We start from the raw sequence: 140,008 nt of genomic DNA, 5'->3' as shown, positions 1-140,008 counted from the left end.
GTCACGGATGTAATTCCCTCACATTTGATTGCGTTTATCAATGTTGGATGTGTAGATCATCAGTCCGGAACAATAACCAGTAGGTCACTATTTGTAATGCAAGCTATTACTCGGTATGGTAATATTCTGGTCTGAAAACCAATTTTAGTCACAAGTAAGACAAGATTAGTAAAATTTCATTGGAAACTACAGAAGTCTGGGCTTGGGAATACGTCATTGTTCCTACAAAGGAAGGGCACCTCCTTTTCAAGGACTATACACAAGGACTCGGTCATTTTGGTGAGTGTAGTGATGTTTGGGAAACAAGAAAGATTATACACGGTAAACTATATTACAAAACATCAACTACATTTTCTTTGTCCAATTTTACGTCAAAACTAATTAGATCACAAATTGTCCGAGTGTAGTTTTTATATGGACATTGAATTAGATGTTTAGAGTACGCTTATTCGCATTACGTGTAGCTCTAAACATCAACTCTCGACTATGGTCATTCTTTAATGTCGTTACTAGATTTAAATAAAGTAATTTATTTTTTATAAGTTTTCGCAAATTTGTATAATTAATATCGATTAATGTTTGAATAGGAATAACCTCCTGGCTAATTCGTTTATTCTGTTACAACGTATTTATGGCATAGATCCAAAAGGGTTTTAATTTTTTCACATTTTCTGTAACAATTGATAAAAAAAATGTAATTTGTGAAAAATCAAACGTAATATTCTGTCTTTTTATGGCATGACGTATACTTGACTGTCTTTGTGATAATTTAACATGACAATTTTGAAACAGTCTGTAGCATAATTAACGTTCTTGCAGTGTGGTGAATCAGCGACTTGAGGACCTACAATGATTAAATTCGATTTCGATACCTGGAATGAAAACTTCTCGCAAAACAACGAGAGTAACGTGCGCTAGACGTTAATGATTTTGAAGTGTTGAATTACAACACCGCCAACGCTCGAGATACTCTTGTCAAACTGAATAATGGTAGTTGATTGCTTCTCTTATAACGCAACCATGGCTCTAAAGTTACGGAGAGAGATTTTTTATTTGTTACAAGATGCGAACCATATAATTCTAGCTTCACTGGGTGGTTCTCTTTCGCTGGTGAATGTAGAACAAAAAACCTATTGTGTACCACTGCGCTAAAAACAAAACAACAAAAGAAAAAAAACTGATATTAGGGTTAGTTAAATCTTTGCTGTGTCTGTACAGCGAGTTTATTCCATTACAAGAGTACAATACCAAGATACCAGCCAACCTCCAACTCGCAACCATCCGTTTGTTTATTTGTTTTTGAATTTCGCACAAAGCTACTCAAGGGCTGTCTGTGCTAGCCGTACCTAATTTAGCAGTGTAAGACTAGAGAGAAGGCAGCTAGTCATCACTACCCACCGCCAGCTCTTGGGCTACTCTTCGCAACCATCCGACTACCAGTCGAAAGCGAAAGTCACTGAGCTGAATAAAACCTCTGATAACGCAGCATAATTAGAGTAACGAATAACTGGTTCTCGTCAGAAATAGTAGATTGTCCACCCATAATAAAAATTGTAATTAAAACAGCGGCATAAACTTAAGTTCCTTTGCATTAGATAGATCTGTATAATGGTTCACAAGTGAATCATCCTTCTTAATAGAATTACACGAAAAAGAATGGTGCCTCAAATACGTAAGCTCCACTTCTTCTGTTTCAGTATTTTCCCTGGAAGTTATCTGATTTAGTGATTCAAAATAGTTCTGTCGATTTTGATAATGAAATCGGAAATTAATGTACAAATTTTGCGCAAAGATTTGATGCTGGTTTACTCAGCAAGTGGAATCTCTGAGAATGTCCTTCCGACAAAAATATATATATGTAAAGATCGAGAAATAAACATTCTTGTATCTGTTTATAATTGACAGAAAAGTTTCATAAGTTCAAACATGATGCACCTTTTCTGTAATCCTTCTGGTTCTGGAAAGTGGTGAAGAGATTTATTTACGTTCCACTCGAAAGTGGTGTGAATATGTTTTTGATCTTCTCTGAAGTGACATCTGCGCAGCGTCGAGTTGATGTTGGCTGTCCTGTCGGTCCTTCTGAAGTTGAATTGGTATTACGTATTGGAAGATCGATGAATGATAGATATTTTGTAGAAATAACAGGTTTTGTGTAGGCACTGAACAGGTGAGAATTGAGTAGGTCTAACGCTAGGTAGGTCCTACAAGTATTGCGAAACAGGCATTGCTTGGCTTTTAAAAAAAATACATTTATTAGGTCTGCTTCACGTGCATAATTGTTTCCATCTCTTCTTTCATGGCTCTACGGGAAATCTATATGTATAAAAAAAAAAGAACTATGTCTTTCATTTTGATGGTTGCATATCACAGTATTGTTTGTTTTTTTAATTTCGCGCAAAGCCACACGAGGGCTATCTGCGCTAGCGTCCCTAATTTAGCAGTGTAAGACTAGAGGGAAGGCAGTTAGTCCTCACCACCCACCGCCAACTCTTAGGTTATCCTTTTACCAACGAATAATGGGATTTACCGCACATTATAATGCCCTCACGGCTGAAAGGGCGAGCATATTTAGTGCGATGGGGATGCGAACTCGCGACCCTCAGATTACGAGTCGAACGCCTTAACCCATCTGGCCATGCCGTGCCTGCATTTCACACTAAGCCACTCTCCATGTCTTCAGTCCTATCTAAAACAATAACAATTTCAACCACGTGCTTTTTTTAGAGCCAACGCACGTGTCAGTGATGTCGAGAAAACCCACTTGTAGAGAAATATATATGCAAAAACGGCTCGTTTGGGTTGAGAATTATATATTCAAACATCTAACACCGCCCTCTACATTCCGACACTCAGTTACACAACCCCTTCCAAACATGTGGTCAGCTTCCGATCAGTTACCTCTTTCTTTCTTTGTGAACCTGACGATGACCGAAGAAGGTCGAAACGTTGTTCGCTCTTCTACGTAAAATATTTTCTCAACCCAAACGAGCCGTTTTTGCATATATACAACGCACATGTCGTTATGTGAACGCCACGTCACACTTTTCAGTTTTATTTCTTGGATAAACTTGGACAGAAGATCAAGTGAATTGGAATAAATAAATAAAATATGAGATAAGGGAACAGAAATTGTTAGGCTGTTTTTTTCTTAGTGCAAAGCGACGTAGTGAGCTGTTTACACTCTATTCCATGCGGGTAGGCGAATCCCGGATTTTCCGAAAACTTACCTACGGGAGACTTTTTTTACAGGGTTGTTGGGAAAAATGTAATTTCAGCTGTACAAGCTATATAGGCAGAATGTTTAAGGTTGTACATATACGTTATATACAATTTTATTGTTGTATTTTTTCATTTCGCTTCTGGTTTCGCATCAGTTACTTTTGTAGCCATTTGTTAAGGTAAGTCAACTGATTATTCTTATACAAAAATATCTGTCACACGACGTTCTTTCATTAAATGGAATTTTTAGTCTTTTTCACCAATCAAATATACATCCATTTCATTATACCTTTACCAATCAAATATACATCTATTTCCTCACAACTTTACCAATCAAATATACATCTATTTCCTTATAACGTTACCAATCAAATATACATCCACTTCCTCATAACTTTACCAATCAAATGTACTTCCGCTTCCTCATGACGTGGCCCCGCATGGCCAAGTGAGTAGGTTATGCTCGACTCGCAACATGTAGGTCGCGGATTACAATCCCTGCCCCATCAAACACGCCCTATCAGCCGTGGGTGCTTCATAATGTAACGATCAGTTTCACTGTTCGTTGGTAAAAGAGTAGCCCAAGAGTTGGCGGTGGGTGGTGATGATTAGCTGCCTTCCTTCTAGTCTTTTACTACTAAGGACGGCTAGCGAAGATATCCCTCGTGTAGCTTTGCGCGAAATTCAAAACAACCCAAACCGATCCTCATAACGTTTACCGAACAAGTATACTTCCGCACACTTTTTTGTTTTTGTTTCACACTAATACGCATGCACTTGTTTCGTTTTCTCATAAAACGACACAAAGCATTGAGACAAAAATATTTGTAGGTAAGATCAAGAGAATCACTTTTACTAATAATAGAATATACCTAAAATAGCCTTAAATGAAATATATATATAAAAAAAATTAGGGATTACTTGATACGATTAGCCAGGGTTCAGTATTTGGAAGAACACCAGTATTGGAGAAGGTTTGTTTTTTGAATTTCGTGCAAAGCTACACGAGGGCTATCTGCACTAGCCGTCCCTAATTTAGCAGTGTAAGACTAGAGGGAAGGCAGCTAGTCCTCACCACCCACCGCCAATTCTTGGGCTACTCTTTTACCAACGAATAGTGAGATTGACCGTAACGTTATAACGCCCCCATGGCTGAAAGGGAGAGCATGTTTGGTACGACGGGGATCCGAACTCGCGATCCTCAGATTACGAGTCGAACACCTTAACCCACCTGGCCATTAGAGAAGGAACGTTGACTACAGTTTCGAATTTTTGACGTACATCTACATGAAATGTGGCCAACTCTAAGACAAACAATAATAATAATCATAACCAGATGTGTTACTAACGTATTCGTGGTCAAGGTTTGTCTGGGAATTGCTAACATCAGTATAACTCAGACATTTAAGACAGGTTAAGTTATAGTGGAAGCTGATCCCAATCTGTAGCATATAAAAGACGTTTGCTCTTCGTAAAATTTTCATAACCATGTGACCTCTGAAATACATTTCTACAGTGTTTTTTTTATTATTAATCAACTCTAACCCCAAGCGCTGTGCTATTAAGTCAACAATGTTGGCTACAAGAAACTGTTGATAACTCCGACGTAAAAAAACACAAAATCATGTTAAATGACGATCACTAAGAGGTCGTAGCATGTGCACTTTGACCTTCCACCCCAACCATAAAAGTAGGGTTAAACAGCCTGGTAATGTTGTAGATATTTCCTGTTTGTTTTTGCCCTCCAGCCGCCCTGATACGAAGAAACGTTTCTACATTGTCTGTTGGAGATCGTCAACTTGTCTGGTTTTGACTCTCGATAAAACAACTGTCACAGAAGTTGTAAACCTGTTGCAGTTTAAGTAAATGTCAAGGTCAGGGACATTTTGAAGTCCAGGCATACCTACCCCTACTTGAAAACTGATGTCTGTAGAGAGAGGACAACCAATCGGCAGTACTTTCTACCTGTGTGTAACTACTCTTTATCGAACAGAGGGATTTATCATGATAGTTAATACGTCAGTCCTACCTGAAATATTTGTTTTTGTTTGTTTTTCTTATAGCAAATCCACATCGGGCCATCTGCTCAGCCCACCGAGGGGAATCGAACCCCTGATTTTAGCGTTGTAAATCCGGAGACATACCGCTGTACTAGCGGGGGGCTACCTGAAATAAAACTTTGGATTGTGGCCATCGTCTTATTACGGGCGAATCCGGAACCTCCAGATTGACACACCGACGAAAAAAAAACAAAAAAAACTCGTAATCTGAGGGTCGCGATTTCGAATGCCCGTTTCACCAAACGTGCTCGCCCTTTCAGCCGTGGGGACGTTATAATGTAACTGTCAATCCCACTATTCGTTGGTAAAAGAGTAGCCCAAGAGTTGGCGGTGGGTGGTGATGACTAGCTGCCTTCCTTCTAGTCTTACACTCCTAAGTTAGGGACGGCTAGCGCAGATAGCCCTTGAGTAGATTTGCGCGAAATACAAAACAAAGCTAAGCTGTACACAAGGGTTACCTATAGAAAGGTTTCCATAATTTTAAACTGGTAGACTTGTCTGTCTGAAGAGTTAGTCTGGACGTTTATACTATAGCACACCTATACGTTTTCTCTTGAGGTTATGAAGCGCCAATCATAAACTCTCAAACTACAAAGCAAAGCACCCTAATTACTGAGCCACAGCCGATCCGTCAGCAGTATACCAATAGATCTTTTCATTGTATTAGATATATTCAGGTTGAAGAGAAACAAAAGTTTCTGAGCATCCCAGGTTGTTTTTCCGGCCCCTCAGGATTAGGATTAGATATATTAGTAGTAATATATTGATACCTAGTAGAGTGAAACCCTGATCGCGGGTACTAACTGGCTGCCAGAGACGGAGGGGAAGGGTAGAGACGTCCATAAAGTGTCACCAGAAGGGGCGTTGATATGAACAGAACGCATATAATTTAAAAGCGAACCACCAGAGGGTGATCAACTTTATAGTAACAATGAAACATTTAAAATTAATATTTTATATGATTTGCATAGCACTGTGTTTACAATTTCCAATACTGAAAAGGTTTTATCACGATAACAGTTTTGATTTATAAGCAAGCTATTAAACCTCGTATTTAATCTGATCAACTTTATGTTTTCGCTCGTGTATGTAATTGTGTATGTTTTACAAAGGAGGACAGTGTTTCTGTGGGAAGAGTTTGTAAAAAGCAATAAATGAGTTTTTCATAGGATTGTGTTACTATAGTGGGATTATGCTAATAAGGAAAACGTTGCCACAGTTCATAGGACTGTTGATTAATTAATCGTATTTTACTATATTTTCACAACACTTTTTCTTACACGTATCTCCCCTGAAAAGGAGGAATCTTTCTTGAGGATAACATCATTAAATATCTTGCAATAATTTTAACATACAGTCTTACTATTTCACTTTATACATACGTTTCCCTAGTTTGGCTTTATAGATTAAATATATTCTTCTACCCGTATAATTACAAGCAAGAAAAATAATTTTGTAAATGTAAAATGATGTAAAGATGGTATTGCCAAAAAGAATAAAAATAGGAATATAGGGGTAATGCAGCTATACGTAATAGATCAACCCTACGTGGTTTTCAACGTTAAAGTTTAATGTTACGCTATAAAAGGTACCAGTATAAAATCTTTAATAGATCGGCAAATTCGACCGATTTCGTAGCCAGTCTGTAATTATCTGTAATAATCAAGACATGTTTTGACTTAACTTGGTTTTCCTCGTACGTAAGTCCAAGTCTCTTAATTACACTACGTTGATGCCTACCCTGACATAACCATGATATTATGATAAACAAACTGCATAGCAACAATCAGGAATATATAACTTTCAACTGCAGTGATATCAAAGTCAAGTATGCATTTCACAGTGTAACACCAAATTTTAATATTAAAGTAATGTAGGGACGATTCATCTATAGATGTATCATGCTCATCTTCATGTTTGCGTTCGCACTACCATTCCTACATTGCTTTACATTTACAGAATGTTTTTATTATTTGTTTTGTGACGTTTTATCTCCCTGACTGAAAGTTAATGTGTTCAACGAATGTGTGTAATAACATCCAATATTGTGTGTCGATTCTCTTTAATCCTTCACTTCCTACATTATGTAAGGGTTGTCTCACTAAAGACATTGGTTGTGTAGTATACAGAGCATTTAGTATTTCACGTGTTATAGTCATGCAATATTCATTTATTATTGACTTGGAATTCCCGTTTCACTCCCTTTTATGGTTAAACATAAATGATTTTGATGACAGATTTTTTTTTTAATACAGGGGTACATACTCTTCAGTAGGGATGTATTATTAAAGAGGGGTAGAAGTGATATAGGGAACATACTCTTCAGTAGGGATGTAGTATTAAAGAGGGGTAGAAGTGATATAGGGGCACATACTATTCAATAGGGATGTAGTATAAAAGATGGGTAGGAGTGATACAAAGGTACATACTATTCAATAGGGATGTAGTATAAAAGATGGGTAGGAGTGATACAAAGGTACATACTATTCAATTGGGATGTAGTATTAAAGAGGGGTAGGAGTGATACAAAGGTACATACTATTCAATAGGGATGTAGTATTAAAGAGGGGTAGAAGTGATACAGGGGTACATACTATTCAGTAGGGATGTAGTATTAAAGAGGGGTAGAAGTGATATAGGGGTACATACTCTTCAGTAGGGATGTATTATTAAAGAGGGGTAGAAGTGATACAGGGGCACATACTATTCAATAGGGATGTATTATTAAAGAGGGGTAGAAGTGATATAGGGGTACATACTCTTCAGTAGGGATGTAGTATTAAAGAGGGGTAGAAGTGATATAGGGGCACATACTATTCAATAGGGATGTAGTATAAAAGATGGGTAGGAGTGATACAAAGGCACATACTATTCAATAGGGATGTAGTATTAAAGAGGGGTAGAAGTGATATAGGGGCACATACTATTCAATAGGGATGTAGTATTAAAGAGGGGTAGAAGTGATACAGGGGCACATACTATTCAGTAGGGATGTAGTATTAAAGAGGGCAGAAGTGATATACGGGTGCATACTATCCAATAGGGATGTAGTATTAAAGAGGGCAGAAGTGATACAGGGGCACATACTATCCAGTAGGGATGTAGTATTAAAGAGGGCAGAAGTGATCACAGGGGCACACACTATTCAGTAGGGATGTAGTATTAAAGAGGGCAGAAGTGATACAGGGCACATACTATTCAATAGGGATATAGTATTAAAAGAGGGCAGAAGTGATACAGGGCACATACTATTCAATAGGGATGTAGTATTAAAGAGGGTAGAAGTGATACAGGGCACACATACTATCCAATAGGGATGTAGTAATAAAGAGGGCAGAAGTGATACACGGGGTACACACTATTCAGTAGGGATGTAGTATTAAAGAAAGTAGAAGTGATACAGGGGTACATACTATTCAATAGGGATATAGTATTAAAGAGGGGCAGAAGTGATACAGGGGCACATACTATTCAATAGGGATGTAGTATTAAAGAGGGCAGAAGTGATACAGGGCACACATACTATTCAGTAGGGATGTAGTATTAAAGAGGGTAGAAGTGATACGGGCACACATACTATTCAGTAGGGATGTAGTATTAAAGAGGGTAGAAGTGATACAGGGGTACATACTATTCAATAGGGATATAGTATTAAAGAGGGGTAGAAGTGATATAGGGGTACATACTATTCAATAGGGATGTAGTATTAAAGAGGGGTAGAAGTGATACAGGGGCACATACTATTCAATAGGGATGTAGTATTAAAGAGGGGTAGAAGTGATACAGGGGTACATACTATTCAGTAGGGATGTAGTATTAAAGAGGGGTAGAAGTGATACAGGGGTACATACTATTCAGTAGGGATCTAGTATTAAAGAGGGGTAGAAGTGATATAGGGGTACATACTATTCAATAGGGATATAGTATTAAAGAGGGGTAGAAGTGATATAGGGGCACATACTATTAAATAGGGATGTATTATTAAAGAGGGGTAGAAGTGATACAGGGGTACATACTATTCAGTAGGGATCTAGTATTAAAGAGGGGTAGAAGTGACTTTGTACGTAAAATGTGAGATGCATTCCATTAAATTTGAAAATATTAGAGATTATAACAAGTAAAAGTAAATTAAATCCTTCTAGGTTTCTCTTAAAGGATACAAAGGGAAAAACTCTTAGGGGAATTTGTCACACACAACCAAATAATACTGATGAGAAACTACAATGAGATTATGATTTCATCTGTTAATGAAGTCATAATTATGGGTGATTTTAATTTCACACATACAGATTGGGAAATGCTAGAGTCAAACCATGAGGTTGAAAGGTTTTTGGAAACTGTTCATGGTGACTTTCTTCATCAACTAGTCAAGGAACCAACTAGAAACAATGCTGTGTTAAATTTATTGTTAATTTCAGAAATAGAAATGATATTAGAAATAATGATATTTTGGTTGTAAGTTACAAAAAAAAAGCGAATTTTGAAGAGATGCTACAAGAATTATCTGTTGTGAATTGGGCAGCTGAGTTATTTGGAGACAGTGATCAGATGTGGAAAGTTTTTATATATTCAAGGTAAACTTATTCTCTATGGAAAGAACGGGTAGCTATCTACAAGCAAAACAAGTAAAGCATCATAAATTAAATATATTTACATTGACTTGTATGACAGGAGACTAGAAGATTGTAGAATATTAGGAAACTTGGTGAAACAGAATATTGGGATACCAAAAAGGATTCATGAGTAAGAATATCTTTAAATACATTAAGGGTAAACAAAATATTAGAATGGAAATAGGATCCTTGAGGGATAATAAAGGAAGGCTAGTATCTAATCATTATGAGAATGTGGGGCTATTAAACTTGGCTTTTTCTTTGGTTTTTATAAACAAAGACTTAAGCAGTATTCCACTTCTTGAACAGTTGATACATAGATGTGAGTTCAAACAAGATGACTGCATACATTTTGAGTTGTTTAAATAAAAATTGGGAAGTTTAAATATTTTCCCAAGGGTTTCGTAGGAGGTTAAAGGTTGGATATGTGAACCACTTACTACTATTTTTGTCAGTCTTACATCAGTTATGGGAAAAGTTTTGGAAAGTGTTAAAAGATGCTTTGCAAAGTAATTTAATAAAGTTTAAAATTTTAATGGATAGTCAACATGGTTTTACTAAGAGAAAATTTCATCTCATAAATCTTTTGACCTTCTTTGAAAAGATTAGTGCTTATGTAGTTAAGGGTAAGAGTGTAGATTTGGTACATTTTGATTTTAGAAAGGAATTGCCTAGGTGGCACATGAAAGGTTTGTCAAAAATATCTATATAGGTGTTGGGAATAAGTTAGCAAATTACATAGAAGAGTGACTGGATAGAAGTTCAGTCAAACTGGATTAATGTCACAAGTGGAGTACCTCAGGGTTCAGTCTTAGGACCTTTGTTCTTTTTTATTTATATCAGTGGCATAGAGAAAGAAATAGTGAATGAATTCATTAAATTTACAGATTATATTAAGGTTGTGGGTGTTGCTGGCTGTGAAGAGGATGCTGCTGATTTACAAAAGGATTTAGGTCATTTATTGAATTGGGAAAATAAATGGCAGATGGGTTTTAATTACAATAAATGTAAAATAATGGTTGTGCATTATCATAATTTGAATTATAAGTGTAATTTGGATGGGAATAACCCTAACAGTGTCATGAAAGAAAGGAATCTTGATGTAATAGTTGATCAGTTTCAAAGGCCATCCAAGCAATGTGTTGTTGCTAGTGGCAGGGCAAATAGGATTTTAGGTTGTATCTACATAAATATTGAAAACAAGTCTAAAGAGGTTATAATTTCATTATACAGGTCACTGGTTGGGCCACATTTGGAATATTGGGCTTCTTACCTTTGGAAAGACATAGAATTGTTAGAAATGGTTCAGAGAAAGGTTACTAGAATTGTGCCTGGGATGAAGTGGTTGCCATATGAGGAGAGGCTGAATTTTCTCAAATTGTTTTGTCTTGAAAAAAGAAGAATTAGAGAGAATCTGATTGATGTGTTTAAGATTGTAAATGGAATTGATAGTGTTGATGTATCATATTTTTCATTCTTGACAGTAAGAATAGTAGAACCAGGGGGCACAGGTTTAAAATATGACAGAGTATGAGTCATCTTCAGATAAGACAGTTTTATTTTTCTAATAGGGTGTGTGACTTTTGGAATGAGTTGCCTTCATGTGTTGTAGAGGCAGTAAATTTAAATGAGTTTAAGAACAAATCTTAATAGTATGTGAATGTTTTGAATATAATTTAGTTTAGAATGTGGAAAAGCCTAGATGGATTAATAGGCTCTTTGTTGTCCCAAAACTATGTCATATATTAAGATGAACAGTTTGATGGATCTGGTCACTTTCTGGTTTGGTATCTTAGCTATGGGGTTCTTGGCTTGCTTTTGGGTAGAGAGACAAATGAAAGTGAGTAACAATCGTGATTTGTCATTGTTGATTTTTAGTGTGTATGTTTGTGTCGTGCCTATTGATACTGTGGCCATGCCTAGAGTCTACAGACTTTATGACGGTTTTTACTGTATGTAACAATAAACAAGTTGTTGACAAAATAGTTCATTTTGCATACGTTTATAGTTTTCATTTACGTGTCATATATGCTTTATAAAGGCTGACGTAGCTTCTGTGGGTAGATAGTGTTGTGGTTAAAACGTTTTACAATCTGTATGGTACGTGTTTTAGAAAGGCGGATGGTGTAATTATGCTGCTATATTTACGTACTATTGCATGCAGAGTTTACTTGTTTCAACCTGTGTTCATAGTTTTCATTTATATATTTGAATTGCACGTGTTGTTTCTTTGAACGCAAATGGTATTATTTGGCAAATTGTGTTACTATGGTTAGTGCTGTTACGGTGGATGGTGGTTCTATAAATGGATACCTTAGCAAAATGATGAGGTCATTGTAGGTTGTCTTAACATCTAATTACATCATCGCCATTGTAGTCTAGAGCTAATTATATGTTCATAAAGTTATAAGTAAAATGATTACTTTAACGAGACAACTGTTATAATATTGTTACAAATGTTAGTATTTATGACACATACTATCTTTTATTTGAATGAGGCAAATATTATAGCATAATCAATAATTTACTTTGCATAGTTTTACAATTATATTGTGAGAGGATTGTATTATATATAATGTTTTTATAAGAATGTTTCTATAAATTCTGAACGAGACAGTTACTCCAGGTAGTTGGTTTTTAAGCCTAGATTTAGTATACATTTAACATACTAATCATAGTTTTCTGTATTTAACTTGCATAACACAGTTTTTGTATTTCGTGCTGCAAAACATGTATTGCTAATTAATTTCTATAATTAATATATTGTATAGCATATATTCGTTATGCAAAGGACAGTGATTAAATCTTTAAATAATATACAATAATTTGATGTTTAGCTTTAAAAGTTGATTTCTTCCACTAAACCTTAAGTGATCTATGTTTAACTAGTTCCTTACTGTTCTTACCTTTCTTTAGATATTTTCACAAATCTTTGTCTATAGTTTGTCAACGATGCCTTTCGTTCAGTACCAGAGATCTTTGGGTTAGCTGAGAAAGAAACAGCAACACATAGAGTTAAATACTTTAATAAATGATCTAAATAGTGTTTTGACCGAGACTTTGTGACATTACGTTATGAGAAAACAAAACAAAAAACAATGACTGGAAATAAGTTAAATCTAAATCAGTTTTAGAAAAGCGAAGACGCGTCAGAATAGATTTGTTTTGTAGAAAGTGTGTGTGTGTGCTTTCTCATAGCAAAACCATATCGGGCTAACTGCTGAGTCCACCGAAGGGAATCTAACCCCTGATTTTAGCGTTGTAAAAGCTGTACCATCAGGGGACTTGTAGACAAGAGTACCCATATCTACAACTGAATATTTTTATTCAATAGAAATTTATCTATTGCATTACTGTTTGATTAGAACAGTGCAAACTGTAGCAGAAATAGAACCTAAATAATTTTGTATTCTACATGTGTTAAAAGAGAGAATATATACATATAATGAAGAGAAAAAACCCATTAAAAGTTCATATTCTGAAATAATTTCAAATTATGTCATAAACTAGTAATGAATGATACTGATTCTCACTCTCATAACTTGTGTTCTACACAGCCTGATGGCTAGGGTGTTCAACTCGTAACCTGCAGATTATGGGATCGAATCTCATCACTTAAAATACCTGGCTTTTCAGCCGTGGAGGCATTATAATGTGACAGTTGGTCCTACTAGTTGTTGGTAAAGGATAGCCCAGTAGAAGACGGCAGGTGGCGTTGACTAGCTGTCGTCCCTATAGTCTAACTTCTAAGTTAGGAAAGACTAAACCAGCAAGCTCTCGAGGAGCTTCGCGCGAAAATCAAGTTGGCAAACAAACAAGTTTCGTAAAGTTTAACAGAAACGGCTCATTACCTTAACAAGCAATAATCAAATATGAAATATGAACAGTGGTCTGTTTTTCATGAATATGTATGCTGATTTACTTTACTGTGTCAAAACACCGTTGTCTGATGTGGGTGGAATATTAGGAAAAGTTATACACCGGTATCTAACTCTGTGAACATAGCCAGGTGTTGTTACTCCATCAGCGTAGGGTAAATCGGGTAAAAGTTTCAGGTCGACTGTTGACTGATTAGAATTAGGTTACAAACAAGACGTTCGTCTTTACCATGTCTGTTTCAACATAACAATGTCATCGGGTCTCTGCTTAGAACTGCTGTAAAGAAATGATCATTTTAACTCAGCTTTCTGTGTTTTCATGCGCTTTTATAAAAACAGAAATAACATTATAAGGACCTTTAAGACCTTCAGATGAGGCGGTTTGATCTTTCATTTTCACCACAGTAATTTCAAGTTTTAAACTACAGTATACACGAAGAGTCGGAACGTGTAGAACAGCAGGTGATTTATGTTGCGTTTAAGTCATTTTACCCGACAACATTATTACAGGAAAAACATTTGGATTTTGTTGTGTTTGGAATGTTACCCTAAAAAAATTATTATCAAGTGAATATACAGCACTGTGACAGTAGTAATATGAAATATTTGTGATACTGTTAGAACAACAAAAAACGTCATTTGAGATGTAATTCGGGATTGTGGAACTTCTTATGAGGCCTAAGTAACAGTGCAGTAACGTGTGGCCTGTATTGTGGTTTTACAGCGTGAAACTGATACTTTATTGTCAGGTAAAGAAGTTATTTAGTCCAGTACAATTTTTCATTACGGGTATGAAAACACTTATTGTGGTGTTATGACCTCACAGACTTACTGCTCGGTAAGTTAGTTTTAAATTGATGAATATCTAAGTAAATTAATTTATTGAGTGAAGCTACATTGTCATAAATCAGTTTTTTTCCCCTGCACGTGTTTGATTAAAAACAACGTGAACAAAACTGTAATCATTGTTTACTTCGTCACGTTATAACCGTGACAATTAATCTAACTATTCAGTTAAGTGTAACCCCTTGAACGGCGCGTGCTACTGACTGGCTGTCCTCGCATGATCAGAAATGTTAAGTTAGGAATGATTATATCTGAACCCTGAGGTCTTAAACCTAGCAATTTAATCCATGCGTAATATGACGTCACGTCTAGGTGGGAGCCATCCTCTCCTCATCTCAGTGGCTCAGCGATATGTACACACTTACTACACGAAAAAAAACAAACCTGCTTTAGATACTCGTGGTGGGCAGATGACTGGCAGTCCGTCGTGTAGCTTTGCGCTTAATAACAACAAAATCAAATTGTAATTCGTATAGTAAATACAGAAGTTACGATCTTTAACGAAGTTGTTTTTCTCTTAAAAACTGTTGTTATTACACTGAACTATTATTCAAGTGTTACCAATTTGTAAAGAATTAAACACAATTTTGTAGGTAATTATCATAAGTGTTAAGTTATTTTTTTAAAATAATTGTTGTTGTTTCAGTGTGGTATAATTCAACCCATACGTAAGAAAACAGTCAAGTTAAGATAAAAAAGACCAATCATATAATGATGTAATCTATATAAAAAGAGCAAACTCAGTGAAATGGGTAATATAAAAATAGGTAACTTAAACAATAAACAAACTGTGTAATACTTGGCCCCGTTTCTTTATATTATAAGTGGAACAAGTGAGATTATGAATACAAAAATAGGACTAACTTCCGGTACTTTTTTGTTTACTGTGTGCTTTCAACTTCAACGACAAGAAAAACTATATAATTTTATCACTTTTATACGGTTTATTTCTGTTAATCTGAAAGAGGTAAAAGGCAGTTGTTTCTCACGCGATATAAGAGACTATAGATCTTTTATAAACATTAACACAATTACATTCTAACATCCATAAGTTTAGTCCTGTGTATAGAGTCACGGTAGTATTGTTCTATACTACTAACTTGACTGGAGTCAAACCATGACGTCTGTATTGTTACATTAAAAAAGGACTTTATTTGAGACTGAAACTTGGTGTATTTGAAAAGTATTTTTGCTGTAGAGGACTAGCAGTAACTGAAGAGAGTAAAGATCCCATATTTGACAGAACCGTTGTGTGTTTTAAATACAATTAATGAATCACAATAACAGAAACGTTGTGTGTTTAACTACAATTAATGAATGACAATAACAGAAACGTTGTGTGTTTTAAATACAATTAATGAATCACAATAACAGAAACGTTGTGTGTTTTAAATACAATTAATGAATCACAATAACAGAAACGTTGTGTGTTTTAACTACAATTAATGAATGACAATAACAGAAACGTTGTGTATTTTAAATACAATTAATGAATCACAATAACAGAAACGTTGTGTGTTTTAAATACAATCAATGAATCACAATAACAGAAACTTTGTGTATTTTAAATACAATTAATGAATCACAATAACAGAAACGTTGTGTATTTTAAATACAATTAATGAATCACAATAACAGAAACGTTGTGTATTTTAAATACAATTAATGAATCACAATAACAGAAACGTTGTGTGTTTTAAATACAATTAATGAATCACAATAACAGAAACGTTGTGTGTTTTAAATACAATTAATGAATCACAATAACAGAAACGTTGTGTGTTTTAACTACAATTAATGAATGACAATAACAGAAACGTTGTGTATTTTAAATACAATTAATGAATCACAATAACAGAAACGTTGTGTGTTTTAAATACAATCAATGAATCACAATAACAGAAACTTTGTGTATTTTAAATACAATTAATGAATCACAATAACAGAAACGTTGTGTATTTTAAATACAATTAATGAATCACAATAACAGAAACTTTGTGTATTTTAACTACAATTACTTGATTACAATAACCGAAACGTTGTCTCTTTTAAATACAATTAATGGATCACAATGACAGAAACGTTGTGTATTTGAAATACAATTAATTGATCACAATAACAGAAACGTTGTGTGTTTTAAATACAATTAATGAATCACAATAACAGAAACGTTGTCTCTTTTAAATACAATTAATGGATCACAATGACAGAAACGTTGTGTATTTGAAATACAATTAATTGATCACAATAACAGAAACGTTGTGTGTTTTAAATACAATTAATGGATCACAATAACAAAACGTTGTGTATTTTAAATACAGTTAATGGATCACAACAATTATCAGAATGTTTATAATTATTACTGTTTCTTTGTATGATTTTGAAAATTAAGTAGATATTCCAAATTATTTGCATAAATGAATCGATTTTATGGAAATTTTGTAATATGAATTATTTCGGAGGTCGATCCACTTGGTAAGTACAGCACAGGTTGAATAGTATGTAGCTTTGTGCATAAAAAACAATGAAACTGTTTGAATTTCTGTTGCTTAATGGACATTTTTACACTTGACTCGGGGTATTAAAATGTTTCTACTATACTACTGATAGCCCTCAAGTACGCCTGCGCGAACTTCAAGTCAAGTACGCCTGCGCGAACTTCAAGATAGACCAAATACTACTGATCTTCTTTTCCTTTCTTTTTGGTCTTGGTAAATATTTTGTAACAAATAAAACCATCATTATAAAGATGGAAAATAAACACACTTAGCGCTGTTAAACTGGGAAATGTAGGTTTTATTAAGTATCTACATATGTAATTTATATAATGAGACAGTTCTGTGGACATCTTGAACGATTTATTAGAACAGCAAACAATTTTATCAGACACCTCTAGAAAGATGTGTAATTCAGCATTCCACCTATCACAACAAAAACGTATATAAGATAACAAAATTTAACATCAAATTATGATAAATTGTGACCTTCCTATTAAAAATTCAGTACTCGGTTAGTTCTTCACGTACTCTAATAACCTCCGCTGTGTGCTATGCTGTCGATGAGGTTATTGATGTAATCCACCGTGATTTCATCGAACCTTGTTAGTAGAAGGCTGCACGTGATAGAGAAAAATGTATATTATTATTGGATTCAGCGTCCGAGAATTATTGTAGAACTTTTAAGATAAATCTGAGTAATCTTTACATGTTTATTCTGGATCATTAACTCCCAAGACGTGTGTGTGCCCACCGTTGAGAAACCAGGTGAGTGAATAATGAACCCCAGAAAATTTGACAAGCGCGTACTGAACCAGACAGAAATTTGGCTGCAGGTAAACAACATCAAGAAATCCGTGTTGTGCTGCATACCAACTTTTTGGAAAACCATTCAAGTGTTGTACATCTAAACTTGATAGAATAGGTTCAGATTTAGGTATTACTACACCACAGTGGTAGGTCCTGATTTGGGTATCACTAGCCTACACTAGTAGGTCATAAATTTATTGTTACAGGGCTATACAAATAGGTCCTTACATGGCGTTAATAGACTACATACGTAGGTCATAACTTGGATACTAGACAACACAACTGACATAAATGTTACTAGACTATACAAGTAGGTCCAGATTTGAGAGTTACTAATCTACGTTCGTAAGTCGTGACTTGAGTGTTATTACTTTTCATGAGTAAACCCTGACTTGTGTGTTACTGTACTAAATACGTAGTTCATGACTTGGGTGTCACTAGACTAAATAAGTAGGTTCTGACTTATGCGTTACTAAACTTCATAAAGAAGTCCTGGCTTGGGCGTTACTAGACTATATAAGTATTTGAGTGTTACTACACAAATAAATTATAATTCAGTGTTATTACTCTTTAGAAGCAGAGCCTGACTTTTGTGTTACTAAACTACGTAATTAGATTCTGACTTCGGTGTTGGTAAAGTATATAAATAGGTCCTAATCTGAGTGTTACTAGGCTACATATGTAGATCCTGGTTTTAGTGTTACTAAATTATACAAGGTGGTCTTGATTTGGATGTTACTGGACTACAGAAGTTGGTTATAACTTTGGTGTTACTGGGCTACACAGGTAGATAATAATTTTGGTGTTACTAGGTTACACAAGTAGGTAATAACTTTGGTGTTATTAGGTTACACAAATAGGTAATAACTTTGATGTTACTGGGTTAGACAAGTATGTATTAACTTTGGTGTTACTGGGTTACACAAGTAGGTATTAACTTTGGTGTTACAAGGTTATACAAGTATGTCATTATATGACTATTACTAGCCTGCATAAGTGGGACATTATTTGAGTTTTACTCTGTTACACAAGTAAGTCATAACTTCAGTGTTTTTAGGCGACAGAAGTAGGCCTTTATTAGGGTGTTACTGGCTATAAAGGTAAGTTGTTAATTGGTTGTTACCCGGCTACACAAGTAGGTAATTACTTGAGTTTTGATAAGATATACAAGTAAGTTCTATCTTGTAGGCTACTAACCTACATAACTCGGTCCTGACTTGGGTGTTACTAGACTATATAAGTAGGTTCTGACTGGGTGTTGACAGACTACTCAAGTAGGTCCTGATTTTAGTGTTAGTAGGCTGCATTAACTATTTGAGTGTTACTAGCCTATACAGTTAGGTCCTGACTTGGGTGTTACTAGGCTACAAAATTAGGTCATAACTTAAGTGTTACATGGCTAAGCATGTAGGTACTATTCTATGTATTATTGGGCTACAAAAGTATAACCTGATTTGGGTGTTACTATTCTACACAATTAGGTCATTACTTGGGTGTTACTGGGATACACAAGTAGGTTATAACTTGGGTGCTACTAGGCTTCACAAATAGATCATTACTTGAGTGTTACTGTGCTACATAAGTAGATCCTGACTGGGTGTTACTAGCCTATACAACTAGGCGCTTACTTGGGTGTTACTAGGCTACACAAGTAGGTCTTAACTTATGTGTTTCTGGGTTACAGAAGTAGGTCCTTAATAGGTTGTTACTAAGCTACATAAATAGGTCCTACCTTAAGGATAGTAGGCTGCACAAGTAGGCCCTGACATGAGTGTTACTATAGTACACAAGTAAGTCAAGAGTTGTGTGTTATTATACTCCAAAACTTCACCCTGACTTGTGTGTTACTACACTAAATAAGTAATTCTGACTTAGGTGTTACTAGACTTCATCAGGAAGTTCTCGGTGGGGTTTTAATGAGCTACATAATTAGGTCTTGACTTCGGTGCCAATAGATTACACAAATGGGCCACGAGTACGTCATGACTTGGATGTTACTAAGCTATACAAATAAGTTATAACTTGAGTGTTATTACAGTTTAAAAGTAAGACCTGACTCTCGTGTTACTAAACTACAAAAGTAGGTCTTAGCTTAAGTGTTACTAGATTACACAAGTCGGTTCTGATATGAGCGTTACAAGGATACATAAGAATGTCCTGTCTTGGGTGTTATAAAGGTTACAAATAGGTATTGACTTGTTACTAGACTACTCAAGCAGGTCTTTATTTGAGTGTTACTGGGCTACGGAAGTCTGTCTTGGGTTTTGATAGGCACGCTTTATCTTGGAGGTTACTAGACAACATGAGTAGGTTCTGAATTAGGTTACACAAGTAGGTCCTATGTTAGACGTTACTAATCTACATAAGTAGGTTCTGTCTTAGGTGTTACCAAATTATAGAATTATATCCCGATTCGAGTGTTACTAAACTATACAAATTCGTCATGGCTTGAGTATTATTACACCTCATAGGTAGTCCTTACCTTGTCTGTTACTACTCTGCATAAGTAGGTTCTGACCAGGTATTGGTAAACTATATAATGAAAACCTAGCTTGTTTATTACTAGATTATATAAAGAGAACTCAACTGGGTGTTGTTGTATATTACAATTTCAAATAACCTAAAACTGAGTTAAATTGTAATAAAGGTTCAGAACTTAACTAAATGTTGATGTGTATCACATTTATAATACTTGCCAACAAGTTTGATACACACACGTTCATTTTTAATACAGATATATTTTAATATACAAACATTAATACCATACACAATAACTGTTGCTACAAGTAATAATCTGTGTACAAGGACTTTACAAACTTAGAAAAAGTTATGATCTGGCACTTCCTTGATGTATGATCGAGGGTTCACGACGAGCGAGTTAATTTCGAATTAATATAGGTACAATGCACTTATTAGACAGTTACCTAACTAGCTCTGTTTGTTTGTTTTTTCTTGGCCAGATTTTCACCGCTGAAGTTATATAATGTCTTCATAAAAACACTAATGTCCGATGTGAATCTGTTGAAGTGTTTTTACTGTTTGAAATCTATAAATGTTCCTGGTCAAATATCTGAAGTTTACGGAGTAATAAGCGTCAATCACAGTTATAACTTCCCAGGTTTATATTACACGAACTATAGCAAACCAATAATAAATACTGTCCCTTAGCACCTAGCATTGGTTATATTTATAGTCGTGAAGAGTTTCTAGAAATTTCAGCCTGTGCAACAATAAAAACAACACACCAGTCAGTGTTTACGTACACACAAATATTGTTGATTCTTACACTCCAGAATCTTCTAAAATTTTAATGAATAGACGGAAATTTCACAATACAATTTAACAGAATAAATTGTGTACATTTCTAAATGTAAATTTAACGTAAACAAACATTGATATTAAAAACGGATATATGAGATAAATATTAAAAACGGATATATGAGGTCAAGTCCGTCACAGTGTTGATAGACTACATAAGTGGGTCCTGATTTAGTCCTACTAGACCACTTAAGCAGATCCTGAATTATATGCTACTAAACTTCATAAGAAAGTCCTGGTTTAGGGGTTACTATACCACACAATTAGTTCTTGACTTCAGTGTTACTAAACTGCACAAGTGGGCCATGAATTCGGTGTTACCAAACTATACAAGTAAGTCCAGTGTGTTACTGGACTGTATAAGTATGTCCTAATGTGAATGCTACTAAACTATACGAGTTGATCCTAACTGGGGTGTTACTGGGCTACACAAATAGGTCTTGACTTCAGTGTTACTAAACTGCACAAGTGGGCCATGACTTCGGTGTTACTAAACTATACAAGTCCACTGTTACTGGACTGTATAAGTATGTTCTAATTTGAGCGCTACTAAACTATACGAGTTGATCCTAACTGGGGTGTTACTGGGCTACACAAAGAGGTCCTGACTTGGATGTTGCTGAGCTACATAAGTATGTTGTAACTTGTGTGTTACTAGGCTAAACAACTAGGTCATAACTTCGGTGTTACCAGACTACTCAAGTAGATCCTGACTTGAGCGTTACTAGATCACATAAATAGGTCATAACTTGGATAATAATTGACTAAGTAGGAAGATCCTAACTCGAATGATATCCGATTAAACAAAAAGGTTTTTTTACACTAACAGTGCCATTCATACTAAGTGTATTCAGTAGCAGATTTAAGGTTTTGTGGACCCATGGGCTAATAATTTTTGTGGGCCCTACATCCCATGTAATTTCACATAGAATAAAATTACCAATGGGCTCCGATTAAGACCATAGGCCATGAGGCTGAGCCCCCTCTAGTCCCTACGTAAATACGCAACTAGCTGAAATGCATCAGGCGTGTATACTTTCTAATGCTTTACCGATAAAAGAATCTCCCATAATTCAGTTGTTTTTGTTGTTGAAGATAAAGAAAGACACTCCTCTGACTATCACGGGACCCATATGTAACGAAATATGATATATATCGTTAAACTAAGGAAGATTAAAGTGCAGTCGGTTTGTGATGTGAAATGCTTCCATCAGACACCTCCAGTCACTGGAATCGACAGTAAACTCATTTTTTCTTAGTATGTGTGCTTGGTTAGAAAATAATTAAATAAACTGTAATATTATTTAACTTCTTTCGAATTTTGTCTTCCAAGTAAGTGTTAATTTGTTGTTTTTCTGTTGTACAGGATAGCATTATCTTCCATTAAGGCTTAAGTAAATGCATATCATTATTTTGTTTTTAGTGTGTTAAATATAAGTACACTGATTCATTTCTTCACAGTATGTTATCTATATCGTAAAGGAGTGTTATAGCATGAGAACGCTGTGTTATAATTATAAAACAAGACAGTTTATTTTATTTTTAAGAAGACTTTACTTTTCTGCTCTCAAATTTCAAATACGAATTAAAATCTCTCTCAAAAGATCACGTTGAAATATGCAACACCTGGCTCAGCAGTAAATCTTTAGGTTTGCGGTATTAAAATTCGAGTTTCGATACCCTTGATGGGCAGAGCACAGATAGCCCATTGCGTAGATTTGTGTTTAACAATAAACAAACGAAATACGTAAAATGTGTTTTCTATAGTCTCCGACAACATTTTTTTTCGTTTTCTAAAAAATAATTGTTTCATTGTTTTGCTAGTATACACAAAGGGCTATCTGTGCTCTGCCCTCCAAGGGTATCGAAACGCCAGTTCTAACAGTATGAGTCACTAAAGTGGTCTTTTTTTTTTCTTCAAGAAACTTTGCTTTTTGTCATAAAGGTAAATGGTTATATATTGTAAATTGAATCAAAAACATTATTGAAAAAAAAAAAAACCTTTACCAGGTACACTGAGGTAAGGAAGCCCTCTACGTTTTCTGCTGCCTTTGTTAGTAAACATCTAAAGAGCAGTTAGGTTCAAGGTCATCAAACCTTACTACCTAAATATGCGAATTATTTAAGCTAAACCTCCAAGTCGCGTTTGGTGTGTAGCATTCAAAGTATCAAAGAAATGGTTAAAGTGACTGCTTGATAAAGGTCGTTTTATGGAAACGTTGACCAGGAAATTATTGTTATTAAATATTATTATTTTGTTGTTGTTAGTTTAAAAGCGATACTACCAATGACTTTTCAAACAGTTAACTCAAATAAGTGATCTAATATTAAATAGGCTTAACAACATTGGTTTTTGGAATGTGTGGGTTTGGTTTGTTTTTAATTTCGCGCAAAGCTACTTGAGAGCTATTTGCGCTAGCCGTCCCTAATTTAGCAGTGTAAGACTAGAGGGAAGGGAGCTAGTCACTACCACCCACCACCGCCATCTCTTAGGTTGCTCTTTTACCAACGAATAGTGAGATTGACCGTAACTTTATAACGCCCCCCACGGCTGAAAGGGCTAGCGTGGTTGGTGTGACGGGGTTTCGAACCCGCGATCCTCAGATTACAAGTCCAGCGCCTTAACCACCTTGGTCATGCTAGGCCTAAGAACGAGTGTTTAAATATTTGGAAGATTTTGTGCCAATTTTACATAGTTTGAAACGGACTTGGATATTTAGGAGTATGTGATTAATTTTGTGAAATGTGTAAACCGAAACATGTGTATTTACATAACACTTGATAACCACGTCTTTCCTGGTAGGTGTATAAAAATGGAAACGAATACCTCCGTGGTACTGGCGATATTCGTTGAAACTAATAATAATAACTACACGATATGATTATCTAACTTCCACTCAAGGCCAGTGAAATGCCAATACATACTCATGAATTATCATGATTTTGTTGTTCAGCTTTGATGGAATTAATCTGCGCATTCAAACTTCACGCGTGACAAGATGGTATGAATGTAAATCAGGTAGATTACTACGGCACAGAACTGGAATGCCCTCTATAGGGGCATGCGTATCATCATTGTCTTTCTGAGCACGCACCTGCGACTGGAACAGGTTTCTGCTGTTGTCATTCCCAGCATTCCATAGGGCCTAGGAAAGACATTCGGTTAACGCTGGTTGTGGTGTACGCGCAGTTTCAATTAGGACGTGGCTCTCTGGAACGCAGAGAACTTTAAATGGTCACGTGGTCTTCTCCTTAGATCTCTTTAGATCCGTTCTTATATAGTTTTCCATACGGGTTTTATTATTTTATCACTGTTAGATTCTTTGGGGATCAGCCGTTAAAACCCAACACATTCTCATGTCTTGCTTTTCTGGCGACTTCAAAACAGGAAATGCGTAAAGACAGTCCCAAGAAAGCTGAAGTAAGTCATATGGAAATTTAAATGGCGTGGTTTAGTACTGGTGTATGGCTATCTTAGTATTTAAAAATTATCTCTATATTATATTTCATTTATTTTTATTTAATGTACATGTTTTGTTTCTGGTTAGCTTATTCGCACTGACAGATAAAACTAAAATTAAAAAATTCCTCTCTATTGGATGCGGGTCCTCTTATAAACAATTCAGATCCAAACCACTGAGAAGCTGATTAAATCAAGATATATAAGACGTGCCCTTTTTTCTTTATTATGATTTACTTTTGTTTTAATAGCTGTTGCTAAGGTAATACAAGAAGTCAGGTAATTATACAGACTACGAGGACTAAAAGACTGTGGGTAATCCGATTGCGTTTGTGATTTTAGGACAGTGTAGTTCCGATAAACGAATAAAGGTTCCGACGCTTTTAAATTGGCATTTAGATCAGATTGTAAACATGTTTTAAAAGTTACGTTAATGTATCTAATCTGGAAAAACACAACATGGTGTAGGTGGGTTCTCTGGTAACATATAATTGATTTTTGCGATAAGCTTTGTTTGTTTTTGTTTTGTTTTTTTGGAATTTCGCGCAAAGCTACACGAGAGCTATCTGCGCTAGCTGTCCCTAATTTAGCAGTGTAAGACTAGAGGGAAGGCGGCTAGTCATTACCACCTACCGCCAACTCTTAGGCTACACTTTTACCACGAATGTAAAATTGAATGTAACATTATAACGCCCTCACGGCTGAAAGGGCGAGCATGTTTGGTGCGCCGGGGATTCGAACCCGCGACCCCCTCAAATTACGAGTCGAGTGCCTTAACCCACCTGGCCATGCCGGACCCTTCCGATAAGAAAAAAACGGTGGGAATATAAAAGTAAGTTATTATTGTGGCATTGCGCTAAGGTTTAGTTTTATGTTGGATTCCATGAAGCAGCTTTCCAATGGCACAGCAATATGTCACACAACTAGAAACAGGGTTTGATACCTCTGCTGGGCAGAGTACATTGTGTAGCTTTGTGCTTAGTTCAAAACAAACACATTCATGAAGCATAATGGACTCTATCTTTTTAAAATGAGGGGGTTACTTCCCCAGTTCTAGAATATGTTATCCAGGATTCAATTATGTGGTTTTGCTCGTGCTGTATTTTGTTAATAATATATGTTTTAAGTAAGGTTCTTGAAATTCTGCTATTTTTATGTTCAGTTTTTAAATAATCTACTTTTAATTCGAAAGAGTTGAATTATATGTGTGTGCTTTGAAGGCGAAAATTAAAACTCAAAATCAGTCGAAATTTAAGGCATTCTCACCTGTGTCAACAAACATTATAAGACACACGGGGTAAAAATGAGGATGAAAAACAAAGTTGAACGAATGAGAATGTAGCTTATATTCCTAGCTCAAATTAACTTCTGAAGTACTTCGAAGTTTGATTTACGGTGTAAATTATAAGTCGAATTCAGTAACAGTTTTTATTACATGGGTGACTTCAGTTCTTGACGAATGCTAAGAGTTTTGGAGGTGAAGGTTTCATCCATCTGTATTTTTGCGATGTGTGAATGGTTTCGAATTACTTACGGAGTTAGCGAGGGATAGAAAATTTTAAAGGGTGGCAATCTCGACTTTCAAGAATCAATTTAAAAATAGCTGTACAACCTTCGAAGAAGTTTGTTTAGTAGCTGTGCATAACTTTCGGTGCTTGAATAACTTTGAAGAGAAACTTGACGAGTATCAATTAAACTACTGATAAATAAAATCTCTCCTATTTCAATAACCAGCAGTAAAGTAGTCCTATGACCTACATAGGATTGTTTAAGCAGATTTGCCCAAGTTTGAATAAAATATTCAAAACCGTTTTTATGTGGTCTTGTGAAGTAAGAATAATATAAAGTACAAATGGATGAATTTGGTCTAACAATCGTAAAATCAACTTTTTTGCTATTATTATTGTTTCAGCAGCCTTAACCATTGACATAGAAGATGTTGATTGTTTGCTTTTTAAGATGGCTATTGCTCATGTTCTATTTTGTGAAATTCTAAGGTGATTCCCATTATAACCTCTATCGTAATGTAAAGCCACGTTTATTTTTCCTTTTAGTGAAAATCACTATTGGGCTTTTTGCTGTGTCCACTACGGACAACAAAACTTTGAATTTTACCGTTCTAAGTTCGTAAAATTAGTGGTAGAAATAAACTGAAAATAGAATTTCGTTTGGGGAAGGCCTCCGATGGGACATCGGTATGTCTACAGATTTGAAAGTCTAAAATCCTGGGTTCGATTCTCTGTAGTGTAAATAGCAGATAACACAATGGGGTTTTATTATAAAAGAAAGAGTTAATTCGATTGGAGAAACTTATTTTGGTGTATCTACGTGAATGTATATATATATATAGCTCTTTAAAATTACTAATTTGACGTAAAGAATTATAAAATATGACAATGTTCTGTATGAATCCTATTTTGGATCATTCCAGGAGCAGTGTTTATTATTGTACAACGTGTTGCTCTATTATTATTTTCATTTTACCTCGTAGAAGTCATAACGATTATTTTCCAGCCAGTTTTCTTCAATGAATGAAGCAGACCGGTAGGGGGCGTGCTCTAGAATATATTCACTCGTCGCTGTCATTGTGTGAAATTAAGCAAAAAGCTACAAATGGGCTATTTGTACTCTACCCTCCGCGGGTATCGGAACCCGGTTTCTAGCGTTGCAAGTACGTATAAATGCTACTGAACGACTGGGGTGGTCACTCATCACAACGGGAAGTTAAATTTATTTTTACTGAGCGGAAGCTTGATTTGTCTGTATTTCACACAAAGCTACACGAGGGCTATCTGGGCTAGTTTTAGCAATGCAAAACTAGAGGGAATGTAGCTAGTTATCACCACCCACCGCCAACTCTTGAGCTACTCTTTTTATCAACGAATAATAGGATTGACCGTCACATTATAACACATTCATAGCTGAGAGAGCGAGCATGTACGGTGTATTGGGGATTCGAACCCGCGAGTCTCAGATTACGAGTCGAGCGCGCGCTCTAACCACCTGGCCGTTTCGAGCCAGGAAAGCTTAAACAGGTATCAAATGAGTTTGTAAAAACATTGCAGTCAAAAACAGGTTTTAGATGCTAATGGTTTATAATTAATGGTTGACTTCAGTTTAGGAGGGAAACATTACTAAAAGTTTCCCAGAAGGAAATATACATGTTTCTAAAAAAAACAAAACAAAAAAGAAAACATCTTTCTGTTAACACGTTCAGCTTCGTCAGATGTCCTAGATTTGAATTCAAACAAACTCTGTAAACAAGTGGTTTCTGAGTAAATGAAAAAATATATACAAGTCTAGTTTCTGTACATTCACTTACCATGACGTCATACGTGAATGGTAGTGTCTCTCTGGTTTATTATAGAAACACAGCTATGTTCACGGCATGTATTTTGTTTTGTTTTGTAATCACAAATACGTGTGTGAAGAAACATGAAAACCTAAATTTAGCAAACATATGGAACATAATTAATGGTAAGCATATTGGGCTGTGTGTCTGAACGTCAAAGGTTCGAGTCACGATATACTTTCAGCAGGGTGTCATATAACTGTGTCAATTAATATCACTATTCAGTGTAAGGCGGTGAGAACCACTGATTGGTTGTTTTTCCTCTGTATTTAAAAAGAAATATTGATTTCAAAAATCCAAAATCGTATTATATTGTAAGCTGCAAGTTTCTTATGACTGTATATTGTAAGCTGCAAGTTTGTCATGAAGCAATAGTAAACGAAAAATACGTTTTATAAGAAGTTAATTCCAGAAAATAAGAATCTTAATCAGAGGAAAATATCAAAACAAATGTAAAATAAAATAAAAATCAAAGATCCGAGATGTGGAACAAATTTTAATTGGAGAGGGGTTGACTTTATTTGCTCTATTAACCGTAACCATTGAGTTGATAAATATACACGGGTCTCTAATCCCCGTTCAAAAGCGCACTTCACTAACGGGTCATTCCCCAAAGTTCTGCCACGTATTGATGTAGAATAAAATGTACATCAAAAGTACCACAGAGATTATAAAGTTATGAATGATTCAAGATGTTGTCATTGATATGGTTGGTATCCATTTACTGATGAACCAAGATTTATTAAGGAGTTTGTTTTGGAATTTTGTGCTGAGCTACACGAGGACTATCTGCGCTAGCAATCCCTACTTTAACAGTGTAAGACTAGAGGGAATACAGCTAGTCATCACCACCTCCTGGGCTACTCTTTTTACGGACGAACTGATCGGAAAATAACAACGCCTCTGCAACATGTTTGGTGTGACGAGGATTCGAACCCTCGACGTTCAGATTGCGAGTCGAACGCTCTAACCACCTGGCCATGCCGGGGGCCTTCGTAAATAACCTTATGTATGTATTACAGTGCAGTATACACGTGAGAAGTTCTGTTGATTGCATGCCTTTAGTTCTTTCCTGTTTATCTCTTTTGTCGCTCTCCGCTAGTACAGCGATAAGCCTTCGGATTTACAACGCTAAAATCAGGAGTTCGATTCCCCTCGGTGGACTTAGCAGATAGTCCAACGTGGATTTGCTGCAAGAAAACGCACGCGCACAGTAACTAATCGAAATGGGTGAAATCATTTGTGTTTTGTTTTCTCACGTAAATATACAGGAAGTCCCCGCAGTAATTAGTTTTACTTGATCGTATCGTATTACGAATCTTCTAACTGACAAAGATTTGGACCCATAAATAAATGCGTCTAAAAAGAGTCTATTCGAACCCCGTTGGTAATCTTGGAGTTAACCGTGTTTTCCGGTGAATAATTTTTATTATTGTTTCCGGTCCGGCATGGCCAGGTGGTTAAGGCACTCGACTTGTAATCTGAGGGTCGCGGATTTGAATCCCGGTCGCACCAAACGTGCTCGTTCTTACAGCGGTGGGGACGTTATAATGTGACGGTCAATCCCACTATTCGTTCGTAAAAGAGTAGTCCAAGAGTTGGCGGTGGGTGGTGATGACTAGCTGCCTCTCTCTAGTCTTACACTGCTAAATTAGGGACGGCTAGCGCAGATAGCCCTCGTGTAGCTTTTCGCGAAATTCTAAAACAAAACAATTATTGTTTCACGATTTTTATACTATATTTATTCTCTAGACTAAAACAATAGCACGTGTATAAGAATAACAATAAGAATGTATCTCAGAACGGCTGGTATGGGTATTAACACTTTTATTGATAAGCAGACCTATGTAGGTCGAATCGTTGTTCTCTTCTTATCAATAAAAGTGTCAATACCCATACCAGCCGTTCTGAGTTACATTTTTATTTCAAGTGGGTTTCTCGTCATCAAGAATTCCTACAATAAGAGTCTTTGATAAAAGAATCAAAGTTTGTTCAGAAATATTTGAGAAATGATAAAAATAACTATTATTTGAAAAACAGAAACAGGTAAGTTATTCGTAAACGGATTAAAATCGTTTGTTAAATACTAGTCCATCAGGTAGACTGTCAATTTCCAAATCAGCCCACAAGGCAGATTGTAAGTTTCGAAACCAACCCACCAGGCAGGTTGTTAAGTGTCAAAATGAGCCTACCAGGTAAATTGTCAATTCTAACGGTTGGACTGTTACTGTGAGACGAAAGTTATATTATAGTGTCCTGGGTAAGATTTTTTTTTTTTTTTTAACCACTGCACGTGGGATTTGGCAGTTTTAGATCTGGACAAAAAGAGATTTAAAGTCGTCACGACATTTGATGGTCACTCAAATCGCTCAGTGTTTTCAGACAATTTTATTGGATGAAGCTTGATTTGGTTGTTTTGAAATTTCAAGTACGACGTTAAAAAGCAGCTGCAACACTTTGTTACATTATCACCATTAATGTTCCAGTTCATCTCAGTTTCCATGGGGATCTCGCGCTACTGAACTCTTTATTATCTTCATATTTGTTAATGTGGCGATGAACTGAAATATTTAATTGGTGATAGGTAGCTATTTGTAGGCGGGACAATGATGTGAATTGTAACTTCAACTGGAAGACAGTCTGTCAGTCACTCATGTCTGGGTTTCTTGGTGCTACAGAGAATGAAATTCATGATCTTAGTTGGTAGTTAACTTGTTTAACTGTTTTCATCCATGCGCCATCTGCCGTTTAGAAATATTAAATGAAATTTTTTATTAGATAAATTAGAATCGTGCGAAGTGTTTGTTTGTCTGACACCGATCATGGTACAATGTTTCAATATCCTTATACTGAAAACTGATACTAAATACGATTCGAACCGGTGCTAAACGTATAAGTTAAATTGACCTATCAGCAATTTAAGACAAAGGGAATTCAAACTTCTGCTAACCATTCATCTCCAACAAATATTTAATTTATCAGCAGCTGAGACTTAACAAGGTTCGAACCTCTGCTAACTGTACACAAGCTCCAATTATTTATGCATTCAGGATATTAATTATGTAGTCCAATGTCTTCATTTAAATGGCTTTACTAAGATATAGTACTATCCCCTTACCTATTATAACTCTCTTAACTCCAGAAGTTTTACGCTTTACCAGTTATAACTCTTACCTCAGGGAGTATTACCCTTTACCAGTTATAACTTAACACCTAAAGTATTACCCTTCACCAGTTATAACTTAACACCTAAAGTATTACCCTTCACCAGTTATAACTTAACACCTAAAGTATTACCCTTCACCAGTTATAACTTAACACCTAAAGTATTACCCTTACCAGTTATAACACTTTTACTCTTTACCAACTGTAATTTCCTTATCTCCTGTAGTATTACCCTTTATCAGCTGTAATTCCCTTATCTCCTGTAGTATAACCCTTACCAACTGTAATTCCCTTAACTCCTGTAATATTACCCTTTATCAGCTGTAATTCCCTTATCTCCTGTAGTATTACCCTTTACCAACTGTAATTCCCTTAACTCCTGTAATATTACCCTTTACCAACTGTAATTCCCTTATCTCCTGTAGTATTACTCTTTACCAACTGTAATTCCCTTAACTCCTCTAGTATTACCCTTTACCAACTGTAATTCCCTTAACTCCTGTAATATTACCCTTTACCAACTGTAATTCCCTTATCTCCTGTAGTATTACCCTTTATCAGCTGTAATTCCCTTATCTCCTGTAGTATAACCCTTACCAACTGTAATTCCCTTAACTCCTGTAATATTACCCTTTATCAGCTGTAATTCCCTTATCTCCTGTAGTATTACCCTTTACCAACTGTAATTCCCTTATCTCCTGTAGTATTACCCTTTACCAACTGTAATTCCCTTATCTCCTGTAGTATTACCCTTTACCAACTGTAATTCCCTTATCTCCTGTAGTATTACTCTTTACCAACTGTAATTCCCTTAACTCCTGTAGTATTACCTTTTACCAACTGTAATTCCCTTAACTCCTGTAATATTACCCTTTACCAACTGTAATTCCCTTAACTCCTGTAGTATTACCCTTTATCAATGTCTCTGCAAAATAATTGTGGAATACAAAATTTGCGGGTTATCTCTCTTATTATACGTGGATTTTTTTGTTTTTTTTTAAATAATCGAGAACATATAAACCAAAAAAATAATAAATTACAATATGTTTTTAAGCAAACATAGTTTGGTCGTGAGGTTTACTTATCTTAAAAGCTATAACAATCTTTGAAAACTAAGACGGCATTATGAAAGTAATAAAACGAGGGAATGAAACGGTGTAAGTTTCGCGATGTCAAAGAAATCTGCGCAACGTGAAATTTCCAACTTTGTCGACACTAAGGCGAGGTCTCTTATCACCTGGAGGTTAGCAAAGATTCCTACAGTGAGAACCGTCGCTGTGGACACAAAGTTAGGAAGTGATGTTTGCTTGCGATAAAAAATACATTTGTTTGAAGAAAAGTCAAGAGAATAGTGTAATACTAACTTGTGGACCGAGTAAGTGATGTACTGAGAGGGAAACTAAAAATTAAATTGGAGAAGAGTACAGCTGGTTGAATATACTGTTCTTGTATGTTTTCTTACAGCAAAGCCACATCGGGCTATCTGTTGAGTCAACCAAGGGGAATTGAACCCCTGATTTTAGCGTTGTAATTCCGTAGACTTACCGCTGTACTAGCGGGGGGCTATAGTGTTCTTACTTCTCTTAGTTGTAAACATCAGAATACATTGTGTTATAAGTCTGGGTTTCCCAGCGGCACAACTGTTTGTCTGCTGATTTACAAAGTTAGAAACCGGGTTTCGATACCAGTGGTGAGCAAAGCACAAATAGCCCAATTTGTATTTTTTTTTTGTGCTTGACTACACACAAATAAATTTAATTATTTCTCTACCATCTCTCCAATCAACATTTTTGGCCCTGAATCCATTAATATCATACAAGGCTTGGTCAGCTTAAGAGATATAGCTTAGCTCCAAATCCGTATACTAAACTAACTGAGCAAATTAATCTATATAATATAAAATATATAATTAAGAAATAAAACAGATGAAAACAGATTCATTAAACATTTTAACCAATGCTTCTTTAGCTTGACCCAGATTCAGGTCTTAAAGACCTGGATGATCCAGGTTCGTTGACCTCTTCCTCCCAAACCAATGCTGTTAATGTTTGTTTGTTTGAATTTCGCAGAAAGCTGCTCAAGGGATATATGTGCTAGATGTCCCTAATTCAGTAGCGTAAGACCAGAGGGAAGACAACTAGTCAACACTACCCACCACTTGTTACTATTATCGACAGTCGTGAATAATCTTCGCCCTCTAACAACTAGACTACGCCTGCTTCATGAGTTTATTGCTATGAAACAGATGCTTACCAACTTTACTGAAAAGGTTTGGTTTGTTTTGGAATGTCGCGCAAAGCTACACGAGGACTGTCTGTGCTAGCCATCCCTAATTTAGCAGTGTAAGACTAGAGTGGAGGTAGCTAGTCATCACCACCCACCACCAACTCTTGGGCTACTATTTTACCAACGAATAGTGGGATGGCCGTCACATATAACGCACCTACGACTGAAAGAGCGGGCCTGTTTGGTATGATCGAGATTCGAACCCGCGACTCCCAGATTACGAGCCGAGTGATTACGAGGTGGTTACCTGGCCATGCCCGGACCGTTACTGAAAAGGAGAAACTATGGGAAAATAACTCACCCTTAAAATTACGGACTCAGTTTAATGTCCTTCAATACAGGTGGCGTCCACATCATTGTTAATAACCAATTACGGACTCAGTTTAATGTCCTTCAATACAGGTGGCGTCCACATCATTGTAAATAACCAACCAGAAACAATTGTGAGAAAACCTTCATTTTCAAATGCATAGGGGATTTCAGCAGTAATTAGTGGAACAAACAGCAATATTAACTGCATATTTGCTTCATCCTTTTATGTAATTAAATGTGTAACTTAAATACGAACTAGAAGTGTCACAGTGTGTGTTTTCAATAAGGCCATAGAACGTATTGGTATATATCTGTGAATGGTGTGAGAAGAATTGTGTGGAGTCTTAACTTGCACTTATAGCCTGAGTCGGTAAACATGCATGTCCTCAAGTAATTTGTTTTTATTTGAGTGTAGTAGAGAAGAGAATATAAACGATAAAAGATAACTCATACATTTTTATAATTATAAAAAAAGAAATATTATTGACCACAAATTTATTATTTGAGAGAAAAGTATATGTGCGTTTTGGATTTGATTAGAATCTAAAAGTATGCCCAAAACGTGGCTACAGAGGGGACACTTAATTACTGTGTTGATGTCCCCACTGAACGAGGCTACAGAGGGGACACTTAATTACTGTGTTAATGTCCTAACTGAACGAGGCTACAGAGGGGACACTTAATTACCGTGTTGATGTTCTCACTGAACAAGGCTGAAGAGACTGAAAGGCTTAATAAATGTGTTAAATTCTGCTACAAAAGAAGCTACAGAGGGTGAAAGGCTTAATAAATGTGTTAAATTTTGCTACAAAAGTGCCTATAGGAGCTTAATAACAGTGTTGATTTCTGTTAAAAATGAGATTACACGAGTGATTTGCAATTTCTTCCTGTATTTTACGAGCAAAAAACAGAAAGTTTGAATAGAATATTTCTCGAATTCGAGAAACGTTCAATAAACGCTTGTCTTTCGGATGATTTTTTATGTTATTGTAACTTGACTCAACGCTATGTCGGATCAAGAAGTCGGCAAACAATTTGTTTTTTGTTTTGTTTTAGTGTTACAGAATTTCGGGAAAAGCTACACAAGAACTATATGCGCAGAACACTCTGGCTGCTTTGGCCTGATCAAACAGTTTGATTTAATTTTCACGGTTTATAAAGAGCATCCACATCCTCAAAGTACGGCAACGGGACGCATACCATGAATCCTTATAATCTCGGGAATGCCCGGTCCACCTTTGCCTTTGGAGTTAATAGTTGTGTTCATATAGTTAACGTAATGCCTTCTCATGAGTCTACGGAGTTGTTTACGTGCGTGTGTGTGTGCGCACACATATGTGAATTAGCGTCAACAACAGTTCTTCGACATGTCTACGTAACATGAATTACGTTTCAAGTTGAAAGGCTGGTAAAGATCTAGGATTATGGGTAATTTTAGTCGATCGCAAATCTGTGTCCTATGTACCTTCTAAAACTACGCGTTTGAAACCTGCCTGCAATGAGTAACAGTTTGGAAGTTTTAAAGCGTGATTTTGTGAACAAAAAAAGAGAAAGTCCACATAGAGGTGTCTTTACTGTAAAAGCTGGGTGAGATATTCTTCCTAACTTGCTCGACGATAAAGCCCGAGTAAGATAATGTACACAAATATGTGATAAAATAGATAATACCAGAGTGTCGGCCTTTCTGTATTTTTCATTTGTTATAAATCACCGTCTGTTAGATAGAACGTGTCACTTCAGGTGCAGCATTTGTTTTTAGATAAGATATACAACTCTTTCTCGCGAATTTAACAAATATATTTGATATCAAGCTTGCAAAATAAGAGTCCCTAAATCAACTTAAAGTTTGATTTGTCAGTAGTGTACGAGCTATTGTTTCGTAGAAAATTTTCCTATCGAATTAATCACATGTTTATTGATGCCGTTAGCACTGAATTTTGACAGAGAACCGACTTACTGCCATCTCTTATCTTACTCAAACTAGCTCGTATGATTTCGTTTCATATTTGGTGATCGCCTGAGAAGGTTTCTTGTGTTCACAATTACAGTACTGAGTTAAACCTGAGGAGAATTTGCTGCTTTTGGTAATGATCAACCTTATCAGTTCATGAATTTTGACTTTAAACAACCTGACAATGACATCATGTTTTTATGTTGGCTTTTGGTTTTAATAAATCTTAACTCGGATCTTCTTTTATTTTGGACTGAAAGTGAAGGAGATGATTACGAAAGAGATAGAAGTCCATGGTGGAAATATTTTGTAAAGATGGACTTGGCCTGTTGTTTTGATAGTTTTAAGAATCTGGAACTGTTACCCATCCTGACCCTGCCTCAGGATCATGGGATATGGTAGAGCATCGTAAGCTCCATTTGTCTCAGGAATTAGTTTGATGGTGTTGTCTTGACACTGAAGAACATCTGTCTCACCACACCCTTCATCCAACATAAGAACAACAATTTCATCACAGGTTGGGGCATTGAATTTCCGTGGGTACTTCTTCATATGGACCTCGTCTGCATTGATTCGACCTGGTAATCATTGGTGGTGACTTGTTGAGCTGAATGTTTGAAACTCCTGATCGATTAATTGTGTCGATGAAATATTACTTGGAGGAAGAGAACAATATCAAGTTGGATACCAGGAGCATTGCTGCATCGTTGGTTGCTTCACTGAAATAAATCTAGAAAAACTTGAGCTCTTTGCCAGACAATGTCTCAATGGATCCGATTCGATGATAGACTTGACCTCAAACTTTGAAGGTCAGCATAAATCCTGCATACATCATCTCCTGTGGAAATAACAATTATTCTTCCTGATGTTGGCCAGAAAGTGCTCTGACTCAGAGGTTTGACCAGATACGGAGTATTTCAGTGGCTCATGAGGGGCCTGTACAAGGCTGAGCATGACTTTTCCATCACTGCAGTACATTCCTTCTGATTCTCCTCTTCACCTTTTGATACAACATTCTTGATAAGCAATTGACATAGAGCCTGTTGACACTCTGCACTGGTAACCAATCTCAGGTTAAAGCAACTCTGTTCCAGTCAGAATTATTTCTTGTTGTTCTTGCAGCATCAACAATGAAAGATGTTTCCTTAACCATTGCTGATGCAGTGGTTATTTAGACTTGTTGAGATGCATGCTGTTCAGGTGTCTCTCTAGGCCTTGCTGATGTAGTGGTTATTTAGACTTGTTGAGATGCATGCTGTTCAGGTGTCTCTCCAGGCCTTGCTGATGTAGTGGTTATTTAGACTTGTTGAGATGCACGCTGTTCAGGTGTCTCTCCAGGCCTTACTGATGCAGTGGCTGGTGTCAGTCTCTGAGTTATCGAGTTACCGCACCTCAGGTGTCTCTTCAGCCCTTGCTAATGCAGTGGCTGGTGTCAGTCTCTGAGTTATCGAGTTCCCGCACCTCAGGTGTCTTTCCAGCCCTTACTGATGCAGTGGCTGGTGTCAGTCTCTGAGTTATCGAGTTCCCGCACCTCAGGTGTCTTTCCAGCCCTTGAACCTACAATGGATTCTTTGTTGTTGAAACTCTCGCTGCTCTGGTGTGGTTTGATCGCCACAGTGCCACTCTCTTTATGGATGTCTTGAGCTTGGAGAGGCTATACTTCTTGGGGGTGATCTATAGGGAATCTTTATGGATGTCTTGAGCTTGGAGAGGCTATACTTTTTGGGGGTGATCTATGTCTTGAGCTTGGAGAGGCTATACTTCTTGGGGGTGATCTATAGGGAAACAAACAAAACGTCTGTAGTGTAAAGCAGGTATTGAATCCCAATTTTTGTTAGCGTAATAACCCGCGAAACTTGCCACTGAGAGACTAGTAAATAAATTAAAAAATGAACAGAAAATTAACTTGGAAACTGTTGGATTAATTGAAAACTGAAGCCATAGACTGAATTTCACTCGTTCGGTCTCCCAGTGAGACAGCGGTATGTCCAGGAACTTAAAAAGATGAAATATAGCGTTCGATCCACCGCCGTGGGCTCAGGAAGTAATCCACTGCAGTTTTGCTCTAGAAGACGAATAGTTGAAGTGTTGGTGAGAAAACAAGCCAGCAAGTATTTTTTGATTCCAACAGGGTAAATAAATCACTGGCTGGTTTTGTGTTTCAAGTAGTGTAGCTTTTACCTTTATGTTTCAAAACCCGACTCATGCTCTTACGAAGAATGTTTGAAAGGGAGAATTTTGATTGTGAGATGAAAAACCAACACATGTCTTGTGAAAAGAAGGTTCTATGAGATTAAAACGTGGAAACAATTTTGCATGGAATATGGCCTAAACAATTGTATGGTTGTTCCAATAAAAATTCACAAACATCCAGTTAAAATACAACTATATAAGCATATGTTACATCACAAAAGTAGAAGGTGTAGCTGAACCCATGTTCTTGAATACGTAATTGCGTGTTTTTTTTTTCGTCTTTTACTTATAGTAAAGCCACAAAGGGCTATCTGCTCAACCCACCGAGGGGAATCGAACCCCTGATTTTAGCGTTGTAAATCCGGAGACACACCGCTGTACTAGCGGGGTGCACGTTATTGCGACTGTCATGAGATACACAACACAACAGTTGACTTATTTTCACATTGTAAGTTTGTTCCAAGTTAGGTACCGTAGTATGTAATTACAACTTAATTTGGACTACGTAATTTTCGAAACAAAACAGAAATAAAGTAAAACGAGGGATTCTTATGTCACATTTTTTATATTTTCAAGTATATTAAATAATTGCAAGAACACCTAGACAAGTTAAAAAGAGCATTGCTAACTTAATACACAGACTTAGGACTAAACCAAATATCCTAAACTGACCAAAGTTCGAGAGTTATTATTAGGCCCATTTTACAGCCGAAAATATTGCTAACAATGAGAGTACCAAACGATAAAAGAATAAATTTTAATTGTTATAAATAAGAAAAGAATAAACACAAGTATTAGTTATAATATATCAAGTGGAGAACAGTAGACATGTCAAAAGATACATCACGAATAGAACTGAGACCCTCCCTCGCACCCTTGACAAAATTCCATAGTTTTTGGTGAGCAATTTATTTAAGCTGTAAATTTTTATCGTTGTTTCTTCTGATATTCTAATTTCATCACTGTGTTACTACTGTTGTATTTACGTGACTTTCAGTACTGTACTAACTACTGCTGATCTATGTTGACTTGTACTTAAACAGTGTATTACTGCTGTTGTTTTCGTCATATAATTCTGTTTTCAACAGCATTTGTTTCCCCGATGTTCTTTTTTTTTTCAATATTGTGTTACTATTGTTGTTCTGTCTTACATACGTTTTTCAACAGTGTATTACTATTGTTGTTTTTTTCCGACCTTTTTTAACAGTGTATTACTATTGTTGTCTTTGTCTAACCTTTTTAACAGTGTATTACTATTGTTGTCTTTTTCTGACTTTTTAACAGTGTATTACTATTGTTGTCTTTATCAAACCTTTTTAGCAGTGTATTACTATTGTTGTTTTCGTCTGACATTCTTTTTTAACAATATGTTACTATTGTTGTTCTGTCTTACATACGGTTTTCAACAGTGTATCACTATTGTTGTCTTCGTCTGATCTTCTTTTAACAGTGTACTACTATTATTGCTTTTGCTGACAAGTTTTTAAACAATATATTACTGCCGTTATTTTTATTGGATAAGCCACTCCAATGGTGACTCACTAAAGTGGTTTGCTATCTTTATTGTCATTACATGCTCAGCTTGTATTTTCATAATTTGTTTAAAGCAAGAGTAAATATGCAAATTAATCCACCCCCGTAAATTTTAACGATCAACTTAACACATTGGAAACGGTGTTGATAAAACATATATTACTTGGAAATGTACCGATGAAATATACTGCAGAGAAGAAGAGATAAATGAAATAGCACTTCTTTTTACGCGTTGTAGATGACCCGGAACGAGTCATGTACGTTTGAATGACCCATTAGAAACAGCCATCTTTGCAGCACACACACACACGCATATTGTAAATGGCTTTTATAACATTATTTTCGGTACCTTTGGCCCTTTTTTCTCTCTATTTTTTTGAAGCTGTACATCTTCTGCACATCCTTGAGAATAATTTGTGGAGCCAAGCGTAGAAACCTGTTCGAAGATTTCAACCCAGGTATATTTTGCGTGATGTGTAAACACGTACGAAGGACGGGGCTACCTGCACGAAGCAATGCAATTCAGGCCAATTGAATACTTTCATTTAGGTCACGTGCTTTCCAAATTCCGTGTACCAGAGGTAAAATATTTACCTCTGTTGTCTTGGCATGAAACTTCAAGATAGTAGTAGCTTTTGACCTATATACAGTAGAATAATATATGCATTTCAGAAACTGTCATATTATAGATGGTCCAGGAAAGTAATAAACATTAGTTTGTGCGTGATTTCTGTTTGCAGTGCCAGAAATGTTAGACGTTTGTGTCGTAAAGGTATTTAGAACTGAAAATAGTTTTATTTACATGACTATAGAAGAATGGATTAACACGTAGTTTTAATAGATTTCTTAATTTCATAAGAAAAGTTGAACGTACATTCAAATCGCCATTTACCTGTTATGCTATTGGCCAAGTATTATAAACATTCTTGAAGTGATCAAATGTCAGTATTAGTGAGCATATACAGTCATCCGTTTAATTATTAATTACTTGCCAAGATATATGTATATATTTGTAAGCTATATTTTAATGTTTTAATTTGTTTGTTTGCTAGAGGGCGTATAATTTTAAGACAGGCCTAGAAAATTTGAAAATAACGTCAAGTTTTCCATCTATATTCGAAGTGAGATTATGAATATGAGATAATTGTGAAAATTTTAGTTTCTTTCAAAACATTGAGATAAAGATTAGTGTGTTTTCATAAAGTACTTGAACCTATGTTTGCTATAGCGCTTATTGAGTTACTTTGAGTAAGTTGATTAGTTTTACTTAAGCTATCGTAGAACCACAATAATTTACAACATTATAAAAGTGTTCAAGCTTGTAGAAATTTTAATAGGCTAAATAAACTAATTTGTTATTGTCAAGTGGATTGGACTTTAAATTATATTCACCAGATAATTTAAAACGACTCACTAACGAAAGAACTAGGATACAACAATATGTGTGTGTGTGTATTTTAACTTTCTAGATTATAATTACTAACTAGTTGTACTTATTTATGGACATTTAACTTTATACTTTGGACATGTTATGGTGTTTTGTTATGTCATTTATCTTTTTTTGTGATTGGTCAAATATTATAACATTATTAAATTAAACTCAAAATGATTTAAAGGTTTATTCATTTCAATCATTGTTCTGTATCACATGAAAAAGTTTTCTTTATTCATATATGAATAAACTCCACTGTTGAAAGATTTAAAAATCATGTAGACGTTATAATCAAAATGAAATTTTATAAGTTTCAAGAAGATATTATATCGAAAGTTATTTTACTGAAGATAAATAAACATTAGAAGTTTATGTTTCCAGTGTTTAATGCAAAAGCACATAATGCTAGGTAATGCAATTTTACAAAAATATACAGTTACAGTTTCTGTATAAACAAGTAACAAAATATAAATAATCTTAGGCTCCTACGTTAAAATACAAACAACAGAAATGTCTCTACTTCTTCAGTTGCTGATAGTTTTATAACATAAACATGATTTGAAAATATTAGTTTTTATTTTATAAGAAAATAATTACAACATTTTTTCATAAAACTTAGAAAATTCTGTGAATTATAAGCAGACAGATTATGTTATAAGCTAACAAGCAGTTGAAAATAAAAAACAAACGAAGGACTAAATTTGGAAATGTATAGTTTTAATTAATCTTTGTTGTTTTTTAAGCTGTATGCTAATATCTATAAAAAGATTAAACAACTTACAAATTTAACAGCGACCCCTATCTCATTTACTGACGGTTATTTGTTTTGGAAAACTGCATAAAACAACAAGATAGCATTTCAGATATATGTAATCGTGGTTCAGATTTATATTAATTTCTTCACATTTGTACCCGTTCCTTTAAATTACTCTTTTTCCGTCTAACCCATTAGTGCATATGTTCTTTATAGTAGTTGTGACCAGCAAGCTTTCTGGGCCTAACAAAATTGGTCTAGACCATGTTTTGTAATAAAAATATATATTTCCTTTATAATACTTTGTAATCTCGGATTTAAAACCCAACTCGCCTGCATGTAGCAGATTTACCGCGACTGATACTATTTTTTTTTTTCGGTTTCACTCAAAAGGTCTTATTAATAACATTGTTGTTTCGTTGGGCGGCTTCTATTAAATTAGTCGGTGAAAATAATTTGAAGTTAGTCCAAGTAACGATGGTAATTTAACTTATTTCTCCCTTAACATTTCTACAAGCTTGCATACTTGTAACTTGCTTAAATGGAAATACGTCGTTAATGGAACTAGGACTAGGCAAAAGTAAATACTCATTCGCTATTCACCATTCCTAAAATAAATGCTTCTTATATTTATACCTGTAGCCTAGTTTCTAAACACTTTACAAAGTTTATCGGTCGCTTATATTCCAGGTATTCTAGTACTTGTTTGATCTTCACGTTAATGCGCCCTCTAGTGCAATATTAAAAATACAGCTTAAAACAATAATTTATTGACCCGTTTGTGTGCCGGTTCCTCGTTTATAATTTAATCAACACATTCTATTACTATGCAGTGGGGACTGAACTTTTTTTCGCCGTCATTGGTTATTTAATGATAATGTCGGCATCGTTTGACGTTTATAAAAATTGGCCTAGACAACGGCGTATTGGCATATAAATACAGGAAAACATGTTAATTTTAATTTAAATACAAACTCTCGTTACTGTTAATTAAATTAACTAAGAGATATTATTATTAGTTTTTATTTTTCTACTGCAGTACAAGGGCTGATTCTGCCATCCCTTTTCTCTTAAATTAGAAAATACATTATAATACGATTATTAAACTTATCTTCACTTAGCTTAACCAACTAGAAATACATGTACATATTTATCGTTTTAATTAATTACTTATATTTCGACCATTGGATATTGTTGTCATACATAAATAAAAATGATAAACTGTACAAAAGAGGGCGATTGAGTTTGTTTTGTCGGATGAAATGCAACTGTTGAGAACACGCATGTCACACTTCTTTTGTAGTTTGTTTTGAAGTTGTTTGGTGGTAAATACCGAGTGGGGGAAGACTGTTCTTTTTAGACAAAAACAGGTAAACGATATATTGGTTAATTGTATTGATAATATGTTATTTTACATACTATGATTTAATATATTTTAAACATTTACAGCTGTTCAACTTTATTATTATGTGTTAAGTTGCTAAGGGTAATTCTTTTTTATAAATAATATAAAAAATCTGTAGGTTTTGTATTATAATTACCATTAATCTAAACAAATAATATTTAATTTATATTAATAATATTATAACGATCATATAATTCACGGTGTGTTTTACAGTTTATTTTGAGAATGATTTGATTGGTCTAGGACGTTAGTAGATTGAAACTTGAATAGGGTTATGGACTATGACTGAAATAATAGGTATCAAGTTACAAAATTTTGTCTTGATTTTTGTGATTGACAAGTTTGATAATTTTGTAACTCATTTCTGTTTAGTTCATGACAGTTTTGAAGGTAAGTGAGTTATGGTATTACTGATTCTGGCGTTTTAATAATTTGTTATGAAATAGTGGATATTATTATAGTTTAAAATAAAGCTTGGACTGAAAAGTTTATTATTTCATATGTCAGATTTATAGTTCTTCTTTAAATAACATACCAGTAAAGTTTACAGAAAAATCTGAAATGAACCTACCATAACCTTTTTTTTTTTTTTCGTTATGCACTTGAGAAGAACAAATAACTCTGGGAAGTTTTTTGTTTTTGTTTTCTCTAATTTAAGAAAAACTGGATAGTTTAGTGTCATGATTTGAAAAACATGGAAATGTTGTATGCATGATTACTTTCATAAAAAATTTTTTTTTTTTCCTTAAAAGTGCAATGATAAGCCAGAATCTGGACTTTTGATAACCTGTGTCAATTAAAGTTCCATTCTCAGAGATTTTAAACTGTACCTTTATCAAATGTCATTTGCCCTTAAATACAATAATTATTTTATCCAAAATGATATTTAAGTAAATGTACAATGTGCTTCAAATCTCAAGATATTTTGATTGGAAAAAAATATTTTAATTTATAAAAGGTTATTGTTAGGTGTGCATCATCTAATAACTGGAATAGACAAGATAACAAAAATATTTTTCACCCAAGTTATATTAGTAAAGCATATTTTAAGTAAATAATAATCATAAATTACTTTTATGTTATGTAGATTATACTCAGAAGTGAATTGTATTATTATTAATTTTAAACTGTTTTTATATGAAAGTGCAATATGTGCATACTGTTCTACTTGCATTGCTCTTATTTTTGGTGTCTTCTAATGAGCCCTGGTGGGACAGTTCAATATCACTGATCCTATTGTGATGGGGAAAACAAATCAATGGAGATCTCAACTTGAGAAAAAACACTATGATAGAATGTCATTCAAGCTACCATGGTTACTTTTCACTTTTAAAACAATCTATGGAATTTTGGCTGAATTAGCATATTTTAAGGCTTTTCCTGATTGTGTTTTTTGACCATACACATGTTCTTTGGTAATTGTTCATAGTTCATTTGTATGAGATGTTGAGATCAGGAGGTGTACTTGACTGGATTTCAAGTTCAGTAGTGTTAACTGATTGTTGGATCACCTTCATTTTAAAGTATCTTTGTGGAAAGTATGCCATTAGAGAAAGAAACTTGCTGATGGGGAGCAGTAATCAAGGAAGCCACACCTCAAATAATATAATTAGAGTAGAAGCTGTTTTGAGGAGAAGATGAAATTTATGGGTTTACATAAAAAGGTGCATAGTAATAAAAAGTTAGGGCTCTAGAGGTGGGTTCAGTTAACCCTGAGGCATAAGTCTCTAATGGACTTTAACCTTTGTATGTTTGCAAGGAAGGAAGTCATTAAGAGGTTTGTCTGTAGTGGGGGACTTGCTCATTAAGTGTAATTGACAGTTATATGCTATGGTGATGTATGCTGTATGTGGGAATGAATCATACAATATTTTTCAAAGCTTAAATGCAATATTATTAAGGATAATGTATAGAGCAACAGTTGAGTTGGTTGGAATTGTAAGATATTTTTAGGGTAAAGGTGAATCATATACAAGAGATTGGTTTTATCTCGGACATTTAAGTTTGGAAAGGGGGAAAAAAGGCTAAACTAGAAGTTATACAAGTTCTTAATATTAGAATAACAGCAGCTAAATATATCTTTACATTTGACAGGCTTATCTTTGAAACTTGTGTAAGTTATTCTAACCTAGTCTTCATTTTTGTTCCAAACTTAAATAGATAAATTTGGAGAAGATTAATATGCAATTGGGATCACAGAAACTTCCTTATGTTTGGAGAACATTAATAATATAAATTATTTTGAAATTACAGATTATAAGTTGTAATACAGGTTATACTAGTGGTAGTTTGGTATGCCATTTAAAGTAGAGGGTGTGGTGGATCTGTACATAATGGATGGATCATGGATTGCAGCCCATGGATAATGTAAAGAGTGATAGTCAAGAGGTTACATCTATGTGGGTTACAATTTTGAGAGGGGGGTAGCTTCAAGTGTAAAAAGATTTTGGTTGATTATTGTTATAGGCTACCTTGGCAGATGGTCAGACAGATGTATATTGGTTACTACCAATAATAAAACTATTTTACTAATGCAGTAATTATATGATAATTTAATTATCGATACACTAATTGGGACTGGATGGAATTGAGTAGTAAGGAAGAGAGATTTCTGGAAGGGACTAAGGGAGGTTTTCTATGTCAGTTGGTCATAGAGGAGATGCAGACAATCTATCAGATGTGAGCCTTCATCTTTCATACTTGGTAGTCCTTACAGTACACATGTAAATTATTAACTTCATGTTTTTAAAGAGTGTGTGATAAGAGTCCCTGAGAAATTATAAGCTACATAATTTTTCTTCTTAACTAGAAGAAATTGTAGAAAGATGGGGAAAAAAAAAGCTTTGAACAAAATCTCTAGTGAAATATGATAAAAAGAAATCAGCAATTAGAGCTGAAAGACTTGGTTGGTTATGTACGAGCAGTGATAACCTCCATTAGTTAAATTAATATATTAATCATTTATAATGAAGTTGATTAGTGTCACAAGAATAATTAACTAATCAAATTAATGTTTTAATTTTCCAACAGAAAGTTAGTTGAAATAATGATGAACTTGACTGTTATAAAAATAATTAATAAAAGTTAGTTTTCGATTATTTCAACAGTTGATTAATCAAAATGATCAACAAATCAAAATTAGGGTTTCAAATTATTACTATTTTCAGACTGCTGATGAGAAAGAAAGAAATTGGCTGGCAGATCCACTGTTAATTCTGGGACTAATTGTTTTCTTCTGCTCTTACTGGGGAAGGTGTACCATGGTTTGAGGACATATGATTGGTTAAAAAATACCACTAATCAACCAGCTCTAATTAGACTTAAGGTCTCATATTTTTTCTTGGGTAAAGAGGAGAGAGATATAGTATTAAGTTCCATAAAGTTATCTGAGGGACTTGTAGGTTAAAGACCTAACTCCTCTGATGGCAACAGGAGAAGATATCAAGTGTAAGGTTTAGGAAAGAAGGTCAGGTTCCAGTTATTTTTAGTTCCAACAAGTAGTTCATATGAACACACACAGTGTGGTAACTATTACCATATTTGTTCTGTGCTTGTTTGCATATATATTGTGGAGTGATGGTATTGAGTGGAATGCATAATTGGTAATAGATATGGCAGACATATTGTGGTTGAAATACTATAAGGTACTAAAGAAAGAATTTAGTGTTTAAATTACAATAAACCTAATGCTGTTGTTTGTGATAAAGTGCTTAAGTTAAGACAGCCTTGAAGGACAAAATGGTTCATTGTTTTTGTGCAGTACTAAACATTTAATGTGCTTAGACTTGTCAAGCACAACAGCAAACTAAGTTTGCACAAGTTTTAAACAGTCATTCAACATTATAATCATAAAGGATTTGTTACATATGGCTTTTTTTTAAATGTGGAAACATTGTGATCCTAAAGTTTTTTTGAAATATCCAGTTTAAAACTACATTTTTTACAAATTCAGCTAACAAGAGTGATACAGAAATTAGCTTTAGTTTTAATACATTGTTCAAAATGTCAAGGTATGAAAATGAAGCGAATTTTAAGCATGTATTTACCTGTGAATCATAAGTATGTTGTATATGTACTGCATCTGTGGATCATAAGTATGGCGTATATGTAGTGCATGCAAAAATGTCATGGTTTTCTCTTTTTTTTTTGTTCGTATGTTGAAAACTTCAAGGAAAATATCTTTATGTTCTAAATCAAAGTTCCTTACCCACTGCTGTACTGACTAGTGTTGGTCTGTGGGTATTCACAGAAACATGATCTGGCTAAATATTTGTGTACATTGAAATGGTTTTTCTTTGCACTTGCACTTGAGTGTTTCGTAACAATTTAGGGAAGGAATGAGCTGGTCCCTGGTGTCAAAAATGCTGAAAACATATTTTTAAATGATGTTGGAGGGCTAAGGATACATTTGTGTGTTAATTCTTAAGCCTAGTAAAAATATACTGTGAAATTTTATTTTTCAGAGGGTTTCATATTTTGTAAAACAATAAAGACATGTCTCCACATCGTGTGAAGGATCCAGTGATGAAGGGTACAAGACCGTCTTATTCTAATGGATACCACTCAGCAGGTACAGATATTTCTAATTTTAAAAGATAATTCTTCATATCTATAATGAAATTAGAATATGTTTGTGTAATTTTATTTCTTAAAATCAAATATGGGCTGTAGTGAGAACTGAATGGTTATACTTGTAGTTCTGGGGGGGTTACTTTTTAATGTGGTTTGTATAACTTACCCCTTATTTTAATTAACATTTTCTCAATTGTCAGGCTTCTTTATTGTTTTTTGGAATACTACAGTAGTATGCAGTTTATATTAAAGTAGCTATTATAAAAACATTTTCAGAGGATATTGATCTGTAATCTCAAGGCTTGGTTTGAAATATAAAATTCAGTAATTCATTCTTCAGGGAATATTACTACCTATGTTCCAGGTATACTTCAAAGGTTGATACTACCTGTGTTTCAAAGGTTGATGCTACCTGTGTTTCAAGCATACTTTATTGATTACCACTTCCTATGTTTCAGTAAAATTTGTGTTTTCGAAGCTCATTTTTTTGTTTTGCTTATGAAGTCAAACTAATAAGCTATGGTATTCTAATAGCAGTTAATAGCCATTTAAGTAAATGTTTGTTACATATGTATCACTGTAATATATATATTTTTTTAAGTTTTAGAATAGTCATTTGATGAGTTACAAGTTAAATGTAATTACCTGCACTTTCACGTAGTATGTCTAAATATCGTATGGCTTTGTTATAGTATTTTTTGTAACTGACAAAATTTATATGGGGAAGTTTTGTGCTAGATGAATAGCAAAATGTGATTAATTTATTTTTTATTGTTCAGTCAGGAACTGACAATATTCAAATGAAGTATTCTTGTGAAAGTTGTTTTAAATTAACACTATACAAATTATTGAACTTAAATTGTTTATTGTTCATTTTGTTCCATTTGGATTTGTATCAATTGTGAGTGACCAAGAGCTATTATTTATACAGATCAACACAGTGACAGTAATGAAGATGGACCAGTGTATTTGATGGAACATTTGGCAACTTTTTCAGTTGGACCTCAATTTCGTATGTTTATGTATTTTTTTTTTCCTTTTATGAATAATTTGAAAATCTGAGAGTCATACATCGTAATTGGTTATCTCAGAGTTTGACTATTTTTGGGTCTTGCAGATCGGACGTAGTGCGAATCAAATTCACCATGAAGAAAAGCTTCTGTCATTTGTTTGGTAATTTAACATGTGACTAGTCACAAGATTATATTTGTCTTTAAAATGCAGATTTTTAATAAATCTAGTGTGAATTTTGATTGAAAAGAAGACAGCAAAAAATGTCTGCCATGAATTGTTTTGTAGGTATTTGGAAATTCAAAACTTGTTTATAGGTTGTGCCAAACAAGAAGTTTTTCTGCTGTAAGCCTTATAATGAAAATAAAGGTACAGAGATTGTGGAAATGTGCAACAAATCAGCATCTATATAAAGACTTATAAGAATTGTATCCCTTTTTTGTAGGATATTTATAAGGAAAAATAAATGCATTTTATAGAAGTCTAGTTTTGTAGTTAAAAGAAAAAGTTTCATAGATCTGGGAATTGAGATATTACAGTCCAGCATTCCAGGGGAGTTTCATTTTTGTACTTTTCCAATCACAAATAGATGGCCATTCTGTATAACTTTAGTTATGATCAGTGAAAGTACTGCATAGATTTTAAAAACAAAAATTCATCAGGAAATATAACTTTACATGAGTGAATGTAATCTTCCTGATAGCTTTCCTTGTCTGAATGTAATACCATCTCATTGTTTCTATTTCTGAGATTAAAGTTGTTAAAATAGGAAGGCAACATTGAGGTTTAAACAGTCTCAGGTAGGGAATCCATTTCTTGTTTCGTTTTTCCTTTAGGCCACCTTTGTTGTAGTCTTGAAAACTACGATATTAAAATGTGTCATTTTGTAATTTTAAAGAAGGGACATTCATTCTTTTCTTCACTCTTTTCAAAGTTTGTCAACTTCAGGTTGTCAAATATATGAGGAAATATTAGGGAAGTGTATTTGGTTTTCATTGGGTATTTAAGATAGTCTGGCATAAGATTTGTCTGTCTGTAAATATGGCAGTGAGAAAAGTTAATTTTACTCCATGTTTTACAAGTCTGCTGTATATTAAAAAAAATGTTAAAACCCACACATGCTTTCAAGCCTTAGTAGTTAATGTACAGGTTCCAGAATAAAGTATTTTCTAGTCTTGAGAACAAAAAACTTTTTTGATTTTAACAGTATTATACTGAATACTTTTGTATTTATACAACACAGAAATTAATAAAACTACTAGTTTTGTGAATGATTCTTTAAACTATCATATGATGGAAGATCTTTGCTGTGTCAGAAACTTGAAATGCAGTTATTCCAAACTACAAGTAGTAGTATGTGGTATTTTTAGATGGAAGATCTTTGCTGTGTCAGAAACTTGAAATGCAGTTATTCCAAACAACTATAGTACTATGGGGTATTTTAGATGGAAGATCATTGCTGTGTCAGAAACTTGAAATAGTTATTCCAAACTATGTTATTCCAAACTACAAGTAGTATGTGGTATTTTAGATGGAAGATCTTTGCTGTGTCAGAAACTTGAAATGTTATTCCAAACTACAAGTAGTAGTAGTTATTCCAAACTACAAGTAGTAGTATGTGGTATTTTAGATGGAAGATCTTTGCTGTGTCAGAAACTTGAAATGCAGTTATTCCAAACTACAAGTAGTAGTATGTGGTATTTTAGATGGAAGATCTTTGCTGTGTCAGAAACTTGAAATGCAGTTATTCCAAACTACAAGTAGTTATTCCAAACTACAAGTAGTAGTATGTGGTATTTTAGATGGAAGATCTTTGCTGTGTCAGAAACTTGAAATGCAGTTATTCCAAACTACAAGTAGTAGTATGTGGTATTTTTAGATGGAAGATCTTTGCTGTGTCAGAAACTTGAAATGCAGTTATTCCAAACTACAAGTAGTAGTATGTGGTATTTTTAGATGGAAGATCTTTGCTGTGTCAGAAACTTGAAATGCAGTTATTCCAAACTACAAGTACTTGTGCAGTATGTGGTATTTTTAGATGGAAGATCTTTGCTGTGTCAGAAACTTGAAATGCAGTTATTCCAAACTACAAGTAGTAGTATGTGGTATTTTTAGATGGAAGATCTTTGCTGTGTCAGAAACTTGAAATGCAGTTATTCCAAACTACAAGTAGTAGTATGTGGTATTTTTAGATGGAAGATCTTTGCTGTGTCAGAAACTTGAAATGCAGTTATTCCAAACTACAAGTAGTACTATGTGGTATTTTAGATGGAAGATCTTTGTGTCAGAAACTTGAAATGCAGAAGTAGTAGTATGGGGTATTTTTAGATGGAAGATCTTTGCTGTGTCAGAAACTTGAAATGCAGTTATTCCAAACTACAAGTAGTAGTATGTGGTATTTTAGATGGAAGATCTTTGCTGTGTCAGAAACTTGAAATGCAGTTATTCCAAACTACAAGTAGTAGTATGTGGTATTTTTAGATGGAAGATCTTTGCTGTGTCAGAAACTTGAAATGCAGTTATTCCAAACTACAAGTATGTGGTATGTGGTATTTTTAGATGGAAGATCTTTGCTGTGTCAGAAACTTGAAATGCAGTTATTCCAAACTACAAGTAGTAGTATGTGGTATTTTAGATGGAAGATCTTTGCTGTGTCAGAAACTTGAAATGCAGTTATTCCAAACTACAAGTAGTAGTATGTGGTATTTTAGATGGAAGATCTTTGCTGTGTCAGAAACTTGAAATGCAGTTATTCCAAACTACAAGTAGTAGTATGTGGTATTTTAGATGGAAGATCTTTGCTGTGTCAGAAACTTGAAATGCAGTTATTCCAAACTACAAGTAGTAGTATGTGGTATTTTAGATGGAAGATCTTTGCTGTGTCAGAAACTTGAAATGCAGTTATTCCAAACTACAAGTAGTAGTATGTGGTATTTTTCCAGATGGAAGATTTTAGATTGCTGTGTCAGAAACTTGAAATGCAGTTATTCCAAACTACAAGTAGTAGTATGTGGTATTTTTAGATGGAAGATCTTTGCTGTGTCAGAAACTTGAAATGCAGTTATTCCAAACTACAAGTAGTAGTATGTGGTATTTTAGATGGAAGATCTTTGCTGTGTCAGAAACTTGAAATGCAGTTATTCCAAACTACAAGTAGTAGTATGTGGTATTTTTAGATGGAAGATCAAGTAGTAGTATGTGGTATTTTTAGATGGAAGATCTTTGCTGTGTCAGAAACTTGAAATGCAGTTATTCCAAACTACAAGTAGTAGTATGTGGTATTTTAGATGGAAGATCTTTGCTGTGTCAGAAACTTGAAATGCAGTTATTCCAAACTACAAGTAGTAGTATGTGGTATTTTTAGATGGAAGATCTTTGCTGTGTCAGAAACTTGAAATGCAGTTATTCCAAACTACAAGTAGTAGTATGTGGTATTTTAGATGGAAGATCTTTGCTGTGTCAGAAACTTGAAATGCAGTTATTCCAAACTACAAGTAGTAGTATGTGGTATTTTAGATGGAAGATCTTTACTGTGTCAGAAACTTGAAATGCAGTTATTCCAAACTACAAGTAGTAGTATGTGGTATTTTTAGATGGAAGATCTTTGCTGTGTCAGAAACTTGAAATGCAGTTATTCCAAACTACAAGTAGTAGTATGTGGTATGTGGTACTGTGTTTTAGATGGAAGATCTTTGGAAGATCTGTGTCAGAAACTTGAAATGCAGTTATTCCAAACTACAAGTAGTAGTATGTGGTATTTTTAGATGGAAGATCTTTACTGTGTCAGAAACTTGAAATGCAGTTATTCCAAACTACAAGTAGTAGTATGTGGTATTTTTAGATGGAAGATCTTTACTGTGTCAGAAACTTGAAATGCAGTTATTCCAAACTACAAGTAGTAGTATGTGGTATTTTAGATGGAAGATCTGTGTCAGAAACTTGAAATGCAGTTATTCCAAACTACAAGTAGTAGTATGTGGTATTTTTAGAGAAGATCTTTACTGTGTCAGAAATGCAGTTATTCCAAACTACAAGTAAACTTTTTGGCTCTTTCTTTAAGTATTAGAAACGCCAAAAGATGGGCTGAGACGCTTATTTCAGATGGAGAAATCCAGTGGTATTTGGACCCAAAAGATGCAAATTAAGTTAGACAAAAGATGGCTAGTTATTATTGACTATGAGAATGGAGTAAGTACTTTTAAACAGAGATTTGGTTACAGCTGTAAATGTAGTAACTGAAAGCATAAGCAACATTGAACAAAAATAATCTATGATCTGTAATTTTGGGTCCCTGTAGTGGGATCATATGCCAGTCAAACCAGGCAGTGTGAGTTTTAATGCATTTTATAGTTTTAACATGTTTTTAGTTTGGAAGTTTTATTAACTAATAATTTATATATGTGTTTTTTTTTTCTTATGAACAAGTGCATATGTATTAAACCCTTTTGCTATGGGTCACAGGTCAAAGGCCACGTCATTGCATTTATTTGACTCGCATTCAAAATTTTGTTGAACTACTATTTTATGAATTTATGTTAATACGTTTGGAATCAAATTGTAGATTATAATTCAAACTTTAAAAATATATAAGTTAGTTTCTTAATTTATAAGTGTTTAAAAAACACATATAAAAATATATTTTATAGAGAGTAACATGGTATGTTGAATGTAGCTCTGTTTAAAATTAGATGTTTATGATGTCAAAATATTAAGCCAATAGTTTTGTACAATATTGGGAACTTGTATTACCAATATTATGAAAATAGAATATAAAATAAGAAGTTTGTATCTTTTTATCTTGCTGACATAATGCCTTGTTTACTGAATCAAACACAATGGCCTCATTCACCTCTCATTGAACCCAAATTATGTGAATTACTAAAAAACAAACACTAATTATATATTTCTTGTGAAACATTAATCCCCTGGGGTGCTCGAAGACTAAACAGTCCTCCTTCAACCCTGCACATTCAGAAAATAACTAAGTGAATGGAGATAATAAGGACAGACAGATTGATGGGTGGGATTTGATTCGTGTAAATGCTAGTCTGGTAGGCGTGGCAGGCAACAAAGCGAAGGCAAAGCAAACCTCCTCCAAACAAAACAGATTAGGAGAGACGATGAGAAATGGGCCAGATAAAACATGAAAAATACACAAACGGGCCAATTCAGGGCTGGGCATGGATCCATGGATCAAAGTGCCCAAGCAGGGATCTATAGATCCAGGCCTAAGAATTTAGGTGTGTGTGGGGAAACGGGAAAACAGCAAATCCAAATTGTATGTAAATTGTTAAACAGAAAAATCAGTTTTTATATGATCTATTAAATAGCAAATCCAACTTATGTGTGAGGTATTAAACAACATATCCAACTTGTGTGTGAGGTATTAAACAACATATCCAACTTGTGTGTGAGGTATTAAACAACATATCCAACTTGTGTGTGAGGTATTAAACAACATATCCAACTTGTGTGTGAGGTATTAAACAACGATTCCAACTTGTGTGTGAGAAAAATGTTATAAGTAAAACTATGTTTCGTGTTTCAGGATATAGTGGAAAAGTTTCCTATGAATCTGATCAGTGATCCAACAGAATTCACCAGTGATGATCCGAAAGAGCTGTATAATAACATTGTTATTTTTATTGTCTTGGCTGACTTGAAGTACAAAGATGGAACTCCTTCAGAAATGCACATCTTTCAGTCATTGCAAGCATCAGTAAGTTTACTCTTCATGTTTTGAATTCAGTAGCTTTGAGAGATATTTATTCCTTATAATACGTCATCATATGACAGAAGTTTTATCTTTCTAGCAAAGGAAATATTTATTGTTTGAACATTTTTTATGAGGTATTTCTTACTCTTTATGGTAATTGTCTTAGTATTATCTCCTTTCCCCCTATTAATGGGCAGGCTGAATTGTTATCTAGAATTGTTTACTGTGGCTTCCAAAGTCTGAATAAATACTTGATTAGAAACATGTGTTAATGTGTATATTTGTGTTAGATAAATAGTTTTACATGATAAGGAACCTTGAATATGTCTTCTTTATCAGAATGTACTTTTCTTTCAGAACGTGCATTCTTCTGTTAGTGTTTTTGAATTTGAAAATATAAAAAGTCATTAAAAGTTTTCATTTTAAATTAAATGTGTGAACTATAGTTTTCTTTGAGCTTACTCAATGACTAAAAGTTTTTTTGTTCACAAGTAACGGCTTTTACAGTACAGAAGAATTGTTATTTAAACAGGTGCAACATACAGTAGGGAAAATTATTTAAACAGGCATGATATCCAGTAGGAAAAAAATTGTTTTTAAACAGGTGCAACATACAGCAGGGAAAATTATTTAAACAGGCATGACATCCAGTAGGAAAAAAATTGTTTTTAAACAGGTGCAACATACAGCAGGGAAAATTATTTAAACAGGCATGACATCCAGTAGGAAAAAAATTGTTTTTAAACAGGTGCAACATACAGTAGGGAAAATTATTTAAACAGGCGTGACATCCAGTAGGAAAAAAATTGTTTTTAAACAGGTGCAACATACAGCAGGGAAAATTATTTAAACAGGCATGATATCCAGTAGGAAAAAAATTGTTTTTAAACAGGTGCAACATACAGCAGGGAAAATTATTTAAACAGACATGATATCCAGTAGGAAAAAAATTGTTATTTAAACAGGTACAACATACAGTAGGGAAAATTATTTAAACAGGCATGACATCCAGTAGGAAAAAAATTGTTATTTAAACAGGTACAACATACAGTAGAGAAAATTATTTAAACAGGCATGATATCCAGTAGGAAAAAAATTGTTATTTAAACAGGCATGATATCCAGTAGGAGAAAAATTGTTATTTAAACAGGTACAACATACAGTAGGGAAAATTATTTAAACAGGCATGATATCCAGTAGGAGAAAAATTGTTTTTAAACAGGTGCAACATACAGTAGGGAAAATTATTTAAACAGGCATGATATCCAGTAGGAAAAAAATTGTTTCTAAACAGGTGCAACATACAGTAGGGAAAGTTATTTAAACGGGTATGATGGTTTGACCACTGTAACTGTTTGCACAAGTAACAAGGTGTAATGGTGAAGAATATTTTTCTATTTACATCAATAATTGACAATATTACAATGTAATATTTCAAACAATAACCTAAAATTAACAGAATAAAAATTAGAGAAGCCTTATTAATACTGTCAAACAATCAACAGATATTCAAGTATGACTGTTTTTTGTTTTTTTGATCATTATTTCCTTACACATTCCTAATCTTATCCAGATCTTTCCCATAAAATCTTCCTTATATTCAAATTTGTGAAGTTTATGTTTTCAGGTCGGCTATAAATAAGTAAACTTGATAATTTAGTGTTATCAACTCTCTACGTTAAATATATTGTTACATCGTTTAATTTTGAGTTAAATTCAGAAACCTACTTTATTCTGTGTACTTGATTATGGTCACATCAGTGATTGACACTTTTGTCTGTTTGAATACAAATTCTTCAGTCTCCCACTGGTAAGTCTATGGATTTACAACACTAAAATCAGGGGTTTGACTCCCCTCGGTAGACTCAGCAGCTAGCCCGATGCTATAAGAAAACCCACACACGTACAAATTCTTCACGTAAAACTGTAAAAGCTATACCTCATTTGTCTCACAGGCTTCATGTTTCAAAATTGATGCTTACAGATCTGGATGGTTTGCCCAACTAAATATTATTCCTTTCTGTTATTGTAAAATAATATCTAGTTCTATAAAATGTCTAACTGTACTAAATTGGGAAGCCCAACTCGTTAAAATTAAAATAAAAGGTTTTGTGCTTTAAGTTCTAGCACACTGTTTTTCATTTAACAACATTATGGTTGGCTGGTTAAAAATGCATGCTGTTTAATTTTGTAAACATTTCAAGTTTTGTTTTTTTTTACTTTGTTCTATTTACTTTTGATCGTGTTAGTGTGTCTTAACATATGGTTCTTGTGATTTAGCCTAGTCTTTCATGGATGAAATTAGACCCCCATTTCAAATATTAAAGGTTCCTTATGTTTCTTTTTTTTTTAATGTTTCAATCAAATCTTAAAACTAATCCGAATACTTCTGAGATATCATGGTAATTTTCTATGATGTCATTTCACTTATTCTTACTCTTTGATATAATTAGCCATTTCTAGTTTGCCATTGATAAAGAAAGGCCCACTTTTCAAAGTGTTCACATCAAAAATAGTTTTGTATTTTTGTCTTTAATTGGCATTTTAATTTGCATATTTTCTGAGTCAGTAATGAAACATTAAGTAATATTCAAATATTAGACCTTTATAAATGAGAAAATCACTTTGAAATAACTTAAGTATAACAAACTGTTAAAAGTGTACTTTGATATATCAAGTATTCACAATAACTATGTTTACAAACTCAAGGTTAGAACAAATTAAATTTCTGTTAAACTTTCCAGGCTAAGGACATTGTAACTGACATGAAACTTTTTATGACTGGAAAATGGAAGACTGCGTAAGTTATTAAAGTTATAAATAAGAATTTACTAAGTGTTTTATTGGCTGTTTTTGGTTTCAATTCAACTGTGAAATAGGAGAATTAAAACATTTGAAGATTTATGCATCAATGGTTTCTTGTTTTCACTAACATAGGCTTAACTTTAAGAGCGAACATATTTGAAAATTTATACATCAGTGGTTTCTTGTTTTTCACTAACATAGGCTTAACTTCTTTAAGAGCTAACATATTTGAAGATTTATACCTCAGTAGTTTCTTGTTTTTCACTAACATAGGCTTAACTTCTTTAAGAGCTGACATATTTGAAGATTTATACATCAGTGGTTTCTTGTTTTTCGTTAACATAGGCTTAACTTCTTTAAGAGCTAACATATTTGAAAATTTATACATCAGTGGTTTCTTGTTTTTCACTAACATAGGCTTGACTTCTTTAAGAGCTAACATTTTTTATATTTCTTTGTCTATTAACTCGCACGTGTGTGTACAGGACTAAAAACTGACTTCATGTGTGAATTTGTGATGTGTTATTAGATTCAAGACTTTCTGTGTAAGTCTCAGTAATAAAAGTAGCTTGTTTTAGTGCTAGTGTGTTTTATAACAAATATCATAATAATAAAATGAGTTGTTTGAAACATTTCTACAAATAATTAGATTAATTTATTACTTCTGTGGTTACGATGAATCTTTCACAAGGAAAACTTTATTTGTAAGACTTCAGATGATTTGATCTCAATGTAAGTGTTACTCCTTCAACTTGTTTTTATAACAAGTATTTTTTTTTTTAGTTACAGAAATGACAGGCGTAGCATTCCACCACCACCCAGTAACCCTCTGCCCGAACCTCCTCAGAATGGGATTAACGTACGAGAACAGATAAATTTGTTTAATGCAGCTGTTAAAGCTCACAGTTCAGGCCCTGCAGGTAAACTGTTTATTTTGAATTTAAATTTTTATAAATCAAAATAGTTTTCATTTTTGGGGCTAGAAGCTTTGTTTGGTACGTTGGTTCTACTGAAAGTAACAGAAAAAATCTGATTTACAAAAAACATGAAATGTTTTGCTAATCTTAATTATTTTCAGAGTTGTTTTTTGTTAACCTGAAGATGACCTAGGAAGGTTGAAACGTTGTTCTCTGCTTATTAATATAAGTGTTAATACCCATGCCAGCTGTTCTCAGATAAATTTTTTTTTTTCTCTCTAGTTTCTCATAGTTCCAGTAGCCCCAGGGATCAGCTGGAGCAGGTAGATCATGTTCGATCAACTACGCCCGAGATTCAAATGATGAAACAAGTTCAACAACAAGTGAAAGATACGAGAGAGATGTTGTAAGTGATTTTCCCTTGCCATGTCACAATGCGAATTACATCATTACATGATTATTATACGAGACCTGAAATGTAATTTAATTTAATATTCACTGATTTTAAAGACTTTGTTAAGGCTGGATATATATGTTTCCAATTTATTTTTGAATTCCTAGTCAACTTCAAATGCAGAATAAAACATTCTACAATAAAATATAAATGTGTAAGATATAAAAGCACCAGCAGTGTTGACTAAGTTACAATCAATGAACTTGTAACTCAAGATAAAAGATTAATTAATGTTTCATTGTAGAGTGGAGTGGTTGTGAGGTGATGTTTCATTGCACTGTGTCATTGTTGTGGGTTGATGTTTCATTGCACTGTGTCGTTGTTGTGGGTTGATGTTTAGTTGCACTGTGTCGTTGTTGTGGGTTGATGTTTCGTTGCACTGTGTCGTTGTTGTGGGTTGATGTTTCACGCACTGTGTCGTTGTTGTGGTTGTGGGTTAGTTTCATCATGGAGTAGATAGTGCTTTAGACTAATTGAAAGATTTTGGATTTAGTGCTCACATGCACTTTGTCATTGTGTTTTTGAGCAAGACACTTTATCCAAAATTTGTTTTAATCTACCAGCTGTAAAGAAATGAGTATCCATGGAGAATATTAAAACATTCTAATTCGGGGAATTAATAACCTATCGTATATACCTCTAGGACTTGTAATAACCTGCTCTGTGTAACTTTAAAACCTGTAATAAACTGCCCTATATACCTCTAGGACTTGTAATAACCTGCTCTGTGTAACTTTAAAACCTGTAATAAACTGCCCTATATACCTCTAGGACTTGTAATAACCTGCTCTGTGTAACTTTAACACTTGTAATAACCTGCTCTGTGTAACTTCAGGACTTAATAACCTGCTCTGTGTAACTTTTAAGATATGTGGTAACTTGCTATATATACCTTTTAAAATGTGGAAAAGATTTTACTTAATGTTTCATTGTTTTTTGGTGTTTTTTGTAGATACTGAAAATAAAAATACTGAAATGACACATTTGTTTCAGGTGGCACTGAATCATTGTTTGGGTTATTTTCAGTAGTTTGTGAAAACTTTAGTTGTTTTCACAGTTGTGTAAAATGTATAATGTGTTTTTCCAGACCACCCTGAATCATTGTTTGGGTTATTTTCAGCAGTTTGACAACTGTAGTTGTTTTCACAGTTGTGTAAAACGTATAATGTTTTCCTCCAGACTACCCTGAATCATTGTTTTGACGACATAGAGAGATTTATTGCCAGACTCCAGCATGCTGCAGCAGCATTCAAGGAACTTGAACGGAGACAGAAGAACAGGAAAAGCAAGAAGAAAGATCTTGGAGGTGAACAAACAAGTATTATGGTCAATTGAAGGTTAAAACATTTATGATAGATCAAACACCAATACAATGTTTTTCATTTTAATTGGTTAAGGGTCTCGCATGGCCAGGTGGGTTAAGGCGTGCGATTCATAATCCGAGGGTCGTGAGTTCGCATCTCTGTTGTGCCAAACATGCTTGCTCCTTTAGCTGTGGGGGTCTTATAATGTTATGGTCAATCCCACTATTTGTTGATAAATGAGTAGCCCAAGAGTTGGCAGTGGATGGTGATGACTAGCTGCCTTCCCTCTTGTCTTACACTGCTAAATTAGGGACGGCTAGTGCAGATAGCCCTTGAGTAGCTTTGTGCGAGATTAAAAAAAACAAACAAACAATTGGTTAAGAAAGGTGTTTTCTTTTTTCTCTTGGCAATATGTGGTTTGTTGTGTAAGTGCACATATATCAAATAATTTCATATTAAAGGCTGAGAAACTTTCAGTTTGGGGTGGTTTTTTTATTCATAGGGTTTTGTCTTGTATGTATATTTTTGAAGATTTATTACTGCATCTGTTTGAATTATAGTTCTGTGTTAGGTTTTCTTTGAATTACAATTTTGTATTTTCTTTCTCTCTTGTACAATGTTATCTCGTATTACTAGTTCTGTTTTACTGTGATACTATTCTAGGTTTTGTTGAATTTCAATTCAATTTTTTTACTCTTAATTTCACATTAGGTTTGCTTATCAAACCTTGTTTAATTTGAACTTGGTGTACTTTGTTATAAAACACTTGATAGGACTGTTATGTGGTAATATTAAATCATAAATGTTTTGTACACACTGTTTGTTTTCCAAGAATTCTGTTTAATAATTTCTACTTTAAATATCTGACATCTGAATTTCGATAATAGAAATGCTTATGAAAATTACTATTTGTTTATGATTTTCAGATGGAATGTTGAGTATGAGGGCCAAGCCGCCACCTGAAAGAGAATTTCTTGATATTTTGAAAAAGTTTAAATTATCTTTTAATCTTTTGGTAAGATTTGTGCGTGTCTATATGTATATATAAAAATAAACGTTAAAATTTGTTTTTATAAATCCCATTGTAACTTCAAAATGTTATCTTTACAGTATTTATAGATTTAATGCTTCTAACTTTCAATACAGTGTTTATATCTTCACAAAATTCAGCAGCCTTACAGTTAACATTACAAGTCTTTCACATACAAAATGAAGAATTTTTAATAAACTAAATGATTTATTTATGTATATATTTGTTTTGAATAGTTAGTGTGTAAAGTGATTGTCGTTTAAAATGAAAAATACTTTTTTCTCATTGCAAAAATCTGGTATTTCCTCCTAAATACATTTCAAACGTTTTATTCCAGTAAAATTTTATATTTTACCTCAAGTAACTTAGTTTTTCTCAGCTTTCATGTGTTATATTTGAATAAATTTTCAAGAGAGAGGGAGGAGGTTGGTGTTGGAATAACATAAGAAATATTATGTAGTTCTATTTAAAATATTTTATTTCCACATCTATATATGTAGTGACATCTAGTAGAAATATTATGGTGGATTCATTTCATTACTAATTTAGAAATTGGATTTTGTCTGTAGATTTGATACGTATAACGAATTTAAGGTGATGACAACTGGTATTGACAGTGGATTTTACAAAACCTTTTTAACGCTTATATTAAGTTCATTAGTTCATTATTGTTTTATTGTGCTGATTTTAAGTGCCTATTAACAATTAATGTAAATAATAGCATTTGAAACTATTTATTTCATACATACATACACATATATAATACAATTTTTTAGCTTAGGTTTAGATTAATGTAACGTTTTCCTTACAGTTTTTCTTTTTAAAACATGGAGAATTGAATTGTTGAAAATTAATGTTGGCTTTGAGTTTCTTGACTTCTCAAAATATATTTCTCTTAATGGTTTGATGAAGGCAAGACTTAGGAACCATATACATGACCCGAATGCACCCGAACTTGTCCACTTTTTGTTCACCCCATTGACTGTGATTGTTGAAGCTGCTAGAGACTCAAACTATGGACCAAACATTGCTGCCAAGGTAGTGGCTCCCTTGCTCACAGTAGAGGCCATTGATCTGTTACAGAACTGTTGTACTTCCAAGGAAAATGATTTGTGGCATAGCTTAGGTGACACTTGGACTGTTCCACGGTAAGTATTTTCTGTAAATAGTTCTGGAGAATTCCAGATGAATTATTTTAAAACTTTTAATAAGTTTGACCCTAAAAGTGAGTCAATCGTACAGAACTTGATGATTGTTTTGGTTGCCTTTATATTTAGCAATAAATAAAAATTCACTAAAACTGTATTTCAACGATAATTTAGTATTAGAGGTTTCAAACAATAAAATTTATCATTGTTTACCTTTAAAAAAAACAACTTTATTTGGAAATGAGTTCTCTGTACTGTTTCATGGTTTTAGTACTATTTCTTTGTCTTATTCAAGGTGATTTACTTATAGAAGATCTATTTTTAAAGCTGAGCTAATCATTGTACACTTGAAACAGTGGTGACCTCTAATTAACAGGAGGAGAAGGCCAGAAAGTTCTGGTTTAACCTCAACCAGAAATATATTGAACAGTAAAAAAGGGACTTACTTTAGGTGCTTAGATTTATTTATATTCAGTCGACACTTTCATAGTTAAAACATTGGTAACTGTTGTCATGCCAAACAAGGCCTAGCAATTGTTTGAACTGTGAAACTCCAAAATAACCTTCAAATCAAGATAAATTCACACTTTTTAACTAGTTCACTGCCCCTCATTTAATAAACTCACTTTTAGTTATTTGTATCCTTAAAAACACCAAATAATCACATAAACATTAAATTTGTAACAGCCTTTAATTACCGAGACCTAATGGGGCTTGTGTACTCCATCTTTTGCAGACTTCTTAAAATGGTTTTCATTGGTTGGTTTTAAACTTAGGTTCTGATTGAATCAGTTAACTGTTTCTTTCACAAGTGTGGTAAAAATGTACAAATAATAGCCAAGAGGCACAGCTGTTGTGTGTATCATGTTATCTCTTTCCCAAAATGTATAGTTTATCGAGATTTCTACACCTACGAAATGTGAAATATAGGTATTAATATAAACAAGTGTTTTATCTGTTCAAAATGTTTGAAGACCCGTGGCCTCTTTTTTCTTCTCCGAGCCTATACTGACTGGAAGAATAAAAGTTTCAAAAGTCCTGTTGTACCCTTGTCTCAGTTGCAAGTGCAAGGTTTTAAGGTTTGATGTTATTGTGAAATACAGTTGTTTTGGACATAGTTATTGTGTGGTTTCTGTTGAAGTTATAGCAAGTTCAAAAAGAGGATGTCCAACAAATGTGAAATCCAATCAAAGGAGAACAAGAAAACTGTGATAAAAACAATAAATTGGTTTAATACGTTTTATCTTGTGCAGAGTTTCAACTAGGATAAAAACAATAAATTGGTTTGATACATTTTATCTTGTGCAGAGTTTCAACTAAAACATGGTAATTTCTGTATAACTAACCTCCCAAGACTAGGGTAGAGTTTAAAATGAAAATTCTATAAAGCTTCCTTTATTATGTTGTATATTATTATATATTGTTATTATGTATTATTATATTGCCCTGGTAAGCTTTTTTTCATGATTTTGTTGTAAAATTAGTATCATTTCCAAAACTTCAATGTTGTTATTCAGTCATGTACTGTAGTCATTGTAATTTTATGCTGTTATTTAGTCATGTACTGTAGTCATTGTAATTTCTTTTTCTTTTTCTACAAAATTTACTTTATTTTAATAACTTACGTTTGTGATATTTCTCTACTGTAATAAATTATTATTTATTCTTACTCTGTTAACACTAACTACCACATTTATAGATATATATATATATCTCCCAACGTCAGTTTCAATTTTAGATACACAATAAAAAAACAGAAGAAACATGTTTTAATTTATTGTTACTTATCTGAGTCTTAAAACTGGTGAACTTTGGGAAGTTGAAGGGGCATACTCTGTCTTCATGGTGGTACAAAATTCCACACTTTCTTGCATTTACTATTTTTGGAAAATGTTTTGTTGGTGAGCGAGTCTTGTTTTGGTTATTTGGTATAAGTAATGCTAATTTTCATCCACATAACAATACATTAATCCATTTCGATAAAAGTGTCTATTGCAGCCAAGCTTACTTTGTCACAAGTTGAAGGCCTAATTTCACAAACATTTTAACATAAGCTCTGAAATTAATGTAGGCCTAACTTTAAATACGAGGTTTTAACAGATATTTTGAGACTAATGTTACTTGCATCTAACTTATTTTACTTAGATTGATAAACACATTAACTCACTGAATAGCAGAATAGATGTGATAAATCACACTTTTAACAATGACCTAAATCATTAATGATTAGTCACTTATTTGTTACTCATGTTTCTACATGTTACCTTCTTGATCCAAAACCTTCATCACCTTGTCAGCTCTTAATTATATACACCCTCTAATAAACATCTAAATTAAAAGTGTAACTTACAACAGTATTATACTTTTTAAGAAAAAAAAAGTTATATATTTCAATGTGCAGTTAAAAAACTGTTATATTTGTAAGGTTTTTTCTCGTCATTTCATAACAGTGAACAATGGAAAGGATTCGAGGGCAACTTTCATCCAGTATTCTCAGATGGTTGGACACCAGAAAATGCTTTCTTGGAAGAAAGGGTGAGATCCGAACTGAATGGACCAGCTGTTTCATCTTCTATCCAGAGGATCCATAACCAAGAATTAAGACAAACTACAGAAGTGTGTAATATTTTTTTTTTAAATCAAGCTATTGATATTTTGAGGATATTCAAGAAAGTATTGTTTTTGATCATTGTATTTAATAATGTTAATTTTGAATATGATTAGTGATTTATATTAGAAATAAACAATATCTTGACAGTTTTTATTGATCAAAGTAATAAACAGTTATTGAATAAAATCACTTGCTTCTAACTTGAGTGGTTTTTATTAAATTTATTTTTCTTACAAGATTGATATATATGCATACACCTGTACACACAGGAATGGTTGATATGAAACTAGTGTGAGGTCAGGTTGTAATGGTTTTTAAATGATTTTTTATTTGATATGAAACTAGCGTTAGGTCAGGTTGTAATGGTTTTTCTTGCATTGTTAATTTTTAAACAATGGTAAGCTATCCAAAATTAGAAGAATGAAAGATTTATATTTATACCTGATTGAAAAAATGTTGTATATATATTTATATTAGAAATATATGTTAATATAAAGTAGTTTATCAAAGACATATAACAAAAATCAATTGGTCAGAATTTAAAGATTGAGCAAGTTATAAATATGGTATGACTTACAGCATAACTCAGAAGAAATTCATCTTGTAGATAGAGTATTAATGTACTAGTTGGGTTGATCTAACTGAATATGGTGTCCATAATGGAAATAACTTGCAAAGTCTGGTTAGCAAGGTTGGTTTACTTCAAGTCAAAAGTCAGCTAGGCCTTTTCACATAACACTTGGATGCACCACAGAACTATACTGGACCTTTAAACTATTTCTGTTGTTACAGTACAGTAAATAATGTTTGATGTAGTTCCACACTATGGTACATTTTGTTATAGTGTTGATCATAATGTAGAAGTTACCAGTTTGATGTAGTTCCATGTTAACAGAATTTGTTGTTATAATGTTGTGCATACTGTACATATCCACTATTTAATGTAATTCTTTACTATATAATTTGATCACTAGGGGATACCTGACATGACTGATACAAAATTTATTTTTTAAAAACTGCATTTATCCCTTCTCACAACAACGTGTTTGTAATAAATGAATCGCAGAATAGATTATCACAACTTATGATTTTTTTGGTTCTGAATTATCAGTATGAGTTTTTAGTGTGGTCTAATCCTTTTTTTCTATGACTTGTTATATGGGTTATTATGTATAATTATTTAGTTATTTTCATAATTATCTGTGTACATTCACATATTCTAACCTTTTATAGGCTTAACACGAAAGCTGAATTATCAGTGCTCTGTCTTGTCTTTGTTAACTTTCTTGTATTTACAGGGTGAAAGATCAAAATGTTTTGTACTTGCAGGAGTTTCGAAGACCAGAGGGTTTCTCATCATCACACCAAGACAGACCACGTGAAGGTGGTTACTTTCACAGAGGCGAGCGAGACCAGCAGCCAATAGCCCCCGATATTCATCCCTCAACATTTGATAATCGCCAGTATGAGCCTCGTCACCTGAGTGTTCCAGAGAGGTAAGTATTTAATTGTCTTCACCTCGGTATTTTCAGGATCAACTTTCATATCCTTATTAGTATGAACTGTGAAGAAAGAAAGCTAACTATTTCTTGATGACGAGAAACCCACTTGAAATAAAAATATATCTCAGAATGGTTGGTCATCTTCAGGTCGAGAGTTATTCTATATTTATCAGTAAAAGTGTTAACACTTATAGCAACCATTTTGAGATACAATTTATTTATAGTGAAATGAAACATGAATACAGTAATGAGTCTAGTTAGTTAAATATGCTTTTCTTGTATTCTTACAATGATTAGAATGAATTTTCTCTTCATTTGGGTATCCCAACTTTCAATGATATTCGTAGACGTAAACCAGATAATATCGCACGAGGTTTGTCTGGTTTAAGAGACTTAGATCAGCCAACATTCTCGCATTCTCTTAAACTTTTTTATAGTGAGGTTTTGCACGAAAAATTTAGATTAGAGCTTCATTTTGATGCATGTTTTGCACCTGAGTGTGAAAGTACAATGTTTGTGTTGAATAAACATATTTCTATAAAATGTGATTTAAGCTTAAAGAATACACAGAAGAGTAATATGTTCTTGTGGCTGCTTAGTATTAATATTCATTACAAGTAACTCAAATTAACCCATTTTTTCCACCAGAAATGAACAGGATTTCAGAGGTTCAAGATCAGATACAAGTGCTGATTCTTTTGAACAAGGGCTAGATCCTCATCGACAGTTCGACATTCAACAACAGAGATGGTTGGAAGAACTGAAGGCTGCTGGAGCCAAGATTGTTGTGGTGCTCTACCCAAGAACAGCCAATAATGACAAAGAACTGTCTGTAGTGAGAGGGGAAGTGTTAGAAGTGAGTATCTTTGTCTTTTATAAGTTTTCTTGAAGCACACTTTTGCGTGTTTTGTATTTTGAAACATTTTCAACAGCAATCTTATGAGTTTTTATCTGCTTGAAAACTGTGATATGTAGCTTTATAATTACTAACTGAAAGATACACTACTGCTTCAGTTAACTTTTGACAAGATGTGTGGCTATCTGTAATCATTTTGAGGACAATTGTGTTTCAACTGAAATATTTCGTTTGTGGGTCTAATCCAGCTGGCGTTTAGAAAAGTCAGTTTTGTTCGTTACAACACAAGCTGTTGTTTCAGAACTTGTTCATTGTTTGATATAGGTTGTTGATGACAGTAGGAAATGGTGGAGAGCCAGGAATTATCTTCAACAGGTGGGACATGTTCCCAACACCATCGTTACTCCTTACCAAGCAGTGATTCGTGAAGAAGAGGTTATTAATAACCCACTTTATACTCGAACTGGACCAGCAAGGGAAGATTATAACATTCAGGTATTTGTTAGGTTAAGAAATACAAAAGTTTAGTTTTGCTGATTTTTATGAAATTATTATTAAATTGTAGAATATACATGGATTCATCTTATGTACCATATATTATTTAATTTTGGCTAACTTGATAATGGATACCATAACTGTAAGAACTACTGCTTCTACAGGGAGAACACATTGAAGGGAGAGATAGGCGAGAAGAAATATACCCTGGTTCGAGTCTTCATAAGGGCCCGCAAGGACCGCTTCCTGCCCCTGCCTCAGCCGACTGGATACAGCGGGAACGCAGAGGTAAAAAGGGAGAATTTCGGTATTTCTGAGCTGGTTTGTTACTGACGCCTCATGTTTCTGTCCATGTGGAACAAAAGATATTCCTGCTTTGTTGCTCTTGTTGTGTTGACCTGCTTTATATCTCGTTACTTTGTTATCCAAGATATCTGGCCAGCATCGTGTCAAAGTCCTCTAGTGATTGGCTTTACAACTAGAGACTTCAGAGAAGGCTGAACAGTACAAATGTATCATTCACTGACCTCAAAGGTGTACTACTGACTGCTTCTTTTCTGTGTCAAATGACTGAATCATGTTTATGACGAGAAATAATTTTATTATATATAGGTATATATATTTTTTTCATAATATGAGAATATATCTTATTTGGGTAGTGGGCTATTTGATGTACAGTAAATAATTTGCCTTTTATTCTTCAAATTTTCCTTTTATCACATAATTTACTGTAAACAGTTTCAATTGATATTTCATATTTTATTTTTCTACTTGAAACAGTCAAGGTATTCATTCAAGATTTTTCAAAATTTCTTTATATGAAACTTACCCTAAAGGTCAGTTGTAAGAAGAGAAAGCACATGTAACTAAACTGTGTTTAAGACAAGGGACAGAACACGAAAAGGATTTTACAGTATTCACGTAGAATTATTTTGTGTTTTCAAGGGTTAAAAAGTTTCATTTCTCTAAAGTAGATGCAGAATCGTCACCCATCTGTCTTTTCTTTCTTTGTTTTTAATACATTCCAAGTTAGTCTCACAAGATTGAAATATCTTGGATAGTATTCTCACACACTAATAAGGATGTAGATATTTGATGTGTTTAGTAATTACTTTTTGGTACCTCAGTGTAAGATGTTTTGAAATTGTTTTTTGTGTGATATTAGTATGTTTGGTGAGCGTAGTAAGATATGACATGTGAAATAACAATCATTACTTTTATATCATTGTAAATATCTGATTTTATATTCCTTGTTTGTCTGGTCTAATCAACATATTCTCAAGTTGTTTCAAGCTTTGATAAGTGAAAATATTTAGATACAAATATACTTCTTTCAGTACCTTTTGTAAAAGCATAATTCACTGTTTTTTTAATCACAACTTTATTTTGCTAAGTATCGACTGATGATCAGTGGTTTTCAAGTAACCATTCCAGTCTAGATTGAAACTTTAGTTATATTTTATCTTGTGTAAATGGAAGAATTTTGTCACATTTTTGATATTAAAGCAACACTTTTTAGTTTCTCTGCTAACTTCATAGTTAAAGCAAATGGGTTTTGGTTTTGTTTTCTTTAAGGTAAACACTAATCTTAATGAAGATAAAGAAATTAACACGAATCTGTTGAGTGTTGTCTATTGTATATAATAAGCAGTGAAGTAATACTATGTGCACTTAATTAACAATTCGTACGACGGAGTGGCTGTTAGGTTATTATTTTTGCATATGGAATGATACTCAAACTCCATTTAAGATGGGTTGTTGTATGCTTATTGATAAGAAAGAAATCTAACTTCTCCCACTTATATTATCAATTTGTTAGTCAAGACTGGTATGTGAGTTTTGTATAATGCCTTGAGGACAAAAATGACTAAAGGAACATTTGATATCAGAAGAGAGAGCAGCTTTGCCATCATCAGTTAGATGGTTTTTGTCTATCACTTTAAGAGCTACTTAAGAAAAAACAACAACAGAGCCTTTAAACACACTACAGTTTACCTAAATGATAACTTTACAACCAGAGGAAAGTGTGTTTTAACATGGGTTTTGATTTTTATTTTAACAAAGTAAATGTTGTCTTTGTATTTTGTGTATGGTATTGATAATATATAATAAAATATGGTACACAACAAAAGTGTTGATTGTTCTGTCGTGTGCACTGTGTATGCTCTTGCTCTTCTTGTAACCCATTTGTGCAAACACTTGTAAGGAAGGACACTTTTATATTATTTAATTATCTCAATTCTGGTGTTTCAAAAATAAAACTTTACAATACTCTAACATGTTCAAACGTCCCAAAATACTCTTCACGTGGGAGAGGCTTGTGATAAGACAATAATGACTGAGTTAATTTTATATAATAAATTACTAGAATAATCACTATTAATATTTGTTCATATGTTCATCTTTGTCGCATGTTTTATCAGACCTGACTAATGCAGGTAACCTTTCTGTAGCTTTGTACAAAATTCAGTAAACAAACAAATCGTTGTATGTACTGTATTTTAAAAGTAGGTTGTGGATGCTCCTTTCTTGGGTGTATCTCTCTCTTACTCCATGTTTTAAAAATCTGTAATTTCTTCAATACATTTTTATTTTTCTTCTGTAGCAGTAGCGAGACTTTCTTTTATTACAGTAATGAGTACTAGGTCTTTTTTTATTCTGAATAATTATTTAGTACTAACGTTTCCTATTGGGCAATACTAACATTTCGGTTTTTCATTGTAACCAGATACTGATATTAATTCTTCACCTATAACAGAAGAACAAAATTCACGTGAAGGTAAGTAGTATAATTGTAATTAACTATTCCGTTGGTTACTAATATATTTATTTTAGGTTACATGTAACCAATTTATGAACTACATGTACTGTGTTTTAGTTAGATAAGCAAAATAAACTTAAATAACTCAGTTTTGATTTATTGATGGAATTAAAATATTTTTTTTATCAGTAGCCGTCAGCGATTAAAAATAAATATAAAGTGTACACAAGATGCTTTGTTAAATTTTTCACAATATGTTTTAGTAAGTATAATTTCGGATATATTTTCACTAAAGGTAAGGTTGAAAATGTATTGTGTTAAGCAGAGGCCTCGCACAACGCGAAACATCATGCATTGGCCTAGTGTGTAATATCGCAAAGCCACAATGTTATTTGCTTACCCAACTTAATTTTGATTACTAAATAGTGAGCTAAAAGAAATTTAAAAGTTATTTAATTACGTAATTTTCATTTTTTTTTTCAAATTATTAAGCTTCTAAATTACCTTTTTGAAGTTTTCATTTTTAATTCGTAAATTGTAATTTACTAGCAAAGGTAAAAAACGAATGTCAAACACTGCCTGCTATAACTTTTACCAGTTTAAATACATTTAGTAGTGGTAGAGACGTTATTCATAAACATCTATTTAGACTGTACGTTTTATTAATTTTACTTAAATTTTTCTCACCAGAATTACATTCATTTAACATCCGAGTTGAATGCGAGCATTCTGTTGTAAAATCCATACGAATTAATACAACAGCTCTTTTATAAATGAACTATTGCCCTCTAGTGGCAATCACATTTTTTTAATAAAATGGGAATCGCGCAATTGACTTACGTACACTAAAATAAGACAGAAATGTTTTTTATTCAATCAACTACAAATTTAGAATGGCTGTATTAAGACGTTTACCTCCATGTATACATTTTAGTGAACTTTTAGTATAATCATGTACGTTTAATCCAATATGTATTATTTTTATCTGTGGCACTTTGAGTTCGTTTTACTTTATCATACAGTAATCTAAATTAATTTAGGGATATAAATAATGTTACGATAATTATTAAAATTCTTTGTTTAATACTATATACCGGATCAACTGATTAATGATTGTATGCGTGTTTGTTAAATATTCATCTTTCACCAGAGGTGAAATTGAAAAAAAAACCAGCTTAGATATAGAGGCTAATTCATTCTTTGATGGCCCTAACCCATCTGTTGTGGACTGAAGTTGCATCTATTTTTATTGAAGGTAGTGGTTGTGGCGCTTAAAATCAATTAGAAAAATTATTTTCAGTTTGTTTTTTCTTTCATTCTCTAAATTAACAGAATTAACCAGTTGGAATTTTGAAAGATTTCATAATAGTCTGCAATAATATTGGAATTGGTTCTTTTTTTAAGAAACTTTTTGATACACAGAAAATCTCCTATGGGACACAGCATTAAACGCAAGGTCCAAGTTAGTGTGACGGCACAGCTTTTACACCATCTCCGTGTTGTAATGACAGTCTATTCTCAGTTATCTACTACATGTTTTACCTTTAATATACGATTTATAACCAACTTTTGTCGTTGCATTGTTGGTGTTAGTAGTTAAGCCTGTTTTTGTTTTATTTTGCGCCAAGTCATTCGAGAGCTATATGCACTAAAGTCCCTAATTTAGCAGCGGTAATCTACACGAGAGAGCTAGTCATCACCATCCGCCACCAACTCTTACACTACTATCTTTTTTTTTTTTTCTTTTTTTTTTTTACCAACGAATAAAGCTTGTATAAAAGGTTAAGGGAGAAATAAGCTAAGTTGTAAAAATTAAGTGAACTGAACTTCGCATTATTTAATCAAATAATTTATAAGGACCAGCTCAACGAAAGAACAAGTCATAAATTAATATGCACAAATAAACTATTTGAACCGATAAACTGAAATACTTATAAATGTGTACAGGAAATCTTAGCCTAAGAGTTAGTGATAGGTGGTGTTGACTAGCTGCATTCTCTGGTTTAACGCTTCTAAATTAGAGACTTCTAGCGCAGATGGCCGTCTTATGGCTTTGCTCGAAATGTAGCAAACGTATATTATATAAAGATATATATTTTTGTAGAGAAGAAAAATACAACATCTATATAAAAAATAAAAATAAAAACGCAACCACGAAATAAATATCCAACACCTGGCACACAAATAGGGTGGTTCATGCGTCATGTGCCCTGGTGAATTATCTATAAGAGTGAAAACTGAAACGCTTATTAATAATAATAAAATATTACAATTGCTGAAATTATGGCACTAATTTGTATCCTTATTGTATATGAAAATAAATTTATAAATAATTTTACCAATCCGGAATTATTAGGTTGTCCGGAAATAAATGACGGAATTTTCATGATGACATTTAGAAGCTGAATATTGAGTAACTTATCGATTGTTTGGTTTAATCCAACGTCTGTTTCTAACAAGGTGTCTTAATTGTCTGCTGTTTTAACTCTACTCGGAGATAGTTTCGCAACTCTCAAGGCAGCATGGACAAGAACTTTTCATTGATGAACAGAGAACAACGTTTCTACCTTCCTGTTCTCTGCTTATCAATAAAAGTGTTAATACCAGCCGTTCTGAGATGCATTTTTATTTCAAGTGGGTTTCTCGTCATCAAGAAGGACTTTCGTCTGATTTTCCTCTTGGACGAAAAACTACCAAAACTACACGGAACATTATCTAGGCATTTGGCAATGGATCTGTTACTGAACGTGCAGTTCAATGTTGGTTCTAAAAGTTTTAACATGGAGATGAAAGTCTTGAAGACTATGAAAGTCGTGGAAGGAAGCCATCCTTAGATGAAAACACATTAAGTTGAGACAGACAGTACGCGAGCTTGCAGAAAAGCTAGGCACAAGCAAATCAAACATTGTCAAACTGCCTGAGTCTGATTAGAAAGACAGTTGGATATGTGGGTTCTACAGGTGCTGACTGAAGATCAAGAAAATTGGCGTTATAATCAGACCTGTCAAGGATGATGCTTCAAAAATTGAACGAATTGGGAATCGAGGTTCTACCTCATCCACCTTATTCTCCAGACCTTTCCCTTACAAATTTTATTTTTTCAAGCATTTTGACAACTTTTTGAAGAATAAACGCTTCCAAAACCAGGCAGCTCCAGAAGAAGCTCTGAGGGAGTTCATTGACCATAGAAACTCTGAATTCTACAGTAAGGGCATAATCAGCATCGTTACAAGTTGGACAAAGTTATTGTAAAAACGGCTGGTTTGGGTTGATAAAATTTGTTATGTAGAGTAGCGAACAACGTTTCGACCTTCTACGGTCATCGTCTGGTTCATATAGAAAGAAAAATGTCACTGACCGATAGATGACCATATGTTTGAAGGGGGTTGTGTAACTGAGTATAGGAATGTAGAGGGCGTGCTTAAATGTTTGATTATATTTATTAATATAGGTATAAAGTTGTTCCTTTGTATTTGTTTAGTTTGGGCTTGAATTGTTGCATGATTAAGGCTTCTTTAATTTTGCGTTTGTTTGTTTAGTATTTGGGTGTTTTGTATGGTTATGTTGTGTTTATTTGATTTGCAGTGTTCGAAAACGTGTGAAGGTGACTTTTTGTGTTCTTTTAATCTGGTTTTCATTTTTCTACTTGTTTCTCCAATATAGAAGTCGTGGCAGTTATCACATTGTGTTTTATAAATAATGTTGGTGTGGTGTTTGTCAGTGTAGTTTTTACACAGTATAGACCTTAGTTTTGTGCCTGGTTTTTGAATAAATTTGGTATTAACTGGAATGTCATATTTTGTTATTAGTTTTTGCCAAATGTTTGTCATTTGTCTGCTGATGTCGGGAATATATGGTATGCAGCAGTATATGGTTTCGTGATTTTATAAATCGTGGGCTATATTTACTTTTGTTGGTTGATTTTGCTTTATGTCTAGGTGTGTGCGTATAATGTTTTCTACGGTTTGTGGAGGAAACTTATTGATGTTGATGAAGTATTGTTTTATTTTGTCTAATTCGTCGTTAATTTTATCTGGTGAGAATAGTTTTATGGCTGTGTTTATTTGGTTTCTCAGTATGTTGAGTTTTTGTTTTGTTTCATGTGCTGAGTCCCAAGGAATGTATAGTCCAGTATGGGTGATTTGTTGGTGGATTCCTGTTTTAAATTGTGTGTCGGTTCTTGTAATTTTGAGGTTAAGAAATGATATTTGATTGCTTTCTTCCTGTTCACATGTGAAATTAATGTTGGGATGTATAGAGTTAATGTGATTGAAAAAATTAAGTATCCTGCAATTGTGTCATCTACATATCTGTACCAGTATAGTGGTGGATGTAATGCTGTGTTAATTACTTGTGTTTCAACTTGTGTCATAAAAATATTGGCTAGAACTGGTGATACTGGGTTGCCCATGCTTAGGCCATTTGTTTGTATAGTTGTGGTTGTTGAACATAAAGCTCGTCTTCATCGTGGTGAATTCTATGAGGGTTGCTAATTGGTTGCTGGGAATGTCTATTGATGAGTTAGGGTCTCGGATATAGAGTTCTAAGGCTATCTTTCAGGCTTCAGTGGTTGGAACTTCTGTAAAGAGGGATATAACATCGAAACTGGCCATTAAGGCTTTATGATTAAGTTGATTAAGATTAGACTTGAAACTTAGTGTATGATGAATGAGCTGGCTGATGTTACATATTTGGAGAATACCCATGCTATGTATTTACCAAGATTGTAATTAAACGATTCATATGTGGACATTATGGGTCGTAATGGTCAATCTGGTTTATGAGGTTTGGGGATGCCGTATATTTGTGGTGTGCGTGAGTCAGTCTTGCGTAGGTAGGAATAAAGTGTTTGTGAAATTGTGTTGGCTTTTTCCATATTTAGTATTTTGTTTAGTTACTCAGTTACACAACCCTTTTCAAACATGTGGTCAGCTGTCGGTCAGTTACCTCTTTCTTTCTTTGTGAACCTGACGATGACCGAAGAAGGTCGAAACGTTGTTCGCTCCTCTACATAAACATTTTCTCAACCCAAACCAGCCGTTTTTGCATATATATTTCTCTACAAGTGGGTTTTTGTCGTCATCACTGATTGGACAAAGTATGTTGAAGCAAATGGTGCTTACTTTGATTAAAGTATGTTTTACAACACTGGTTTATACTTTTCTAAACTTTGCAGTTAAAAACGACATTTATTTCTGGACAACCTTATCATATAGATAAGTTGGTGTTTTAGTTAGTATTAATAATCTAGTAATAAGTAATTATATTGTTAACATTCATCTTATAGATTGAGTAAACTTCTATATCAGGTACTTAAGCAAATTATTTAGATTTAAACATTTACATAATTACTAACAATAATATCTATAATAAACGTAGGCCTGGTATGGCTGGGTGGTTAGGGCTCTCCACTTGCAATCTGAGAGCCGTAGGTTGAAATCCCCGTCACACAAAAATATGCTCGCCCTTTCTGCCGTGGGAGCGTTATAATGTGACGATCAGTCCCACTATTTGTTGGTAAAAGAATCGCCCAAGAGTTGGCAGTGGGTAATGATGACAAACCGCCTTCCTTCCAATCTTACACTGCTAAATTAGGGACGGCTAGCACCGACAGTCCTCGTGTAGCTTTACGCGAAATTCAAAAACAAACAAACTAAAGAACTGATTTCAAGTTTGTTAGACGTCCTTCTCAAAGAGTAATATATCAAAAATACCATATAGAGTATTACATTCACAGCTTTTTAGATATTGTAAAATAATTAGCAATATGCAATTTTTAATAATTAAGATATTAATACAAAAACTAATTGTTAATGACATTTGATGAAAGAGACCTTAATCGAATATTTGAAGTATTTCATAATAAATATAAAAATTATTTAAATAAATTTGAAAAGATTAGCATAAATAAACTTATAATATGTCATCCAAGTGACACAGTGGTATATCTGGAGACTTAAGTTGCTGAGAGAACCCCACACACACCTTTATATAGTGGGACTAATGTAGTTGTATCACCTTCCCTATATGAGACCTGCCAGTGTGTGGATGATCTTAAGCAATTGTCACCCAACTGCACCTGGTCAAGTACACTTGCAAATATAAAACAAGCATTTTCTCCAGCAGTCAAACCCTGAAAAAGTCTAGTAGTTTCACACCCTAAACAACAAGTGCAGGGTGAAGAGAAACTCCAGTTCCTGACCGCCCCTGATTTTATTCTGTGGTTGTTTGAGACTCGAAATATTTAAAATCGAAATAACTGCCAGTGGAAAAAAACAAACAAACAGAAATTAGAAAATTTGTAGCTTTTTAGAGCCACTGAAAGTCCAGGTGGTTGCTAGAAAGGGTGGAATATGAGAGATATACCAGTAATTTATGTTAGGCTTAATATTTATGTCCACACATCCTATTGGTGACTGGACTAATAACCTCCAGAACAATCTTACTGTCTTTCCTGTTGGTGTATTATATTCTAACAATTTTCTTTCTTAATGTTTTTGCTTCTCTTTTTTGTTTTCCTTTTTTTCTGTGAGCCACCATATTCCCACTTCTGATTGCAGATAGCGAAAGATTGTAAATATATGGGACGTTATGGGGTTGAGGGCCCATATTTACTTTTTTGTTAATGTGTACGATCGGAGAAACTGAGTTAAACCTTCAAAGCAGTTTGGGAATGACTTCTTGCGATACCAAAACAAAAATCAGGGTAAACTACAAAATGACCCACCTTATGATTTGTACCTTGATGTCGGGTTTTCAATTTTTGGCTACATTTTTATTTTTCAAGTTTTTTTTTTTTAATTTCATTATTTTTTTTTCTCTTCTACAAAATTATATTAAATTATATTTCGTCAAATATTTGTATTTATTGTGTAAAACTTACGCTGTCTTATCCTTCTTTCGTTTTCAGTGTAATGTTTTAAAAAATCGTAGCTTATTTGTTTGTTTTTTGAATTTCGCACAAAGCTACTCGAAGGCTCTATGTCCTAGCCGTCCCTAATTTAGCAGTGTGAGACTAGAGGGAAGGCAGCTAGTCGTCACCACCAACCGCCAACTCTTGGGCGATTCTTTTACCAACAAATAGTGGGACTGATCGTCACATTATAACGCCCCCATGGCTGAAAGGGCGAGCATGTTTAGCGCGACGGGGATGCGAACCCGTGATCCTCAGATTAGGAGTCGCACGCCTTAACACGCTTGGCCATGCCGGGCCAGCTTATTTGTATACATAAGTTTGTTTTTAGAAAATGTTGGATCCATTTGAAAAACAGCTTTATTTGTGGACTGAAAGTAAACACCTTATCTGTGTTGTTCAGGGAACTAAACTCTATTTGCTAAGTCACTGAAAATTCTTTGTACTGATGTTAGCTATATTTTCAATATTTTAATTTAGATGTTTGTTAAAATTGGCGTCGTCTGAAAATTTAAGGTTAAGAATTCATAAACTTCGTATAGTAAGTAGAAAACCAGAACTGATTTTAAAATGATTGTGTGACTTGGTGTATTATTTTGTGAGTCAGTTGATAGAACAGTAAGTTAGTGTGTTCGCTATCTATTGATTAGTAAGGAAATTCTCTAAGCAACTAAACTTAAGTTAGGCATATCTAAGTTTGAAGTTTCTGTTGAAACATTATAAAGGTAGGCCTACAACTGAAATTAGTTTGTATCAAACATTATTGAAGTAATAAACTCATTCATTATCCTTACGTGCATTGGTCTTGGCTATATTTTTAGCAAATAATCCAGAGAAACCATCCCAATAAAAAACAATTTACAAAAAATACACACCGAACACGTGAGGACACGGCATGTCCAGGTGGTTAGGGTACTCGACTCGCAATTTGAGGGTCGCGGGTTCGAATTCCCGTCACACCAAACATGCTTGCCCGTTCAGCCGCGGGTGCGTTATAAAGTGAGGGTCAGTTCCACTATTCATTGGAAAAGAGTTGGCGGTGGGAGGCGATAACTAGCTGCCTTTTTTCTAGTTTTACACTGCTAAATTAGGGACGGCTAGCGCAGATCGCCATTGAGTAGGTTTGCGCGAAAATTCAAAAGAAACAAACAAACCGAACACGTGGAATCAGGTATATGTTATACATACCACGAGAGTATCTAGTTGTTACAAGACCTATTCGTTTCTAATAACAGCTTGTATATTCCAGTCAGTGCTACCAACACATCTCATGGCTTTGGCTTTAGTTTTACCTACAACATTCAACAGATTAAATGTTAAAATCCAGTAAAAAGGTATCAGTAGGCCTAACAAGGTAAAAACAGTAATTATAAACACACACACTAGACTGCAGTTGTTTCTCTCTACATTCCTTTTGATTAATCCAATGTAAGTTTCAAATCACTTCTAGGTAAAAATATTATTTTAAATTATTTTTTGTTTGCCATATATGATGGCCCAGGTTCACAGTTTGTTTAGAAATTTTGTAATTTGTTTATTTGTTGCAATGATTGAGAGGCTTTGTGAAACATCTAGAACAGGGGTTAGTTATAAATACGAGAAGTTTAACGAAGTAACAGAGTTAGTGTTAGCGATTTAATACAATGTTATTCGATTGATCAGCTGTGAAATTGCACAATTAAGTTTCCATTTAAACATGAATTGTAAAATGTAGGCCTGAAAGTTGCAGTAGTATTCAAGCTTGTAGAAATATTAAGAGAGAGGTAGATTAACCTGTTAAAACGTTATGTAGACTGAATTATCTTCATCAGATAATTTAGAAGAAGGACTTTGCAACACGATATTACATACAGTACAAATTATTTACCATTTAAAACGCAAAAATCCGGCGAAACAAGAACCAACGTGTTTAACGATAACGACTAAAGTCACAACAGATTAATTTGTAACCCGTAAAGGCTTAATAAACAGGAATGTATAAAAACAAAACATATCTACATTGTAATATGTTTTCCATCATTGTTGTTATAAGCTACATTTTTAATGCTTCATTTTAAATGTTACGTAATTATAACGTTAAGACCAGACAAGTTTAATAAGGTAGGCTTAAAACATTCAAAGAACTCTAAGGATGTAAACATAAAGCGTTACAGTACATTCAAAGTTAGATTATAAACACGATGTTTTAGATTATTTAGAGAGTGAGTTGAAAGGTAGTAAATAATACAGTTAAGAGAGCGCATAATTATTTGAAAGCAGAGTGAACCATTTATTTATCGTGGTTGCTGTGTACAACTAAGTTTATTTGTTTTACGTTAATTAACGCCATTTGTAACGTAGGCTTGCAACAGTTTATGACAGTGCACAGGAGTTCACGTTTGTAAAAATGTTAAAGAATGAAACAGACTGATTCTTTACAGTTTGTGTACAAAACGTTGACTTATTTTCAATATACAATTTAAAAGAGCCAACCAACGAAAAGAACAATGCTTTCATATTATCATTAAGAAAGGAAATTTAAGATAAAAGTTCCAAAGCAAAGGTAGGCGTGTCTAAGTACGTAACACCAAAGGTGTTTGAGGCACATATGTAATAAACAACATTCGAGACTAGCTGTTTTTTTTATTATCAAAGTTTCTTAATTTAATGAACTACGACTTATTTAGTAACTTTCATTAATACATACCTAACGTATGTATGAAAAACTTTGTCACGAAGAAAATTATTTTTGATAGCAAAGTACAAACTGTTCTGTTTGAAATATTCAGTTGATAATGTATAAATTATTGGGTTTTTTTTAAGTTTTGTATAACTGATCGTCATCAGTGTGAACATTATTGTATAAGTGATCTCACTTTCTAATACTTCATTTGAATCTCGTATCTAGTTGAAAATTTGAGTGAAAACAATAACAAAAAATAACCATTTCATGAATTTTATAGTCTTTATATTTTTATTATATGCTCTATTTATTTTTAACTGTGAATTAGAAACACAAGAATTTTCCCGTATAATTAAAAAAATGAATTTTTGTTATCAAAACCCCGTTTTTGTATTAGTTAACTTAATTAACATTCGACTGCAATAAAAGATCCTTCAACAGGAAATGTCATTTCAATACTACTAGTACATTAGAAAGTTCGTTTCAAGAACTGAGGTTCAAGTTGTAAATTTCATTTCTAACAAAAAACGAAAGGTACTAAAACAGAATTTTTGTTCAGTCACATATCAAATTTTAATTTTTTTATTCAAGATTGCATAAACCGACAGATAACGTCAGATGGGTACTATTTTTAAAGCCTAATAGCTATGTATATATTTTAAACACAATATAATAACATAACGTTCTGAGACAACATGGGACCTATTACTCCATCTTGACTGTTCCACACTCTAAACTAAATTAACTTTTAAAAAACAACAATAACATTGTAAATCCAGCCCTTATCGTTGAAATGCACAGGAAGCTTTTTAAATTTATTGCGTCTACAACATCTGAAGGGAACCCATTCCATCAGCCAGCCACCTGTTAGAAAAATAAAATTTTCAGCCAACCACCCTGTTAGTTTTATTTTTCTGTCTTAAATGAAGTTGACTCCTACTATGCCAAAATTTATATTTGTGTCCCACAGTCCAATTATTCTCACTGTTAAAAAAAACATAATGTGTCAATGGTATCAGATCCCTCTACAATATTAAACATATCAATCAGATCCCTCTAGGTGTTCTCTTTTCAAGAAAAAAAACACATCCGAGATATTTCAGCCTCTCCTCATATGACAACCACTTCATCCCAGCTACCATTTCAGTAACTCTCTTCTGAATTATTTTCAACAATTCAATATCATTTCTAAGGCAAGGAGTTTAAGACTGAACACAATATTCCAAATGTAGCCTAACCAGTGGCATATGAAATGAAATTATAACCTCTTTAGACTTGTATACAATATTTCTGTAGATACAACCCAAAACCCTATTTTCCCAACCGCTATCAATAGGAAACTGCAAGAATGGTTTTAGAGACTGATCAACTATTACGCCAAGGTCCATTTCTTTTATGACACTGTTAAAGTTATATACATCCAAATTATACTTATAATTTAAATTATGATAACCCACCAGTATTATCTTGCAATTATTATAATTAAAATTCATCTGCCATTTATTTGTTCAACTCAATAAATGATCTAAATCCTTTTGTAAATCAGCAACATCCTCTTCACAGCCAGCAACACTCAAGACCGTGATATCATCAACAACTTTAAGTAATATTCTGACTATTCCTTCATCTGTCTTTGTAATTAATGTAAATAAAAAAGAACAAAGGTCCTAAAATTAAATCTTGAGGTACCCCACTTGCGACATTAATCCAGTTTGATTGAACTAAATCTCTAACAATCCCTGATTTCTTCTATCCAGCCACTTTTCTATCCAATTTGTTAACTTATATTCCACGCCTAAAGAGACATTTTTTTACAAGACTTTTATGTGGTTCCTTGTCAAATGCTTTATGAAAATCCAGATTCACCAAATCTACACCACCACCCTCGTGTACAGAAACAATAAACCTTTCAAAGAATGTCAAAAAAAATTTGCAAGGCAAGATTTTCTCTTAGTGAAACCATGTTGACTATCCAATAAAATTCTAAACGTTGTTAAATTACTTTGGAAAGCATCTTTTAACAGACTTTACAAATCTTTTTCGAAAACTAGTGGGTCTGTAATTACTGGGATAATTTATGTCACCTCTTTTGAAAAGAGGAGTTACATTAGCTAACATCCAATCCTCTAGTACCTGCCAACTATTCAAGGATTGGCGAAAAAATAACAGCGTGTGGCTCACATGTCCATTCTTTAACCTCCTTTAAAACACTTGGGAAAATATTATCTAATCCAGGTGACTTATAATTCTTTAAACTTTCCAATTTGTTCCTAACCAGCTCGTGGCCTGGCATGGCCAGGTGGTTAAGGCGCTTGAATCGTAATCCGAGGGTCACGGGTTCAAATCCTCGTCACACTAAACATGCTCGCCCTTTTAGCCATGAGGCCTTTATAATGTTCGGTCAATCTCACTATTCGCTGGTAGAAGAGTAGTCCAAGAGTTGGCGGCGGGTGGTGATGACTATCTGCTTTCCTTCTAGTCTTTTACTGCTAAGGAGCCCGGCATGGCCAGGTGGTTAAGGCGCTCGACTTGTAATTCGAGGGTTACGGGTTCGAATCCCCGTCGCACCAAACATGCTCGCCCTTTCAGCCATGGGGACGTTCTAATGTGACGGTCAATCCCACTATTCGTTGGTAAAAGAGTATCCCAAGAGTTGGCGGTGGGTGGTGACGACTAGCAGCTTTCCCTCTAGTCTTACACTACTAAATTTGGGACAGCTAGTGCAGATAGCCCTCGTGTAGCTTTGCGCGAAATTCAAAACAAACCAATCATACCTCAAAAAATTTGTTAACCTTTTAAAAAAAGAAATCGTTACTAATATTTTTCACATTTTCAGCCAACCGTTTTTCATACATCACTTTTGATGTCGTAACTTCCTGTTTCACCAACTTTTGATGTCGTAACTTCCTGTTTCACCAACTTTCATGATCTTCTGTTCTATAATCTTCTAAATCTCTTGTCATACCACACAATTTAAATTTCTTAAATTTATGATACTTTAATTTTATAAGCGGCATAGTGACAGGTCTGTGGACAAACACCCCTAGAAACTACGTTTTGATAACCGTAATGGATAGAACACATAACTCATTGTATATCTTTGTGCCTAATACCAACTATCACCATCTTAATGTTATCTCTTATACTCTTTCTGAGCCAACCTGGTTTTTACTTCCAGCTAGTTATCCGTTTGTTTCTATGAGAAATATGTTCACCTTGAATATTTAAAAATTTATCTTTAACACTTTAAAACAAAATGTTTTCACTGTATATAATTGATTACGGTATTAAATGCTTGTATTTTTCTGCTTTCAAACTTACGTCTCCATCGAGTTATTGGTTATATTGTTCCGCCATCTGTTGGCATTTATGTCGTTATACAGAACTAAAGTTTTGTAACAGCCATTGTAAAAACGAATTATTCTTAAAATAACTAAATATAAATTTAAGTTGAGGATAATACTTTTTTCTTCTCAGTACTGTGACTTTTTTATGTGTTGTTAATTGTGTGTATTTCACAAAATGCATGTTTATGTTTAGATAAACTTATTACAGAATTGCGCGACGCATTGTTGTTATGTTACCTCTATATTTGTATATGTAACTAAGAAATTCCCGTAGGAACTTACTCGATATAAATATAAAACTGATTTAACGCTAGGTCGATGCACATAGTTTAGAATAAGGGCTATTTTTTAAAGACTCCACACATGTTATTCCATTACAAATCATCTTTATGTTGTTTTTATACTACGCTTAGACATTTACAAATAAAACTTCACCAGAAAATGTGAGTAAATACAGGGTAGCCCGTAAGTCACTACCCATCCATATATCTTATGTATCCAGTGTATCTGTGTACTGTCCCTCATTCTCGCTGCATAATATTATGCGACGCCATGTTCTGTGAGACATTTTCCTCAACATAGAAGGGGTTATTGTTCCAAATGCTGCGGTAACAGCTGCCTTCAACTCATCATTAGTATTACTGAATATAATATAATAACATATGGATAGTTAGGGACTTACGGGCCACCCTGTATTTTGAGTCTTTGTTCTGATTTTAATACGTGTTTTTTATTACTAATCGAGAACCTTCTTAACTTTAACTTTTCCCAAGTTACTGTTTCTTTTATTTGCTTTACTAACAGAAACAAAAAGGTAAATTATTCATTTGTTAGCGGTTGTTTGTTTTCTTCACTAATAACAGAAGATTTTGGAAACACCCTTCCTTCATTACTTGTGTGTTTTATTTATCACCGCCAGGAGATGCTGATAAAATTCCTCCTTCGTCTTTGTGGAAAGTTCCTAAAGCGCCATCTGAACAAAAAGGTACTGTTTGTTTGTTTGTTTTGAATTTCGCACAAAGCTACTCGAGGGCTATCTGTGCTAGCCGTCCCTAATTTAGCAGTGTAAGACTAGAGGGAAGACAGCTAGTCATCACCACCCACCGCCAACTCTTGGGCTACTCTTTTACCAACGAATAGTGAGATTGACCGTCACAATATAACGTCCCCACGGCTGAAAAGGCGAGCTGAAAGGGGGTTCAGTGCCCGCAATTAGCACAGTGGTAATATCCCACGATATAACTGTGCGCTTAGACACTAAACAAACACAGACAATTAGTTTGATTGATACGAAGTTTCGTCACACCAAACATGCTCGCCAAGTGACACACAGTCTTGGACCAGTATATATGTAAAAACGGCTGGTATGGGTTGAGAAATTTTTTTATGTAGTCTTGGGTAATAGCTAAATAATATGTGGGTGACGCACAGTCTGATTGTAGCTGGATGATATGTGAGTGACACACAGTCAGATCAGAGCTGGATGATATGTGAGTGACACACAGTTAGATCAGAGCTGCATGACATATGGATTGCCCACAGTGGTTGAATCAGTAGTTTAAATGCATCTTAAGCTAACACTTATGGAAATAATATAATCAAAAACAAAATGTCAAAGTGAAAGAAACTGGTGACAAGTTGTATATTGTTTAGGTAAGTATGTTGTTAATATTCGTTATAGAGCGTAATCTCACAATTTTTATAAAATTAATTACCATACTTCCACCAGTGAACAAACCTGTTATGACGTTTCTTTTTGTTGATCAATTAATAAACCAATAGATATACTGAGGTTTTTGTTTCTTTCAACCAACAATACTAAATATAAATTATAGAAAACACTACTGAGGTTTTTGTTTCTTTTAACCAACAATACTAAATATAAATTATAGAAAACACTACTGAGGTTTTTGTTTCTTTCAATCAACAATACTAAATATAAATTATAGAAAACACTACTGAGGTTTTTGTTTCTTTCAATCAACAATACTAAATATAAATTATAGAAAACACTACTGAAGTTTTTGTTTCTTTCAATCAACAATACTAAATATAAATTATAGAAAACACTGCTGAGGTTTTTGTTTCTTTCAGCCAACAATACTAAATATAAATTATAGAAAACACTACTGAGGTTTTTGTTTCTTTCAATCAACAATACTAAATATAAATTATAGAAAACACTACTGAAGTTTTTGTTTCTTTCAATCAACAATACTAAATATAAATTATAGAAAACACTGCTGAGGTTTTTGTTTCTTTCAACCAACAATACTAAATGTAAATTATAGAAAACACGACTAAAGTTTTTGTTTTTTTCAACCAACAATACTAAATATAAATTATAGAAAACACGACTAAAGTTTTTTTTTTTCAACCAACAATACTAAATGTAAATTATAGAAAACACGACTAAAGTTTTTGTTTCTTTCAACCAACAATACTAAATGTAAATTATAGAAAACACGACTAAAGTTTTTGTTTCTTTCAACCAACAATACTAAATGTAAATTATAGAAAACACGACTAAAGTTTTTGTTTCTTTCAACCAACAATACTAAATGTAAATTATAGAAAACACGACTAAAGTTTTTGTTTTTTTCAACCAACAATACTAAATGTAAATTATAGAAAACACGACTAAAGTTTTTGTTTCTTTCAACCAACAATACTAAATGTAAATTATAGAAAACACGACTAAAGTTTTTGTTTTTTTCAACCAACAATACTAAATGTAAATTATAGAAAACACGACTAAAGTTTTTGTTTCTTTCAACCAACAATACTAAATGTAAATTATAGAAAACACGACTAAAGTTTTTGTTTCTTTCAACCAACAATACTAAATGTAAATTATAGAAAACACGACTAAAGTTTTGTTTTTTTCAACCAACAATACTAAATGTAAATTATAGAAAACACGACTAAAGTTTTGTTTCTTTCAACCAACAATACTAAATGTAAATTATAGAAAACACGACTAAAGTTTTGTTTCTTTCAACCAACAATACTAAATGTAAATTATAGAAAACACGACTAAAGTTTTTGTTTCTTTCAACCAACAATACTAAATGTAAATTATAGAAAACACGACTAAAGTTTTGTTTCTTTCAACCAACAATACTAAATGTAAATTATAGAAAACACGACTAAAGTTTTGTTTCTTTCAACCAACAATACTAAATGTAAATTATAGAAAACACGACTAAAGTTTTTGTTTCTTTCAACCAACAATACTAAATGTAAATTATAGAAAACACGACTAAAGTTTTTGTTTCTTTCAACCAACAATACTAAATGTAAATTATAGAAAACACGACTAAAGTTTTTGTTTCTTTCAACCAACAATACTAAATGTAAATTATAGAAAACACGACTAAAGTTTTTGTTTTTTTCAACCAACAATACTAAATGTAAATTATAGAAAACACTACTGATGTTTTTGTTTCTTTCAGCCAACAATACTAAATGTAAATTATAGAAAACACAACTGAGGTTTTTGTTTCTTTCAATGAAGAATACTAAATATAAATTATAGAAAACACTACTGAGGTTTTTGTTTCTTTCAGCCAACAATACTAAATGTAAATTATAGAAAACACTACTGATGTTTTTGTTTCTTTCAGCCAACAATACTAAATGTAAATTATAGAAAACACTACTGATGTTTTTGTTTCTTTCAGCCAACAATACTAAATGTAAATTATAGAAAACACTACTGATGTTTTTGTTTCTTTCAGCCAACAATACTAAATATAAATTATAGAAAACACGACTAAAGTTTTTGTTTTTTTCAACCAATAATACTAAATATAATGAATGATATAATGAGCTGCTGAGGTTTTTGTTTCTTTCAGCCAACAATACTAAATGTAAATTATAGAAAACACGACTAAAGTTTTTGTTATTTCAACCAATAATACTAAATATAATGAATGATATAATGAGCTGCTGAGGTTTTTGTTTCTTTCAGCCAACAATACTAAATGTAAATTATAGAAAACACGACTAAAGTTTTTGGTTTTTTCAACCAATAATACTAAATATAATGAATGATATAATGAGCTGCTGAGGTTTTTGTTTCTTTCAGCCAATAATACTAAATGTAAATTATAGAAAACACGACTAAAGTTTTTGTTATTTCAACCAATAATACTAAATATAATGAATGATATAATGAGCTGCTGAGGTTTTTGTTTCTTTCAGCCAACAATACTAAATGTAAATTATAGAAAACACGACTAAAGTTTTTGTTATTTCAACCAATAATACTAAATATAATGAATGATATAATGAGCTGCTGAGGTTTTTGTTTCTTTCAGCCAACAATACTAAATGTAAATTATAGAAAACACGACTAAACTTTTTGTTTTTTTCAACCAAGAATACTAAATATAATGAATGATATAATGAGCTGCTAAGGTTTTTGTTTCTTTTCGCTATGAATTACACCTTCTAATGTTTGTTTTTAACCCTTTTCAAAGACATAAGCAATAAATTTCCTCTTCCATTACCAAAAAGAGAAAAACAAACTTCGAGGTAAGATATATTTTTCACATTAACTGTGGTAATACAAGAAGTATGTGCAATTGTGAAGTGAACATTATTGGTTATGGAAGAACCTGTGCAAGACTAGTTTAAGCTAGGAAATATTTTGATAAATTAGACTTCCTTCTGTGGATATTAAATGTTTCTTGATTAAGTTAATCTAAGAAGGTCCAGTATATTACATATTGTCTCCACATCTTTCTTGTTGTAAAAAATATGAAACCTGAAATACCAGTCATGTTGTTTGTTCTGTTCGTACCTTATCTTCACAATACGTTCAGCTGTGTGTTCTTTATCTTGATGAGACATTCAGCTATGTATCTCTTATCTTGACAACACATTCAGCTATGTGTCCCTTATCCTAATATTCCTTTAACATATACTAATAACTTTATCAATGCCTTTTGTTCACGAGTTTGTAAATGCCTTGATGCAAGTGAGTTATTCTTATTTTGTAGGAAAACAGGATTCACCAACGATGGGTTCTTCTGAACCTAAAATCTGTAAGTGCTAGTTTTAATAATTTGGTATAAAAGTAGTCGCATATAGTTATCAAATACCTCTGTTTTTCAACTAATTACTTACTGGCTGTTTAATTTTAACTTCTTTTTTTTTAGGATCTATAAATAAATTGCTGTTACCAACTAAAATATTAATATCTGGTCATTCTTTCTTGTTACCATATAAAACATAAGTACTAACCATTCTTCTTTGTTACTAGATAATAGCAACATGGTACCTGGTGCTTTGAATCCATCTAAGAAACAGTCAAGTGAGCCATTGAATTAATTTTTCAAACTTTGGTGTGATGATAGATTTGTATTACACCTAAAATTATTCTAATAAATAAAATGTTGCTAAACCTTAAAAAAGACTGTTTTATTGAATCTCAGATTTATTCTTTATCACACAATATGTTGCTAAACCTAAAAGAGACTGTCTTATAGGATCTCAGATTTATTCTTTATCACACAATATGTTGCTAAACCTTAAAAAAGACTGTTTTATTGAATCTCAGATTTATTCTTTATCACACAATATGTTGATAAACCTAAAAGAGACTGTCTTATAGGATCTCAGATTTATTCTTTATCACACAATATGTTGCTAAACCTAAAAGAGACTGTCTTATAGGATCTCTCATTTATTTTTCATCACACAATATGTTACTAAACCTAAAAAAGACTGTTTTATAGGATCTCAGAATTATTCTTTATCACAGAAAACATTTATAAACATTAAAGAAGGCTGTTTTACTGGTTGTATTTGTTAGTATATTGTTATGGTATATATAAAACACGCATTGAAGCTGGAAAAAACATTTAATGAATTTTTGGCCTAAATACTTTAAATTACGATAAAATGGAATTATATATATATATATACATACGTGTTACATTTGTACATTTGTCATTAAACATTTAAATATGTCATGTTTTAAAATATTTAAAATGATTCAGTAATATCATATATTTACTATTCTTTTGCTTAGATAACATGAAAATCCATAAAAAGAAAGCAAAGTCTCCAACACCTCTACATCAGAACAACAAAGTTCAACCACCCACACCCCCGCCTCTACCACCTACACCTCTCACACAACCATGGAAACGTAAGTGTAAAGTCTTATCCTCGAACTAATTCCACTTCTAGTTCATAGGTTGCCGAAATGTAAATAGCGAGAAAAACAGATTGTGAGTGTTAGAGCTAAGCCTTGTTTATGGTAATTATTAATTCTTATGCAACTACAATGGAAATGGAAAGGAAAAGATATTATGTATTTTTAGAGCTAAGCCTTTTATTTTTAATGATAATTATAATTTATCCCCTGATGTAGCCCTCATTGTGAAGAAGAGAAATGCCTCAGTGCCCAAAGATGCCCATGGCAGACTGAAGAAAGAAGTTACAGACCAGATGACCCTGGGTCATAGTGCCCACAGAAAGTGGGGGAAAGTAAATTTAGGTCACCGGGATGGGTTAAACATAACAGCTAAATCCAGTCCAGCTGAAGTCCAGGAATGGTTGAAATCCAAGGACTTCAGTCCATCGTATGTTTGTTTTAGACACGTCATTTTAGATTTTCAGTAAATGTACATTATTACTGTACATAACATTATTATGTTGACCTACTGAAATGAAATTATGTGTTGTTGGTTAACGAACATTTCGTCTTTCTGATTGACGTTTAGCTGTGGTTTAGGCTCATTTGTTACAAGTATTCTAACACAAGTCTTCATGCTGACAATACATAATGAGTGACTATACTGTTTAGAATAACAAGTATTCTCACACAAGTCTTCATGCTGACAATACATAATGAGTGACTATACTGTTTAGAATAACAAGTATTCTCACACAAATCTTCATGCTGACAATACATAATGAGTGACTATACTGTTTAGAATAACAAGTATTCTCACACAAATCTTCATGCTGACAATACATAATGAGTGACTATACTGTTTAGAATAACAAGTATTCTCATGCAAGTCTTCATGCTGACAATACATAATGAGTGACTATACTGTTTAGAATAACAAGTATTCTCACACAAATCTTCATGCTGACAATACATAATGAGTGATCATACTGTTTAGAATAACAAGTATTCTCACACAAATCTTCATGCTGACAATACATAATGAGTGACTATACTGTTTAGAATAACAAGTATTCTCACGCAAGTCTTCATGCTGACAATACATAATGAGTGATCATACTGTTTAGAATAACAAGTATTCTCACGCAAGTCTTCATGCTGACAATACATAATGAGTGATCATACTGTTTAGAATAACAAGTATTCTCACACAAATCTTCATGCTGACAATACATAACGAGTGACTATACTGTTTAGAATAACAAGTATTCTCACACAAGTCTTCATGCTGACAATACGTAACGAGTGACTATACTGTTTAGAATAACAAGTATTCTCACACAAGTCTTCATGCTGACAATACATAATGAGTGATCATACTGTTTAGAATAACAAGTATTCTCACACAAGTCTTCATGCTGACAATACATAATGAGTGACTATACTGTTTAGAATAACAAGTATTCTCACACAAGTCTTCATGCTGACAATACATAATGAGTGACTATACTGTTTAGAATAACAAGTATTCTCACACAAGTCTTCATGCTGACAATACATAATGAGTGACTATACTGTTTAGAATAACAAGTATTCTCACACAAATCTTCATGCTGACAATACATAATGAGTGATCATACTGTTTAGAATAACAAGTATTCTCACACAAGTCTTCATGCTGACAATACATAATGAGTGACTATACTGTTTAGAATAACAAGTATTCTCACACAAATCTTCATGCTGACAATACATAATGAGTGATCATACTGTTTAGAATAACAAGTATTCTCACACAAGTCTTCATGCTGACAATACATAATGAGTGATCATACTGTTTAGAATAACAAGTATTCTCACACAAGTCTTCATGCTGACAATACATAATGAGTGATCATACTGTTTAGAATAACAAGTATTCTCACACAAGTCTTCATGCTGACAATACATAATGAGTGACTATACTGTTTAGAATAACAAGTATTCTCCATGCAAGTCTTCATGCTGACAATACATAACGAGTGATCATACTGTTTAGAATAACAAGTATTCTCACGCAAGTCTTCATGCTGACAATACATAATGAGTGACTATACTGTTTAGAATAACAAGTATTCTCACACAAGTCTTCATGCTGACAATACATAATGAGTGACTATACTGTTTAGAATAACAAGTAGTCTCACACAAATCTTCATGCTGACAATACATAATGAGTGACTATACTGTTTAGAATAACAAGTATTCTCACACAAATCTTCATGCTGACAATACATAATGAGTGACTATACTGTTTAGAATAACAAGTATTCTCACACAAGTCTTCATGCTGACAATACGTAATGAGTGACTATACTGTTTAGAATAACAAGTATTCTCACACAAGTCTTCATGCTGACAATACATAATGAGTGACTATACTGTTTAGAATAAGAAGTATTCTCACACAAGTCTTCATGTTGACAATACATAATGAGTGATCATACTGTTTAGAATAACAAGTATTCTCACACAAGTCTTCATGCTGACAATACATAATGAGTGACTATACTGTTTAGAATAACAAGTATTCTCACACAAATCTTCATGCTGACAATACATAATGAGTGATCATACTGTTTAGAATAACAAGTATTCTCACACAAGTCTTCATGTTGACAATACATAATGAGTGACTATACTGTTTAGAATAACAAGTATTCTCACACAAGTCTTCATGCTGACAATACATAACGAGTGATCATACTGTTTAGAATAACAAGTATTCTCACACAAATCTTCATGCTGACAATACATAATGAGTGACTACACTGTTTAGAATAACAAGTATTCTCACACAAGTCTTCATGCTGACAATACATAATGAGTGACTATACTGTTTAGAATAACAAGTATTCTCACACAAATCTTCATGCTGACAATACATAATGAGTGATCATACTGTTTAGAATAACAAGTATTCTCACACAAGTCTTCATGCTGACAATACATAACGAGTGATCATACTGTTTAGAATAACAAGTATTCTCACACAAGTCTTCATGCTGACAATACATAATGAGTGATCATACTGTTTAGAATAACAAGTATTCTCACACAAGTCTTCATGCTGACAATACATAATGAGTGACTATACTGTTTAGAATAACAAGTATTCTCACGCAAGTCTTCATGCTGACAATACATAATGAGTGATCATACTGTTTAGAATAACAAGTATTCTCACGCAAGTCTTCATGCTGACAATACATAATGGTGACTATACTGTTTAGAATAACAAGTATTCTCACACAAGTCTTCATGCTGACAATACATAATGAGTGACTATACTGTTTAGAATAACAAGTAGTCTCACACAAATCTTCATGCTGACAATACATAATGAGTGACTATACTGTTTAGAATAACAAGTATTCTCACACAAATCTTCATGCTGACAATACATAATGAGTGACTATACTGTTTAGAATAACAAGTATTCTCACACAAGTCTTCATGCTGACAATACGTAATGAGTGACTATACTGTTTAGAATAACAAGTATTCTCACACAAGTCTTCATGCTGACAATACATAATGAGTGACTATACTGTTTAGAATAACAAGTATTCTCACACAAGTCTTCATGCTGACAATACATAATTAGTGACTATACTGTTTAGAATAACAAGTATTCTCACACAAATCTTCATGCTGACAATACATAATGAGTGATCATACTGTTTAGAATAACAAGTATTCTCACACAAGTCTTCATGGTGACAATACATAACGAGTGATCATACTGTTTAGAATAACAAGTATTCTCACACAAGTCTTCATGCTGACAATACATAATGAGTGACTATACTGTTTAGAATAACAAGTATTCTCACACAAATCTTCATGCTGACAATACATAATGAGTGATCATACTGTTTAGAATAACAAGTATTCTCACACAAGTCTTCATGCTGACAATACATAACAGAGTGATCATACTGTTTAGAATAACAAGTATTCTCACACAAGTCTTCATGCTGACAATACATAACGAGTGATCATACTGTTTAGAATAACAAGTATTCTCACGCAAGTCTTCATGCTGACAATACATAATGAGTGACTATACTGTTTAGAATAACAAGTAGTCTCACACAAATCTTCATGCTGACAATACATAATGAGTGACTATACTGTTTAGAATAACAAGTATTCTCACACAAATCTTCATGCTGACAATACATAATGAGTGACTATACTGTTTAGAATAACAAGTATTCTCACACAAGTCTTCATGCTGACAATACATAATGAGTGATCATACTGTTTAGAATAACAAGTATTCTCACACAAGTCTTCATGCTGACAATACATAATGAGTGACTATACTGTTTAGAATAACAAGTATTCTCACACAAGTCTTCATGTTGACAATACATAATGAGTGACTATACTGTTTAGAATAACAAGTATTCTCACGCAAGTCTTCATGCTGACAATACATAATGAGTGATCATACTGTTTAGAATAACAAGTATTCTCACGCAAGTCTTCATGCTGACAATACATAATGAGTGACTATACTGTTTAGAATAACAAGTATTCTCACACAAGTCTTCATGCTGACAATACATAATGAGTGACTATACTGTTTAGAATAACAAGTATTCTCACGCAAGTCTTCATGCTGACAATACATAAAGAGTGATCATACTGTTTAGAATAACAAGTATTCTCACACAAGTCTTCATGCTGACAATACATAATGAGTAACTATACTGTTTAGAATAACAAGTATTCTCACACAAGTCTTCATGCTGACAATACATAATGAGTGACTATACTGTTTAGAATAACAAGTATTCTCACACAAATCTTCATGCTGACAATACATAATGAGTGATCATACTGTTTAGAATAACAAGTATTCTCACACAAGTCTTCATGCTGACAATACATAACGAGTGATCATACTGTTTAGAATAACAAGTATTCTCACACAAATCTTCATGCTGACAATACATAATGAGTGACTACACTGTTTAGAATAACAAGTATTCTCACACAAGTCTTCATGCTGACAATACATAATGAGTGACTATACTGTTTAGAATAACAAGTATTCTCACACAAATCTTCATGCTGACAATACATAATGAGTGATCATACTGTTTAGAATAACAAGTATTCTCACACAAGTCTTCATGCTGACAATACATAACGAGTGATCATACTGTTTAGAATAACAAGTATTCTCACACAAGTCTTCATGCTGACAATACATAATGAGTGATCATACTGTTTAGAATAACAAGTATTCTCACACAAGTCTTCATGCTGACAATACATAATGAGTGACTATACTGTTTAGAATAACAAGTATTCTCACGCAAGTCTTCATGCTGACAATACATAATGAGTGATCATACTGTTTAGAATAACAAGTATTCTCACGCAAGTCTTCATGCTGACAATACATAATGAGTGACTATACTGTTTAGAATAACAAGTATTCTCACACAAGTCTTCATGCTGACAATACATAATGAGTGACTATACTGTTTAGAATAACAAGTAGTCTCACACAAATCTTCATGCTGACAATACATAATGAGTGACTATACTGTTTAGAATAACAAGTATTCTCACACAAATCTTCATGCTGACAATACATAATGAGTGACTATACTGTTTAGAATAACAAGTATTCTCACACAAGTCTTCATGGTGACAATACGTAATGAGTGACTATACTGTTTAGAATAACAAGTATTCTCACACAAGTCTTCATGCTGACAATACATAATGAGTGACTATACTGTTTAGAATAACAAGTATTCTCACACAAGTCTTCATGCTGACAATACATAATGAGTGACTATACTGTTTAGAATAACAAGTATTCTCACACAAATCTTCATGCTGACAATACATAATGAGTGATCATACTGTTTAGAATAACAAGTATTCTCACACAAGTCTTCATGCTGACAATACATAACGAGTGATCATACTGTTTAGAATAACAAGTATTCTCACACAAGTCTTCATGCTGACAATACATAACGAGTGATCATACTGTTTAGAATAACAAGTATTCTCACACAAGTCTTCATGCTGACAATACATAATGAGTGACTATACTGTTTAGAATAACAAGTATTCTCACACAAGTCTTCATGCTGACAATACATAATGAGTGACTATACTGTTTAGAATAACAAGTATTCTCACACAAATCTTCATGCTGACAATACATAATGAGTGATCATACTGTTTAGAATAACAAGTATTCTCACACAAGTCTTCATGCTGACAATACATAATGAGTGATCATACTGTTTAGAATAACAAGTATTCTCACACAAGTCTTCATGCTGACAATACATAATGAGTGACTATACTGTTTAGAATAACATGTAACAAACAACCTTACTCCTTACACCAATAAATAATGTTATTGTTTACATGAAAAAAGTAATTGTAATTGTTTAGAGTAATAAGGAACCTTGGTATTTAAAATAAAAAAAAACAATATTTCTGTTTACACTAATAGATTAAGTGTAATCGTAATACATGAACGAATCTACTAACTTACTGTTTGTCTCAATAGAATCAGGAACTTGTTTGATGGCATGACAGGAAAGATGATGTTTAAATTTACACGTTCTCGGCTGGAAGACGTTCTTGGGAATGAAGAAGGAAGTCGACTTCATAGTCACTTGACAGTCCAGAAGAATATCAGTGGGGTTAGTAGCTGTGTATCTTAACAGTGGATAATAGATGTGTATCTTATCAGTGGGGTTAGTAGCTGTGTATCTTAACAGTGGTTAGTAGCTGTGTATCTTAACAGTGGGGTTAGTAGCTGTGTATCTTAACAGTGGTTAGTAGATGTGTATATTAACAGTGGTTAGTAGCTGTGTATCTTAACAGTGGTTAGTAGCTGTGTATCTTAACAGTGGTTAGTAGATGTGTATATTAACAGTGGGGTTAGTAGCTGTGTATCTTAACAGTGGGGTTAGTAGCTGTGTATCTTAACAGTGGGGTTAGTAGCTGTGTATCTTAACAGTGGGGTTAGTAGCTGTGTATCTAAACAGTGGTTAGTAGAAGTGCATCTTAACAGTGGTTAGTAGATGTGTATATTAACAGTGGTTAGTAGCTGTGTATCTTAACAGTGGTTAGTAGCTGTGTATCTTAACAGTGGGGTTAGTAGCTGTGTATCTTAACAGTGGTTAGTAGCTGCGTATCTTAACAGTGGTTAGTAGCTGCGTATCTTAACAGTGGTTAGTAGCTGTGTATCTTAACAGTAGGGTTAGTAGCTGTGTATCTTAACAGTGGGGTTAGTAGCTGTGTATCTTAACAGTGGGGTTAGTAGCTGTGTATCTTAACAGTAGGGTTAGTAGCTGTGTATCTTAACAGTGGGGCTAGTAGCTGTGCATCTTAACAGTGGTTAGTAGATGTGTATATTAACAGTGGTTAGTAGCTGTGTATCTTAACAGTGGTTAGTAGCTGTGTATCGTAACAGTGGGGTTAGTAGCTGTGTATCTTAACAGTGGGGTTAGTAGCGGTGTATCTTAACAGTGGTTAGTAGCTGTGTATCTTAACAGTGGTTAGTAGCTGTGTATCTTAACAGTAGGGTTAGTAGATGTGTATCTTAACAGGAGTTTGTAGCTTTGCAATTTAAAGGAGGTTTTTTTATCTGTGTATTTTAATAGTGGTTTGTATGTGAATATATTTAAGATGGATTTGTACCTGTATATCTTACAGTGTATATTTTAAAGCTTGTATTTTTTTCAGTTCAAAACCTATAGTACCAGAGAACTTCAGACCATATTAGCTGAAAGACGACGAAAAATTGAAAATAGTGCAGATAGTAGAGACACCATAAATAAAAACATGATAAGTTTATTTAATGAACATGGTCACAATTCTGACTCCGGTGTTTCTAGTAACGGTTCTGATTCCGACCTTTCGAATACAGGCTTTGATCCTGAAGGTACTGAGAATTTAATCATTTGTATTTTTTCTTATATCTAATATCAAAAGTGAAGTAAAATTCTGATCATGAAGATACTTTATTTGTTCTTACATCTGGCAGATATGATATCAGAAGGGAAGTAAACCTCTGATGTTTTTATTTATTACTCGAAATATTTCATTTGATTTATTGTTAGTAATAATAAATTTATGGTAATGAATAAATTAGGTAAACGTAATGTAAAAATATTCCCATACTTTTGAAGGCAGCACTGATAACTGAAGTTCAGAACAGAATATTTACTTGGTAAAATACTAATTTGTAGGTAGATAGTGTGTTTTATAACAATAGAAATGAGAGGTCAGTTCCTGTCACAAAGATGATCCGTAGGGTAACTTAGCTTAATGTATCCAGAATATAGTGTTTTAAAGGTATTTTCCTAAAATAAAAGTGCAAACTTCCAATGACTGTAGTAAATGTTCATCATTTTACTATCTTGTCCGAGCAAGAGAACGAATTAATATTTTTATATATTACTAATTTAGTTAAAACAGAAGTGCTATATAAGTCTCATTTTAGTACTTTTTCGTGTATTACAAAAATATGTTTATTATATAAGCACACGTACAACACATTTGAATAATGTTTTTCCAGAACTGTCTGTAGCTTTTAACATTTATATGTTACAAATGTTTAGTTACTGTTGAGTTTATAACTATGTTCTGTAATTATTACCAATGTAAATCATAATTATGTCATTACGTAAAGTACCTTCTCTTATAAACACTCAATATGCGTATTTATAAATAGTAAGTAGTTTAGGTTAATGTCTCACTTTGTTTCTATTGCTGTTAAAACTCACCTGTTGAATTTTGATTGTTCACCTTTTAGCCAAGATCGCAGCACCATCTAGGGGGTACAAACAGAAACAAAAGGCAACGACGACAGCTGCTTGCACAAGCTAAGAGTAACTAAAATGGCTCCTGACTGTCACGTGATGAAAGTGTGAATGAATTAGGCCCTGGAAAATTAATTTACCTTGATTACGTGACTTGTGATTTATTACGTATCGATTAATCTGCGAAATATCCCCTAACACGATCAGACAGAACATAAGGAATTATTTATTACGGGATGAATGAAGAAATGATTTTCGAATCTTTTTATACGAAATAATTTATTGGACAAGGCACTAGAAGAACAAAGAATTTGCCCAATAACTATTAATGTTGATATATACATTCAAGTTCAACATAAATGTTGGTTCATTCTGATAGAATAATCGTGTTAATAAAGATTTTTGTAAAATGTTAAATTGGTGAAATATAAGTTGAATAATGTCAGAGATAATCTTCTAACCTTAATCAATTAATATGAACGTCAGTAAGGCCTATGGTAATAAATTATAGACATATCGCTGTTTGAAAAATGTCAGAGTTGAAACTTGTATATTACTCATGGGAATGTCTAACATTGAATGTGAAAAGTAACGAGAGAGAGATTTATAATGTTATCACGCGCCACTGACGTCACCACTGATAGCACGTGAATTGCCATTCAAAGTAATTAAGACGAGGTTTTGTCTATCTTTTGATGTTGTAGACATTTAGAAAAGAAAAAAAAAGTTAATAATACCAGCAATTTTAAGATTAATTTTACCTGTATTTTATCACAAGTTGTATTGAAGTCAAAGTGAATTTATTTATTTTTATATTTTTCAAGTGTAAATTATTTCTTATCAATAGTGATTTAACTTTAGCTGGTTGTTGGTAGCAGTGACGTATCTAATAGGTATTCATCAGAGCACCTAACGTGATCTGTTGGTTAGCATCCCAAACCGAGAGAATAAAACTAATAATTACATGTTCTAAGGCATTATTGTCTTCGTACTGCTGTAGCCACCAGGTTTATAAAACGTAAAAATATCTTAGAGCATACCGTTTTAATGAAGAACATCTAACACGTATCTAATCAGTGTAGTCAGTAATTGTATTTTATTTCATTATTTTCATTTCCCAGTGATGTACATGTTTATACTTGATTTAATATGCCTTTATTAATGTGATTTTTATTTCTCATAAGCAACCTTGAAATTATGCTTGAGTGTTCAACCTTGAAATCAGAAGTTGTAATTTTCACAAAACATTAAAAACTTGAAACCTTACTGACGTTTCCACACGTTCACATGAACATAGGGTTCCCCGTTTACATTGTGATATTCTGTCTTCGTTGGTTGGCTTGTAACATTTGTGTTGTTTTCTCACTCGTGCGATTGGTCCACGAAATGAAAAAAAAAACAACAACATCTCTGTTAGGTTCTGACTCAGCTGGCCGTCTCGTCAAGAAAACATATGAGTCAGTTGGCTGATTTTGGAATAAATAATCGTATTATCTTCTTGACAACTTTCTTAAGTGTAATCATATTTGTGTTGTTTTCTTCTAGTTAATTGGTAATAAAAGTAAGTGTTTTCGTTATTTGATCAGAGAAAGCTCTCTCTGATATGACATGGTAAAAAAGTTACTTCTGTAGTTCTTCAAAGTCAGTGAGTGATATTCCAATTAGAGAACTGTAATTAGATACAGAGACTATAAGAGACTCTCTGAAGATTGTACAAGTAACATATTATTAGAGGAAGAGACTATGTTAAGATGGTACAAGAGACTATGTAAACACCATACAATAATAAGAGACAATGTGGAGATGGTACAATAGATTATGTAAATATCATACAAGAAGAGACTGTGTTAAAATGGTACAAGAGACTGTAAACATCATGCAAGAAGAAGAGACTGTGGAGATGGTACAAGAAACTATGTAAACATCATACAAGAAGGAGAGACTATGTTAATATGGTACAATAGACTATGTGGAGCTGGTACAATAGATTATATAAACATTATACAATAATAGGAGACAATGTGGAGATGGTACAAGAGACTATGTTGACATCATACAAGAAGAAGAGACTATGTTAAGATGGTATAATAGACTATGTTAACATCATACAAGAAGAAGAGACTATGTTAAGATGGTATAATAGATTATGTTAACATCATACAAGAAGAAGAGACTATGTTAAGATGGTACAATAGATTATGTAAACATTATACAAGAAGAAGAGACTATGTTAACATCATACAAGAAGAAGAGACTATGTTAAGATGGTACAAGAGACTATGTTGACATCATACAAGAAGAAGAGACTATGTTAAGATGGTACAAGAGACTATGTTAACATCATACAAGAAGAAGAGACTATGTTAAGATGGTATAATAGATTATGTTAACATTCTACAAGAAGAAGAGACTATGTTAAGATGGTACAAGAGACTATGTTAACATCATACAAGAAGAAGAGTCTATGTTAAGATGGTATAATAGACTATGTAAACATCATACAAGAAGAAGAGACTATATGGAGATGGTATAATAGACTATGTTAACATCATACAAGAAGAAGAGACTATGTTAAGATGGTATAATAGACTATGTTAACATCATACAAGAAGAAGAGACTATGTTAAGATGGTATAATAGATTATGTAAACATCATACAAGAAGAAGAGACTATGTTAAGATGGTATAATAGACTATGTTAACATCACACAAGAAGAAGAGACTATGTTAAGATGGTATAATAGACTATGTTAACATCATACAAGAAGAAGAGACTATGTTAAGATGGTACAAGAGACTATGTTAACATCACACAAGAAGAAGAGACTATGTTAAGATGGTATAATAGATTATGTAAACATCATACAAGAAGAAGATACTATGTTAAGATGGTACAAGAGACTATGTTAACATCACACAAGAAGAAGAGACTATGTTAAGATGGTATAATAGATTATGTTAACATCATACAAGAAGAAGAGACTATGTTAAGATGGTATAATAGATTATGTTAACATCATACAAGAAGAAGAGACTATGTTAAGATGGTATAATAGACTATGTTAACATCATACAAAGAAGAAGAGACTATGTTAAGATGGTATAATAGACTATGTTAACATCATACAAGAAGAAGAGACTATGTTAAGATGGTACAAGAGACTATGTTAACATCACACAAGAACAAGAGACTATGTTAAGATGGTATAATAGACTATGTTAACATCATACAAGAAGAAGAGACTATGTTAAGATGGTATAATAGACTATGTAAACATCATACAAGAAGAAGAGTCTATGTTAAGATGGTATAATAGACTATGTTAACATCATACAAGAAGAAGAGACTATGTTAAGATGGTATAATAGACTATGTTAACATCATACAAGAAGAAGAGACTATGTTAAGATGGTATAATAGACTATGTTAACATCATACAAGAAGAAGAGTCTATGTTAAGATGGTATAATAGACTATGTTAACATCATACAAGAAGAAGAGACTATGTTAAGATGGTATAATAGACTATGTTAACATCATACAAGAAGAAGAGACTATGTTAAGATGGTATAATAGACTATGTTAACATCACACAAGAAGAAGAGACAATGTTAAGATGGTACAAGAGACTATGTTAACATCACACAAGAAGAAGAGACTATGTTAAGATGGTATAATAGACTATGTTAACATCATACAAGAAGAAGAGTCTATGTTAAGATGGTATAATAGACTATGTTAACATCATACAAGAAGAAGAGACTATTGGTATAATAGACTATGTTAACATCATACAAGAAGAAGAGACTATGTTAAGATGGTACAAGAGACTATGTTAACATCATACAAGAAGAAGAGACTATTGGTATAATAGACTATGTTAACATCATACAAGAAGAAGAGACTATGTTAAGATGGTATAATAGACTATGTTAACATCATACAAGAAGAAGAGTCTATGTTAAGATGGTATAATAGACTATGTAAACATCATACAAGAAGAAGAGACTATGTTAAGATGGTATAGTAGACTATGTAAACATCATACAAGAATAAGAGACTATGTTAAGATGGTATAATAGGCTATGTAAACATTATACAAGAAGAAGAGACTATGTTAAGATGGTATAATAGACTATGTAAACATCATACAAGAAGAAGAGACTATGTTAAGATGGTATAGTAGACTATGTTAACATCATACAAGAAGATGAGACTATGTTAACATCATACAAGAAGAAGAGACTATGTTAACATCATACAAGAAGAAGAGTCTATGTTAAGATGGTATAATAGACTATGTAAACATTATACAAGAAGAAGAGACTATGTTAAGATGGTATAATAGACTATGTAAACATCATACAAGAAGAAGAGACTATGTTAAGATGGTATAGTAGACTATGTTAACATCATACAAGAAGAAGAGACTATGTTAAGATGGTATAATAGATTATGTTAACATCATACAAGAAGAAGAGACTATGTTAAGATGGTATAATAGACTATGTTAACATCATACAAGAAGAAGAGACTATGTTAAGATGGTATAATAGATTATGTTAACATCCTACAAGAAGAAGAGACTATGTTAAGATGGTATAATAGACTATGTTAACATCATACAAGAAGAAGAGACTATGTTAAGATGGTATAATAGACTATGTTAACATCATACAAGAAGAAGAGACTATGTTAAGATGGTATAATAGATTATGTTAACATCATACAAGAAGAAGAGACTATGTTAAGATGGTATAATAGATTATGTAAACATCATACAAGAAGAAGAGACTATGTTAAGATGGTACAAGAGACTATGTAAACATCATACAATAATAAGAGACTATATGGAGATGGTACAAGAAACTATGTAAACATCATACAATAATAAGAGACTATGTGGAGATGGCACAGGAGGTGACTATGATTGCAAGAGCAAACTAACTTGGAAGTATTTTAGGTTTTACATCTAACAATCCCTGAAGGGGCTTGAGAGACAGCCAGGGGCATTCAGAAACAATTGTGTCTCTTCAGTTCCACTTAGAATAAGTTTTGGTTATACTGGGAACATAAAGTTGTTATAAAAATACATGGCAGTATGGTACATATCGAGATGCCTGACATAATTTTCAAGCTTTGATGTGTTGATCAGTATTTACTAAGGTGGATACTGCTATCAGATTAACGCTAAATATTGTACTGCAACTTGTCAAAGCTGTTAGACGAGGACTAGAGCAAGAATGTGCTACCCTGTCTGTGAAAAAAAAACATGGAAAGAGTCATTGTTACTCTGAGCCACAAAATAACACTGGTAAAAGCATGCAATATATTTCCGGGATGCAGTTTTTGGTTTTAGATAATTTACTATACGTTGATTGCAATCACAATATGAATACTTGTATACGAACATGATTAAATACTTGTTACCAGGATTTATAAAAATCACATTGTTTTCAAAACATACTTATATCTGTCGTTGATGTAAAAAAGTCAAAGCTTTTTACTTAACAAAGAAACCTTATATTGTATATTTTATTACTGATTTTGAATTGAAAACCACATTTATATTAAAAGTATTAACAATATTATTGACCAAACTCTAAAACTGATTATTTTGAAACTGAGGTTTATTTTCGTCTATTGGAAGTTGGAAATTGTTTTGGTCATTTTGTATTTGTGTATTTTGAAAATAAGAATTATCTTAGAATCAAAAGCAGAAACACTTTTACGAACTATACTGTAATTAATTATTTTGAAAATGAGGCTCATTTTACTGTCAATAGTTGAAAATTTTTGTGGTCACTTTGTTTTGTAATGGACCATGCTCTAATTTATAGATTTTTTTATGTTTGTTTAGTGAACTTTCCTTTATATTTAGATGTATATTAAGAACAATTACTAAGTATTCGTTTAAAACAAGGGAAGAAAACAATAATACGGACTAAACATGAATTTCTAAATTCACGAAATAATTATCTTGGGATACAAGAATGTGCAGTAGGCCTAATTGTCTTGGGAGACGATAATACACACTAGGCCTAATTGTTTTGGAAGACAGTAGGCCTAACTGTTTTAGGAGACAATAATGCACACTAGGACTAATTGTTTTGGAAAACAATAATGTATAGTATATCTAATTGTCTTCGGAGAAAATAATGTACAGTACTTCTAATTTTCTTGAGAGACAGTAATAAGCAGTAGATCTTATTGCTATCTGAAATAACAATACTTATACTTATAAGCACTGGGATATAATAATGTGCGGTATAACTTATGGTAACTGAATATTTTGGTAGTTAGGTATTGATTTATAATATTAATAAAACAAGATAAACTAGTAAAGAAAATAAAATGAGAAGAGAAACCGAATATTTTGGTTTGTTGAATAACGGTAATTGGTTTAAAATTACGAAACTTGCAATGATATTATTTTTGGGCTAGTTTTTAATTCTTTTTTTCTATTTATATTCAACGCTTTTACAATTATCATGATATTAATAAGGCATTGTAAAACGTTTTTGCAATTATGTATTATTTATGGTTTGCTTAACTCTGATTATTTATTATATGTGTTAAGGAGCATTTTACTTAATCGTGACTATAAATATTACATGTGTTAAGGAGTATTTTGTTCAAGGAGCAAAATGAACAGATTTTAAAGGATAATTCGGAGAAACATATTGGGTAACTAGGTGATCAAAATAATAAAGTTCAAAAAGTAAGCGTAATTACAATATTTGTGAAGTTTAGGTTACAGTTTCTTTGAATACAATGTTGTTAAAACGTAACTGAGGATCATATATAATGTTTAGGGCAAATTTGTTTTACAAAGTAATTAATAACTATATTATTGAGTTAAAAATGACAAATTAGTTTCTTAAGTGTTTTGGTGAAAAAAATTACTATTTGAAAGTTTTCTATTTACTGTATCATTCCATAGAGCAATAATAAAAAGTTTCTTTCTTGCCACCAGTCTTTAGAAAATTCACTTCATCAACAATTTATTTAAAATAGGCCTAACAAACTGTGATTTTAATCATTAAAGTGTAGATGCTCTCCTCCACACATATTATTCTCTATTTATATCTATTTCACATTTTATATTTTAAATGTGTTAAAGTAGCTATTAACATTTATCATTTGTCTCTCACCAGTGAATGCCGTTGTGGCTTTTCTTTCAATACTAAAACTCTCTGAATGAAATGTTTCGTGGACAATGATTCATGGAAGACCAAAGATCAATCTTTAATACTATTTTTACACATTTCTGGCTTAAAATCCGAAACGTACAAGTGAAAAATAATGTAAACAAAAACAATTTAAGTTTATTCGCTTCTTATGTTTTCAACATACATAACATTTTATTCTATTTTCTTGTTATGTGCAGTTCAAAATAGTTTTGTTATAATTCTGTCCAGGATAGAATCTACACGAAAGTATTTGATATTCATAGGTATCTTAAACGCTATTAAATCGAAAGTTTGAATGACCGCAATTACCATTGGATAAGATAACATTGATAAACGTCGTGTTCATCTGTCTTTGGCCTTAAACTAAAGTAGTATCAATCGGTTTCAAGTATATACTATAACGTCACTTCCTGTTTGTTTTTTATGGGATAAACTTTATTCAATCATATATCCATTGAGGAAACGACATCTCTAATGTAGTACTTGACATATTGCTTGATGTTCCCAGAAGTATGTGTCGTCTACCCATGTTTAAAGAAAATAATAATTCTGTGTATTGTATTATTGGTGTATAAATAATTAAATTTCAAAATTATCTCGCTAAACGATCAAGTTAAGATCCCTAAAGATCATATCAGGCATAACCATTTCCAATTTAGAACTGTTTTTAAGGAGGCCAATAAGATGCCTTTGAGCTTTGCGGATATTGTTAATCGATTAATTTGATTGACTGTTATGTTTACCTGTAAAGTATAGAGCGTTATTGGAGGCATATCAAACCTTGGGCCTATCATAAGCAGCCCGGCACGTTAGCATCTAGGTTCCAATCAGACCAGGTATTAAATAGAATATGATTTTAATATGTGTTCGATTTATCGTTTTATGAATAATTAATTAGCTCGCAGATTTATTCAACTTTTACAAGATAGTTTAAGGTATGGGTTTATAATATTGGTTGATGTAATTAGAACCTTGTCCAGTATAAGTAAATACGACTGGCATCAGCCAATGATATCAGTCGAAATAAAATAATTTAAGCATACGTAATTACGACTAGCCACTTTTTACCTATTTTATATTATTTCAATAACAACCAATCACGTTAGTTTTAACAATTCTTTAGATTCAAATAACCATTCATCTTACTGTATGTTGAAATATCTTTATTTAGTAGTCAAATAAGTTAACTGTAAGGTATTTAAAATAAACAATCATATCACACAGCTATATTTTAAAATGTAGGGGTTTATTAACAAGAGCATTTAATCAATATTTTCATTGAAATAACCCATTTTTTTGCTTTATTAACAATCGATACAAGTTAATTATTTAAACTGTATTTGGGGATAAAATGTCTATCTTTGAGATACATTTTATGTCGAATTACGTTGTTTTGAATGAATTTTAACAGGAAATTCATAACTGCAGTAAAAGATAACACGCATTCTGTACTCATCCACCGGAAGTTCATTGCGCGCTCATTTATGTCAGCACATGCGCACGCGTCTGTAACTAAGGCGAGAGTATCACGTGCCTATCCACAGAGAAATGCTGCCTTTGCTGCGATACTAGAAACACCTGGACATGGAAAACAAGAAGGAGAAGGTGCCACCTTTTTATACAAAAAACGACTGCCCTACATTGGAAAAGGTAGGTTGTTTACACTAAAATTATCTAGATGGCGTATGATATGCGAAACAAAAAATTACATTTTCGGATTAAGAAATGAGCAGCATTATTTGGAATTGTGATTAACTGGGGGTAGATAGAAAAATAGATTAATAAATTAATTCTTGAATAGTTTAATTACAGTAATTTTATTCTTGTAGAATATTTTACGAATAAAACGTTTTAATAGACAGCGATGATCTTAGACAAAACTAACATTTTAACGTTGTTATTTAATAAAACCATAAAGACTGAGAGACAGACGGATAGATAAATTGACAGACAGGAAGAGAGATTGACATATAGTTAAATATATAGATTGACGCGAAGATAGATTATCATACAAATAGACATGTAGATATATTGACATAGAGATAGATAGACAAGTAGAAAGAATGACATACAAATAGATAGATAAATAGAAAGAGAGAATGACATACAGTTAGACAGGAGGAGAGAGATTGGTTTGGTTTGGTTTGAATTTCGCTGAAAGCTACACAAAGGTTATCTGTGCTAGCCAGCCCTAAATTAGCAGTAAAAGACTAGAGGGCAGGCAGCTAATCATCACCACTCACTACCATCTCTTGAGCTACTATTTTACCAACGAATAGTGGGATTGATTGTACCATTATAACGACCCCACGGCTGAAAGGGCGAGCATGTTTGATGTGACAGGAATACGAACCCGCAACCCTCAGATTACGAGTCGAGTGCCTAGGAGGAGAGAGAATGACATAGACAGGTATACTTTGATGTCCTTATTTAGTCAGGGTTTTAATGTTCTGAGTTAAATATGTGTTTGATATTCTTAACCAGCCAAGTGTTTTATATCCTTGGCCAACTAACTGTTTGATATAATTAGATAACAAGATGTTGGATGTTCTTAGTTGATTTTATATGTTTGTAGCTACGCATAAAGCTACATAATAGGCTCTCTGTGCACTGCCCATCACGGGTATCGAAACCCGGTTTCTAGCGTTGTAAGTTATCACTTTCATATTTTTAGTTAATTAGATGTTTCATATCCTTAACTGGCAAGATGTTTGATGTATTTAGGAAGCCAAATATTTGGTGAGTTTAATTAACCAATTATTTAATATACTTAGCTAATCAAATGTTGGTTATCTTTAGATAACCAGTTATTTGATGTCCTGAATTAACTAGATGTTTCATATTCTTAATCATTCAGATGTTTGATGTTTTTAGTTAAAGGAATGTTTAATGTCCTTACTTAACCAGATGTTTGATGTCCTTAATTAACCAGGAGTATGATATTATTACTTAACCAGATGTTTAATGTCCTTTCTTAACCAGATGTTTGATGTCCTTACTTAACCAGATGTTTAATGTCCTTACTTAACCAGATATTTGATGTCCTTACTTAACCAGATGTTTGATGTCCTTACTTAACAAGATGTTTAATGTCCTTACTTAACCAGATGTTTGATGTCCTTACTTAACCAGATGTTTAATGTCCTTACTTAACCAGATGTTTGATGTCCTTACTTAACCAGATGTTTGATGTCCTTAATTAACCAGGAGTATGATATTATTACTTAACCAGATGTTTGATGTCCTTACTTAACCAGATGTTTGATGTCCTTACTTAACAAGATGTTTGATGTCCTTACTTAACAAGATGTTTAATATCCTTACTTAACCAGATGTTTGATGTCCTTACTTAACAAGATGTTTGATGTCCTTACTTAACCAGATGTTTGATGTCCTTACTTAACCAGATGTTTGATGTCCTTACTTAACCAGATGTTTAATGTCCTTACTTAACCAGATGTTTGATGTTCTTTGTTGACCAAATATATGATGTCCTTTCTTAACCAGATGTTTGATGTCCTTACTTAACCAGATGTTTGATGTCCTTATTTAACCAGATGTTTAATGTCCTTACTTAACCAGATATTTGATGTCCTTACTTAACCAGATGTTTGATGTCCTTACTTAACAAGATGTTTGATGTCCTTACTTAACCAGATGTTTGATGTCCTTACTTAACCAGATGTTTGATGTCCTTACTTAACCAGATGTTTAATGTCCTTAGTTGACCAGATGTTTGATGTCCTTACTTAACCAGATGTTTAATGTCCTTACTTAACCAGATATTTGATGTCCTTACTTAACCAGATATTTGATGTCCTTACTTAACCAGATGTTTAATGTCCTTACTTAACCAGATGTTTAATGTCCTTACTTAACCAGATGTTTGATGTCCTTACTTAACCAGATGTTTGATGTCCTTACTTAACCAGATGTTTAATGTCCTTTCTTAACCAGATTTTTGATGTCCTTACTTAACCAGATGTTTAATGTCCTTACTTAACCAGATGTTTAATGTGCTTAGTTGACCAGATGTTTGATGTCCTTACTTAACCAGATGTTTGATATCTTTAGTTAACCCGATATTTAATGTCCTTAGTTAACCAGATGTTTGATGTCCTTACTTAACCAGATGTTTGATGTCCTTACTTAACCAGATGTTTAATGTCCTTACTTAACCAGATGTTTGATGTTCTTTGTTGACCAGATATATGATGTCCTTTCTTAACCAGATGTTTGATGTCCTTACTTAACCAGATGTTTAATGTGCTTAGTTAACCAGATGTTTGATGTCCTTACTTAACCAGATGTTTAATGTCCTTAGTTAAACAGGTGTATGATATTTTTAGTTAACCAGATGTTTGATATCTTTAGTTAACCCGATATTTAATGTCCTTAGTTAACCCGATGTTTGATATCTTTAGTTAACCCGATGTTTGATGTCTTTAGTTAACCAGATGTTTGATATCTTTAGTTAACCCGATGTTTGATATCTTTAGTTAACCCGATGTTTGATGTATTTAGTTAACCAGATGTTTGATATCTTTAGTTAACCCGATGTTTGATGTCCTTAGTTAAACAGGTGTATGATATTTTTAGTTAACCAGATGTTTGATATCTTTAGTTAACCCGATATTTAATGTCCTTAGTTAACCCGATGTTTGATGTCTTTAGTTAACCCGATATTTAATGTCTTTAGTTAACCCGATGTTTGATGTCTTTAGTTAACCAGATGTTTGACATTCACAGTTACTTTCAGTTACAGTTTACACTCCCTTGAGAAAAACACTCTCAATCTGACTTTCATTATATCTCACCATCTTTAAGAAAAGAGTGTTTAGCTTTAGTTAGAGGTCACTCTCCATGGCTCATATCGGTAACAAAAATTACATTTACACGGAACTTGTATGAGATAAATTATTCTAAGTAATGTCAAAAATGTGGAGACACGATTCAGACATGGCATCAGTAACGACAAAAAAATAGAAAGAGATGACAGTCACTTCCTAACTACGTTCTACAGTTTGATAGAATTACGTGTGTACGCTTAGCCTACTAGAGGGCGCAACGAAACTCGATAATACTCGTCCTGCATGCAAAGTAACGGATCGTCCATTTTGTTTTGTACCAACGTTAAGAGCGTGTAAGATCACGATACGTTACAAGGAGTTAAAGAGTGACACGCATTCGCAATAATTGAGATTAAATATGCTCTGGGAACGCACGGGTAATCGCAAAAACATGGCTTGCTGAAAATGAGCTACAGCCACTACAGAGCTCACGAGTGTTTCCCCTCACCAGTGGCTCCTAAACCCTTTTAGTCTGAGGCTACCAAAATGTTAATAAAAAGTTTGAGAACCCTAAAAATATAAAAAATGTGATTTTAAAATGTCACCCAGAGTGTTTAGCATTGTGAATAAAAAATAGTTCCGTAGGGGAAAAAAAATTCCCTTTCGACGTACTGTATCACTTAATTCAACATCTGTTTTCGACCCATTTTTTGGCACCCCTCCAGAAAAAAGTTTCATGGCTTTTATGGGGGCCGCGACTCTCACTTTGAGAAACATTGCAGTGTACGTATGGTGTTTGGAGATCAGGGTGTCTGTTTATGTGAAACTGTTGAAATCAAAACAAAAATTAAACTTCAGTTTTAGTGATGGAAACAATTGGCGAAGATTTAATTTTACTATATTTTTGTGATTATCAAACTTTTTTTTTTATATTTTCTCCACCGTTGTGTCTTTTTATGTAAATTTAACTGTTACGTAAGAAAGGTTCAGTTTTTATTTTAGTTATATGTAGCGTGTCTTGAAGATAAACGTCTGAACTTTTATATTTTATGAAGAACTATTTTTTAGACATCATAAAATTGCTAGGCCTGATATGGTCTAGTGTGATTAGGGCGCTTGACTTGCACTTTGAGGCTCGCGACTTCTAATCCCGTCAATAAACGTGCTCGCCCTTTCAGCTATGGGGCGTTATAATGTAACTGTAAATCCAACTATTTGTTAGTGCAATCCTACAGTCGGAGGTGAGTGTTGTTGGCAAGCTGCCTTCCTTCTAGTCTTTCACTTGTAAATTAGGGATGCCAAGTGGATAGCTCTTGAGTAGTTTTGCCGTAATATCTAAAAGAGGAAAACAAATGTAATTCGTGTTGACGAGAAACCCACTTGAAGTAAAAATATATCTCAGGACTGCTGGCATGGGTATTAATACTTTTACTAATACAACAAAATACAAAACCTTACTCTGCTGCATACAATATGTTCCCGACACCCTAAGACATATGCTCAGCAAAGGTCAATTGCAAACTCTCTCTTTGTTAATCTGAAGATGACTTAAGAATGTCGAAAGGTTGTTCTCTGGTTTATTAGTAAAAGTGTTAATACCCATACCAGCAGCTCTGAGGTACAAGAAAACAAATATTTACTTTTTAAACAGTCACTAACCGTAAATGAACTGATTTATTCCATAAACAAGCAACAATTACAGTACTTCTGTTTAAAAACCAGCATCTTTTAAATTAGATCGTTAAGTCAAAATACAAGAAGAACTAACGGATTGTTTGATAAAAAAACAAATATGTTGAGCTAGACAGAAACAGTAAATGAATTATACCCGCTGTGAGTGTTTTTCGGTTCAGACTTAAGAGATAATCTGTTTAAAGCTGAAACGGTTATTTACCAATCATTAACTAAGGATATCCATTGAGGAAATAAACATTGTACATAGGTCAATGTTAACTGATGTCACTTTTGTTCTGTATTTTGTTAGTGAATCCATAATGATTTCATTAAATGCTAATTGTTTTGTGGAAGATAATAATTTCCTATCTTAATTGAGTAAGTACTTATATCTTTAAATTCAAACCCAACAACCTATTTATGTCTTATCTCAAGCTTTTTTTATTATTCATAATCTCGAGAAAAAAATTCTAAAATGAGATAGTTTCTTATACCTTCGGAGAGTTTTCAGTTGGCATACCAAAAATGATGGGTAATCGAGCCAGCCAGTTGTTGTTGATGGATGCTAACACAGACACACATAATGGATCGTCTTTATAGCAAGATGAATCCAACTACCTTTTAAATCAGTTTAACTCTTCGTCTGGTTGGTTTAAAATTTAGTTAAGACATTAGTTGATTACCGACGAGAGACTTTCTATAAAAGATTACCAGAAATGAAGTGTTACATTATGTACGTAAGTCTTCGATGTTTATCTGCAGCTGGACCTATCATTGAAGTTGAAGGAAAGTGACCATCAAACAAAGTTCATGTAAAGCATTTGGAATCAGCAATTAATTTGAGTGCAAACATGAATAAACGAAGAAAACAAAAGGTTTCATTTTTATAGCGGACTAACTTCCGTTGCTCGGACTACAGATGACATCTCATTCTGTGAGTGGGATTAAGTGTAGGATTCTTGTGCTGCCAAGAAAGTTAGAAATAACATTTTTATAGCAATGGGATTACATGTGCAATTTCCTTCTGGCAGTCAGGTTAAAGACGGGATCTTATTCTTCTATAGAATTATAGATTGTGATATATTCTACTATCTGATCTCACGTTTCATATATCACCTGTGTATTGAGCATGCGTACTTAAGAGAGTATTCTTTCTTTAACGGCCCTGCATGACCAGGTGGATTAAAGCGTTCGACTTGTAATCTGAGGGTTGCGGGTTCGGATCCCGGTCGCACCAAACATGCTCGCCTTTTCAGCCGTGAGGGCGTTATAATGTGACGGTCAATCCATCCCACTATTCGTTGGTAAAAGAGTAGCCCAAGAGTTGGCGGTGGGTGGTGATAACTAGCTGCTTTCCATCTAGTCTTACACTTATAAATTAGGGACGGCTAGCGCAGATAGCCCTTGTGTAGCTTTTCGCGAAATTCAAAACAAACAAACTTTCTTTAAGATGGTCTAAAATAGTTAAAATCATATCTGATCTTTCCTCAAGTTACATCAGTTGTTTCTAGTGTTTTAAAATAGCCATCGATCTGGTGACAATACATGAAACTTGCCACAAGAACTGGCTCTGTTACTTACTGAATATCGACGTTGGAAGTATTTCGAAGCTTGAATGTCAAGGAAATTGTGCGTCTTTAGTTTTACGTCAGAGAAAATGGTGCAAGGCTTTCGATTTTCTTTTAGTGCCAAGGGTTTTGTTAACGTAAAGAAAGCTTCATTCAGTTGGAATGGAAGTGCATAAACTGTAGGATATTCTGACAGATCCAGAACCAGGAAAAGATGGATATTATGTTAGTAAAGTGAAAAAAACATGTTTTAACAGGAAGAGAAAGAAACTATTCGTAGGTTTGTCTCTCGAGTCGGAAAACAACAGAGTAATATAACTTTACAAAAGAAGACATGGATGTTCGTGATGTAACTTTACAAATGAAGACATGGATGTTCGTGGTGTAACTTTACAAATGAACACATGGATGTTCGTGGTGTAACTGTACAAATGAACACATGGATGTTCGTGGTGTGACTTTACAAATGAAGACACGGATGTTCGTGGTGTAACTTTACAAATGAAGACATGGATGTTCGTGGTGTAACTTTACAAATGAAGACATGGATGTTCGTGATGTAACTTTACAAATGAAGACATGGATATACATGATGTAACTTTACAAATGAAGACATGGATATACATGGTGAAACTTTACAAATGAAGACATGGATATACATGGTGAAACTTTACAAATGAAGACATGGATATACATGATGTAACTTTACAAATGAAGACATGGATATACATGATGTAACTTTACAAATGAAGACATGGATATTCATGATGTAACTTTACAAATGAAGACATGGATGTTCGTGATGTAACTTTACAAATGAAGACATGGATATACATGATGTAACTTTACAAATGAAGACATGGATATATATGTTGTAACTTTACAAATGAAGACATGGATATACATGATGTAACTTTACAAATGAAGACATGGATATACATGATGTAACTTTACAAATGAAGACATGGATATACATGGTGAAACTTTACAAATGAAGACATGGATATACATGGTGAAACTTTACAAATGAAGACATGGATATACATGATGTAACTTTACAAATGAAGACATAGATATTCGTGGTCAATTAATAGAGAAATTTTGTTCAACCAAACTCAGAATGAAAAAGAAGAAATACAAAAGACACACACATACCCTTAAAACTATCTTAATAATTCAACATATTCATGCACGTCCCCACCCTTCTGATCTTTTAGTCGAAACTCTAGATAAAGACGTGCTGTTATACTGTATTATTATCGTAGGTAAAATCCACTCGCATTATGTAACACTATTAAGGTTATGCCATACTGTAGATCAGAATATATATACATATATAGAATTGTACACATAGGCATTTTAATGTACTTATAGATAAACAAATAAGCAAATATATAGACACACACACACACACACACAGAAAGACACAAAAGCACATGCTGATAAATAATTAATTAGACAGATAGATAGATAGACAAATATATAGACATATAGAAGGAAGGAGATGAGCAGTCAGGTAGAGATAATAAAACAGATTAAAATATGGAACGTTTACAGCAGAAAACAGAATGTTCTTCAGCTTCTTTCCACAGCTTGCCGATCTGCACGTGTATCTTGTACCGAGAGATAAGTGGATAGAGAAACGAAAACTGGCCAAAAATCAAGTTGTGGAGTACGCCATTTCTTCAGGATTCGTCAGGTAAAATGTTAATTAGTTAAAGTGCTTTATTTTGCTAAATTTAACCAGTGATTATAAAGCATTGTAACCATGACAATTACACGTCTTTGATAACCGTTGTTAATTTAAATAGAAATAGATTTAACAATAGAGGGAGCCTCACGATGTAGATGGTAGAATGACTTACGTCAGAAAATATTCAGATTTGTTAAACGTTGTAAGAGATATTAATGATGATATTCTATATTCAACAACTTATCTTATATTGTACATACTAATTCTAGTTGCTCTGGAGTCGCCTAGCAACAGCTCTTAACGTCTTGAGTCGCCAAGTAATGATATGTGCATATGGACTGCTTTTGGTCCGAGGTCGTTAGCATAAGTTATTTGTAAAAAAAAATAATACCTAAGTAAGCCAGCTTTAGACGCTTCACTGCTAGTTACAAAGAGGTTACCAGAACTGTTCTGTAATTCACTTAAATATCATGTGTATATATAGCCCATGGGCCAAGGGAGGTAATGTAGTTGGTTGGTACTGTACAGAGGAATGAAATTTGGGAAACCATTTCTAACAGTCACACATTCATAAGGTAAATGATGAGTCTTCATAAGAAGTAACTCCATTAACATCACTCTAAATTCTTCGTTTGAAAATAAACGTAATTTGCACAGAAAAGCAAAAGACAACTAAATCATGTTGATAACACACGGAGGGTTTTGTTAACATGCTGCTATCACACACGGAGGGTTTTGTTAACATGTTGCTATCACACACGGAGGGTTTTGTTAGCATGTTGCTATCACACACGGAGGGTTTTGTTAACATGCTGCTATCACACACGGAGGGTTTTGTTAACATGCTGCTATCACACACGGAGGTTTTGTTAACATGCTGCTATCACACACGGAGGGTTTTGTTAGCATGTTGCTATCACACACGGAGGGTTTTGTTAACATGCTGCTATCACACACGGAGGGTTTTGTTAACATGCTGCTATCACACACGGAGGGTTTTGTTAACATGCTGCTATCACACACGGAGGGTTTTGTTAACATGCTGCTATCATTTTTACTTCATTCTGTGTCCGTAGATCTTCAAGTTACCTTTCTCGTTTATTGTAAGCCTCTGTAAAAGGACTTTAAGTAGAGAACGTGCCGGAACGGAAAGAGTAGTTTGATCCATTTCCTGGATCGCTGACGCACGAATGTCAGCACCTACTCTGAAGTCTACAGGAGGCTCTCGAATGTCTGACCTTTGCTGCATGCTTTATAAAAATGAAAACAACATCATACACTCAAACCTCTGAAAATTGAGTTCTACTAATTTTTTCGGCTTGTTTCTTGAGTTTTGATTCCTGTAGTGGCTGAGTATTAATAGCCCATTGCGTAACTTTGCGCTTAACAAGAACCAAACCCAACTAAAAGTAGCATCGTCTCTTCATCGGACTCCTGATGTTTCAAAACTTTGGTTTATTACTAAGACGAGAAACTGAGCTTCAGATGTTTTTTTGTTGCTCTTGACAACTCTTGCACGCTTAGATTGACCACGAGTCTGAGTCCATGGCCCACCATCCTATAACTTGAAACTAACGATAAAACGGCATTAAGACACTAAAAATTACATGTAAATTAATTATCCTACAGCTTTAAAGATTACATGTAAATTAATTATCCTACAGCTTTAAAGATTACATGTAAATTAATTATCCTGCAGCTTTAAAAATTACATGTAAATTAATTATCTTACAGCTTTAAAAATTACATGTAAATTAATTATCCTACAGCTTTAAAAATTACATGTAAATTAATTATCCTACACCTTTAAAGATTACATGTAAATTAATTATCCTACAGCTTCAAAAATTACATGTAAATTAATTATCCTACAGCTTTAAAGATTACATGTAAATTAATTATCCTACAGCTTTAAAAATTACATGTAAATTAATTATCCTACAGCTTTAAAATTACATGTAAATTAATTATCCTACAGCTTCAAAAATTACATGTAAATTAATTATCCTACAGCTTTAAAAATTACATGTAAATTAATTATCCTACAGCTTTAAAAATTACATGTAAATTAATTACCCTACAGCTTTAAAGATTTCGTTTAATAGTTTCAACATGAGTGTTAGGTATAAGACTGTGGCTCAGCTGTAAGTCCGCAGTTTTACAGTGCTAAAAATCGAGTTTCAACACTCGTGGTGGACACAGCACATATAGCCAAGTGTGTAGCTTTCTACTAAACAACAACCAAACCAAACTGGATCCTTGCAAAGAATACCCCACCACATACAAGCGCTAAAACACAAGCTTAAGTGCATTTATATTCATATTGTTTTTACAGCCCCACCTAGGTGAAAAAAAAAACATTGCAAAAAATCTCACTCAAGCTTCAAAACTACGCTTGAAAATTAAAAAAAAATCAAATTAAACTCATATTCAGATGAAGATAGACGTCGATAAATATAAGTACTTACTCCATGGTTATATATATATATATATATATATATATATATAAAGAAAATTTTAATAGAAATATTAAACTTCTTCGAAAACAAAAAAATACCTAAAATACCGGCCGCACGATGGAAGGAATATGTACGTAAAGGTTTATAATATTTACTTGCTATGTAAGATGTCTGAGCTTCGTAGTAATCAACTTGTAGAATAATTGTTCTGTGAAACGCTGTATCGATTGGAGCATTACAAAACATCTAGCCTTCAAATGGAAGTGACCACGCCCCAAAATGGGTGTGACAAGCTAAACAGAGTCAAAGAGTCATTAAAGCAAGACTAAAATATGACTTCGTAACCTCATATTGTACCAAGTGATAAAGGATGCAAATTATTTTTCCCTACTAGTCTTGAATCGTCACCATGTGGCATTTTCCTGTATTTTATTATTAAGATTACAGAAACATTCTCTGACCTGTTTTATTTGAATTTGGCCTTTGCGAGGGATATCTTCATTTTGTAAAATAATATTTGTTACGGATCGGATAGCCTTTTGTTTGGCAAGAAACTGCTACATTGGAAAAGACATCATGTGTATATGTTAATATTATAACATGAAAATACAACAGTTTCAATGGCATTTGGCCACCTTTACTCGTATCATTCAGCCACCTGGCTCATGGACTTTTATCATTATTATATTTACTTCGTTTTATTCCTACCTTTTATATTTCGTTTTTTTTACATCTTTTTAAATTATTATTTATTTTATTCGCATTTTTTTCACTTACTTTTATTGACATTTTACTTCCTTTTATTCACTTTTTCACTTCCTTCTATTTACTTTTTTCACTTTTTCACTTCCTTCTATTCTTTTTTCTACTTCCTTTTATTCACTTTTTCACTTCCTTTTATTTCCTTTTATTCACTTTTTCACTTTCTTCTATTCCTTTTTTCTTATTCCTTTTATTCACTTCCTTCTATTTCCTTTTATTCACTTCCGTCTATTACATTTTTTCACTTTCTTCTATTTTCTTTTTTCAACTTTTTTTGTATATTTTTATAACAATAATGATTTTATCTCCTTCCGAGTTCCTGGGTGACGACAACTTAATGTGGAGCCCCCCAGTGGCACAGCGGTAAATCTGCTGACTTATTCGCTAAAGACAGGATTGCGATACCCTTGACTAGTACAGCATAGCCCATTGTGTGACTTTGTGCTCAACTATAAACAACGAAAATAGCTCGAAAGGGCCCGGCACGGCCAGGTGATTAGGGTGCTCGACTGCTAATCTAAAGGTCGCAGGTTCGAATCCCGGTAACACCAAACATGCTCTCCCTTTCAGCCGTGGAGGCTTTATTATGTCACGGTCAATCCCACTGTTGTTGTCCAGTTTCCTTCTCTTTAAATCTATTACTTCAAAAGGCCCAGCATGGCTAAGCGTGTTAAGGCGTGCGACTCGTAATCTGAGAGTCGCGGGTTCGCATCCCCGTCACACCAAACATGCTCGCCCTCCCAGCCGTGGGGGCGTTATAATGTTACGGTCAATCCCACTATTCGTTGGTAAAGGAGTAGCCCAAGAGTTGGCGGTGGGTGGTGATGACTAGCTGCCTTCCCTCTAGTCTTACACTGCTAAATTAGGGACGGCTAGCGCAGATAGCCCTCGAGTAGCTTTGTGCGAAATTTAAAACAAACAAACTTTCTTTAAGATGGTCTAAAATAGTTAAAATCATATCTGATCGTTTCTCAAGTTACATCAGTTGTTTCTAGTGTTTTAAAATAGCCATCATCTGGTAACAATACATGAAACTCTCGAGTAGCTTTGTGCGAAATTCCAAAACAAAAAAACAAACAAACATTACTTCAAAATAAGAGACGGTTAGCGTTAGTAACCCTTAAGTACCTTTAATCAGGCACAAAAACAACAACAAACAAACGGAGAAACAAACAGACTGACAAACAGTAATTTAATGTACATTTTAACATTAATCAAATCTGTACAAAAAAAAATTGAGCTAAGCCTAGCTAAAGCTGTTTTGCAAACCCACCTAGGGTTGAGGCACAAAGTTAGAATTTCGTACAAGTAAGCCATTGCAACTTTGAAAAGACCAAAATGTAAAAAACAACAACAACAACATTAAAATAAAAGTCTCCTACATAAGTTATTAATACACAATAACTGTGATGCAACTCCTTCCATATAAAGACACAATAATCAGCCGAATAACAGTTAAGCCTAACGTGTGAATAGAATGCTAGCGTATTGTATTCCTAATGATTTAAAGCTACCCTTCATATCAGATCATAGAAAACTTGTGTCTCAGCGGCTGCGTATTACAATCTCATTTATCCACACATGTCGTGACAAAGGAAGTACCTGATAGTGATAATACAACCGCCGTATTGGGATGTCTTACATTTGGGTAACAGTTTTAATAGAAAATGCGGACTATTTACCACCGTTTTATAATACTGTCATGACGTTTACCTTATCCACGTATAACTTTTATTATGGAGCAGTTTCAATAGTTGTTTTACTTCAAATGCTTAATTTGTTATTATATAGATCTTTGCAGCTGTCACGTTTTGTAAATGATGCATATAAATTAGTTTCGAAGGACACTACATTAATTGACCTCAACGATATTTTCAAATGGTGGGTCCATAAACAACATCTGACTCCATACCTTTAACATTACCTGTCCATTATTTACCAGTCAACAGAAATTCTAAGTCACTCGTTTTATAGTGTAATAAGCCGATTCCAGTTCGATTCCCCAAGATGGGGCAAATCACAGATAGTTTGTTGTTTTAGAAACATGAATAGTGCAATATGTATAAAAAGGAAAGCGATTTTTACTATGTTGGTTGTTCAGTAGGATAGTCTACTTGTAGTTAAGTACAAACGTTTTTGTTTTTTGAATTTCACGCAAAGCTACACGAGAACTATCTGCGCTAGCCGACCCTAATTTAGTAGTGTAAGACTAGAGGGAAGGAAGCTGGCCATCATTACCCACCGCCAACTCTTGGGCTACTCTTTTACCAACGAATAGTGGGATTGACCGTAACATTATAACGCCCCCATGACTGAAAGAGCGAGCATGTTTGGTGCGACGGGGATTTGAACAAGTATAAAGTTGCACAACAGACTATCGAACTGTGCTTGTCAGGGGTTTCGAAACCTGATTTTAAGCGTTATCATCCTTTAGATACTACAGCTAAGCTAGTGGGGGGCTGCATATTAAGTTATTGTTGCCCAGTTTACCTACAAATTAAGGTATTGTTTTTATGCCGCTCACTATAGGTGGCGTATACACATTGAGTAACATTGTATTTCTGTCTGATAAAAAACATGATGTGAAGAACTGGCTAATAATAATATCGCTTATTAAAAATGCAGGAGAAACCCGAATAATTAATAGGATTAACTTCATAATTTTTGCTATTTTAGTTTAAATATCTTGTGGTATTCATGTTTTGTTAGGGTCTATGTTAACCAAGTTCACGGACCCGGAAACAACTTGGTGCATAAATAGTTTAGAAAATGTGTTTCCAAAACAGATGGCTTTGTGAGAAATTCAAACCTAACCAAACCAAAATAGATGGCGTTCAAATGCTTTTCTGGTCCAGCATGGCCAGGTGATTAAGGCACTCGACTCGTTATCTGAGGGTCACATCAAACATGCTCGCCCTTTCAACTGTGGGGGTTTATAATGTGACGGTCAATCCCACTATTCGTTGGTAAAAGAGTAACCCAAGAGTTGGCGGTGGGCGGTGATGACTAGCTGCCTCCCCTCTAATCTTGCACTGAAAAAGTAGAGACGGCTAGCGCAAATAGCCTTCGTGTAGCTTTGGGCGAAATAAAAAAAAAACAAAGAAATAATCAAATGGTTCCATCAGTAACTCTGTGGTTAAAGTGGTATAACAGAAGAAACTGCATTATGTAACTGAATGTTCAAAGAAATGAATCGATTTGATTCTAACGAACTTAAGTCGACGTTTAACGTCACAGAAGAAAAAAACAAAAACAGTGACGTCACAGAAGTCAATGACTTTTGTTGTGACGACAAATCATTTTGGTTTTGAAGCAGGTTTTCGTGTACGGAACAGAAGGCCCTTTTTCAAACACGCTTTTTGAGAAGGACTATTTATATAAATACATAGTTTATGAGGTACGTATCTCACATAACGGTTGGATTGACCTAACTGGATATATATATATATAAACGTATATATTGTGTCCTCACGGGTTCTTAAATTACAAATATAGGATTATTTCCCTGTTATTAATTTATTCACTATTTATCCCATCTGATGACCGGATTGAACTAAATGCATAGTAAATCTCACCATAAATTTTTGAATAACAAACATAGGAATATTTCATCGTCATAAGTTTAATTAGAAAGTATTTAACCAGCCGATTGGATAAGCCAAACAAGACATATTCTGTCTCCAAAAGTTACTGAGCAACAAAATTAGTACTATTTCATCGCGATTGGGTAGGCCTAATATGAAACATTCTGTTACCTTGTTGCTATGACAATTCTTATCATACTGTCATGGGCATTACTTAAAATGGTGCCAGGTAAAGAATGGTTCATTGTTTTGTGATCCCTTACAAACCGAACTAAAATTATTTAAGTGTAGCTTGGCGCTAGACCGAACAATATCAGAGCTCATAAAACTCAAGGCTCACTCATAGCCAGAAAAAAAGCAGACGAAGTACTAGTTTTGAATATATATATATACTTTATGACAGACATGACCTAATCTACATATCACGCTAGTCTTCCGCTATTTGTAACGATCTCAGAGTAATCGATTTTATGTTTTTATATTTTCTATAGTATTGAATTCTGTTTTAATCTCTTTGATTCTGTTTTCTTTTTCGCGTTTTAACTAAGCTTGAATTACAGTAACGGTAAACATTTCCCGCTTAACATTTTTCTAGTACAAGGAAGTGAATCATGAGGTTAACAACAGCTACCAAACACGATTTTTTTATGAACTATTTATGAAACAAATCACTTGTGCTCCCTTCTCCCAAATCGAACTCAAGTTGTAATTAACTTTATTAGTTCGTATTTACAATGATTGATTCCACCTACTACTGTCGTCAGTTGTTTACAATGATTGATTCCACTCAATTCTGTTGTAAGTTATTTACAATAATTGACTTCACCCAGTTTCATTGTTAGTTATTTGCAATAATTGATTCCACTCAATTGTATTGTTAGTTATTTACAATGATTGATTCCCCCAGTTTTGTTGTAAGTTATTTACAATACATTATTCAACCCAATGTTATTGTCAGTTATTCACAATGATTGATTCCCCCAGTTTTATTGTCAGTTATTTACAATGATTGACTCCACCCAGTTTTATTGTCAGTTATTTATAATGGTTGATTCCATACAATTTTGTTGTCAGTTATTTACAATGATTGATTGTATCAAATTTTATTGTCAGTTATTTACAATGATTGATTCTATCCAATTTTGTAGTCATTTATTTACAATGATTGATTCCACCAAATTCTGTCGTTATTTATTTACAATGATTGACTCCACCCAGTTCTGTAATTATTTATTTACAATGATTGACTTCACCCAGTTCTGTCATTCGTTATTTATAATGCTTGATTTCACATAATTTTATTGTCACTTATTTACAATGATTGACTCCACCCAATTTTATTGTCAGTTATTTATAATGGTTGATTACACCCAATTCTGTTGTAAGCTATTTACAATAACTGATTCCACTCAATGTTATTGTTAGTTATTTACAATGATTGATTCCACCGAATTCGGTCGTCAGTTATTTACAATGAGTATTGTAATAAGTAAAACTCCATAGAAACATTCAGTATGGTGCAAACCTGAAAATGAGTTATCTATGCTATCCTTATTGTAGGGATTGGACCACGAACTTTATCGTTTTCTGCTCTCAGGTTTGTTAATGAGCATTTTAACTCCGAAACAAATCAGTAATCTGAACATAATGTTCCAACTCCTTGGGTAACTATATTTAATTATTTTAATTTCTTGATAACTGTGAATTGTTTATGCATTTCATAAATCACGTGACAGTTATTTAATATAAGTTATATATACATATATTGGTATAATGTGCATTTCATAAATCACGTGACACTTTATTAATATAAGTTATATGTACATATATTGGTATAACGTGCATTTTATAAATCACGTGACACTTTATTTATATAAGTTATATATACATATATTGGTAGAACGTGCATTTCATAAATCACGTGACACTTTATTAATATAAGTTATATATTCATATATTGGTATAACGTGCATTTTATAAATCACGTGACACTTTATTAATATAAGTTATATATTCATATATTGGTATAACGTGCATTTTATAAATCACGTGACACTTTATTAATATAAGTTATATATACATATATTGGTACAACGTGCATTTCATAAATCACGTGACACTTTATTAATATAAGTTATATATACATATATTGGTATAACGTGAATTTCATAAATCACGTGACACTTTATTAATATAAGTTATATATACATATATTGGTATAATTTGCATTTCATAAATCACGTGACACTTTATTAATATAAGTTATATATACATATATTGGTATAACGTGCATTTTATAAATCACGTGACACTTTATTAATATAAGTTATATATACATATATTGGTATAACGTGAATTTCATAACTCACGTGACACTTTATTAATATAAGTTATATATTCATATATTGGTATAACGTGCATTTTATAAATCACGTGACACTTTATTAATATAAGTTATATATACATATATTGGTATAATGTGCATTTCATAAATCACGTGACACTTTATTAATATAAGTTATATGTACATATATTGGTATAACGTGCATTTTATAAATCACGTGACACTTTATTTATATAAGTTATATATACATATATTGGTAGAACGTGCATTTCATAAATCACGTGACACTTTATTAATATAAGTTATATATTCATATATTGGTATAACGTGCATTTTATAAATCACGTGACACTTTATTAATATAAGTTATATATTCATATATTGGTATAACGTGCATTTTATAAATCACGTGACACTTTATTAATATAAGTTATATATACATATATTGGTACAACGTGCATTTCATAAATCACGTGACACTTTATTAATATAAGTTATATATACATATATTGGTATAACGTGAATTTCATAAATCACGTGACACTTTATTAATATAAGTTATATATACATATATTGGTATAATTTGCATTTCATAAATCACGTGACACTTTATTAATATAAGTTATATATACATATATTGGTATAACGTGCATTTTATAAATCACGTGACACTTTATTAATATAAGTTATATATACATATATTGGTATAACGTGAATTTCATAACTCACGTGACACTTTATTAATATAAGTTATATATTCATATATTGGTACAACGTGCATTTCATAAATCACGTGACACTTTATTAATATAAGTTATATATAAATATATTGGTATAACGTGCATTTTATAAATCACGTGACACTTTATTTATATAAGTTATATATACATATATTGGTACAACGTGCATTTCATAAATCACGTGACACTTTATTAATATAAGTTATATATACATATATTGGTACAACGTGCATTTCATAAATCACGTGACACTTTATTAATATAAGTTATATATACATATATTGGTACAACGTGCATTTTATAAATCACGTGACACTTTATTAATATAAGTTATATATTAATATATTGGTATAACGTGCATTTTATAAATCACGTGACACTTTATTAATATAAGTTATATATTAATATATTGGTATAACGTGCATTTTATAAATCACGTGACACTTTATTAATATAAGTTATATATACATATATTGGTATAACGTGCATTTTATAAATCACGTGACACTTTATTTATATAAGTTATATATACATATATTGGTACAACGTGCATTTCATAAATCACGTGACACTTTATTAATATAAGTTATATATACATATATTGGTACAACGTGCATTTTATAAATCACGTGACACTTTATTAATATAAGTTATATATTAATATATTGGTATAACGTGCATTTTATAAATCACGTGACACACTTTATTTATATAAGTTATATATACATATATTGGTAGAACGTGCATTTCATAAATCACGTGACACTTTATTAATATAAGTTATATATTCATATATTGGTATAACGTGCATTTTATAAATCACGTGACACTTTATTAATATAAGTTATATATTCATATATTGGTATAACGTGTATTTTATAAATCACGTGACACTTTATTAATATAAGTTATATATACATATATTGGTATAACGTGCATTTCATAAATCACGTGACACTTTATTTATATAAGTTATATATGCATATATTGGTAGAACGTGCATTTCATAAATCACGTGACACTTTATTAATATAAGTTATATATTCATATATTGGTATAACGTGCATTTTATAAATCACGTGACACTTTATTAATATAAGTTATATATTCATATATTGGTATAACGTGCATTTTATAAATCACGTGACACTTTATTAATATAAGTTATATATACACATATTGGTACAACGTGCATTTTATAAATCACGTGACACTTTATTAATATAAGTTATATATACATATATTGGTACAACGTGCATTTCATAAATCACGTGACACTTTATTAATATAAGTTATATATACATATATTGGTACAACGTGCATTTCATAAATCACGTGACACTTTATTAATATAAGTTATATATACATATATTGGTACAACGTGCATTTCATAAATCACGTGACACTTTATTAATATAAGTTATATATAAATATATTGGTATATCGTGCATTTTATAAATCACGTGACACTTTATTAATATAAGTTATATATTCATATATTGGTATAACGTGCATTTTATAAATCACGTGACACTTTATTTATATAAGTTATATATATTATATTGGTACAAGATCTATTCATTTTCTGAGTTACGTAATTTCTTTTCCACGTGCTGTTCTATAGAATTCTACCAACAACTTCCCTAACACAGCTCAGGAAGATAATACAGAACCAGTTAGGGAATGACATTCTTCCCAAGAATTACGTGTTCCTCAGAAGTGTTGGTCGAAACTTCACACAGGTTGGTCTTCCAAGATTCTTTGTAACAAAAATTCACGCAGGTTGGTGTTTCAGGACTATTTGTAATAAAATTTTCCATAAGCTAGTTTTTCATATTGTTTATGACGAAACTTAACACAGGCTAGTTTTCTTAGATTGGTTGTAACGAAAATTCACGCAGGTTGGTGTTTCAGGACTATTTGTAATAAAATTTTCCATAAGCTAGTTTTTTATATTATTTATGACGAAACTTAACACAGGCTAGTTTTCTTAGATTGGTTGTAACGAAAGCTCACGTAGGCTAGTTTACTTGAATTGTTTGTAACAGAAGTTCACTTGGCTAATTTTCTGACATTATTTGTAACATAAGTTCACATGTTAATCTCGTCCGATTTTTTATGAGGGAGCTCTTTACACAGGCTTGTCGCTTTCCATTGTTTACAGCAGTGTTTCCCAAACTGAGCGCTGCGGGATATTTCAAAATTTCGAGGGAAACACAGCGATATCGACATCTGTCGGACACTGCGCGAACTACTAGCTCGAGGTCGTTCACAGTTGTAACATTAGATCACGCTATATTTCCTTTCGATGACGTTCTCGAATGTTTGAGATATGTTTTTGTTTACACTTTCGGCTACGCCAGTAACTTCTCGAAGTTTCTCGTTTCTTAGGTTTTGTATATAAATACCTGTCGACTCTTCGGGTCCGTCAGTTATTGAAATAAGTGAAGGGTGTTGTGATCAAATGTCTGTGAGGTCTAGCGAAGTTCAGTAAACTATTTTGTTGATTTTTAGTCCTTGTGCATAAAAATGGAAAGATTTTCAAACATTCAGAAGTGTGAGAGTGAAGAAAAGGATGGCGAACCGGAGACCAGTGGTGAAGTTGTGAAGGAACGGAGATATGACGATAGGTATCTAGATTTTGGTTTTACTTCGGTAGATGTCAATCATGAAGGGTGTCAACAGTGTGTATTATGTCTAAAAGTTTTGGTTCCAGAGTTCATGCTTCCAAGTGAACTAAAACGCCACACAGAGGCCAATCATCCTAACATAGCTAGTAAATCCTGTGATTATTTTACCAAAAAGTTAAAATAATTGAAAGAACAGAAAGGTACATTTTGAAACAAGCATAAATACCAAGCAATGCTTTGCTAGCATCCTACAAGGTGGCATATAGAGTCGTGAAATGTAAAAAGCCTCACATTATCACAAGAACTGATTGTACCGGCTGCAGTGAATATGGTGAACATTATGGTTGGTGAACCTGTGGAAAGACTGCTTTCAAAGGTGTTTTTATCCAACAATAGTATCAGTCATAGAATCCAACACATGGCTGAAGACCTCAACCATCAGCTAATTGAAAAATTAAAAGAAAAGGAATTCGGGTTACAGCTGGATGAGACGACGGATAGTAACAAGGATGTTCATTTGATTTGCTACACATGGTTCATGGATGGTGACAAAATTGTGGAAGACCTTCTCTTTTGTAAAAGTATCACTACAGGTACAAAGGTTCAAGACTTGTTTGAGATCCTTGACACTTGTGTGTGAAAACAACTTAGACTGGACTAAGTTTGTTTGTTTGTTTTTGAATTTCGCACAAAGCTACTCGAAGGCTATCTGTGCTAACCGTCCCTAATTTAGCAGTGTAAAACTAGAGGGAAGGCAGCTAGTCATCACCACCCACCGCCAACTCTTGGGCTACTCTTTTACCAACGAATAGTGGAATTGACCGTCACATTATAACGCCCCCACGGCTGGGATGGCGAGCATGTTTGGTGTGACGGGGATGCGAACCCGCGACCCTCAGATTACGAGTCGCACGCCTTAACACGCTTGACCATGCCAGGCCCGTGGCCTAAGTGCATTGGTGTCTGTACCAGTGGTGGTCGCTCTATATCCAACTGTTATGGAGGATTGCAGGCACTCATATGAAGCAAAGCTCTTGATGCACTGTGGACCCACTGTATAATCCACAGGGAAGTCCTTGTGTCGAAGCACCTGAGTCATCAACTGAACCTAGTCCTGGAAAGTGAGTTGAAAGGGGTGAACTTTAGAAAAGCTCGGCCATGGAAGGCGAGGTTTTTGAAAAAAAACTATGTGACGATATGGGTTCTGAGCACACATCTTAGTTGTACTACTGAAGCTTGCAATGGCTCCCCCGTGGGAATACTCTGTCCCGTGTGTTAGAATTACGACAGGAAGTCTACTCTTATCTCAAAGAAGAAGACGAATGTGCTAAAAACATCTTAGATAATGATTTTTTTTTGTCAAAATTAGCATATTTGTGTGATCTCTTAAAAAACTGGGTGCATTGAATCTCTCCCTGCAGGGAAGCAACACTTTTTAAAACTCGCAGAGAAGGTTTCAACCTTCAGATAAAAGTTACTACTATGGAGAAGAAAAATGATTGAAGATGGTGGCAAAGACTGTTGCAGCAGTTTGTTACATCATCCAATGAAGTTGATTTGACCTACAAACTAAACCTATTTTTGAGGAACACCTAACACAGCTCAGTGAGTGGTTTGAGAATTACTTTCCAGGAAATATGGAAATGGCTAAGGCTAAGGCTCCATCTGAATTTACCTCTGCAGAAGAAGAAAATCTTATTGAGCTGTCTTGTGGCAAGACTTTAAAAACAAAACTTGGCAGCATGGAACTATCCGAGTTTTGGATATCAGTAAAAGATGACTATCCACTGCTCAGTGTATTTTAATTACATTTGTGACGTCATATCTCTGCAAAGCTGGGTTTTTGACAATTACTGTGACAAAAAGCAAGTACTGCACTAAAATCAATGTGGAACAGGAAATGAGGCTGGTGGTGTCCAATCTGGTTCCAAGGTTTGAGAAGCTGTGCAGTAACCAACAGGTGCACACATCCAATTAGTAATTGTGGTTATTTAAAAATTAAATACAAATATTGTTTTTACTTTCAATTTACGTGTATTATTCTTTCAAACAGCTACTAAGTTGTTAGGACATAAATATTTATTAAGTATTAAGTTGTTTGGACCTAACTACTTAATAAACGGAACCGTTAGGTTTTTGTTTTGTTTTGTTTTTTTGCTTAGGGGCGCCGTGAACTGAGAAAATTTAGGATATGCTGGTTTACAGCGAAACTACCGTGGATGTAACTCTCAAAACATTTTAAGTGCAATTGCGTGCAATCTCAACAAGAGACGCGTTTAAGCCAATGACAAAAATAATATTTTAGAATGAAATTACTTATAGATTTGTAACCTGGTGTCCCATTCTTTTCAGGTAAAAGGTCATCAAGAAAAGGAACTGAAAGCCAAACATTTCATGCCACCATTAGTAAGTCTTAATTCATTTTATACCGTTTGTTATAAAACAATTGATTGTCGGAACGTACAAAACTATGGGGTGGGGGAAGCAGTAAAGGGGTAAAAATTGTTTAACAATTAATAAAACGCTTTAGAAATTATTCAATAGGGTCACATGATAACAAGTATTACACCGACCATACAAGCACGTACAGCAGAGAAACCTATAATATCTACAGCTTGTTACCACAGTTACAGTGTTTCACATACAGGGTGTTCGGAAAGTCACTGTGCACTTATATATTTATTAACAGACGTGTTTCAATATAGAATACAGGAGGTAAATATGAATGACAATTATAAGCGATGTTGAAAGTAACCCCCGTTGTCATCAATACAGGCTTGGATACTTCTTTTGTTTCTAAACACCGCTATCAGTTGCTGGCTTGAAATAGACTGAATGAATGTTGTTATCGCTGCTTTCAAGTCATCAATCTCGATACACTGCAGATTTTGCTGCTCCCCATAGATAAATGTCTGGTGGATTAAGATCTGGTGAGCGTGGGGGCTACACGTCTTTGGAAATAATGCGGTATCCAAAACATTCCTTTAATAACCGCAGAGATCTGTGGGCTGTAGCACTATCCTGTTGAAACCATGAGTAATTGATTTCATCACTTGTCATCTGACCAATGAAGGTGTGAAGAATCTCCGAACAATAGCGCTCGCTGTTTATTGTGTCCATAAAGAAAATAGGGCCAACAATTCGACGTCTGGAAATCGCAACCCACACACCAACCTTGAAATCATGTAGGGGTGTTTCGTGCAAACTGTGAGGACACAACCCACACACTAACCTTGAAATCATGTAGGGGTGTTTCGTGCAAACTGTGAGAACACAACCCACACACAAACCTTGAAATCATGTAGGGGTGTTTCGTGCAAACTGTGAGGACACAACCCACACACTAACCTTGAAATCATGTAGGGGTGTTTCGTGCAAACTGTGAGAACACAACCCACACACAAACCTTGAAATCATGTAGGGGTGTTTCGTGCAAATATGTGAATTATCGGATGACCACAATCTTGAATTTTGTGAATTAACGAAACCCGAGAGATGGAATCATGCTTCGTCGGTGAAAAAGATCACATCCAACACAGTAGCTGTATTCTCTTCGATAAATCGGTTAAACCATCTGCAATAACGTATTCATTTTTCATTATCAGTTGCTTCCAGTTCTTGTACCGCCATTATTTTGTATGGAAAGAGATTTAATTTCTTTCTGACGGCTTTATGAGCAGTTCCAAGACCAATATCATACTGCTGAGCTAACTTTCGTAACGATTTTGATGGACTGTCAAAAATATCCAACAGTTTCTCCTCCGATAGCTTTGCTGGCCTTCCACAGCGTTTGGGATCATCTACTGATCCTGTTTCCCGAAACTTATTAACAAGGTTACGAACTGCATTGCGATGTGGAACAGGTGTATCTGGGAATTTTTTAGCAAATAGCTGTCGCACAACATCTGTGTATCTACCACCTTCTCGGAACAAGTGTTCGACGAGCCATACACGTTCTTCGGTTGTTAAAACCATATTGGGATCAAAATCTGAAATATAATAACATATGATTACAAACCTGCACAGTGACTTTCCGAACACCCTGCATAACAAACAGAGCCCCACTTCCTATGTTATACAGAGCCCCACTTCCTATGTTATACAGAACCCCACTTCATAGCCTCTTTTTCCTCTTTAAAACTTGTAGCATTTTTATGTCAAAATATGCACGTTGTTTAATGACAATGAAATTGACTCCAAACTATTCATTAAAATCATGGTAATGCTCGAATATGTATCTGGTTAGGCTTAAGAAATAAACGTAATCACTGTGTGAATGATTTACAACTGAATAAGGTTTTACGTTATAAATATAGATCATCATGAGCTCCCTAAAGGTTTTCCAGTAAATGTAGAAGCTTATAAGGCTGAGAAAACACTGGGTTTTACTTCTGAGGTGGGCACAGCATAGACTCCCCGTCACATCAAACACGCTCGTCCTTTCAGCTGTGGGATAGTTATAATGTGACGGTCAGACCCACTGTTCATTGTTAAAAGTGTAGTTCAATATTTTGCAATGGATTGTGGTGTTATAATATGAGGGTGAGACCCACTGTTCGTTGTTAAAAAGTGTAGTCCAAGAATTGGCAATGGGTGGTGGTGTTGACTAGCTGCTAAATTACGGGTGGCAGGTGCAGATAGTCCTCCAAATAAAACAGTTTATAATCTTATATAGCACATTTATTTTGTTTCGCTTGTTATGAGGACAATATAATAATCTATTTACAGGAAATTGAGTGGATCATATTAAAACGATTTTAACTAGGCGCAATTCATTTGGTACTAACAGCCAACATCAAGTCACAATGTATTACAACTATATTTTGACTTTATTTGGCGTTACGTGTGTAATGTTATGTTATTGAAAATTTATTGCTTTAAGGATATGTAACAGCCCTATTCGATACAGAACATTCATACACTTATTTCAACAAATGCGTTCAAATGGATGATTTAGAATTCACAGATCAGGCAAATCCCTTGTATTTAATGCCATTAAAAAGAAACAAAGGGAAATGGATCAACTTGGGGTATTAGAACGATCTCGGGAAAGACCTACAATAAGTCGTACCCCAGACATGAAAAGAAAGTGCGGCGTCTTGTAATAGATAATAATCCAAAAATGCAAAGGTCATTGGCCAAAAGCCGTCCACGTACTGTAAATAACAGGACACAACATAATAAAAAAGAATCTACGTCTGGAAAAGCAGCACTGGTCGCAATCTGCTTCCATAACATATTTGTTAAACTATCAGATATTTTAAACAGTTAAAAAAAATGAAACGGTTATTCACGCTATTCCATATGAAAACATACCAGTAATGTAATTAGATGAAGTGCATAAGGATTTCTTTGTGATCCAACTGTTGAACTTGTCACTGGGAAACAGTTATCCATGCACACTAGATGCACTGCTGAAAGCACCAAGGAGAAAGGGCATGCTTCGGATGTAGACCCTGACAGGATCTACATTGAAAGAATTGCCAAGATGCATGTTCGTAAGATAATGCACAACTAGACGTGGTGACCTGAACTGTAACATCGTGGTGAGACCCCAAAGTCGTTTTAACATAATGTGCTCAACCTCTGCATAAGCTACGATCTTCTGGTTTTATTTGTTACAATATCTTTCTTTCCAGTTTTATAGCTTACGCTCATCTGGTTATGTTTGTTGCATAATATTGTTTCTTTAACCCTTTTTTAGCCATATTCTTTTTGGATCCATTTAACACATAAAATAATTATTACATGTGTTTACGTCATGTTTTCATTTCTTACTTGTAATCGTTCTTATTATTTCTGATTTTTCCTGTTTTTGTATTATCAGTTTAACGGGTTAAATCGCTTACGAAAGTAACGAAATGTGAAATAATATAGTTCGTTTTATTTTTCAGGGTAGTGAATACGTCTTAGGAATTTATCATTTAGGAACTTGGAATGTGTTTCTGTCGTTCATAATTCAGTAGGAAATTAATAATAATAATACGTTTTGATAACTGAAAACTGTCTAGATTTGCGGTTAAAAGTATCGTTTGACAATAAAATCACCGGTGTCCAGAGTAAACAGATCTTATCCATAAACAGTTAGATGTTTTTTACATCTACTCTGTTTCTTGTATCATCTTGTATTACACAGCCAATTTAAGTGCACATTCGTGAGTAACTGTTTGAGATTGTCTAAAGAGTTATGGACTGTTTAGTTTGTTTCTCATACAGAGGCGGGAAGGGAGTGAGGTTGAGTAAACGAAGAGCGGAATGCTGATTAAAGATCATTGACCTCTCCCACAAAGTATCAGTAATTATGAATTTCTTGTTTAAAATGTTTCACTTTTACAAGTGTGAAACTTGATGCTTACGTTAATACTAAATATATATATATATATATATATATATTGGTGAAAATACTAATAAAACTAATAAATATACCTTCCACGTGTTAAACTTCAATCTTTGAAGGCCCAGGAACCTGAGATTTACCTGAAGGAATGTTCATTGGTTGGGTCCAGCTGGTCACAAGGAGAAGACAGTGGTGTTGAAGAGGTAGTGGAGAAAAGTAGCCTAAAATCCAAAGAAAGCACAGGTATTTGTTTATAACTGATACTACAAGTTTACATCAGGAAGTAATATTTAGGTTATCACATCCAGGTTAGAGGAATATAAGTAACCCAGCTCTTAACAGGAAGTAGCTTTCAGTAGTTACGGTCTACTAGTGGACATTATTATCCAGTAGTTACAGTTTACTAGTGGACATTATTATCCAGTAGTTACAGTCTACTAGTGGACATTAGTATCCAGTAGTTACAGTCTACTAGTGGACATTATTATCCAGCAGTTACAGTTTACTAGTGGACATTATTATCCAGTAGTTACAGTCTACTAGTGGACATTAGTATCCAGTAGTTACGGTCTACTAGTGGACATTATTATCCAGCAGTTACAGTTTACTAGTGGACATTATTATCCAGTAGTTACAGTTTACTAGTGGACATTATTATCCAGTAGTTACAGTTTACTAGTGGACATTATTATCCAGTAGTTACAGTTTACTAGTGGACATTATTATCCAGTAGTTACAGTTTACTAGTGGACATTATTATCCAGTAGTTACAGTTTACTAGTGGACATTATTATCCAGTAGTTACAGTTTACTAGTGGACATTATTATCCAGTAGTTACAGTTTACTAGTGGACATTATTATCCAGTAGTTACAGTTTACTAGTGGACATTATTATCCAGTAGTTACGGTCTACTAGTGGACATTATTATCCAGTAGTTATAGTCCACTAGTGTACATTGTTAGTTACAGGATAATGGTTCCATGAAAGTCTACTAATCTACATTGTTATTCAGTAGTTACAGGATAGTGCTTCCATGTAAGTCCACATCTGCTATGTCAGTTGAAGCACATGTTTATTTAATATGCATATTAACATGGTTAGAGCTACAATATACATTTGGATATTTGTTGCTATTAATACACATTTTTTGTCTGATTTTTTTTAAAGCTACTACATCCTTCGGTAGTCAAGAGATCTGTGAGAACGAAGGAGCACCTTCTAACCCCAATATTTCTATATCGTCGAAAATTGAAAAAGCGGGGAAACTTGGCAGTTACGTTAGCAATAACATTGCTATGGATGCAAAAGTTCCAGGAAACATGAGAAATCATCCGGTAGTCGATGACGAAAGAACTGAGATGCTTGAGTCTAGCGACAGTTCAGTGGAGACTGAAGATGGCAAGTTAGAAAGCAAACGGTATTTAGTTATTTTGTCAAAACGTTTCACTTATATATATATATTTTAATTGTTTTACCAAGAAATCATATGTTGAAAACTGGATTTAGAAAATAGGGCAACTATACTATATTTTAATGAAATGAAATGTTGCTATGTAAACAAGGGAATATAAAAAGTAACTCTTTGTCACGTCTGTGTATGATATGTGTGTTAAGTATTTCCATAAATCCCCTTAGCAAGAGACAAAAGTGGGTGAATCACCAAATGGAAGAGCGAGGGATTTTGAACAAGAGACGGAAGGATAAGGGACATTACTTTGAAGAAAGGAAAGAAGACGAAGACACAGATTTTGAAGAGACGGAAGAAAGTAAAATGTTTGATAATGAAGAAGGAAAACATAAAAAATATGAACAATCAAATGTGGTTTCTACCAATGGTGGAATAAATATTATTTTGAAACCTCGATCAAGAAAACAAATCACCTCTTCCAGCGGAAAAGAAATGTCAAAAATTATCAAGCCTGTGGGGGTGGGGTGTGACCCTAATGAAAATAAAACGATTACAGCGGAAAATAGAACTTTGATGCCACGTCAACAAACGAAAGCTTTTGATGAAAGTAAAAAAGAACAAGATAGAATGGTCAATCATAACATTGTGGTCAAATTTCCCAACGAACATCCCATGACCCAAAGTAAAGACAAATCATTTGTAAATAATAAAGAAGATGAGCATTCAACTGATAAGAATAGTATTACCCTCCTTGATGATGACGAAAATTTTGATCCAGATTACGATATTGGTAAGATCATTCAATATAATACTTTGGAAAAAACGGATCTCGATGTGAATGGTGGAATATTTGGGTTTGAGAAACATGTTTTGGTGTGGGATGAAACTGAATCTGGTATTGGAGGAACCCAGAAAGAGAGTCGTAACATACTTGCATCTAAAGATGATGGGATTGAAACTGATGGAAATAATGGGATAAATAGTGGAGTTGATGGATCTGAAACAGTTGTGACTAGGTTTCAGGAAGAACAGCTTGAAAATACTACTTCAGGAAGAAGACACCACGACCACCTTCAATACGGTGAAAAGAAGTGAAAGCTGAATATTGTGAAAAACATCTGGAGAAAAAACGCAAAAGCTCTAAAGGTACAGACGCACGAATCTGTTTGGATTTTGGGCGATAAGTATTGTGACAATGAAATGGCGAGATATATTAGAAGGAACATGGCGACAGAAGCAAAAGCAGAGGAATATAACAATCTTACAAAAAGCAGAGAAGAAGTTTCAGATAATGAAAGTAATAACAGAAAACACGGAATTGTGGAATTTATAAATATTATTAGAGAATGTCAAAAATATTGTGATACAGATGATAACTCCGAGGAAAGTTATTTATACCAGCTTGAAGATGAGGAAAAGAGAAAGGTAGATAAATACGAAAAAAATATCTGTTTAGGCAAAACGTTTGAGCTCGGTGGGAATAAGAGTCATCAGAATCGATTAAAAATTGAAGTGTGTGTCAAAGAACTCGATGAAACAACAACACAAACAGAAAGTGCAGCATCAAACACCGATATTAATGATTTAATTACTAACAAACATTATACAACTGGTAGTGATAAGATGGCTAGAGACATCAGGAAAAGTATTATTTTTGATAGATCTGAAGCTTCACTAGGAGAGAATGAAAGCGAAATTGGCAGTGGATTAGAACCTGTAAAAGAAATAAGTAAAACTTCATTTAGCTACAAACCTCTAAATGCAAAAATAACAGTTAAAAGTGGCTTGAAAAGTGAACTAAAAACTAGAAATGGGTCTACCCCAAGGTTGTTGGGTAAGGAATCAGAAAATAAAAAAGTGAAAGTTCAAAGTGGTTGGAATTATGTGCCAAAAGTGACCGGAAAGGAAGGAGAGTTTAGCAATAAACCAGAAACTGCAAAAAGAACTTTTCAAAGTAGTTTGAATAACAGGTTAAAAGTTATAAAGGATTCTGGTGAAGGTAAGTTTGATGATGGATCAAAAAGTAGTAAGGGGACATTTAAATGTGGTTTAGATGGTAAAGTAGAGGTTACACGAATGGATAATAAGTTAGAAGTTACAGAAGGCAAGTTTGGTGTCAAATCAAAATCTAAAAAAGAAGCAATTCAAAGTAGTTTGGATGATGCATTGGAAACTATAAAAGGATCAGTCCAAAATAAGTTAGAAGCAAAGATGCTTTCTCAACATGGGTTTAGTGATGGATCAGAAACTAAAAACGAAATCACCCAAATTAGTTTGAGTAACTCGGAGAAGAGATTACAAAATACAACAAACTCTAGCAAAGGGTTGTTTGTAGATGAATTAAAAATTACAAGAGGAACTAATCGAAGCAGTTTGGACGGTGGATTAGAGCCTACAATTGAAGGCGAGTATGGTGACAAACCAAAAACCACAAAATTAACAGTTCAAAATGATTTAGATGATGAGATAGGAACTACAAGATCTTCGGACGGTCGGTTTGGTGACAGATCAGAAGCTACAGAAACGAAAGTTCAAAATGATTTGGATGGTGAGCTAGAAATTACCAGACGTATGGCAGAAGAGTCTGGCAATAAACTAGAAAAAACCACAAGAGGAACTATCCAAAATCGTTTGAATAATAGGATAAAAATTACAATGAATTCTGATGAAGTAAGGTTTGATGAGAGAATAGAAAATGAAAAAGGAATACTCCAAAGTAGTTTGGATCATGAATTAGAAAACACAAAAGACCCTAGCAAAGGTTTGTTTGGAAATGGATCGGAAACCGCAAGAGGAGCAATTCAGAGTAAATTTGATGATGGGTTAAAACCTACAGATAAAAGCGAGTTCAATAACAAAATACAAACTACGAAATTAGCAGTCCAAAGGGGTTTAGACGAGGAGTTAAAATCTGAGAAATATTCTGGAGGTGGGTTTGGTTGTGGATTAGAAGTGACGGAAGGAATAGTTCCAAGTGTCTTAGACCATGGATTACAAGTTGCAACAGATCCAAGTGAACGATTGATTAGAGATGGGGCAGAATCTACGGGAGAAACAGTTCAAAGTCGTTTGTATGATAAGTTAAAAGACACAAGATACCCCAGTGAGAGCAGGTTTAATGATAGCTTAGAAACAACAAAAGGAGCATTTCAAAATAATTTGTATAATGGGCTACAATATGCAAAATATATAGGTGAAGATGGGTTTGGTGATGGATCAGAAACAGAAAAAGAAACAGTTAAAGGTCATATGGATATTAAATTAGAAACTAAAAATAATGTTCGTGAAGGTAGGTTTGATGACAGATCAAAAGCAACGAAATTGTCTGTTGAAAATTATTTGGTTGATGAATTAGGAGCTACTGGAGTCTTTCGTGAAAACAACTTTGATGATAAACTAGAAAATACAAAAAGAGCTATTGAAACATTTTTGGATGATGAATTACAGATCCACAGAGAGACAGGAGAAGGATTAAAAACTGTAAAAGGAAAAGTTCAAAATTATTTAGATAATGGGTGTTTAACTACAAATGACTTTAGTGAATGGATGTATGATGACGAATCAGAAAATGCAGAACGAACAGTTCAAAGTTGTTTGGATGATAAATTAGGAGATCCAAAGTATGCCAACGAAGACAAGTTTGATTGTGGCTCAAAAATAACTGTAAATAACGACTTGGATAATAAGTTAGAAGTTACAGAAGGCAAGTTTGGTGGTAAATTCAAAACTACAAAAAGAACAGTTCCAAGAGGCTTAAAAGATGAATTAAAAATTATGAGAGATACTTCAAAAGTAATAGTTCAAAGTGGTTTGGATGATGAATTGAATATTACAAGACACCATAGTGAAAGATGGGCTGACGATAAATTACAAAACGATAAAAGAGCGTTTCAAAATGTTTCGAATGTTGGGTTGAAAACTACAAGTTACTCAAGTGAAAATGTAAAATGTGAACCTGTAAAAGAAACAGTTCAAAGTTGTTTAGATAATATATTAGAAGTTACAAAAGGTGCTGGTGAAAGTACGTTTAATGATAGATCAAAAACTAAGAAAAGAACTAATAATATTGATTTGAATGATAAGTTAGAAATCACAAGAACCCGTAGTGAAGAAAAGTTTGGTGAGGAATTAGAAACTACAAAAGAAGCTCAATGCGGTTTTAATGATGAATCAAAAACTATGAGGGAAACTGGAAAAGATTTAGAAAGCATAAGAGGAGTAGCTCAAAGTAATTTGCAAGAAGAGTTAAAATTTACAAAAGAGGATAATAAATGGTTCTACAGTGATGAGTCGAAAACTCCAAAATTAACAGTTCAAAGAGATTTTAACCGTGAGTTACAAACTGTAAGAGATTCTGATATGAATAGGGTTTGTGGTGGATCGGAAACTCTGAAAGAAACAAATCAAAATGCTTTGTATGATGGTTTAAAAACTACGAGGAACCCAAGTAAGTGGCTGCATGGTAATGAATCGGAAAATATAAAGATAACAGTCCAAAGTGGTTTGTCTCATGGGTTCCAACATACAAGTCCCATTAGTCAAGATCGTATTAGTGATGGATCAAAAACTACAAATGGTATAGTTATAATTGGTTTAAACGATAAATCAGAACCTACGAGACAAGACATGTT

At 33.5% G+C, this 140,008-nt stretch overlaps 1 protein-coding gene, 1 long non-coding RNA gene and 1 pseudogene across 3 annotated transcripts in view; 2 read left to right on the top strand and 1 right to left on the bottom strand.

Annotated features, from left to right (window-relative positions):
• Positions 1–1,205: 1,205 nt before the first annotated feature.
• On the bottom strand, positions 1,206–13,764 carry LOC143248233 (uncharacterized). Its single transcript, XR_013026828.1, has 3 exons — positions 13,426–13,764; positions 12,799–12,880; positions 1,206–2,313 (listed from the first exon to the last, which is right to left on the bottom strand). It is a non-coding gene; the product is annotated as an uncharacterized LOC143248233 (long non-coding RNA).
• Positions 13,765–24,378: 10,614 nt separating this feature from the next.
• Positions 24,379–98,609, top strand: LOC143248577 (epidermal growth factor receptor kinase substrate 8-like; annotated as a pseudogene). Its single transcript, XR_013027051.1, has 25 exons — positions 24,379–24,660; positions 47,546–47,652; positions 48,586–48,666; positions 52,726–52,853; positions 54,214–54,384; positions 57,126–57,181; positions 57,970–58,149; positions 58,396–58,509; positions 59,737–59,863; positions 60,788–60,876; positions 61,804–62,039; positions 64,490–64,655; positions 65,980–66,146; positions 66,801–67,008; positions 67,333–67,503; positions 67,668–67,791; positions 70,232–70,282; positions 84,106–84,171; positions 88,193–88,237; positions 88,456–88,506; positions 89,227–89,346; positions 89,572–89,782; positions 95,930–96,065; positions 97,114–97,312; positions 98,186–98,609. The product of XR_013027051.1 is annotated as an epidermal growth factor receptor kinase substrate 8-like (transcript).
• A 37,920-nt stretch (positions 98,610–136,529) lies between these two features.
• Positions 136,530–140,008, top strand: part of LOC143250024 (uncharacterized) — a 9,996-nt gene continuing 6,517 nt past the window's right edge. Inside the window, exon 1 of the mRNA XM_076500660.1 lies at positions 136,530–140,008. This exon is cut by the window's right edge and continues 2,050 nt beyond it. Within this exon, the coding sequence (XP_076356775.1) occupies positions 136,578–140,008 (3,431 nt within the window). The 5' untranslated portion in view covers positions 136,530–136,577.

This window comes from Tachypleus tridentatus, chromosome 4 (genome assembly GCF_004210375.1).
Source record: "Tachypleus tridentatus isolate NWPU-2018 chromosome 4, ASM421037v1, whole genome shotgun sequence".
Classification (NCBI taxonomy): Eukaryota; Metazoa; Arthropoda; class Merostomata; order Xiphosura; family Limulidae; genus Tachypleus; species Tachypleus tridentatus.
Note: the sequence above shows the minus strand (reverse complement) of the source record. Positions and strands in the feature narration are given on the sequence as shown.